The sequence below is a fragment of the Antechinus flavipes genome, chromosome 4, assembly GCF_016432865.1.
Source record: "Antechinus flavipes isolate AdamAnt ecotype Samford, QLD, Australia chromosome 4, AdamAnt_v2, whole genome shotgun sequence".
NCBI lineage: Eukaryota > Metazoa > Chordata > Mammalia > Dasyuromorphia > Dasyuridae > Antechinus > Antechinus flavipes.
In genome coordinates this window covers 190,268,910-190,382,281 of record NC_067401.1, presented here as the reverse complement: position 1 = coordinate 190,382,281, position 113,372 = coordinate 190,268,910, and the positions used below count along the sequence as shown (strand labels likewise).

The following is a 113,372-nucleotide window of genomic DNA, read 5'->3' as shown; positions in this document are numbered from 1 at the left end:
AAGAAAATGATCTGTTCAGTATCTTTTAACCACTACTCCACTGAGAAGTATGTATCTTATAGTATTCATATATATAGAAGTATTCATCTCAATATTGATCTCAGATCTTTTATTTGACATATTTACTTTAAATTTTTTCCAACTCTTTATTTCTTTCTCAGATTAGACATTATTTTCATTCAGCAGAATTCTTTTTTTTTTTTGCATAATCAAACCTATCAGTTTATCTCCAATGAATTCTTATATTTGAAGACAGAAGAGACTGTTTCATCTTTTCACTGGTTTTTCACATATCCAGTACAGTGTCTGGCATAAGATTATTGATTGATAAAAATAATCCTCTCATAATTAATATTGTTCTTCCAATTACTTTTATTATTTTGTAGTCATTGACTTATTTTTGTATATTGCAAATGTGTACAAACATATATTCTGTATGTATTATATCAATATATATGTATGCATATATATCACATATATGTACATATGTATATATTATGTGTATCTTATGAAGATGGACCATTGATGGACCAGCTAACAGCCACATTGGATAGGGTACTGAGCCAAGAGTCAGGAATACCTAAATTCAAATCTAGCCTCAGACATAGTAGCTGTATGTCCCTGGCTAAATCATTTAACTCTCTTTGCCTCAGTTTCCTCATCTGTAAAATGAGCTGGAGAAGGAAATGGCAACCCACTCCAGTCTTTGTGCCAAGAAAATCCCAAATGGAGTCATGGCATTGATGGGAACTCAAGTCAGCTTGCTTTTCCCCTAAGTCAAAATTACTCAACTCATTCTGAAAGTATTTCCCCAAATCTCCCCTGACTGTCCTTATCCATGATGTCTCTCTCCAACTCCTCTTTGCTCTTATCCTTCAAGCATTCTTCCCTACTCCTCCCTGATTTTGTCCTTCGAGTATTCTCCCCCACTCCTCCTTGATCTTACCCTTGAGCAAAACATCACCACAACTGTTTTCCAAAACATCCCTTATCTTCCTAAATCTCCTGATAATCAAAACATTCTCCTAGTTTCTTCCCCTTCCTTTGGTCTATAAAAATTGCCCCTTCCCAAAGTATGGCACAAAATTATACTTGGATTTTGTCTGAGACTTTTACTTGTAAATAAAGATACCTTTAGGCAGGGAGAACAACTCATTGCAGATCTTCACAACATCTGCAACTCATCTTTGCTTTCCTGAATCTCATTACATGGCCATATCTACACGACTGAAATAACTGAACAATATAACCTAAGATTGTTACCCTATTTTTTTTTTTTTTTGCCATTTCACTCTTTTTGTTGAATAATGGTTCCATTCCTCAGTATTTTTTTAATTTTAAACCATGAGCTTATCAAAAACTAAACTCAAGATATTTGTTAAATGTGACTGACAATTCTGTTACTTTAGCTATTATTTCCATTCCAATTAAATATTTTACTATCTCAGTGCCATTCTTTGTCTGGGTGAGTAGCATTGGTAAGGGACTGAATATCTAGGCCAAGTTAATTTCAGATGTTACTAGTTCTGAATTGAGGGATGAGTGGAAAAAGGTAGATAAAATTACCATTAAAAGTCTCTACAATTTGAATCCAAGACTTCAAGAGTCACATTAAGTAAATAGTTTAGTGTTTGTATTACAATCACTGTTTTTTGTTTTTCAAATTATATTTTTTTCAGTTGAAAATCTCCCTTCTTCATCTGATACCTCCCACCCCCACCCCCACCCTCTTTATTTTACAAGGTGAAAAAACTGTGGCCCCAATAAGTTTAAATGATTTGTCTAAGGTAACTCAGGGTAATAAATAACAGAATGAGGATTTGAACCTAGGCCTTTTCTCTTCCAAATCAGTAATCTTCATTATGCCATACTAACTAAGTCTGGATAACCTTAACTGCATGTCTCCTTATCCAACCTTGGTTTCTGCCATGAAGGCAATGTAGTGGATACAGTGTTAGACTTAGGACTTAGGAAAACAAGTTTAAATTCCTACTTTGAAACTGACTAGCTAATTCTCAATTTCTCTCAGCCTCAGTTTCTTCCTCTATAAAATGGGGATAATATCTTATTCTATAGTGTTATTATAAGGCTCAAGTGAGATCATTTGTCAAGTGCTTCCCTATTTTTTAATCAATTCTTTCCCCAATATTTAACAGAACACATATGCAACAGTGTAGTGTTCATGGCATTATGTTATATGTACCGATGGAAGATGTAAGAGGACAAAGCTAAAGAGAAAGATAGAACCAGAGGACAAAGCCAGGACAATCATGGGTTTTAAGGGAGAGGGAAAGAAAGGAATAAGGAATAATATAGAGTAGGTCAAAGCAGGAAGAGTACAGGATGATGAGAAATTACAGAAAAATGGGCTAGGAAAAGAATCAAGGGAATGGAGGAACTTGCTGCTATGACATGGGTAAGTAACATGATGCTGATAGAAACAAGTTTCCAATGGAATCAGTTTCAAAGTTATAATGTTCCTGGAGGTAAGGATGGTAGCTGGCTAGGCAGAAAAGTACAGGTGAGTAAGGGGGTGTGGCAAGAGACCTACGGGTCAGGATTTGCTAAAAGGTCAGAGGAATGAAGAATGGGTCTGAGAGGAATCAAGGAGAGACTAGAAGTAGTTACAGTAATTGGGTAAGAGAAAAGGTTAAGGGAAGTGGAAATGTGGTACAGTGGTCATAGATGTAGCAGTCCTATGTCCAAGAGCAGTGATCCAGAGAAAATGGTCACAGATAAAACAAACATCACTGACTTGGCTATCAAACAATTTTTATTAAGTTGGTTTCCAGTTTGAGAGGTGAGAATAGAAGGAAAGTAGAAGTCAAGAGTAAATCCTGATATAATTAGGCCTCCCCTTCCATTCATAAAGAAGGGATGAGAAAGTACAGAGCAGGTGTGAACCACAGGAAATTCTATGGGGGTGGGGGAGAGGAAGGAGAGAATATCATCCCCTAAACCTGACAGCCCTGTGTTTCATATTTCTGGAGGAATTCACTGAGGTTGGCACAAGCAGGCCGATATCTTAAGGCCTGGCAGTTCTTTTCAGACGGTATCTCCTCAATCCAAGTCATGGAGTCCAGCAAATACTGGGGCCTATGTAAGAAAGAGTCAGGGATGAGAACCTTAGAGGGAGGGAAGGCCTGGGTCTGTGAGTCTCCAAAGGAATAAGGGTTTGGGGCCTCAGGGAAAAGCCAAAGATACAAGTAACAGGGTCCCTCTAAGTCATAGATAACTCACTGTCCCTTAATGTCGAAGGTGACTCCATCAAGTCCCATGATCAAATATTCCTTTCCAGGTTCGAGCTGCAAACGACAGGAAACTCGGACCAGGAAGTTTCGAGTCTGGCCAATACCAGCTTTGACATCTTGAGCTAAGAGAAGGAAAGAAGAAAACATTAGAGGGGCAGGGATATCCCCCTGCCACCCTTATCCCCATTCCCCAGCTACCCCCACCCAATGTTTGCAGCCCCCATCAATACTATAGTGCAGAACACGGGTAATCCTAGTTTCAAAGAGTCGGAAGGCAGCTTTGTCCTCTGCTCGGAGAACTTCAACCTGGAAACCTGTTATTGGGAAGAAGGGAGCAGAGGTCACCCTGGGAGTTGAGAGAATTAAACTTGATATGGTTGGATACTAAGTCAAAAGCTTGGGGTGAGGAGGGAAGTATCTAGAAAAAAATACAGAACTAGAAGACTTAAGATTCCTGGCTCCCTAAAGAAAAAGGCAAGATCTTGAAGGTTATCAATTCACCATAATGTACACGTGGATCATAGCAAGCATAGTTCATCCTGACTTCTTCCTCCATTTTTTCCACTTCTGTGAGTCTGTATTTTTTAGGACATTTTCCTAAGAAAGGAGAAAACAGGGTGTGATGAGCAGAGAAAGAGAACTCACAATGAAACTTGCCACATACCTTCCTAATAGAGGGATGATGCACTCAAAACACAGATGGAGCCTTTTTTTTAGTTTGGTTTGGACAATTTTTGGAAATGGCTAAAGCAGAAATTTGTTTTGCTTAATCATATATGTTTGTAACTCCCTCCCTTCATGGGGGAAAAGAAAAGAATAGAACACAGAAAGGAACTGTTATATACCTTGATTTCTATTTGTATGTGTCTCTCATTATTTCCGGTGCCTTAAGCTCCAAAAAGTATGTATGATATTCCCCCTAAATTCACACCTTACCTATCTAGTATTGTTTTTAACTTACCTTCTGCACACTGGCAAACATCTCCAGAACACAGTGTGGATAGGAGTTTACTCTTACGTGGGGCCCCATAGAACACAACACATTTCTGCTCTGTTGTAAAGATAAAAAAGTCACAGATAGTCACAAAACTGTCTCTCCATTTCCCCTACTACTTCTCCATGGAGGAGAAAAGTCCATGGCACAATAATAAGGGGGGAAGGGGAGGAAGGACCTTAGGCTCAAGACTCTCTTTTCATCTTCAAATCAGACAAGAATTCCAAATAATCCTATGTTTTCTCAGAATGCCCAAGATCTTTGTGTGCCCCATGCTATTTCATCATTTCCCTTCTTCCCCCATCCTACCTCCCTATATATTGAAGTCCAGGTTCTCCCATGCTTCCTTTTTTTACTTACCAGGCTCATAGTAGTCATAAAGAACAGCAGTTGCTGGTTGCACCAACCCCACAGGCACCTCCTGCACAGCCTCAAAGCCTACACAATCCCGGGATGCTGAAACCTGAGGTAACAGTAAAAGAACGCTCAAGTGGTTATTTAAATCATCCCTGTCCCCCAATCTACTATCTCTCTCTTGCTAGCTTTCTCCATTATCTTCTTTGCTCTCAGCTTTCTCTTCATTTTGTTCTGTTATTTTAATCCAGGGGTAGTAATCATATAATGAGAAAAGCAATCATTTTGATATCAGAGGACCCAAGGTAAAATCTGGGTTCTACTAATTAACTAATTCTAAAAACCTGGGCAAGTCATTTAATTTCTCTTGGTTTCAAGTCTTGGTCTCATCTATAAAGTAAAGGGTGGAGTACAAAAAAACTTTGGAGGTTCCTTCCACCTATAAATCTATCATGCTGAATAGATGGAAAAAAACTTTAGATAGGAAAGTACAGGCTCTGGAGGGACCAGGAAAAGCTCTCTGCAGAAGGTGGTTTTAAGTCTAAGAGGACAGCCAGTTTAAAAGGCCTGATGGTAGGAAATAAAGTACCTACTATGTGCCAAGCTAAGTAAAAGCTTTTATAAATATTTTATCTCATTTGTTAGTCACAACTTTGAAAAGTTAGAACTGTTATTATCCCCATTTAACAATTGAGGATATTAAGGCAGAGGTTAAGTGACTAGATTAAGTGTCTCAGACCACATTTGAACTTGGGCCTTCATGATTCCAGGCCCAGGGCTCTATCCCCAGCACCATCCAGCTGCCAACCTAGGAAATAACTCTGATTTTTTCCTATTCCACCTTTAAGTTACTAATTTTTTCCTTCAAAACATCTATCCTATCTGTCTCTTTTCCCCCCATTCTTACTGCTAACTCTATTAGTCTTAGCCTTCACCCTCTCAGGCCTTGTTTCTTAAAAAGCTTCTTAACTGGTCTCTTTGCTTCCAGTCTTTTTCCTTTCCAGCCCTGCCACCAGATTCATCTTCTTTCATTATACCATGTGATGTAATGATTCTTCCTTAAGTCTGTATTTTTGCTGTCTTTAAAAATTGCTACACCAAAAACTGCCAGAGGACTTCTGGCGGGGAGATGGCAATTTCAGCTTGGGGGAGGTCTGAATATTCACTGAGTCCAGACTGCCAAAGGGTTGTAGAGCACAGAAAAGGTAGAGTCTGCTATGGCTGCTGTTCTCGAAGCCCTACCTTTATTTTCTATGTTGCAATTTTACTAAAGTTGTTAATTATTTCAAATAGCTTTTTAGTTGATTAAAATATACCATCATATCATCTGCAAAGAATAATACCTTTGTTTCATTATTGCCTGATCTAATTCTTTCGATTTCTTTTTCTTCTCTTATAGCTCTAACATCTCTAGTACAGAGAAGGTACAGAGAAGCTTCCTGCTTATCCCCATTACATATAATGCTTTCTGGTGGTTTTGAACAGATACATACTTACCATTTAAAAGAAAAGTCTATTTCTTGCTATGCTGTTAGTATTTTAAATAGGAATGGGTTCTGCATTTTGTCAAAAGTTTTTTCTACATCTATTAAGATATGATTCCTGTTGATTTTATTATTGATATGGTAAATTATGCTGTTCAATATTCCTAATATTGAACCAGCCCTGATTCTGGTATAAACCTTTGGTCATATTATTATGTGGCATTATTCTGTTCATATATTGCTACAATCTTCTTGCTAATATTCAAAAATTTTGCATTAATGTTCATTGAGAAATTGGTCTATAGTTTTCTTTTTCTTTTTTGACTCTTCCTAGTTTAGCTATCAGTCTCTACCTCAGAAACTACTAAAAACATGAAAACTACTAACATGAGTCAATGAGCAATTGGTTATTAACCTATTAATATGAGCAGTATCTATCATCTCAGTGTTACCAAAGGGTTCAGAATTATAGCTATCCCAGGGTCTAATCAGAAATAGAAATTTCACAGTAGGTCAGAAGACAGGGAAAAACAGGAGCAGGGCATGACTCAAAGAGAAAGTCAATCTGTTTGAGATCATGGTAGCAGGCAGTCTCAGGGGCTGATAATGGCAGCAACTTCCAAAGCAATCCCAATAGACTTTGGACAGAAAATGACATCTGCATCCAGAAAAAGAACTAAGGAGACTGAATGTAAATCAATATATGCTATGTTCACTTCTATTTTCTGTTTTTCTTTATCTCTCCCATGATTTTTCCCTTTCTTCTGATTTTTCTCTCCCAACATGATTCATAAAGAATGTGTATGGAAAATAAATAAATTTACTGGGGAAAAAAATAGATAATGGCAGCAACCAACACTGTCCACGAAATGATGCTGGACCTTGATGTCTATTAGAACTCAGATGAAAAAGGTCAGTTTCACTTATAAGCAGAGCCAGTTTTAACAATGACTTAAGTTTCAAGCAAATTGACCAAGGTGGAAAGAAATGGTTGAAAATGAGGGTAGTGCTTCCAGAAGAGCAACCAAGAACCAGAGTTCTTTGCCTTTTCTGCATCCAAGATCCCTTTGGCAGTCTGGTGAAGCCTAAAGTCCCTTTCTCAGAATAGCATTTTTAAAAGATCAAAAGAAATGCTACATTTCAATCAGAGGTTATTAAAAAAGGGAGATGTTTTCCCATCCAAAGTTCACATACTCCTTGATTTTGTAAAATCAGTAATCCCTCACCTATATCTGCAAGGTCTGTGAAGGATATCTTTCAGGCCCAAGGGAGGACTCTCTAGGACAAGACCTTTTGAGAGAATGTGAGGCAAATACAACTAGATTTTAAGGAGATGGGATTGAGGGGAAGATCAGGAATGAGTAAGATATCAACCAGTTAAACTCATGTCTTTAAACTAACATAAGCTCCATATAAAAGGTAACAGGGTCTCATGCAAAAAAGCACTACATATGAAGGGAGGAAAATGGGCAAGTCATTTTCCTCTCTACACACTCAGTTTCCCCTTCTATAAGACAGAAATAACTCAACTTGTGCTATCTCCTTCACAATCTGGTCTGGGGGGGAAATGCCCAAAATTCCCCCTTCCCCCCTGAGGCAATTGGGATTAAGTGACTTGCCCAGGGTCACACAGCTAGGAAGTGTTAAGTGTCTGAGGCCAGATTTGAACTCAGATCCTCCTGACTTCAGGACTGGTGCTCTAACCACTGTGCCACCTAGCTGCCCTATGTTCATAAATCTTAAAAGTATTATATGAGAGTGAGTTTTTTAATCTAAACTAATGTTTAGACATTTCTAATTCTCTCAGCTACCAATAGAGTACTCTGCATTCAGTGGAGACTTAAATAAATGAACATTTTCAATGCTGACCAGTCAACCAATCTGTGGCTAGACTGAATTTATCAAGGAATTAGACCTTGACACTTTATAAACTCAATAGTTCTTTGGTCTGTGTGATTTGATTTGTCTTGCTTTTTCTTCTGGGTGACTTTTCATTGAAATAAAAAGCCTTATAAACCTTAAAAGTTTATAAAATAACATTGTATTAAATAATAATAATAAATTGTAAATAATGAATTGTAATAAAATGGTTATAAAAATAACAATTGTAACTACAAAATTTTTCATGTCAGTCAACTATCATTTATTAAGCACCTACTATGTGCTAAATTCTAGAGATATAAAGAAAGGCAAAAAGGAGTCTTTTCACACAGAAGACATAATCTAATAAGGGAGACAATGTACAAAGAGCAATTTCAGTTTAATGATGAGGTCAAAGTAATATAAGATGAGAAATAGGGGAGAAGAGGGAGTCCCTTGAATGATCTCAGGTTTTTTCAGTGAAATATGAGGAATGGCAATCAATGAGAGGGTGGGGAGAAGGGGAACTTTGGAAAAGTCGCTGTGGGATGGTCAGTCAAGTTGGGAGATTTAAATGGATTGCCTTACCACAGTGAAGACCCAGTAATAATTATTGTTATTTTTTTGATAGTAGCAACCATGTTCTTTATATTCCCCAGATACTCAGCCCAACACTGGACTGTACAGAGCAGAAGCTGGAATCCCCCTGTTCACTGAAGATTTTAGGACCAAAGTGTGTATATATATATATATATATATATATATGTGTGTGTGTGTGTGTGTGTGTGTGTATAGGGTAATGGAACTAGAGATTGGGGAAATGTTGAGGTCTAGTAAGACTAATGAAAAGATATTAAAGAAGGAGGCAAAAAAAGCATTTTGTGTGTTAGTAAACATTAAGTTCCTACTATGTGCCAGGCATTTTGGATACAAAAAGATAGTTCCTGCCCTCTAGAAGCTTACAGTCTGACAAGGAAGACAATAAGCAAATAGCTTTGTACAAAACATGCTGTATGCAAGATAAAAGAGGAAGTAATTAAGTGTGTGTGTGTGTGTGTGTGTGTGTGTAACAGGATCAGAGAAGATGCTATGAAAAGAAATGGGGTGGGAAGGGAAGGAGGGATTTTGGTGGAAGGCCACCTTGGAGTTTTGCCATACACACACACACACACACACACACACACACACACACACACACACACACACACAAAATCTCTCCTCTCTCTCTCTCTCACCGAATCGAAGTACAGCAGGACATGGGGTCCCTGGGTCTCAAAGTGACTCACGTAACGATCCGAGAGTGATGTCAACTAGAAAGAAAAAACAGAGGTCAAGGAAAAAAACACCACAGAACTTCCCACCCAAAGGACCAAAGCGATTGAAGTAGAAAATGGGAACAAGAACAGTACCTAGCATAATTGCCTCATCTAGACAAGAATAATAATTAGTTGTAGAAATTGAGATAGCTGAGTCTAGACAGACAAAAGGGACCTGAATTCTTGGATGTCTGAAAGCAACTGGAAGGTCACAGAAGGTAAGATCTGTTGAGAGCTGAAAGACTACTCAGAGACCATCTTAATTCAATCCCTTCATTTTATAAATGAGCCACAGGGAATGTAAAGGAATAGGTCAAGGTCACATAGGTAAGTGTCAGAAATAAAATGTGAACCAAAAACCTAGGATTCCAGAGATAACAAGATTAACAATGACCCAACTGGGAAGGAAGAACAACAATCCTACCTTTTCTAGATCACTGTGTAGGGCATGGAATCCACTCAGCAGGGTGATGTCTACGATAGCCATTCCAGGGAATCTGACTCCATCACTTCGCCTTTGAGGAGAGATACTTTTGACTCCAGCTTCTACTGACCCAGAAGTTCAACCCTTGACTCAAAAATCCACCTCCCAGTTAGTCCGCCAGCTGTCCTCCTATTTACTACCCTGGGATATAGGCATCTGATTATCCAGTCCCTGGCTTCATCTTCAAGCTCTCATCTCCCTCAAGTACTTCCAACCTGCAAGCACTTACCAGATGCATACTTCATAATGCACTTTCTGCTCCTTCTCATCTCCTGCCTTGGGTGCTTCCCTCTTTCTGCGGTTCCGACGACCCTCAAATAGATGCAGAGGTGTCACAGGAGACACCAAGGGACTTGGGTCATCCCTAAGTTGGGGCTCTTCCTCATAGTATTCATAGTCATCATCAGATTCCTCTAGCATTGGAACATGGACATGAGAAGGGATCCAAGTGTCTTGTTCCCTAATTCCCACTTCCCTCAGGGACCCAAATATACAGACCCCCTCTGACCCTGCATTCACCTGAATATTGGACAGAGCCTGTGACTATCACTTCCAGCCTGAAGTCTTTACAAGTTGTATTTTTCTCCTCCAGGATGTTGAATTTATGTAGAATCTTGGGAAGGGAGAAGAGTTTTGATTTTGATTTTATTTGGAGGGCAAGGGGAGAAATCAGAATCATTCTGTCCCTATTCTTCATCCTATTTTGGATACATTACTAGCTTCTCCTACTCAGTTCATTCTATAGAGCTTCTCCATGAAACAGTTGATTAGACTACACATTACCAGCTCTAAGATGAAGTGTTTTGCCTTGAATTGAGAGGTCTTTGGTGTCCTTTCCCTTTCTGGATAAATAGGATTTCCCTCCTCACCTTTCAGGAAGTCAGTAAGTTGATCAACAAACATTTATTAAGTACTTAAAATGTGTAAAGCATTGTGCTAAGTGTAAGGAATACAAAGAAAGCAGTTAAGTCAACTCTAATTCTCCTAATCACAGATCATCTTTCTGGCCCACCAGCCTCTCCAGTTCTCACCTTTAAGGTCCCTTTGCCGCTTCCTCCCACCTTCACAGTGATCTTGCTGCCCAAGGGGAACTTTTGGAGAGTAAGAAGAGAGAAACATATCAAATGAGAAAAGAGAAGCTTTTGGCCCATTATTCAACCCATTCCCTCTTTAGTGGGAGGGAAATTAGCTAAGAGAGGGAGATGCTAAGGGGGAAAGAAAACAAGGATATCTAGAAAGTGGGGGGAGAAGAGAATAGGAACTATATAAGTGCCCCTGTCCTCACCCCCATTCCCTAGGAGCAACTAAGCCCTCTCTGCTCTGAAGTTGTGCAGGTCAGGAGCTATAGCTAGATGAGGCACAGGTGAGAGCCAGTATCTTTAGGCTCACTTTTAAGGCCCCAGTCCCCAATAGTCTCCATGGCCAAATCCAAAGGCTTATCACCTGTAGATCCTCTTGTATCCCTGATGTTTGATGGTTGTTTAATTTAATGATGTGGGCTTTAGTTCCTTGGCGATTCTGACTGCTCAGAGTCACATTTAGTGTGGTCTTTGTGGGCGTATGGCTGGCAATCCAGTACTCAGATAGGGCATCCAGAGCAACTACTGTGTCCTGGAAAAGTTCACATCATTCTCTAGTCCAGAGCTTATGGGAATCTGCTTCCTCTCTGCCTCCCTCCCCAATTACTCCCCAGGACCCTGCATTCAGTGTCCCCTATACCTGAGTACTGCGGAATCCCCCTTGGAAGCTCGCCTGGTGAGTTAGCCAGTTTGCAGCCTGATCAGCCAACTCAGCCTTCCCCTCTCGCAAAAGGAGATGGAGCAACACATAGGCTGTTGTTTCTACCCACAGGGCCGGAGCCAGGGGAGTGGGCTGTGAGGGGCCACCACTGGCACTTGGAGTTGGTAAGATAGCATTATTTTGAGACCCAGCAACTGGACCCCAGTATAAATCGTCTATGAGGTATAAGGAAGATAAAAGCAGAGAGGGAAAAAGTGAAACAGAAAAAGGAATAGTCACAGAGTCAGAAATATAATCACAATGCTCATGCCTCCTTATCCCAGAATTCTCTTTTTTGTAGCTTTTTATTTTATCCCCAAGAGTGGCCTGCTATTCTTTTTAGGCCTAAAACCTTGTCTCTTCCCTTGTTCATTCTGAAATCTTGTAATTCTTCTTTTATCTTCCTCTACATCCTGATTCCTTCCTAGCCTTCGCTTCTCCTATCACAAACCTTGAAATCCTGTCATGCTGGATTCAATTTTCTAGGCAGCTAGGTGTTGTAAGTGGATCACTGCTCTGACTGCTAGGAGTCATACTGAGTCAGGAAGACCTAAGTTCAAATGTGACCTCAGCCACTTACTAGTATAATCCTGAGCAAATCACTTAATCTCTATTTGCTGCTCATCTGTAAGATGGGAATGAAAGAATCCATAACTCAAAGGGTTGCTATAAGGACCAAATGAGATGATATTAGCACAATACCTGGCACCCACTAGGTACTCCTTCTTTCTTTCCTTCCTTCTTTTCCTCCTTTCTTTCCTTTCAACACAAGAGCTCAGATCCATCTATTAGCTCCCAGGGTCATGACTGGGTCCTTAGACATTTACCTCCTTCTTCTTGTGCCATGGTCATAATATTGTTATGGGCAAGATTCTGATCAGCTTCGGGGGCCTTAGTCAGGGTCAGGGCATAGGCTGTAATGGCGGCTGCATGAGATCCCAGGAGCCCAGCAGTTGCCTTTGCCACCAGGAATGAGTCTGCTCGTGAAATAGAGGCTTTCTAGGGAAAAAAAGACTCCTTGAATTCTGGAAATAGGATTTTCAGGGAAGAGTTGGGAAGCTGGCAGATGGGGGGGGGGGGGGGAGAGAGAGGGGCAAGGAAAATGAGCGCTGTATTTACCACTCTCTGCAGCATCTCTTCCACTCTCTCCTTGTCAGGATCATCCTCAGAAGTATGGAAGGCAGTGAAACTGTGCTGGAGGGCCACAACTACAAAGGCAGTTAGGGCCACCGACTCATCAGGTCCCACTAGGCCACCCTGGAAGAAAAAATCAAAGGAAACAATAAGAGATCACTACATGGGACAGGGGAAGAGCCTTCTTTGTCCTTCCCCTTAAGCAGATTTGACAATTTCCTCCCACCCTCACCCAGAAACCAAACTTTTCCTCTCCCTTTTTCTCCACCTCACTCCTGAACCCAGCACCTGCATATCTCTATGGATGACTGGACAAGGGTCCTGGAAAGAACCATCTCCAAGCTGATTTGTCAGAAGCCACTGGACTGTCTCCCTCAGCTCTTCCAGAGAGCCACCCACTTGCTCCTGGGCTATGCTGAGCACTTTAAGGACAAAAGCTGTGAGCCTAGGAAAAGGGGAAGTATGAGTCATCACAGTCTCCCATATTATCTGGTTCTCACTCACTGTGAAATGTTGTTGTCCTGCCCAAATCTCTCCCCTACTCTAGATATTGCAACTTTTCTGGTGGTCCATCTCACCAAGTGCTGCTATCCCGGTGTAACCAAGCTCCATAGGAACCATCTTTTTTTCTGAATTGCAAGATACGAGCATAGCCTTGGGAGGGAAAAAGAGCTGCTGGTTTCCATTCTACCTTCTGTCTCTTCCCACTCTCCAACTCCCCAACGATGTTTTTGGATTCTCTGTTTCTCCAACTGTCATATCCCAAGGTTCTTCTTTTTCCATTTTCTCTTATCTTGTGCCCTCCCAAATAAACTGACCTTTACCCACCTATTTCCCCTCTCCCTACTTCTATTTCACACCTTTCTGGATGAGATCTGTTGCACGGTCTTTCATCTCAGGAGGAAGCTTCCCCCACTGCTCGGTCTTGTCCAAATAACGGGAAGCAGCAAGTGTGGGGGACAGGTAGATCATGGTTTGTTCTGCACAGCCCTGAGGCACCCTCAGCAAAGACCCTAGCCCTCCTGGGGACAGGGCTCCCCCAGAGCCCAGGGTCTCCATGGGTTCAGAGGCTACATGGAACAAAAGAGAAAAAAATCCATGACTTAAGTCTTCAAAATGAAAGGCTAGAAAGGACAGAAGGGTCATGAGATTACTGTGGGATTAGAGGCCATAGGAATGGCAAAGGGGAACATCAACAGGAATCAGAGTAAAATCAGAGTAAGGGGAACAAAATGAACTGGAGGTTCAAGCAACCTGGGGATCTGGAGTCAACAGAACTAACTACCTGTAACACGAACAATACTACTGAAGTCTCCATCAGGGATAATATTGGATGGGTTCTCCCCAGGAATATCAAAGGACCGGCCACGGGAATCTGAAGAGAAGTAAAGAGTCAGAGATCTGGAAAGGGTCATATCACATTCTCCCATTCTTTTTTTTTTTTTTTAACTGAGACAATTGGGGTTAAGTGACTTGTCCAGGGTCACAGGAAGTGTTAAGTGTCTGATACCAGATTTGAACTCAGGTCCTCCTGATTTCAGGGCTTGTGCTCTATCTATTGCGCCACCTAGCTGCCTCCCCCCCCATTCTACCATTCTTGGGGATTCTGAAATATTCCCCCTCAAATCTTACTCCTTATGCATATATATTCTGAAGTGAGAGGGACATTAGTAGGGGACCAAGAAATGAGGCATGAACCCTAGGGAGAAGAGTCTAAGGGAACCACTTACCTAAAGGATTCAGCTTGTAGGCATACTCCTTAATCTGAACTGCTCCTTCTCTCTATCCAGGTGAAGGGAAAGCAAAGGTGATCACTCAAAAGCCAAGGAGAAAAGGCCTGATCTATCTCTATAATTCAGACTATCCTCAACTCCTATTTCCAGGGTTTGGGCTGCAAAGACTTCTGAAGGGTAGGGGAGAATACAGATACAGCAAAGAGGAAAAGGAGCTGTTGGTCAGGATTTAGGAATAAATAGGAGGTCCAGGCAGAAGGTTTGAGAGATTGGTCACATGAGAAAGGAAAGTAAGATGATTTGAAAGGGAAGTGGGGTTTCAAGTTGGAGACTTGGGAATAGGTTTGAGGAAGAAATCTGATAGGTAGGTAAGGTTGGATGATGGGTCAGGGGTCCCAACTCTCACCTCAATGTGTAGAACTTTAGCCACAGCATCTCCAATTCCAAAAGGTCCCTGGGCCATGACCTTCAGGGACACAGCAGCAGCAGCCGTGGGCACAACAGGAAAGGAGACAGGCCGTGCTGAGATAGCAGGCACTTCCAACTTTATCATTCTGCCGCCACCACCAGCCAGGCACAGCCCTTCCACAGGAGACACCTGGACATTCACCTGGCAAGAGGTGGTAGTGACAGGAAGAAGGAATGAAGAGAATCATGGGAACCAAATATCCCTCTCCTTTCAGTTCCTCACTTGCTTCTCCCACTCCCCACAAGATCTCACAGACAGATTCTTGTTCAGGTAGTTATAGATGACAGGTCGAAGCTCTAACTGCTCAAATCTTCGTACAGAGTGGGGAAGGCGAAGATGTAAGTGGAATTCTTGGAAAACTTTAACCTGAACAGGTTGAGCCACACAAAGACCTGGTTGGAGGAATGAGTCAGAGGGATCAATGAGAGTGGAGACACATGGAAGCATGATACATTTAGAGGAGCAGAAAAACAATAAAGAAAAGAGCAAATGAATCATTAGGAGGTAGGTCCAGCACAGGAAAAGTTGGGGAAACACAGGAAGGGACCTGTCCCACCACAACTCTAATGGAGGTGCTTACAAAGCTCCCAGACACTCCCTTTCTTCAAGGTGGCCCCAGGGCTTCAAGACCAACTAGCAGAATTTCCCCTCCCTTTTCTCCCAACTTTCTTTCCAATGGGAAAAGTGAAAGATCCCAGGGAGCTAGTCCTTGGGAAACCACAAGATAATCAGCAGAATACTCTAAAGGACACAAAACTCCATGTAAAGATGATATTAAGAAAAGGGAATAAGATGGGAGAGAGCAAAAAAGAACGGATGAGTAGGAGTATTGCTGTCACCTTTTGTCTGGGAAAGGCTCACAGCATGGATTTCCCATGTGGTCAGAGAATCAGGGACATACTCAAAAACCCTGTGTTGAAGGAGCATAAAGAACAACTATCAAATCTGGGAACTGGATGCTGGGGTTCCCAAGGGGTGTGGTGTTTTTTGGGGGGAGGCATCTGAAATGTCTTCCTGGTCTCCTTACTTTTTAACTTTGTCTACTGTCAACAGGGACCAGAGCCAGTTCTCGGGGAAATAACTCCGGACGAGGATATCATCTTCAACGAGCAGTTCTTCTTCCTCGTTCCACATATCCTGGGCTGGGATGAATGAAAAAAGTTATAAATAGCACTCCTCACTGAATACCCACTCAGGCCATAACCAATACCCATAACTGTTACCTCGGGCAAGCCCCATGCTGCCCCTAATGCGGGTCTTTTTACGAAGCTCTTCAGCAAATTGGCAGCAGGACAGGAAGGCCTCACGGCAAGTAGGTTCTGGTACTCTGGTCATTCGTTCTCTGCAGGATCGACGCATCGGCAATGGTGTCATCCCATCTTTGCAGCAGTGCTTGACTTGACCAACATATTGATTCACTGTGGGCAGTGGAAGAATGTTCACTGGAAATAGCCCCCCACCATCAGACACAGATATGGTTCTGGTTCTAGTCTTGTCACTCACTCTTCTGAAGAATTGCCTTCTGGAAATCCACATTTCTTCTTTTTCGGCTTTTATTTTCCTTGCATCTCAGGTCTACAGTAGTAAATTATAAAAGGATGGAGGCCTAGTCACATAGATCCCATGTCCTTTCCTTCCATTTCTTACATAAAACTATTTCCATTCTTTTCCGATCCACCCCTTTTCCTTTCTTCTTCGGGTTCTCTTAATCCCAGAGTATCAAACTTTGAAAAGGATCTTAAAGATAACTCATTCTTATTTCCTAATTTTACAGATAAGCAGAGTAAAGACCAGAGAGAAAACTCAAGGTCACTCAGTTTGTTAACAGCCTCCCAGACCAGTGCTATCCCATACTATCTCACCTCCCTCCATTTTCCCTCCATTCTACTCCTTTTCTCCATTCTTACTTTTAATTCTTCCTACCCACCTACCCCCACCAAAAAACTCTGTTCGTACTTTTCCTGGGTGAGGTCCGCTTGTATCCATCTGAAAACATCAAACCAGCGGACTCAAAAACCTCGAGAGCATTGATCTCACCCCCAGGACCACAACCCAGGTCATAACTGTTCATGGCAGTGAAGACCTGAGGGAAGAAAGACAAGAAATACTCCAGGACGTGGTAACTGAAGGGCAAACAGGAGGGAGAAGAGTAAACAAAAACTGAGGGAAAAGGAGAAAGAGGGAACTTGGTGACAAATGGAAGTAGGGAAAACAGAAAAAGGAGGGTTGCTGTGAGAGAAAGAGTATTGAACATGTGGAATAGGTCCACAGAAAAGGGTGAAATCTGAAGAGGAATTGAAATAGGATTTCTGAAAGGAAAGAAGAGGAACAAAGTGATTAAGGGGTTTGAGGAACATAAGAGATGAGAAAGAAGAGACTCTGGCGACTAGGATTCCAACCTTGTTCATATGGAGAAGGCTGTGTTTCTGGCCACCTGCTGCATACACTGCAGTATCCACAGCCCCCAGAGCTACAATGGCTGAGGAATCTGTGTATAAATTTAGTCTCAGCTGCTCCCCAGGTCGAAGATCTCCCCTCTCCACTTTCATTTCCAGCTAAGAATAGAGGAGAAAAAAACAAGGCAGGACATTATTGGAAAGAAGTTGGTCCTTATTTTTCACATTTTCTGAGCTGTCTTTGACCTACAGCTCCTTTCTCCCATATCTCCTTCCCATCCCAATTACCTTCCCCTCACAATCTCCCACTTGGACATCTACTTTCAAGGAGTTGGCGACTGGCAGACCATTGTGGTAATAGAAGGCAATGACGCGGAAAGAAGGTACAAGATGGGAGGTTACAGGAACAGAGATAGAAGTCACAGCTCCTTTTACCACTCGATGCACAGACTTGATCTCTCCACGTGACAAGACCTGGGAGTATCATAGTAGTTGATGAGACACAAGGATCTGAAAGGAGCTTCCTTTCTATCCTCCTGTATTCCTCACTGTCTCTGCCCTGATTTTTGCTCCAACAATCCTGTGCTTACTGGCCTGTCCTCACCATGTAGTAGTAATGGGAGAAAGCAGCACCATCAATTCCCACAGCATGAAGATTTAGAGTGAATGTCTGTCCCACACGGGGAGGCCTGGAATCCAGCCGCTCCATGGACAAGAGCCCAGGGCCTCCAGAAGGTGGAGCATGGGCAATAATGGTGGCTTCTGCTGGGAAAGGGGATCCCGCAGATACCTGGGAGGAAGCAATAAAAGGAATGGTCAGAGGGACATAGCAATTTGATTCTTCAACTGCTTTCCACCTTATTCCTGAGTGATATAAGGTTCTAACTCATGGCTTCCCCTCCTCCTGCCCCTACTTTTTCCTGCCTTGCCCAGTATCTGACTCCCTTCTCACCATGAGCTGCAACTTTTGAGTGGCCTGGGGAATATTGATGGGGATGCTGAGTTGACCCCTCTCATCTGTATTGAGGTTAAGAACCTGGATATTAGAATCAACACCTGAGGTGATAAATTTGATGGAAACTTTGATGGGGATACCAGGGGCTGGAGAGTCAGAGACATCCTGAACCAAGCCCTAAGGGAAGGTAAAAGAGAAATCAGAGAAAAAGAAATTAAAATTGTCCCATCCCACTTATCTTCACCACCTTTCCCATCTCTCTTATATTCTCCCTCTCTATCCCTTTTCCCAACACCCTCCAGAAATGACCTGTAGCAGGAAAGGGGTTCCTGGTATGAAATATTGCTGGGTGCTACTGAGATCCACCGAAAATGGAGATGAGACAAAGCGCAAGGAGGTAAGTTCAGCTTCTTCTAGCTCTCCTCCTGGGTCCATGGAAATAGATATAAGAAGTCAGGGGCAAAAATGCAGAGACAAAGAAAAAGAGAAGAAAGATGGGAACAGAAAGACATAGATGATTACGGTCTCTTTATCCTTTCCTAACTACAGTTGGAAGAAGGAGCTCAGATAGGAAAGTCAGGAAAGGAGAGGAGACTATATACAGATGCCCAAAGCAGGAATCATAGTGGAGTGGTAAGGTAGAGGTCACCCACCAGGAGATTCAATGACAGCAGCTGCCACATAGAGACGAAACCCTTGAAGACTATCCATTGTAGTGATGTTCAATGCCTTCTGGATCTCTGCTCCTGAGAGGGTAATGCTACAGAGCCCATCTGACAACTGAGGAAAAGAAATCAAAAGAGAGAGCAGGCACCTGTGGTAAAAATTCCACTATTACCCAATTACCTCCCCAGGTGCCTTTTATGACCTCTGAGACCCACCTTGGACTGTTTCTCTAGTCCTCGAAGAAATTTCTTTTCACCATGCTCACCTAAGACTCCAAATCGAATATAAGCTACTCCCTGCACTGACTTTCCATAAACATACCTAGGGATAAGGGATATTTAATTGAAAGGATGCTTAGAAGAAGCCAAGGTTGTGGGGGGGGGGGGGGAGGGAGGGTGGGAAATAGAATAAAAGGAAGAATCCTGGGGAAGGGGGCAGAGGAGGTGAGGAGAGGAGAGGACAGAGAATATCAAGAGTTATTCTGTATTGGGATCAGGACAGAGAGGTGGAAATAAAGGAAAAGATTACTTGGCCTGTACTTTCAGATGGATCTGCATATCAACACCAGGAGCTACCAACACATAGGGCTCTTCAGGTATGATTTTCACTTCAAAGTTGGGGAGAACTAAATGAGAGTAGAAGAAAACGTCAAAAAGCAATGACAATATCCCTTCTCACTGGGATCCAGTATCCATCCCTAACCCTTTCCCTTTAGGACACCAACTCCCTAGTCTCTAGCTCTTACCATATTTTTTCACCTCAAACTCTGTACTGCTATTGGAATCTAAGCTATCAGAGAATTGAGCTGAGATCCTCCAGGTTCCAGACCTGAAAAGAAATACAGAAAAAACTCAGCCCAACTGGATAGAGTTGGGATACTTGTTGCTCTTATATACACAGTTTCTGAGCTGTCTCTGACCTACAGCTCCTTTCCCCCATATCTCCACCCCATCCCAATTACCTTCCCCTCACAATCTCCCACTTGGACATCTACTTTCAAGCAACAAGAATGTTGCTCTTATATACAGTGGGGGAATTTGGAGACAACATGGGGGGCTGTGAAGATCATAAAGGGTGATGCAACAGGCAGAATTCCAGAGATCCAGAATAAGGTGTCTGAGGGAAGGGGTAGAAAGTGAGAAGGTAGTTAGTGTATATAGAGGTGTTCTGACAGAGAAGGGGTTCAAGAAAGAGCTCACTCTGAGATGTCAGGTATCACAAAATCATCTTGGAAAATGGATCTTCTAGAAAATATCTCACTCTTCCGTACTTGGAGTCCATGAGAGTTCTAAAAGGAGAAGATGGATTCAGTGACAAATGTAGAAGCAGAAGGTTGGAAATAAGTGGTCAATGTAGGGGAGTTAGAAGTCAAGGACTCACTTGAACCCTAATAGTCAAGGTATCTGTGGATGGTCTCATATTCTGATCCAGAGCAAAGACTCGGAATCGCACTAGAAGAAAAGATATAGAGGTGTCGGTGGACTAAAAGAGATACCATGAATTCTATTTTCTCCTCATCCTTTCCCTTTAATAAAGAAAAGCTATTCTGTACATGGCATGCCTGTGCAATAAATTTTTCTTGTTGGCTATGGAGGAATTGTATCTATGAGCTCCTCACCACGCTGGCCAGGGTTGTAAATGGGCTGGTCTGTCTGCAGAAAAAGATGACCCCGACGTGAAGAAAACAACAGGTTGACACCCTGAGTGTCTGTTGGTCGAGATAGAGTCGTTTTCAGCCATGATGTCTTAGCCAGAAGTTGTACAAAACGAGACTCATAAAGCTTATTGAGACCACAACGCTGTACATGAATCAATGGGACCTGAGGGTAGATGGGGATAGTGTCAGAGACAGAGAGAAAAGAGTAAGAGAGACAGAGGAACAGTGCTATGGAAAGACCAAGTAAGAATAAGATTTACAAAGACCAAGGAAGAGGTGAAGACCAGAGATACAGATGTAAGACCAGAAACAGAAGCAAGGAGATAAATGACATATAAGAAAAACACAAAAGAGAGCAGCTAGATGGCAGGCACAAAAAGACCATAGAAGCAAATGGGGATAGGCTGATATGAAGTGGTGAGCTGGGGGTACAATTACCGGGAGACTAAGTAGCTCAAAGTCATGGTCAGAGTCCAGGGTAAAGGGCACATCCTCTGAGCAATGAGGCCCCACTGGGGGCCCTGATGGATTTCTCAGGAAGATAATACCCTTGACTTCCTGCCCCTTTGGGACTCCCTGGAGTTGCAGTCCCACTGAAAGGGGCACACCCAGGCGAACCACAGAGGGTGAAAAGATCAGCAGCCTAGGGGAAACAGGGGTTATGACCTACAAGTACAAATCTTCCTTCCTCCCTTACCTAAGAATTTAGCCCACCTGCCCAGCATTCATCCAAGATCCCACTTCCCATCGGTCCATAGCTATTAGAAATCCCATCCCCACTTTCCATAACCCTCAAGGATAGTTTTCCCCAAAGACCTGGCTTCCTGTACAGTCAAGGTGAAAAGGCTTGAAACCCAAAGCAGTATCCATAACAGCTTCATGGTTGGGAGGACTACAGGGATGGTCAGTCCCAGCTGTCCATCTACTCCTTGCTGACTGTCCCAGGGTCCAGGAAAAATAACTTTGCACTTTGCTCCACCCCTGCTCTGGTTTAGCTGGGAAAACACGTGACAATTAAGAAATGCAACTGGCCCAAAGCCCAGTACTGAAAGTACTGGAAACCTGGGCCCCTCTGAGGAAATATTGGATCCCATTAATATAGGTCTTTCTGAAACAAAATGGTTTTTCTTAAGTATATCCCCAATCTTGATATTTATTCAGGTGAAGTGAGAATATGTATGTCTCCCCTCCACAACCTTCACTCCCACTTAACACGTGACATTCAGATATTATTTTAACAAATTCCAAGGATTGAGTAGGTTTTCAGTGAAATCACAGTAATTCCTATAGAAGACTCCTTTCCAGTCTTTAACCTCTCTCCCATATGAATTGTTATGGAGGGGGACATAGAGTTATCCTTACCCATCCCCATAACTGAACGCCAAATAGACATATTGCATTTAAATGAGGCCTTAAAACAGCACATATAAAATTGTGCATATCCTTTGATCCAGCAGTGCTTCTACTGGATCTGTAGCCCAAAGAAAGCAAAAGGGAAAAGAATCTACTCTTACAAAAATGTTTGTAGCAGCTTTTTTTGTAATGCAAGAAATTAGAAATTGAGTGAATGCCCATCAGTTGGGAAATAGCTGAATAAGTTGTGTTATATAAATGAAATGGAATACCATTGTATTTCATTCCATTCACAGGAAATAACGAGCAGGCTGATTTTGGAAAAACCTGGAAAAACTTACATGAACTGATGCTGAATGAAGTGAGCAGAATCAGAACCCTATATACATAATAACAGCAAGATTGTGTGATGGTCAACTATGATAGATTTGGCTCTTCTCAGCAATGTAACGATCTAAGACAACTCCAATAGACTTAGGATGAGAAATAAAAAAACAATGGAGACTGAATAATTTCTTTTTTTTTTCCCTAGTGGTTTTTTCCCTTCTGTTAAGATTTTTCTTTCACAACATGACTAATATGGAAATGTTTAAAATGACTATACATGTATAATAAGTTAGATTGCTTGCTGTCTTGAGGAAGTAGGAGTTAAGAGAAGGAAGAGGAGAAAAATTTATAATTCAAAATCTTACACACACACACCCCAAATATTTTTAATTAAAAAGAAAACATCACAGAAAAAACAATAATTTATTTGGTGATTTGAAAAGCAAAAGAGAGAATTCCATCCTCTCTGCATCTACCCCATCTATTATATGTATATGTGTGTGTGTGTGTGTGTGTGTGTGTGTGTGTGTGTGTGAAAGGCAATAACCAAAACATTGACATAGTTTCTGATCTTCCTCCTTGGCAGAGCTGGGCAAGGATCGTCCCCACCCCCAAAATATAAACAACAATGATTATATCTGTCCCACCAACCCAGAGAGCCAAAGAGTAGTCTCAACTCCAGACCTTTTGAGGGAAGACTCCTCTGGAAATGCTATTTCCATCTGTGTTACGTCAACAGTGACATCTTGTATTGCAGGTTATATCTACACCTTATTTCATTCCCTAGTCCAACAGATGAAGTGGGAAGAGATATAACCAGAATCTTTATGTTTCAGGCAGGCGAAGAAGAGTCCCAGATGTGGTAGGGACACTGTAGGGAAAGAGAAAAGCAAATAAGATTTATACAATGTCTACTATATGACTGGCACTATACTAAACACTTTACAATTATCACCTCATTTGATCCTTAAAACAATCCTGTGATGCATTTTAAGCTAAAGAAACTGAAGAAGACAGAGATAAATGACTTCTCATTATCCCATAACTAGTAAGTGAAACAGAATCTGAACTCGGGTCTTCATGAATCCAAAGCATAGTACTCTATTCACTGTGCTGCCTAGCTAGAAGTGGGAAAAGGAAGGTGGGTGGGGTAGGAGACAAAGGTAAGGAATAGGAAGAATTAAGAGTCTCCATGTTTACAGAAAACTGGGGTGGGCAATCAAAAAGCAAGTCCTGTAGATCATCAAGATAAGGTAAAGCTCCAGTCTTAGATGATTTAACATTTGGCAGGAGGAAGAAAGGGAATAAGTTAAGATAGATCTTTACATGTCAAGCAACTGTCCTCCAATTAGATCGTGTACATGATAGGGAAGACCAAGCCTCACAGACAGAGGAGCCTGTCTGCCTAGAAGCTCAGAAAGGGACAGCTCCCGATACTTGGACTTTCGAACCATTCCAAGTACTGCCCGTCGCCCTAGAAGAAAAAGAGCAGATCAGAGTAAGTCACAAAAGCAGGGACTGTAGCACATGTAAGACACACAAGACAATGGATATGATCACTGAGCTCTCTTCTAAGTATCCTTAGTTGGGGCGGAGGTGACAAAGGACAACTGTGATTTACACTTTTGGAATAATTAGAGAAAGGAAAGAGAAACCAGCACCTTTAACAAAATATTTTACAAATCTTCCAGCTCCTGGCACTGACAGCCACCAGCTCCCAGCATCTCGGACTGTGAGGATTCCAGCATTTACCAGCTGCCTAGGATGGGAGTGGAAAGGAAGTGACAATTTGACCTCTAGAAATCATCCTTCTTAATCCCTTAATTTCTACCTTAGCTCCTTAATTCCTACCTTAAGGAAAGAGGGAATGTAATTTGCCTGGGTTCCCTTTGCAGTGAGAGAAAAAGAAAAATTCAGTCAATGTCATGGGGGGATATGAACAGCATACTTTTTCATTGTTTAAGTCCTCTTTCTAGAAGAACAAAAGTTGATCTCTTTCTCTACTATGTTATAAGGAAAAGGAAATAACCAAGTTTGTACTGTTCCAATACCAGTTTGGTAATATAAAGATAAAACTAAGGGTAAGTCGCTGTTATAAAAACTTGATGTATCTTTTAGGGTTTTTTTTTTAAGTGATGAAATTCAATTTTGAGAAATCCCACATTCGAATGAGATACATATAACTCTCAACCTTCCCAGATAACCCCATGAGCAAGGATGGGAGAGAAAGCATCACTGCCAGGAAAAGAATATTAGGAGGAGAGTTAAAAAAGAGTAAGGGAAAAGATTATAATAAGATCATAGATGTAGTCATCAACTGATGGGTTTTATGCTGCCAACACTCACGTTATCTCACAGTCCCTAAAACCAAAGGTTTGGATCATCTGATTCTGTTGAAAGCTGAGGTCTCCACAGGCTGGAAGTACCAGGGCTAGAAACTTCTGCACTGTCCCTTCAAATGGGCAGCCCCTGCAAGATTCCAGGGCCTGAAGAAGAAACAAGAGGGAAAAGGCAACCAAACTCCAATGTGGCCTTCCACCAAAATCCCTCCTTCCCTTCCCACCCCATTTCTTTTCATAGCATCTTCTCCAATTCTATTACACACACACACACACACACACACACACACACACACACACACACAATTACTTCCTCTTTTATCCTGCATACAGCATGTTTTGTACAAAGCTATTTGCTTATTGTCTTCCTTGTCAGACTGTAAGCTTCTAGGGGGCAGGAACTATCTTTTTGTATCCAAAATGCCTGGCACATAGTAAGAACTTAATGTTTATTAACACACAAAATGCTTTTTTTGCCTCCTTCCTTAATATCTTTCCATTAGTCTTACTAGACCTCAACATTTCCCCAATCTCTAGTTCCATTACCCTATATACACACATATATACATACTTTGGCCTTAAAATCTTCAGTGAAGACAATCCCTTGAGCATCACAATCAAAGCCAAGTTGAATGACTCGAATCTCCCCTTGTTCCCGAAGTTCTCTCTGTCTCAGGAGAGATGGAAAATAAGACATATCAAAACCGCTATGCTTGGGGAGAGTGAGAATAAGTTTATAAGGTGGAAGATAGAGTCTGGGATAAAAGGGGAATGGGGTAAAGGCCAGTTTTTTTTTCTGATGTCTCTCTCAATGTAGGAAAAACCAAACACCATCTGTGTAGTAAAAGGTTAGTAGAAACTAGGAAGTGTCTACTAGTTTGACAATTAAAAAAAAAAATCAAAAAAATTAAGTTTCACTTCACCAACTATCCACTCAATACTTCTTACTAGTTGGCTGGCTATATGACATCACCATATAGTATCTTTCTCTTTTACTCACACAACAACCTGACAGTTTTGCTACTTCTATCTCCAACTATTTTTCTATTTGCCTGTCCCTCCCCCTCCTCCCAAATCGGTGTATCCATTGGTTCTGGTTTCTCTTCAAGAGCCGCTGCTGATGGTGCTGGGGCCAATGCCCTTCCCCACGTCCCCAAATCCCCCTCACCAGTTCCCCAGCCTCTGACCCATTCATTGGTTCCCCCTCAGCCAGCTGCCTTACCCCTGACTCCTACTCCCTTGGTCCCTTGGTCGCCCTCATGAGCTGTCAGGCCTTCCCTCCTCTTGACCAGACACCAGTTTGATCCTTCGGTCCTCCTTATTAGCTGCCCCTTCCCTGATCCCCTTCCCAGCTACCCGGCCCCCAGCTCCTTAGTCCCCTTCACGGTACCCCCCTCAGAGCCCCTGGTCCTTTCTGACTAGTTGTTGGGCCCTGTCTCCTGATCCCTCCCTCATCGGTTGCCCATCCTGGTGCCTCTCACCAGCTGCCTGTCGGCGACGGTCCGGTCTGGCACGAGGCTGTACACCTGGCTCTTGAGGGCGATGGGAGGCAGTGCGTCCTGGAAGAGCCGCCTGGGGAACAATTCGCCCAGTTCGCGAAGGGCCCTGCGCACCGACCCTAGGGAAGGGGTCTAGTCAGGGGCTTGGACCCTTTTCTCTCTGGGCGCCAGCCCTAAGGGCCGTCCCGGGGCTCCCGCAGAGCTCCCTCTGCTCTCCCTCCCGTGTTACCTGACTCGCCCTTCGGGAATTCCTCACCGGCCTCTCCTGGTCCTTGTTGCCTCTTAGACCCGAAGGTCTCCGGGACAAGCCGGGGCCGCTTCCGGCTCATGGCCCGGGACCTCTGACTCTTGGAGGGTTTGTGAGTACAGAAAAAGCGGGGAAGGACCAGTGACGAGAGCCCGGGGAAGGAGAAGCGGGAAGGGGAAAGGAAGAAAGGGGAAAGGGACTTGGAGTTGGATCTTCGGGGTAAATGAAGGGGCGTTCCGGGAGGTGAACCCGGCACAGGAAGAGGCCCGGTCGCGGGGAGATGACGTCAAAATCAGCGAGCTCTCCGGCTAGGTAACACGAGTGGAGAATAGGCATGTAAGGACCTCAAGGTGAGTGACTATTCCAATTACCGCTCCTCCTGTAATTCGGGAACTGCCTAGCGCCCCTTGACGAGAGATCTTGGGCAATTCCGTAGCTGTCGCTTCCTGATTGTATCATGCACAGATGAAGAAAAGACACATTCCCCACTTTGGGCGCTTACGGTACTACCGTGTCACACAAACCCATGGAGGGGGTGGGAAGAGAATATAGACACGGCACAATTCCCCTGCCCTCCACCCCCGCCCCGAAAGAAAGCTGGTCTCCCTTAGACCCTGCAACAACCTGGAGGGGAAACACTGGACGTGTGGGGGGTGGTAAGAGGTGGGGCGGTGGAGGGGAGTACAGGGCAGGAGCAAAGGGGGTCAGAAATCAGAATCGAGGATCCCAGAAGTCCAGATGGGCCAAGACCTTAAGACTCCAGGAGATGGGGAGGAAAATTAGAGCAAGACTGAGGGAAAGTTCACTAAATATCTCCCAAAGTTGGAAGTGTGCAAGAGAAAAGGTAGAGGGGAGGAGGAAAGAAAAGGGCCGGTCCCCTTTACTCTCCTTGGATGTGCAGGTGTGGGTGTCTAGTGGGTGTCTGCCTTCTCACTCAGGCTTGAGTGTGTGTGTTTGTGTGGTGGGGGAAGAGCTCTCCTCTTTGCCCCTGCAGGAGCCAATGGAGTCTCCGAGTGCTAAGCGAGGAGCTGGAGAAATGAAAGATGGGGGGACAGAGGGCCCTACCAAACGTACCCGCCATGCCCCTTCACTGCCCACCGATGCCTCCCTCTACGTGGGCTCCTTCCCGTTCTACCGTCGCCCCTCGGAATTGGGCTCCTTCTCCCTGGATGCCGAGCGCCGCTACCACGGAGACTCTCGGGCATTGCGTTACTTTGCTCCTCCCCCAATCCACAGTTCTGCCCCTGACTTCGACCTCCGGGAAGGCTACCCCGAGCGCTACCGGCCCCGAAATGAGGAGATCAAAGAGGGGCTGGATCACCTACTTCGCTGGCTCCTGGAGCACCGAGGGCAGCTGGAAGGGTGAATACACAGAGGCCATCTCCCCCTGAAAATCAGGAAACCAGGCACTAAGTCTGAGTCACCGTCCTTAGATTGTTATTGTGGGCAAGTTACATGACATTCCAGGTTGTAGCTAGTTGCCTTACCTGTAAAATGAAGGATTTGAAACCAGAAGTTTTCCAAGATCCATAGAATAAAGATAGAGCCTGAAACATAAGTCCAGAATACATTCTTACTTTGCCTCGTTTCTTTTGGCCTTATTCTTCCTGGTTACCTTGAAATGGCATTCCTTAATACTTCTCTGGCCATTTTTGTGGGGGAGAGAATACATGGATCTTCACCTTTTTAGAATGGATTCATCTTCTCTGATCAGTTTTCCCCTAAATTGAGTGTCAACACGTCTTCACCCCTTCACAGGGGCCCAGCCTGGTTGGCAGGGGCTGTGGTGACATGGCGAGGGCATTTAACAAAGCTGTTGACAACACCTTATGAACGTCAAGAAGGTTGGCAGCTTGCAGCTTCACGCCTTCTCGGTACTCTTTACCTGAGTGAGGTGGAAACACCTGCTGCTAGGGCACAGAGACTGGCTCGTCCTCCATTCCTTCGGGAACTCATGTACATGGGGTACAAGTTTGAACAGTACATGTGTGCAGGTGAGAGTTTTGATATGGATGTAAACTAGTACTATGATTTTTTTTTTAATCCAGATCTGATCTTAAGAGCTTTTTCTCCTGTAGCTTTTCCTGTTGTAACATCCTCTTTTCCCTCCTACAGACACACCAGGGGGCTCTCCTGATCATTCTGGAGAGGTCAATACTAATGTGGCATTCTGCTCAGTGTTACAAAGTCAATTAGGAACCCATCACCTGCTCTTCTCTGGAGAGGTAGACTGCACAGACCCTAAAGCTCCATCTACACAGCCACCTGCCTGCTATGTAGAGCTCAAGACCTCAAAAGAAATGCACAGCCCTGGCCAATGGAGGAGCTTCTACCGGTAAGAGCAACACAGCTGAATTGATAACAAAACCAAAATAAAGTTAGGGAACCAAATAGTCCCTGTTTGGTGAAGTCTCTAGTGATCTTTTATCTCATGCCTCACAGACACAAACTCTTGAAGTGGTGGGCTCAGTCATTCCTTCTTGGGGTTCCACGTGTAGTTGCTGGCTTCCGGGATCCTGCAGGTGCTGTCCGATCACTCAGAACCTTTCCCACCATGGAAATGTTTGAACTCATCAGGGTAATGATAGGTGACTTTATACTGCCCCTCAGCTTTTTTTTTTTTTTACTGCAGGACTTGCGAGGTCCTCTAGTCTCACACTAAGCTCCTATCCACTTATCTCTGTCCTCAGAATGACCGAGAAGGTTGGAATCCATCTGTATGTATGAACTTTTGTGCTGCTTTCCTCAGCTTTGTCCAAAGCACAGTCACTCAAGATGACCCCAGGTGAGGTGTCTAGTTTTACTTCTCTCTTACGACCTAGGCCTGTGAATACCCAGTTCTTACTTATCTTCTGCTCTGACAGGCTTGTTTACCTCTTCTCCTGGGAGCCAGGTGGCCCTGTTACTGTGTCTGTTCATTATGATGCTCCCTATGCCTTTCTGCCTACCTGGTATGTGGATGCTGTGACCAAAGAATTCCCTTCACCTCCTAAGACCTCCTAAGTAGCCCAGGGGACTAATTTCTCCAGGGGATTGATCAAAAAGAGGCTGGTCCCTCCTTCCTACACACACAAAATAAAAGCATTCTTAACTATCTGGTGCTTATTTTTGTTTCCCCTTGGCAGATTGCCAATTCAGAAAGAAACACTCTACCCCCAGGCTAATACACATTAGCATGCTTTGCTGCTTTATTAATTTTTAAAAAGAAATTGGTTCTTCCATGGCCCGTTCTTTGGTAAAGAACCATGGAGAAACCAGTAGGGTATGAACTACAGAAGGGTCACTGGGTATAGAGACTGGCAGCAAAAACTATGTCACGACGGAGCATTGTGGCAGCTGCCTCCATCTTAGCACCTAGCACAGGTTCTCCTACCAGCCGGGCAGCCCCTCGCAATGAACGACACATCTCTGCCAGGCGCTGGATACATCTGACAATCAGACCTTCTGGGGTCCCTGATAGCCCTGCCAGCTCAGAGAAAGGCTACAAAAAAATGAAAAGGGTTAAAACTTCTGGCTCTCCCTGAGGTTCAGATAGTTGTTTCCCTTTTTTTTCCCTATCCCTAAGGAACTCACCATGCCTCGTGCCCACTCATAGACAACTTCTACCAGCCCAAAGTGTAGTTCTCCCACAAACTCTTCCACAGTCTGGTTTAGGCCACAGGATACTTGAACCTCACCAATCCGCCGGGCCACATCCTTGACACGCTCTATGCCCTGAAAAGGTTGAAGAAAGGGCAGACCATACACCTCATGTTCTTAGAGTAAACAGAAAAAGTGTCTATCATATAAGGAAGAGAAAACTCAATCTAATAATAGAACTGTGTTAGAAGAATAGAGATGGCTTTCACCAGGACAGTCTTCTTGGAGATGTGTGAAGCTCTTCTGAAATGAAGGAAAATGATGGTCCAGGATTCCCAGGGGAAATTCAGAGGCATATATGAAATGGAGGGGAGGTAGAAGTTGGGTGATGGTGAGTGGTGTGTCCCTCACCTGTTTAAGAGTGCTTGGCAATTGGTCTCCAGGATCTCCAGGACTTTGGCAGACAAGGCCAGATAGCAGAGCAGCAATCTCTTCTGGCCGAAGGGCACTCAGTGCATTGTCAAACATGAGCTCTGTCAGAAGCAGTTCATGACTACTCATGGCACATGCCACCCTTCCTGCCAGTTTCACGGTCCCTGCCCCATCCACGTAGCCCAATGTCCTCAGGATCTGGGTGAGGAAGGGGATGACATTGACATAAGAGCACAGGACTCGGTTATCTGGCTATTCTAGCTTTCTTCCTGAACCCCCGTAGCCTCAGCATTAGGCATCCAGTTCCTTCCTACCTCCACTCGCTGATGATACTCTGGCAGCAGGAGCAATGACTGGTCTGAAAGTAGAAACCGTAATCTTTCCATCTCCTTCTGGATCTGCACACGTTCCTGCAGTCTCAGGTACTAGAGAAAGAAGATGCAAGAGGAGGGATAACATTGGTGCCCTATACCTTTTCCAACTTAGGGGAAAGAGTCAAAGTACAGATTGTACCCCTCTCTCTCTTATCATTCCATTACTACATATTGGCAAAAAGACTAGGTAAAGAAACACCTCCTCTGGGAATTCAGATAACGAGTGGTCTCACCTGGGCTGGAAACCTGGGACTGTGCACACACTGGGCACCTCGAATCAATTCCTCTAGCTTCCGAGCACGAAGCCCACCCTCAACTACTAACACTTCCTTCAGTTGTAAGTCATTGACCGGATCCAGGGTGGGGGGCCCCGCTGGGTGTGCCTGAGCCAATCGGAGCATCTCCTGAACAGCAGAGGTCACCAATGGAGAGGGAGGGTCCTTCCTGAGAGAAAAACAAAAAATGTTTTTTCTCTGAAACCTCCTTTGCCCAGAGTAGGCAAACATTCATACACTATCACCACCCAATGGATCACCACCCTATAATAACTTCTTTCCAAGGTGGTAGTTTTTCCCCCAATTCATCAAACTATCCCTTCTCACCCAAAGCTACTAACTTGAATCTTGGCTGCTGCCTCTTGCTAAAATCCTCCAAAATTCGCTCCCCATTCACCCGTAGCATCTTTGTTGTAATAGCAATGATGTCATTTGGCTGAAGTTTTGCCACAGTATGATCACAAGGCCCTGTAGGACAGAATAGCAGAATCAAATTGCTGTCCTGGGGCCCAGGCATCCTGTTCCTGGGGATGGGACCCCATCCCTAATCCAAGTGTCTGCCCCACTTCCCACCCAGTTCTTACCTTCAGGCAGGAATAGCTTGTGACCCACTAAATCATCAGGATAGGGGACATCAAGGGATCTGGAACTGCCAGGCAGTGGCCCCTCAAGGGGCTGCTTCTCACAGAGAATCAAGGTTGTGAAAACTCGGTTTGTGGTATCTGAGGAGACCTGGGAGAGAAAAGCAGCATTACTCAGGTCACATTTATCTTCCTCTAATCTCACCTGACCTGGACAAGAGATGCAACTTGATTCTAAATTAAATCAAATTCCCAAGGGGAAGCGTGGTATTAAAAATGGATGAAGGACATGAATGAGAACCTGGAAGGATTTGAAAGTAGAAGTCACCCTCCCCAAATCAATGTAATTGAGTTTAAGTTAGAGAAAACAGGAAGGAATTTACCAATCTCTCAGTCCAGGGATTCCAAGCCCACTTTCCCTTACCTGCAAGATCACTCCAAGTGCATTTCGATGCTCCTGATTCTTAACCACTACCACTCTTCCCACTGACAGAGATTTCAGCCCATTCACTGATTCCATGATCCGTCGCTGGAAAAAAATGTCAGAGGAGGGACTGAGGAATAAAAAGGAGTGTTTTCTCATTGCCCTAGATCATTCCCCTGGTAAGTAAGCTGGCAGCAGCATTCTGTCTGTCCCTACCCTCCCCATTTCCCTATTTTCCCCATCACCTGGATTAGGCCTCGAGTCTCTGTCAGCTCTTCCCCCCAGCTGTAATACTCAGGAAGATCAACAAGCTGCCCTGAGGTATCTGGCTCCTCTAGGTCCCCAAGTCTCTTTGTCAATTCTGCCAAAGTCTGCTCATGTGCCTGTAAGAGTTTGGAGGAGACAGGAACTAGTATGAAGCTTCAGGAAGCTTAAGAATCAGATTTGTGTGATCACCAAGTACTGGACTACTCCCAAATCCCAGGTATGTTTTCCTTGAGGATCTGATCTAGTCCACCAACTCCTAGGTCGTTCTTCTAGGAATCCAGACATGTTCCCCAAACACCCACCAAAACACACAAATGTGCACACTCATGCATGCATATACACCTTGCTGTCCTTTCTTGAAGGGAACTCAGAAAAGCTTCTCTTCATCATATCTTCCACTCTGAGGGCATCGACCCGGAGCAAGTTAAGAATCATTGTATATGTGAGGCGAAATTGGGACTGTAGCTGGGAAGGCTTTCCCTGGGGATCAGGGATAGGAATCAGAGAAGGAAGAAGGAAATGGAAAGAATTCTTCCATTCCCCTCTCCAGAATCAAAAATATTTTTCCTATCTTAGCTGAATCCCTTCTCATTGAGAGATAGAGTCTAATTCAGCTTTACTAACAGCTATGTACACGTAAATAAATTACTGCCTTCTCTGGGTCTCAATTTCTTCATTAAGAACAGGGATTTAAATTGTTTCCACTTGCAACCTCTTTTCACTCAAGAAATTTTTGTGACCCCAGGCATATAGGTATACGAAATGGATATACAAGTCAAACATATACTGATAATAAAGCATAATTTCACAATCCCCATATTCAGTTATGGCAATCTATATGAGGTCATAAACCATAGTTTAAGAAACTAGGATCTGTGTAGGACTGGATGATTTAAAATCCCTTCCAGCTCTGACTGTTTATAATGGAAAAAACCAAAATTTTGTAAGAAACAAAACAGAAATAGGAGAGAGGTCTCTGAGATGTTCACTTACAAAAGTTGGGAGAGAAGAAAAAAAAGATTAGAACAGATACAAAAAGTTATATAATTAGAGAGAACAAAGAATTAATGGTAATCACAGCATTGGAGCTGAGAGTCAAGGGAATCTTCCCACTCTAGAGTAACTCACCAACATCATCCTATGCAGATCAGCCATCTCAGGCACACGTCCCTTACAGAGTAGGATGACAGTACCTGTAGGGTCCAGACCACGACGCCCTGCCCGCCCTGCCATCTGTACATATTCCCCAGGGAGCAAGTCACGGAAAGTTGCACCATCATGCTTGCGCATAGAATCAAACACCACAGTCCGTGCTGGCATGTTCACACCCATGGCAAAGGTTTCTGTAGCAAATAGGACCTGGGGAAAAGGATTAAGCAATTAGAAGCAGCTCTCTCTTGGCCTTCCAAGATACCACATCTGACTTTCCTAAGTTTGGACACTTTCTCAGAGCTAACTATATCCCCTTCAACCCAAGTTCTTTCTACTATCCTACCTTGACCAAACCACGACTGAAGAGCATTTCCACGATCTCCTTGAGAATGGGCAATATACCGCTGTGGTGTACACCTAGACCCCGGCGAAGGAGTTCTGACATATGCAGTACCTTTGAGCAAAAATTTGGGTGTCATTATGGAGTCATGAAGTACTCAAAGCCTAATGTATCTTTTATCTTGTTGACCTCCAACCTTCCCTTCCCGCAGGCCTCAGATACCTGAGGTAGCTGGCGGTCGGAGCCTCGAAGTCGTGCAAGGCATCGCTGCAGGAAGAGGTGGATCTCACTCTTCTCAGAGCTGGTGGTAAGATCAAGGGAGCTGAGGCCTGATGCTTGCTCATCACAGCGGCCCCGGGAGAAGGTGAACACAACCACAGGGAGCTGGGCACGGCTCCGTAGGGAGGCCAAGAGGGACAGGTATATGCCTCGGTCCTGGCAAGAAAAGAAAAGAGGGCCAGAGTCTGGGACCAAAAAGAACTAGGTTTAGATTCTAAGGCTCCAACAGGTATTAAAAGGGGAAAAGCTGGCAACTAGATTAATGGGGTCCTTAGAAAAAAGGGGTTAGATAACAAGAAAAAAACAGTTGGAAAGAAAGGGATAGAGTTAAGCAATGAATCCATTTCTGTAGATCCCATCTCAGAACTCACCTGTCCAGGACCACCTTGGTGCATTGGCTGCTTTGCCCCAAAGGTCTGTGCATGTTTGCTAGTCCTTTCTTTCTTGGCCTCCACAGCTGCATAGTATCTAAGACAAACAGATGGAGATAAAGCCCCAGGTGTTCAGGCCTTCCCAACCATGGCTTACTCCTTGCTCCCTTCCCCAATTCACCCCTTAGTGTGAAAAACTCCTCGGGAATCCAGAAGCAGAAAGAGCTCTCCTTGGGTTTTTGGACTATTCCCAGTGAACAGAAAATGTTCCAAGGGAACTGGTCGGGCAGCTGTGCTGATCACATAGAGATGCCGACGCTTCAGCCTCCTGTGGGAGAGGGACAAAGATCAGAGATCATTATATTGTGGAACTGCCCTTCCATCTCACTGTCCAACTTTTAATCCCATCTCTGGCTGTGACTATTTCTATGCTTTTATGTAAGGACTTCTAGAAAATACTTTGGGAAAAACTTCCTGAAGGTGAGAATGTGGTGACACCTTGTAATGTATTCAACTTTATGGGCCTCAATATTTGCATCTGTAAGATGAAGGAATTGGACTAGATGGCTTCTGTGGTCCTCTCTAACTCTAAAATTATAATGATATGACTCTTTCACCATTATCCCATCATTCACTCTCCTTGCCTCCAAAATCACATCCTTCTTCCATTCTTTTCCCCAAAGAATCTACATTGGACAAAGGAGCAGGACCAAGGAATAGTTACCATGAGAATTCCATATGCCTAAACAACTTTATTGAAAATCTCTGATCAAGAAGGATAACTGAAGGAAAATATCAGCATCACTACCACCACCTACTCCTTAGAGTTATACTCCTCTCCTAACTATTAATGTCAGTCTATCCTCTCCAAAGATATGGAATAATAGAACTAACTGCCTCTTCCCCAGAACATATCACATAAAACTCAAATTTTGTGTTTGTCTCTGATCCTTACCCAATCCAATCTGCAAATTCAAGGGCATTGGGCACAGTAGCACTGAGGAGAATGATGGAAACATGATCAGGAAGCATGATGAGGACTTCTTCCCATACTACTCCTCTCTAGTCACAGCAAGATCAAGGACGCAGAAATATCACAAACAAGTATAAAGATAGATACATACATGCTAACATTCACTACCCCATCTGGCCATAATTCCTGTTCTTCCTGTGACCTTCCCTTTTATCTTCAAAGAAAGCTATGTGATAAGGACTTTTTTGGTAATAAAGTTGGGAGTGGAAGTGAAGATGTGTACAAACAGGGAAGGATTGAAAGGTCCAAAGGTCAGTTACTAATGCTAATGAGCTGCATTCTCCTCACCTCAGCATCATTGATGTAATGGACCTCATCAAATATCACCCATTCGAGGTCTCGAATCACATCTGAGCCACTATACAGCATGGAGCTAGGTGAAAAGGATGGGAAGGAATACAAACAGATTTAAACATACTTGGAACTTCTTTTTCTCAAACTAATAACTTAACACCCTTGTGATTCCTACTTTAAATTTTAATTTTAAATCATTCCCCCTTAGATCCCAGACATGTATGCAATACACCAAAGACTTCAATTCAAGATGGACCCTCAATCCCAAGACATTAGTCCACTCACCGAAGGATCTCTGTGGTCATAATGAGGCAGGAAGCTTCAGGATGTAGCTGGACATCCCCTGTGAGGAGTCCCACATCACCAAAGGTGTTTCGGAAATCTCTAAATTTCTGATTACTCAGGGCCTTGATAGGTGATGTATAGATGGTACTGGAGAAGGAGGAGGAATCCTGAACTTTCACTCCTGAGCTCAGACCTACTTTCCTCTTCCTCCTCCCGGTCCACCCCACACATTCTACCAAACTGGCTTCACCATTTGCCCCTTCAGAATGCCCTTCTAAAATAACTCTGGTAATTTCTAAACCATTTTAATCTGTCCTCATTGCCTCTCTTTTCTTGTCTCTTTCTTTCTCTCCTGTTCCTCTCCATGTCATCATTTTCTCCCACAGGCTTCCCTCAACTCCTCCTTGTGTCCTAGGCATTGAGTTGGAAGAGGGCTGGACTGGTAAGGACAAGTTAAGGATAAAATCAGGATTACCCTCTTCCCACCCCCATACCGGGTCATATGTTTCTGGGCAAGGGCAATGGCATATTCAGCCACAACAGTCTTTCCTGCAGATGTGTGAGCAGCAACAAATACAGAGTCATGTCTCTCCAGGTGCAGAATAGCCTGTTTCTGAAATACATCTGGTTCAAACGGCCACTGTGAGAAGGACAGATACAGGGTAGAGAGAGTGTGAGAATGATCCAGTGGGTAAGGAAGGGAAGAGGTAGAAATATTCTTTAATAAAATGATACAAAATAAAACAAAATGACTCATAACTTTATAATCATTCCAGAGAGAATAAGTAGAGAAAAGAAGGGGGAAATAGCTACAAATATTGAGGTAAATCTGGAGGTAGATCTCCTTACCCCAACTTTATCCCTAGTACAGCCCCTCCCTATCACACACTATTTCCTTTGTGAGTAAGAGAGAATGTCCCAGGGGAGGTACATAAGAGTTACAGCATCCTGTGCCAGGAAGGCTGAGGTGAGTGGTAGTTCTTATGTTATCTGTATACCTCTCGTAGTCTGGAATAGGACAAGTCATGAATCTTACCTATCAGGAAGGGACTGGAATGAGATAAGCAGAGAATATGGATCATGGCACTGGAGAGAGGGGAGTAGAAAAGATGAGATTCATGACCTGGAAGGCAGGTTGGGGGATAAGCCGGTAGAAATCTCCCACAGGTGAAGTAATATCCACAGGAATAGCCCACTGTTCCAAGACTGGGGGCTTTGGAGGTTCTGGAGGTGACAAGGGGGCTGATGCATCCTAGAAAGTAAGGGAAAAAGAATCAGACTATCCTGGACTCCATCCCATCCCACCCTACTGCTCAGACCCCAGCAGAACATACCAAGTTATCCATCCATCTATAAGCTATCTACCTTTAGGACTAAATCCTCCAGGCTACTAGCATGAACCAGTGGGAGCTCAGAAGTGGAGGCTGTAACACTGTCCCCTCCAGGACCTCCCAATCTTCCTGAAGTCTCTTCTTCCTCCTCCTCCCCTCCACCAAGTTCCAGTGGTTCGAGAAGATGGCTAAGACTGAGGAGGCCAGAAGCAGGGGTTGAGTTATCTGGCAAGATGCAGAGGCAAGAGAAATAGAGGTACAGTCACTATTTCCCTTTCTGTTTCTTCTAACATCTTTTCTTCTCCCTTCTATCCCACCAGAGAAAATTCTTACTCTTTGGAGTGAATCCTACACCTTTCTTGAAGCCTGGAGGAATGGTAAGGAGATCTGAAAAATGACAGTGGAATGTGACTGTGGTAAGAGACCACATCCTCCTCCCATCTCCAATTTTTAATCAGAATTCAATCTGTTCTTTTAGTCCCCCCTTCACCTTTCTCAAAGTCAATCTCTTCCTCAGAGTCCCCACAAATGCTCAGATCTGCTATGGTAGGTTCATCCATCCCACCTGGGAAGAAGGGAAACAGAAAAAAAATGAGTTAGTATATATGAAATAGCTTCCTCCTAGCTTCCTTAGGACATAGGAGCCTTCTCTTCACTCTGTTCCCCATTCTCTCTCCTCAATATCACCTGGCCAAAATGGATAGTGTGTTGGGTTGCCCCATAAAGCCTGGGATGAGGGTCCTGGGGGCCGGCGTAGAGACAGGGAAGTTGTGGCTGAGAGGTTTGTGTCCTCCAATAGGACCTGAAAGAGAATACAGTGACACAATGAAGCTAAATCCATCTCTTATTCTCTGTTTTACGTCTTTGGAGATGCCCTTCACCTCTCTGTAGCCCAGGACTCTGCCGGTGGTTGGGTGTCTTTGAGCCTGCAGATCTGATGGGACAGGTGCTCCTGGCAGCCCCAGGAGAGACCAGGGATCTGTCTTTCTCTGCCATTTCCTTAAGAGACCATAAGAAACAAATCAGTCTTCCCACTACCGTCATGCCTCACTCCCATCTTAGCCCCTCCTTTTCTCAAAAACAAAAGTTCTTAGAGCCCTTCTCACCAGGCCACACGTTCCACACCATGCAGGGGCAGCCATTCAGGGGATGACAGAAACAACTGCTCAGTCTCTCCTTGCAGTTCTGGGGCACAGGGTGGTAGCCCATGAGAGAGCTGGAAAAATGAAAGAAAGACAAACACAGAATGGGAAACAGAGTGGTAGGTAGCGAATAAATTGCTCAGGAGAGAAAGAAGACAGATTAAGGTTCCTTATTAAATGAAGACAGGTCAAGGAGATACAGGAGTCAAGAGTTAAGAATAACAGAGTCAAAGGAAAGGCATACATTGATAAGTACTTCTTCAGCTACATGTTTAACACTATGATAAGCACTAACGGGAACGTAGAAAAATAAAAGACAGTCTTGCTTTCAGACTGTATTACACCAAAATATATTTGTAAAGACAGTGCCTGGCACATAATTAGTGTCGTATAAATGCTTATTTCCTTTCCCTCCCCAGCCTTCCTTTCAAAAAGTTAGCTAGTTTACTGATAAGATGACATATTGATACATAAGTGTAAATGTATGAGATATAAGTGCTGAGGAGAAAAATCAGCAGCAGCAAGGAAGCAGATTAAAAGCAATGGCATAAACTTTAGGGAAAGAAAAGGAGACAAGACCAAAAAGTAGGTAAAAAGGAGGTTAATCCCTCAATTCAGACAATGAAGTTAGAAACTCCTCAAATCTTTTCAATTATTAAAGAGTGTTTTTATCTACACACTTAAGTGCTAGAGGAAATTGAAAGATTAAATAAAATGGTCCTGACTCCAGCCAAAGGCTTCAAGGAATCTGCAGAACAAGATCCTCACATCCCACTTCCAATATAAAATGGCACTCAAAATCATACTAAATTGAATTAAATTTTTTCCAGACTTTTTTTTGCTCAGACAGTTGAGGTTAAGTGACTTGCCCACGGTCACACAGCTAGGACGTGTAAAGTGTTAAGTGTCTGAGGTCCCATTTGAACTCAGGTCCTCCTGACTTCAGGGCTGCTTGCACTGCGCCACCAAGCGGCCCCCCTTTCTTCACATCTTTTAGTAATACACAGAAGTGGGCATAAGAATTGAGAGTCAATGAATAACTGTTGAAAAGGATTGCTGTCATTGTGAATACATTGTTAAAAACGACAATGACACATTTCCTTATTTTCTCATCTTAACCATACACCATTCTTCCCTCCCCCATGAAATCAGGAAAACGATGATTAGCCTCATTTTACAGAGAAGGAAACTGCGGCCCAAGAAGAGCGTGGACAAGGCTCTCTTCCCACCTCAAACCCGTCCCCCCTCCCCAACTCTCGACAAAAGAGCTCGATCCAGGGTTCCACAGGGGGTGACAGCACTGGAAGGATGCAGTACCTGCTGACTGCAAGCCCAGGATCTTTCCCTTACACTAAACCATAAAGTATTGCGGGAAAGGAGAAAAACTGCTTTATTCTGGATCGGGGTGAGTGGAAGCCCTCGGGGATTCAGGGCTCACTCACGGTGCCGGCGGGCGAATCCGAGACCTGAGGCTGGCTCAGAAGCTCCCAGCGCCCAGTGCATCCGAGCTCCAGCGCACAGAAAGGCAAATCCAGGGGCCCCCGAGGGGGCAGTACTGAGAAACAAAAAGACTAGTAAGGAGAGAGGGCAAAGATGCAGACTTAGGGCAAAGGGCAAAGGTTACCCTCGCTCCCGGCCCCTATTCTGCCTCATCCCTTACCCAGACGCTCCGTCTCCAGCATAACGCAGCTTCCCACAGTCTTCGCGAAGCCGGAAGTGCTTAGAAGACCGAAGCTCTGGAAGTCCCGCCCCTGGCATGGCGGAAGTTGCCGCGTCCTGCGTGATTGACGTCATAAGAGAGAAGGGCGGAAATGGCTTCAGGCCGAGAAACAAGGCAGGTAGTGGGGAAGAGTGTAGAAAAGAAACAGTGCCGGAAATGGCGCAAGGCCTAAAGGGAAGTGCCTTCCCCTCCGGCCGCCTAGGTTACAGAGCCTACCAGTTCCAGATCCCTCCCCTAAACGTCATCACTCTGCGCCCGTCTGGTCTTCCCGAGAGGGCAGAGGGAATTGCTGCGGTGGACCGTGTAAAGGAGATAACGTCTCCCTTTTCTGGTGAGAACCCTCCCTCTCTCCATCTCTTCGGCCTACGGCTCTTTATGTCTTCCTTTCTCGTTGCTATGGTGACATGGCGGGAATTCCAGCTCGAACCCCGGACGTTCGGAAACCCCTGTTGTTGCTATGATCACCACCTTCGAGTGGCCCGAGTTCGAGCACTGTTGCCATAGTAACGATGTACGTGAGGGTTGGGGATATTCCAGGAGAGAGCATTTGTATATTGTTTCACCTAATAAACTCACGCCCCTTGAGGGCAGGAAAAGTTTTTGCTATTCGTCGTACTCCCGACGTTTAACACAGTTCCTGGCTCATAGTAAGCTCTTAATAAGTTGATTTGCCTTGAGAATGCCCTACCAACTAAGAATAGGGGGAGGAAGATGGAGGCAAAAAAGAGATTTTTTTAAATCTCTAGGGCAACATCATATCGCTTACATTCTAACTGAAGAGCGTCCTCCTCCAAAATGATTTTGTGCTGGAATTCAAACATAACTTGGGTCCTAGTCCTGTGGCTTTGCCACCTCAAACAAGCCACTTCTCTTTTGAGAATCTGTTTCATCACATCTAGAGTAGATGAGAGTCAGAGCAGGTGGCCTTCGAAGTTCTTTGTTTTGGGACTCTATGACTTGGCTGTCCCAGGGTTCTCTCCTTTGGAGTCCAGGGATGGCACGCATGAAAGCCACAAAGAGAGGACAGAGCAGGCCATGGTTAATGGATATGTCTCAGATACCATAGGCCCTAAGGTTGTGGTATCCATCGATGGATAAAAGATACTTCCCTTGGATATGTTGTTTTGCTTTCCAGTTGCGTCTCTGGAGAGCCAGACCTGGCTCAGAACTGGGAGCTGACATGTTGGTGCTGCCCCCAGGACTGAGTGAGGAGGAAGAAACTTTGCAGAAGAAATTCAGCAAACTCAAGAAAAAGGTAAGCAAACAAGCAGAGTGAACAGAAGAAAAGCATAGGCTTGTATCCCAAACTCTTTTCTTGGGCTCATTACTGTAAGAATAACCATCTTCCCACCACCATTAAATTTGGTACCTCTTGATAAGCAACAACACCCTTGGTATACGTATGACTTGTGAACCCAGTATCACCTTATGTCACCTTGCCCAACCACAAGACATTGTGATTTTAGTAGTTCTTATCAGAAATTACTTTAAGTGAAATTTATGAGAAATTCTCCAAATAAGAGATCATAAAATCTTAAAGTGAGAAAAAGCCTCCATTAACTCCTTTTTCTTTTTTATTTCCCTATCCTCTCTAGAAAAAAGCATTATTGGCTCTTAAGAAGCAAAGTAATAGTAGCACAGCCAGCCAGGGGGGCATCAAACGCTGTGAGTAATGGGTTAAGTGCTGTTATTAATGGGTTAAGTGCTGTTATTACAAGGGATGAGAGAAGTGGAGGAGGGGAGATGGATTTTGGTTGGAATTCCAGCAGTATACTGGAAAAAAGAATTGGGACCTAAAAGGACTTCTCCCACAAGTTAGACAAGATTATTATTTCCACTTAATACTTTCTGTGTTTTTCCTTAATTAGCTCTATCAGAGCAACCTGTGGTAGACACAGCCACAGCAACAGAGCAGGCTAAACAGCTGGTAAAATCAGGAGCCATTAGTGCCATTAAAGCTGAAACCAAAAATTCTGGCTTCAAGCGATCACGGACTCTGGAGGGGAAATTGAAGGTAAGTGGAATCAAAGAAAGAATAGGTGAGTCCAATCTTAATTTACCATGCTGAGGGCCATTAGAATGGGGATGGTATCTCATTCATTTTTATATCTTCTTAAAGGACTAGAACAGCTTTGTCTATCTAGTAAATACCCAATAAGCATTTGAATTGAATTGAGAAAAGGAGGGCTTTCTTGAGGATGGAAGAAAACAATTTTAGGAAGAAACCTTTAGGAAATTCACTTTCTATGGGCCCCAGTTTTCTCATAAGGAAATCAGACCAGATGATTTTTTTTTTTAAGGTCCCTTGTGATTTAAAATTACTTTCTATCAAAGATATTATATTCATGGAACTACACCTGAGAGGTGGTACAAGCCAAATTTAAAATATCCTCAAGAAAGGTTTGGGTAATTTCATTAATCAAAAAGCATTAAATGCTTACTGGGTATCAGGCCCAGTGTTAGGCATTGATATACAAAAACACAAATGCCCTTAATCTTGGGGGAAATAGTATGTATATATTATAAGTATAGAGTAATTTGGGGCAGAGGAAGACTGACAGCTTGAGTGGATCAAGAAAAGTTTCATGTAAAAAGGTGGTCCTTGAACTGAGGTTTGAAATAAACAAGGAATTCTTAGATAAGTTAAGGAGGAAATTAGGGGATGATACCAATACATAGGAAATAGCTAGTGAAAAAAAAGCACCAAGATGGGTAAAGGAGGTTAGTCTGGGTTGCCCTCCTAATGTAGGAATCAGAATGATTATATAAAGATGGAAAGCTATGTTGGGACCTGGTTATAAAAGATTTTAAATGCCAAATGAAGGATTTTATATTTAGTCCTAAAAGCAGTAGGGAGCCATTATCCAATGGCTAATTTATTGAAATGGAAAATGACATCGTCATACCTCCATTTTAGGAAATCGCTCTAATGTGGAAAGATTGGAGAAGGGAAAGACTTCAGAAAGAAAGACTTAAGAGGTTATTGCAGTAATTTAGGCAATAGGTGAGGACAGCTTTAAAAACTAGGGCTATAGTCATGTGAGTAAAAAGGAAACTACCCAAAACATTTTGTTGAGGTATAGACAAGATTTAGTATTTGTGGAGTACGAAATCAAAGATAATGCTACAGTTTGTGAACATAGGTGACAAAAATATTGGTGACTTCAGTAGAGATGAGAAAGTTTGGAGGATGGTTTTGGGGAAAATATATATAAGTTCTGTTTTGGATTTGTTGCATGGGATATACCTAAAGGACATATAGTTCAAAATTTCCAATAAGCAATTGATTTAAGATTGGAGGAATAAAAATGTTGAATATAGTTCTTGAAATTATCAGCGTAGAAATTATTATTAAGTCATTTGGGAGCTAAAAAACTCATCAAATGAGTAGGAGGAATAAGAGAAGAGAACACAGGACAATACTTTGGAGTACACCCAAAGTTAAGGGACATGATAAAGGATAATAAATGAGTGAAGAAGACTGAGAAATAGTAGTAATAATGTAGGAGCAAAACTAAGACAATATTGTCACAAAAACCCAGAGCATATTAATGAATGATTAGTCAATTATCTGAGGAAATTAGAAATGTATAGGGGCATTTCTTTTTCACATATGCCCTGTTTGGGGAGGAACTAAAAGAAAAGGGGAATCATCAGTTTTGTTTTGTTTTTTTAAAGAGGCGGGAAAGCTTTGGCCAATTGGATAGAGCATCCTAATTCCACTTTGTTATCCTTAGGATCCAGAGAAGGGCCTAGCCCCTACTTTTCAGCCATTTCAGCGAAGCATCTCAGCTGATGATGATTTGCAGGAGGTAATGTGGAAATTACAAGACTTCCTGTGCTTAAAAAAGCATTTGGAGGCAAGGTGGGGAAATGGAAGGAAGGGGAGCATAGGGGATAAGGGATAGTTGTAGTGGGAATATATTGGGCAAAGTAAGAGGAGAAAGAAAAATGAATGAGGCAACAGGGTATCTGATTCTGGGTATTAACTTGGCTATTCTTCATGTTATTCTTTGTTTTCTTTCATCTAGTCATCCAGACGGCCCCAGAGGAAATCTCTATATGAGAGGTTAGAGATGGAATAGGGTTCCTGGAGCCATGCTTGGACTGGAAGGAACCAGGATTTGAAAGGGGAGGATACACATACTTCAGAAGGAGGGAATGGGGTAAAAGGACCTTATAATATTTTTGTATACTTTTACAGCTTTGTGTCATCCAGTGATCGACTTCGGGAGCTAGGACCAGATGGGGAAGAATCAGAAGGTCCAGGGAGTGGAGATGGCCCTCCCCGAAGCTTTGATTGGGGTTATGAGGAACGAAGTGGTCCCCCCTCTTCTGTCTCCCCACCCCGAAGCCGAAGTCGAGATTGCAGCCATGAGAGGAACCGGGATCGGGATAGGGATAGAGACCGGGATCGAGATCGAGACAGAGATCGTGATCGGGACAAGGATCGGGACCGGGACAGAGAACGTGATCGAGACCGGGACAGGGACCGAGACCGGGATAGAGACCGAGACCGGGACAGGGACAAGGACCGAGACCGTGAACGAGAGGGCCCTTTCCGAAGTAAATGACATGAGTTTAGGGGATAGGAAGTTTCTGAGAATATTTGAGTAGGGTCTACAATGACCTTTCCAGTTAAAGATTGATTGGATTATAATCCCTGATCCTAAATATGATCTCTGGCCTTACAGGGTCTGATTCATTTCCTGAGTATCGAGGTCCACGTAAGGGAAACACATTGTATGTATCTGGAACAGATATGACACCCACTCTCCTTCGTGAAGCCTTCTCACCCTTTGGGAACATCATTGACCTCTCCATGGACCCACCCCGAAAGTAAGGAGGGTTTGGAAGAGGAAGGTAAAAGGAGAGGCTCAGTAAGCTATTTTTGCTCCTAGGAAAAAATATAAGGGAGTAAAAGTTCTCATGGGCCAAAGCAGAGACAGAAGATTGGAAGGGTGTAGGGAGGGGAAACTTATATTGGGCTTGGTAGAAGAAATAGGGGGAGGAAGTGGCCAAAAAAGATGTGGGCCCTAGGAATGATGCTGTTTTCCATCCTCACCCAGCTGTGCCTTTGTCACGTATGAGAAGATGGAATCAGCGGATCAGGCAATAGCCGAGGTCAGAATTCTTAAATAGATTCCCTTTGTCCCTTCTCCTCTTCCTGTTATTTCCCCCATAAAATATTGGGCATGGGAGAGTGTAAATTGTGAGTACCTTCCCAACATCATAGTCTCTTCCTCATTCTCAATCTTAATTCCCTACATTATGTTCATAGAATGTATCTGATGCAAATAGATCCTCTCTAATTTGTTCTTAACTTTCTACCACTACTGGTCTCTCCACTCACAGCTCAATGGGACCAAGGTAGAATCTGTGCAACTCAAGGTTAGCATCGCTCGTAAGCAGCCTATGCTAGATGCTGCCACCGGCAATTCTGTCTGGGGCTCCCTTGGTAAGAATACATTTCCAGCTCAACTCCACAGTAATCCACCACTTCATCTTCCTTTTCTGCATAACTGTAGATTCACTAGAATGAGATAAGGGCCAGGACAAGGTTAGTAGTCATGGAGAGGGAAAGGAAAGAAGATGAACTCAAGATTTTTGGAAAGAATTAACAAAATTGAGTTGGACATAGAAGTGTGAAGCGGGGATTGGGGGCTGTCAGAGAAGGAAGTGTCTATTCATAGGGAAAATTCTAGCCTAAATAACTTGGAAAAATAGGAAAGTTGGATTCAGGAGGCTATTTTGTTAGAGAAGTAGATGTTACATTTTAGATATGTTGATTTTTGAGGTGATAGCAGGACTTTCAGATGTTAAATGCCCTCTATGTATATAGGAGCCTGGAACTCAGATGTTAAGGATGTGGATGAAAGTTACATAAAAAATAATTGTAACATAGAAAATAATTGAAGTTATGAGAGATCAATTCATCAGTAAAGCTATAGAGATGAGCAAAAAATCAGGAACTGAGCCTTGAGGATTATCTAGTCATTTTTCCCCTTCATTTCCTCCCAAAATGTAGGAGAGGGAGGGGAATAGAAAAGAGAGAGATAGCCAGAGATAGTCATGAAAGTCAAGTTTCAGGAAGTTGGGAAGGGAGAGTATAATCTAGAGTGTCACTTTGCCCCAGAAAGTGAAAACTAGGAAAAGACCAGTTTATAGTAACTGTCCTAGTTTATAGTATATCATTAAATCATAGTCATAGGATTTAGAGATGATCTAGGCCAACATCCTCATTTTACAGATGGGGAAAATGAGGTCCTAAGAGGTCAAATGATTTGCCCCAAATTACATAGCAGAACCAACATTATCTCACTCCTACTCTAGTACTCTTCATGCATTTGTTGGTGAACTTTGAGGGAGCAATTTTCATGAACTGGTGAGTAAAAGTCAGCTGTCATAGGGAAGAGAATGAATAGTAAGGAAGTGTCAGTACTTACTTAGTTGGAAACCAATCAATTGAAAGACTTAGCATTGAAAAGGAAAGGAACAAGATATTAATTAAAGAATTAAGCCAGCATCAAACAAAGGGCCTGGAGGTTTGTTTCTTGTTTTGTTTTTTCAGAATGTAGGTAAATAAGCATATTTGAAAGTGGAGGAAGAATTAAAGAGATTCGAAGGAGGATATATGAGAATGCAGTTTCCCAGGAGTTGGGAAGAACTGTTATCTTTAGGGCATTGGCTGAAAGGAAGTAACTTTAGGAGAAGGGATTTTTCTCCCTCTGTATTCTAAAGGAAGGAAGCGGTAGTACACAAAAGTAAGGATAGTATGTCAAATTGTTCTCAGAATGTGTTTAGAAAAGGTTAAGAACTTTAAGAATATTTTGAAATAAATTGACTTATTACCTTGGAAGAGATTTGTTTATATTGCTGCTGCATCTGCCTCTATCACTTTAAGATGAATAAATTAATCAATTTCCCAACTTTATAGCTAAATAATAGGAAATTTTTTCATGGTGAGGGAGAGAGGAAAGGAAAGAGAGGGGAATATCAACCAAATTTATCAAAGGTAAGAAGGAAAATTCATCAATGTCATTGACAAAAGAATGCAACTTCCTTTCAGAATTTTAATAACCCTATTGTTGTACTGATAGAAGTTAAGTATTTGTTAACACTGTCTTTACTTTCTAAAATCATTGTAGACACAAATTGCTTTTACAATATAATTCAAAATGGCAGTTTTTTCCACTTCTTTCCTTCACTTAAGTTTCAAGAGCTTCACTCAGAACTTGAGGCTTCCAGAACCTGAGTTGGCCACTCATGGGCTTGAGAATGGCAGGAAGGCAGTCCAGAGTAGATTAATGTAGAAGGGCTTACATTCCCAGAAGTCTGTGTGAAGTTGCAGATTCCAAAGAGGAAAAAAAAGAACTGAAGACCAACATTGCTTCAAACTAAGGATGAGTTCTGACTAGGTTTGTTTTTTGGTTTTTTTTAATTAATATTTTTGACATATTCTCTTCTTTCTCTCTAGCTGTACAAAGCAGCCCTAAAGGCTGTCATCGGGACAAGAGGACCCAGATTGTCTACAATGATGATGTCTATAAAGAAAACCTTGTGGATGGGTTCTAGGCAGCTGAAAGAGGGAGGGAAGAAATCCCTCCTTCCCTTTCTCCCCTCCTCCCCTCCAGGTTTTAGTAAAAACCCACTGAAGTGGATATTCAGTTAACCTTCTTAGTTTCTGAATTTCTTTGGCTGTCAAGAATTTTTCAGCCCTATACACAAAGAGATCATACACAAGAATGATTGTAGCTCCTTGTTTTAATTTTTTAATTTTCACAGACATGTTGAAAATCTTTCACAAGAATCCTAGATCCTCGTCCTTCAGTTTCTCCTGAAGCCAAGGCAATACTTGGAAGAGGTTGATGTGGAAGTCACGAGCATGAGGGGGAGGGATTCTGTTGGGATGCTTGCAGACATCTTCTACACCCCAGCTAATCACACCCACCTAGGGAAAAGTTAGGGGAAGGATATGTTGACCATTTGGCCACCCATTGGAAATTTCAAGAAGATTTTGCAGAACCTTCGCAGAATCTTTCTTACCCACTAGAACTGAGCCACTATGCTAATTTGTAGACTCAGGAGGCCACTTTGCCTCTTAAGGTGGAACAGAAAAGAAAGACTTACTTGAATGAATCGACTTTTCTTGTGAATAATAAGTGGACCACCAGAATCTCCTGTAGGGAGAAAGGGGCAAATTATAAGCTTATAGAAAATGATCACATTTTGGAGAAAAAGGTGCTGGAAGAGGAAGTTTTCTTGCCTTTACAAGTGTTGGGGTCAGCATAAGGTTGGTTTCCCCCAGTGCAGAGAAATCGGGGAGTTACCACATCAGAGACCTGCTTAATCTTCTCATAGCCTTGGGCCTTTCGGGCATCTCCCTCACAACTGGCTTTCTGTGTGGGCCACAATAAAAGGAGATAGGTTTTGTGGGAGAAGAAATTTAAGGATTCTCCTGCAGGGTTTTCTCCCACCTCCTCCTCACCATCTCTCCATTCTTTATGTAAACTTCTTTTTGTAACAGGTTATTCTTGTCTTCAAACACAAACAGGGCTTTGACATTCTTCTCAGGGAGCAGCTCTTTTTCTGGTGATGAAAAAAAAAACCTCAAATCTTCTCTGTTACACATCCATCTGTTGGCCCCTTTCATCTTTTGATGCCTTATTTAGCCTTTTTTATCTCACCCTGTTGTTGACATGTGGTTGACAATGGAAGCCTTAAAGCACGGTTTGTTGCCTCTGTGCAGGGAAGACAGATGGGTCTGTGGAGGAGAGAGAGAGCCTGAGTCAAGTGACTATCATGCTATTCAGGACCAGTGCTCCACTGTAGGCACTAGCCATCAATGCCCATTCTTGTTCTTGACCCAAGGATTCTGACCTGAGGTCTTTTGAGAATATGAACTTCTTCTTGAGCTTGACAAGGGCAATGTCATAGTCATAGAATTCAGGAATTCCTTCAGCTTTTTTCTTATTGATGTCATAATTGGGATGGAAATAGACAGCATCCACCTGCCTGTTCTGTATACCACCTGGAATGAAGAGGAAATAGCAAACAGGAAGTTATCTCAGAACTGCTGCTTTGGCCCTAGTTTACAATTCTGTCCTGACTTTTCCAATCTCTGATCAAGAGTAACAGAAGTGGGTGAGGAATGGGGAGGTGGTATTCAGGTGGGTATAAAAGTGATTAGGAAATTCCCATGGTCAGAAATATTTTATTGAGAAGTTAGAATGAGGAAAATTAAAAACTAGAGTCTTAGGGAACCAGAACTGCCCTACCTGCATCGACCTTAATGGAATGGGCTTGGTCATCCACATTGAAACAGTGAGCAGCCGTTAGCACAAAGTATTCTGACACAACAGCCCCCTTACATGTCTCCTTTCCTGCAGAAGGCCGCTGTAAACAAAATTGGGTGGGATAGAAGAGAGGTGTCATATCCCTTAGCTATAAATATGCCTTAATAACCTGTTCATGTTTCCCCCACTTCTCCAATCCATCCTCAAGCACTCACAATGACATTAATGGCAACATGCCAGGGTTGTCTTTCATATTTTCCACCTTTCTGATGTCCCCATGCTATTCCACACAGACCCAGAGTGTTGCTTTCATCTAAGGGAGAAAGAAAACTAGGGAATTGTTGCCTACTAGCTCCCTGGATGAAGATGAATTCATGCTGGTAAGGATGTTAATGTCCTATTCTGTTATAGGGACTGGAAAGAGAATGAACAATTGCAACAGAAGGAAAATTTGGTTTCATTAGGATAAAAGGAGATTAGACATCAGAATCTCTGGAATTAAATAGAGGTGCTGGAAAGTATAGTGATCCTGAGATTCTTAACATCATTGTGTAGTACCACCCTCTTCCAGGCTCCTACCAATCATCAAGGAGAAGACATGCTCCAGGTCTTCCATGTCCTTAACCTTGAACACATGCCTTTCCCCATCCTTTTTTGAAGCCAAAGCATTGATCTTCTCCTGGTCCACCAAAGGCCCAATCCCAAATACATAGACATCTAAGAATGAAAGCAAAGTTTGAGAACCTCCTGAATCTCTGAAAGGAGCAAAATCTGTTTAGACATCAGGGTCTTTAACTGTTCAAAGAAGCCTAACTACTTACCCAGATAATTTTCTCTTGGGTTTTTACGGTTCTTTCCAATATCCAGAAACTCTCGGATTTGCTCAATAGCTGCCACAGGGTCTCCTCCCATGTTGTAATTTCCTGCATATATTGAAGAAAATGGGGATTGTGTTCTCAAAATAGTCACAAGGCAGACTCAGATGTGCCAGCTAAGATTTCCATCAAGAGCTGACGGAAAGAGAAATGGCAGCATTGGGAGACGAGTCCTTTTAGACTTCTTTAATTGGTAAGAGAAGTAAAAGTCCAGGGGTGGTCATAAAGCCAAAAGGAATCATTCAGAGGGGATTGGAAAGTGGCCAAAGAGTTGGGGAATTACTCAGGAGGGCTGGAGGGTCACATAACCTGAGGGTCCACAGAATCTAAGGTTTAAGAAAAATGGAAGGGCTGGAGACTTCCATGGAGAAGTTTCCTCTAACCATCAGTCATAAGCACGATCACATGACGTGTTTTATTCCAGTTAATGTCATTTTTGGATTCTTGTAGGATCATCATCTCATACAGCAACATCAACGCCCGTTTTGTGTTTGTTCCTGACTTCAACTGGTGGTCTGCAGGGAGGAACAAGGTCATTATCCCCTCCCCTCAACCCTCTGGTCAACCTCTTGACATCTTTAAATATCCTCTCCTTCTCCCCTACCTGATAGCCTGTCTCTTCCCCATGCCCTCTACCCAACCATTTACATATATGACTTCCTGATCTCACTGTAATGGTTGCTAATTTCTTCTGAGCCCCCATAGGAACATCTCCAACCCCCAAGGTTCTACTGAGTAGACCTGTATATTGGATCTTTTCCAGCTGTTGGGTGACCCAGTCTGCATCACTGCTTTGCTCATCTGATAATTTGACCACCGCTTTGGCCTCCGTGGCATAGGTCACCACTGCATATCGTGGCTTCACCCCATAACTTGCCACCTAGCAAAAGAAAGAAGATGCTGGGATGGCTCAAAAGTGATAGGAAGAGAAATCTACTGGGTGGGTTAGCCAGGATGTGGAGCACCCATGGTGATTCAGGAACAGGAGGTCTTAAAGCCAGCAGAATTTGGGAGAATCTAGGAATAGGTGGCATGATGGAATGAGGGGAGAGAAAAAAGGTATGGGCAGGTTGAGAACACTTCTATTCTTTAAAAGTCCAGTTTTGTTGCCACTTCTTCTATGAACCCTTTCCTCATCAATATAAATCAAGAAGAATCTTCCCTGTCTGACTACACACAATACTTTGTTTTGGGCCTCTTTTAATGCACTGTTTCACGTTGTTATTAAAACCATCTCTCCCACCAGGAAACTAAGCTCCATGATGGCAGGAACTGAGCCTTATCCAAAATTTCTCTCCTGTTACAAAGATTTCTTAATGCTTAGTAAATGTTTGTTGATTTAGGATTAGTCATGGGCTACCCAAGGAGGAGCAGGCTACTAGTCATCACCTTTTCAATGAGACTGGTAAAACACTTTTTGGCTCCTGTAAAGTTGTTCTTGCCAATGCTATCTGATGCATCTAGCACTAGATACATATTCATAGATCCTGAGGGGTCTAAGACAATCTTCCGCTTCTGCTGCTCTCCTGGGAGGAAAACAAAAATGCTTGAAAACCACTACCCCAGTATGTCCCACCTCCCCTTGTCCCTAGGTTCACATGCTCTCCTTGGATCCCAAAAACTGCCCCCAGCCCAGTTCCTGTTATACACACACACACACACAACACACAACACTTACCTGGGTTATGTCCATTTTCTGCATCAGCCCCTTCAATGGTCTCTGTCAGGGAGGATATGAAGGCAGCAAACACCTCCTCTGAGGTATCATACATGAAGGAGTCTTTAAGGTAAAAAATGGTGAATGAGGAAGTGACTATATTCTAGGAATAGAGGAAGCAGGTGAAATTGTAGAAGAGAAATTGTCCTAGGAAGGGCTTAGAAGGGGAGGAAAAAAATCAGACAGAGGATTAAGACCAGTATATTTTGGATTAAGAGCAGGAGTGGCTATAGATGGTTCAGGGCTATAAATAATAGGGTCTGAATAAATTCGGGGTAAATGTTAGATGAGACAGGGTTTAGGAAGCACCTTGGCAAGAGGGCTCTGTGCCACTCCAGGATCCATCTTCCATGCAGGTACGCTTCTGGGAACCCCGTAAGGTGAGCCCTTGGCCACAGTGGTAGGTTACACTATCTTCCATTCGGTATTGTCTGCCTGCCTTCCTTGTACCAATGGGGATGCCAGGATCTCGGCAGTGCCCCGCTGCAGAAATTCAAGGAGATTAAGGTCTCAAGTCTGTGACATGGGAAACAAGGCTGAGCCCACATGATGTTTGGGACAGGGATCCATCCTATCACCAAAAGAACTAGGGAACTAAGATGAAGAGTTTTGTGGAAGGGAGAACTCACCACCATCATCACAGATAGCTGTAAAGCCATCCCAGTGGCCAGATGGTTGGCAGATACGATTGGCAGAACCATGTAAAGTATACCCATCATAGCATTGGAAAAAAATCTGTTCGCTTATGTTGTAGAAGTGTTTTCGAGGCCAGAAATCACCATTTTCAAAGTCTTCGGGGCCTGGGCACTGGATTACTTCAGGAGCAGAAGGAGAGAAGGGAAGAAGCCAGTAGGGAGTAGAAGGGGGAGAGATTCTCAGATGGGATCCCTTTGCTATTGCAGACCTTATCTCAAGAATAGAATCATCTTATTCTCTAAACATGTCTACAATCCTCCTTCAATCTTAATTCAATTCTGATCCTCAATTATTATTATAGTAGCTTAAAAAGAGAAATAAACCATGATAATTCCTCTCTACATAGCAATCTAAGGTTTGCAAAGAATTTTCCTCACAAAAACTCTGATATAAGTAATACCAAGTATTCAGTTTTATAGTTGAAGAAAATGATTTTGCCCAAGCTCATACAACTAGTTTTAGAGGCAGAATTTAACCCAGGTCTATTTAAGATATCTTGTGCTCTGAGGTTAAAAGTGGGCTTACTATTTGGGGTAAGATCAGGATTGCTATTAGGATTCCAAAGCATGCTATCTCCAGTTTTCTAACCTAACTCTGTGTCCTATTTAATCAAAGCATATGCCCTAGCCTTTCCCTAAATTGGTACTCAAATGGAACCTGACTGTAGTCCAGAACCAATCTCAAGCAAACATCCTAAGCAATAATACCAAGCTATTGGCAAGCCTCAACTTAAACCTAATGTCACCAAACTTTACCCAAACTTTTAAGCTTCAATCTAACCTCAGTCCTAAACTCAGCCCTAACTTTACTCCCAACCCTAACCCTAACCCCTAGCCCTCTCACTCATCACCCAAGCTCTCCTCACCTTTGCACTCAGCTTTTTTAACTATCTTCTTATTTGGAGTCTGAAGGGTACTCCAGGATCCCCATGGCTTGCACTGACGTATCTTCACAGGATATGGATAGTAGCCAGATGGGCACACATATTCCAGGAACTGCCCATTCTTGAGGAGTTGAAAAGAGCCCCCTGAGATCTCTATTCCCTCCAAAGGACATGGTTGGGCAGTAGAAGATTCAGATGGTGCTGAGATCACACCTAGAGAGAAAGGATCATAGGATTTTCAAATCCCCTCATCTTAGAACTAAGAAAACTGGCATCCAGAAAACACACACATATAAATGTTTCTCCTCCTCCTCTCTCTCTGTCTTTCTGTCTGTCTGTCTCTCTTTTTCTCTCTGTATATATGTTTCCAAAGTGACAGAACTAGTAAGTTGAAGAGACATCAGGATCCAGGAAGAACACTAAAAGGATTTGAAAGGCAAGATACTTCAGCTACTCTGCTGCAACAGCAATCCAATGAGAGATAAGGCAAATAACTTACCCGTACTTAGGAACAAGGGAAGGACACAGAACCAGGAACACGATGTTTTCTCCATAGTTATGGGAATAGAAACTATATATATATATATATATATATGTATATATATATATATGGCTTCCTTGTTCTGACTAGGTGAGAGAAATGGGGAATTTATGAACAGAAAAACTGAGGGGAAAGGGTCTTGGGATAAGATGGAAGTTGGGTTTGTCTCTCTCTAAATCTATCAGGGACTAGAGCTATGTTTAAGTCCAAACTCTAATCCCAAACTAGATTGCTCCTGTTCTCCCCTTACCACCACCCCCTATACTTCCCCTTATGCAATCTCTTCTGGCACCTGCAGCTTGCCCCACCCCTGGCATCACTTTCGGTAATGCCCAAGGGGAATGTATGTGTGTGTTTGTTTTGAGGCCTATTCATAGGCAGCCAAGGAACTGAAACTATACGTGTCCCTCCCTTTACTGCCAGGAGTTTGGGATCCAGAGTTTCAAATTCCCTAGCCCTGAGCTCTTAGCCAAATCCCAGGCCCCCTCCCAGTTCCCCATGATGATTCCCCATAAAGCCAGCTACCCTCCCCTGACAGCCCTGAGCTTTTCCTTTCTGGTCTGGGTAATGGGGACAGAGTCCATAGACTATTTGTCTTTCAAGGTCTCTAACCTCTTGCCCTCTTCTAATTCCTGGAATCTTTTCAGTGGTTTTCCCCACCACCACCCACTTACTCTAGCCACAATCTAATTCTGCTCCACAGACAGATGAAGAGTGAATGGGAATATGGTGAAATATCAAAAATTTATTAATTTCATAATTGGGAAAATCCAGCCTAGAAGGGGTAGGTATTAGAAAAGATTAAAGAGTAAACCTGTAGAAGGAAGCTAGAGAAGGACTATAATCCAAATAGTAAGACAGCTAGGGCTAGAAACCAGGCTATAAAGGATAGGCTGAGATCAAAGGGACTTGAGATTTGAAGGTTAGTAGCTAGACAAGGTCAGGATTCAGGAGGCTGGCCCAAGAGGCAGAAAGCGTAAGACATTTTTTAGATGTTGCCTCAACCAGGGCTGAAGTCGAAAGACATTGATGTGGAAATCACGGGCTTGACTGCCAGCTGGAGGTGGCTTGCGTTTCACCTCATTTTGGTTTGTTGACTTCAAGGCACTATTTGTTGTCTTTGAGGAGCATGGATTATGAAGACCCCAACTCACCACACCCACCTAAATAGAGAAGAAAATTTGGTGAGAAGTTAACTCAACCCTACCCATTCTTCAAAGTTGCGTTTAACCTAGTGTTCCGATCCCATTTTCTAGGAGAAACCCTATATTCTCTATTCCAGAGGCAAACCCAATTAGCTCCTTTTCCTTAGTCTCCTCACCTGAAAATATCGGTACCTCTTTTGAAGGAAAACTGCCCCTCCAGATTCTCCTGCCAAAAATGGGAAGGAAGGGGTTTCATTAGTCCAGCTCCCATGCAGCTTTCCCCTCTCACCCCAGGTTCCATCATTCCATGACATGAGCTAACCATTGCTATAATTAACCCTGACCAAAATGATTGGTCTTCTGCCTCCACCAGTTCTGACTTCATTTCCCAGGTACCTTACAGTCTTCTACACTCACCCTTGCAAGGCGATGCCTCATTTCCAGAGCCACTACACAAAAATTGGTCAGTCACCACCTGTTTCACATCAGTGAGGTTAGGGAAAAGATCTTTGGCTTGGGAGACAGCTTGGAGGCAGCTTGTTCGCTAGAATAGGAATGGGGAAGGGGGAGAGGGAAAGGTAGAGAATGTTAGGGAGATAGGCTGCAAAGATTCAGAGTCAAAAGATTTTAAATTGGAAGGAAACTTAAAGAGTCCAATCGCACTTTTTAACAAATGAGGAAACTGAGACCAGAAAGTTTTAAGGGACTTTTCCAAAGTTGCCAAGTACTAGAATTAAGGTTCCAATCCATATCTTAAAATAGTGAAGTTAAATGTCCATTGTCTCTCCAATGACCCTTGAAGGAAAGGGAAGACCTGGCAGTTGAGATCACAGGAAGGAGGTGGGGTCAACTTTTGAGGGCATACACCTATGTAGAGAGCTTAGTCTGAAGACAGCCTTGACTCCTCTTGCCCATTTCTCTTCACCCATCACTTCCCACATTACCAGATTTCCCTCTGGGTCCTCACCTCATTTTCTTCCTTGAGAACAATGTCCATTATCTGATCATCCAATGAAACAAAATGAGCTGGGATTTTGTTTTTCTTCAAAAGTTCCTTCTCTGTGAGCCAGAGAGAAAGGTACCATCTTCACAACAGCCCTCACACCAGATCACAGGCATCTATATATATCCTCTATCTCCTCCCCAATTCCTCCCCAGTCCTTTTTTCCAACTGCTCTTTCATAGTCCCCTGAGATTTGGGCACCTTTCTCTCTGCCTCCCACATTACCATGGTCAAAGCAAGAACTGGTTGGTGAACGACGAAGAGCCAAGTTGGCCCCCACAGTACAAGGAAGACAGATGGGTCTGGAGAAGAAGAGAAGAATCAGAAGAGGCCTGTGTAAGGACTCTGTCTTTTCTTTCCACTGGCTGAGACATCCCCTGGCTTTTGTACCTGGCATGGCTGGACATCTCGACCTTCTCAGTCAGCTTCACCAGAGCAATATCATTGCCATAGAATTCAGAAATTCCTTGCTCCTTCTTAGCATAAACATTGTACTCCTCTGGAATGAACCACTGATCAATCTGCATCTCTCTACCCCTCTTTGACTTAGGATCTCCTAGAAATATAGATTAGTAGGTTGAGGAGCTCAGCTCTTATATCTCTGACAGGCAACAAGAATTCTGGGAGAGAAAGGGAGTGTTGAAACTACAGCCTGGGACCTCTATGGTTAGAGGTTCCTTTCCCTACTCTCCTTACCCACAATGACTCTCCACAGCTTGGTGTTATTATTTGTATGGAAGCAGTGGGCTGCAGTCAGAACCCATTGATTAGAGATAAGTGCCCCACGACACGTCTCCTTGCTGCTGGGCTGCAAAAGAGGATCATATCAGCTTTAGGGACATACTGTACAGTCCTTTTACTCTCTCTACTTCTGCATCTTCAGGGATAAAGAATCTGGCTGTTACCTTAATGATGACATGCCAGGGTGTCCTCTCTTGAAATGAAGCATTGACTGACATATTTCCCACACCACAGATGGGGTCTACAAATTTGGAGATATCTGTGAACAAGGTGACAGGGTAAGAGTAGAGGTGGGAAACAAATAATTGAAAAGGGTGTTGTCCTTTTCCCAGATTAGTGGTAAATATCTTTTTTCCCAAAAAAGTTAAGGTACATCATCACACTTTTTTATGGTTATAATCACTAATTAATCTGGGCCTCTTAGCATAAGTGACATCGGGGAAAAGGAAGGGGTCACAGGGTGGGATCAGTAACCTAAAAGTATCAGCAGTTAGGTTCTTAGGTTCTACTGTCCAGTAGCTCATCAGATCCATCTAATTAGGTAAAAACAAACAAACAAAAATGACCTTTTTGTAAACAATCTCAAATACCTGAAGAGGGAGGAGGGCAGTATGAGATGGGCAGACGGGAAATTGGAACACATATGACCCATATGCCATATATTGGCCCTCTGGGTTTTGGCTCTTGAGAGGGGAAAGTTCACTCACCCAACATATTCTCAAAAACTTGGAGGAGGGCTTTGGAGTCTGGGAGAATGAAGGCATGCCTCTCCCCATCCTTCTTTGACCCCAGTTCATTCAGCTCTTTCCAGTCTACATCCAGTTTCCCCACACCAATGGCATAGATGTCTGGTGGAGATCAAAAAAGATGATTCAAAATTCTTGGGTTATGTCAAATATGTAATAAAGGAGGCTGCCCATCATAGTAGGCTACTAGTGTGCTTGTACGAAATAAGCTCCAACACACAGGTAGAAGCCACAAGCCCAATGTGTAACATTGAAATGAGGGAACTAAGGCAAATAGGGTTAAGTGAGTTTCTCAAGATCATACAGTAAGTGTCTGAGGCCAGAATTGAACTGGTAAATAGAAGAAGTCTTCCTGGTTCCAAGACCATTGCTCTATCCACTGCACTAAACTGCCCTATATTTTCGTATATTTTACTTTAGACAAACCCCAGAAAACACAATCTTATGGTCTAAAGCATCTGGAAATAATGGAGTAGAAGACGGAAAAGGAGGCATTCAATTAGGCACCCAATAAAAGTGGCTCTGTGAAAAGGAGAAAGGCAAAAATAACTAGAGATTGAGATGACAGAGCTCAATTAAGGAAACTGAGATCTGCACCAAATTGGGTTTATTGTTGAAGGGTTTCAGTTGCTTTCTGACTTCATGATCCCATTTAGGATTTTCTTGTCAATATTAAAGTGGTTTGTCATTTCTTCTCCAACTCACTTTATAGATGAGAAACTAAGGCAAATATGGTTAAGTGACTTGCATAGGGTCTGAGGCCAGGTTTGAACTCAGGAAGATAAGTCTTTCTGACTCCAGGGCCAGCACACTATCCACTGTATCACCTAGCTGCCCAAATGAGTTTAGAAATCAGAAAAGGTTGGAAAATAGTTAAAGGAGAAAGCTCTAGAATCAAAGACAAGGTGTTCTTCCATGGAAGAGCTTGAAATCCTTAGAAAGCTAACCCTGCTCAATGAAGTATGATATCTGCTCAATATTCCTAGCTTATCTCTGGGGTAAGTAAAATCACATTATGCCACTGGGCTTTCAGAGGTATGCTAGAGAAAACTATAAAAATTTTCAGATGAACATTTATATCTCAGAAATAGAAAACAAACCAGGGCTTGATTTCTTGTTCTGGTAATTGTCTAGATTTAGGAAAATAATGGGGAAAGTATTAATAATGCAGATTAAACTTTAAAGTGTCCACTATACATTCCCATCCACTATCTCTTCCCCCTTTTCTTCCTGCCCTCCCTTCCCACAAACAAATGTTAAACATTTATCACAAACCCGTGGCATCAAAGGGATCAGACACCCCCATATTGTCATTGAAATAGCAATAACTATGAAGCATTTGTAACACTGAATAAAACTACAATGTTGCATTAGATGCTGCCCCTTAGGACTTTCTCTTATCTCTAAGATTTCTCCCAGCTAGAAAACTAGTAATGAAACATCTTTCAATATCTGATTGTTTCTCCTAAACCACAAATCCCACAGCCAGGCCAAGAAATTTAGAAAGTACAAAGTGAAAATAACACAAACTAACACTAAAATATTCTATTTCTTCTTCCTAGGTCGTACCTAGATTAACACTGCCTTGTGATTACAGAGTAGCACAGTGAATACAATTAAAATTTGTCTTTGTTTCCCCATGCTTAGCACACTATCTGGCTTATGGAGATGCTTAATAAATGTTTGTTGACTGAGGAATGGATTTTGGAATCAGGAAAAAAGTGGGTTCAAATCTTTCCTCTAATATTAGTGATGTGGGTCATGGTCCCTTTAAGAACTGGTTTATTTCTAATTCCCAACCCCTCCTAACTGACGCATTATCAATCTAAGAAGCTAGGCCTTTTTTTTTTTTTTAAAAGAGATTTTACAAAAAAATTATTTATTTATTTACAAGCTAAAAAATATTTTTAAAAGATTGTAAGATTAGTACAGTTGTTTAGCCCTTTGCAGATGTTGGCTGCTTCTGCTACTTATTTATTTATTTATTTATTTTTTTTAAATAATTTTTTATTGATAGAACGCATGCCAGGGTAATTTTTTACAGCATTATCCCTTGCATTCATTTCTGTTCCGATTTTTCCCCTCCCTCCCTCCACCCCTTCCCCCAAATGGCAAGAGTCCTTTACATGTTGAATGGGTTGCAGTATATCCTAGATACAATATATGTGTGCAGAACCAAACAGTTTTCTTGTTGCACAGGGAGAATTGAATTCAGAAGGTATAAATAACCCGGGAGGAAAAACATAAATGCAAGCAGTTTATATTCATTTCCAGTGTTCTTTCTCTGGGTGTAGCTGAGAAGCTAGGACTTTTTGATTCACAAATCCTGGTCAAAAGCATCCCTTTGAATTCCAATAGGAGATCCGGGCCTGTCCCAGCCCTCACTCAGATCTGAGCCAACTTGGGCTGTCCCATCCCCCATTCTAATGATCTGCTCAGGTTTCTCAACCCCCACATAGCAATCTCAAGCCCCCACTGAAATCCAGTGAGGAGCCAACTTGGGACTCCACCCACGGGCCCCTTTAGCTGAATCTCATTATAAAAGAGTTAAGCTGGAGCCCTCTCTTTGCAGAGGTTCCAAACATGCCAGCCTTATGCCTAGCATGCCAGGGATCTGTGTCCACTGAAACCCTGGGTCCAATGTCCTCTTATCTCTACCTTCTATTTCCTTAACTAGACTTTAACCTTACTTCCTAACCCCATAATAAACCTCTTTTATCAATCTAGCTTTTCGGGCCTGTGAGTTCCTTTACAAGGGACTCTTGTGCCATCAGTAGACATCATTTATTGCCATATCCTTGCACTGCTGCAGGGGAGCTCTATTTGACTCCCTGTACCCCGAACCTGCCACTAGACCTCAATTAAACCCTAATTTCATTTAGGTATCCCATATCTAGACCTCATCAGTAACAATGTGACAATAGACAAGTAACTTAAATCTCTCAAGCTTGGTTTTCTCTTCTGAAAAATGGGATTGTTCATACTTACTTCACAGGGTAAGGATCCAATGAGATAGTATGTAAAATGCTTTGCAAACTTTAAAGCCCTATATAGATGCCAGATTATTGTTGTTATCCTTGTGTCTGTCCTATAGTCCCTAACACAGGTCCTTAAATTCAAATCCCTAATTTATTGAGTATCTAAAATGTGCAAGGCTCTTGCAAAGATAGGAAGGTGAATTTGAAAATGAAAAGTAATTGGAAAATGTCAGAGAATGGGCAAGAAAAAAATACAAAGTGGTTAAGAAATATTTGAGGACCAAAAACTTCCTGCTGGAGCGATAAAAGAGGAAGAAGAATCTGAGTTTAGCCCTGAAAGAAGAGTAACTACTACTGAGAGATGGAGGAGAATTTATATCTTAAACATACTAGGTTCTCAATTTAAAAAAAAAAAAAGAATTGAATTGACCCATCAAGGTATTCAGAATTATGTGTCTTACAGAAACACTGGTCATAAAACACAATCACAGATGTCCTTTGTAAAGTGACAAGAACTCCATGCAAAAATAATATAGAGGAAGGATGCGATGAATAGAGGCAGAAATTGGATACTCACCCAGAAAATCTTTCCTCTCTGCCTTTATGTTCAAAACTTCTTCAATCTGTTCTATAGCTGCTTTTGGAGATCCACCCATGTTGGACTTTCCTAAAGCAGGGATGAAAGGCATAGAAGAATGATAGCAGGATTTAGACATTTGAAATTCTAACCCCATTCCTGAAAATGCTTAGTTTTATTACTTTGGACAAGTCATTTCTCATTTCCTTCATCCATAAAAATGGATACAACTTATCACCATTCACCTCACAAAGTTGTAAGGAAAAGCACTGGCCAGGCCTGACCTGTGTCTTAAGTATTGTAGAACTTCAAGCTATTATTAATAGCTCTCTGCTCACATAGCCTCACCCTACTTCAAGCTGTCAACCCTTCTTATCTGGAGTGTTGTAATAGTCTCCTTATTGGTATTCTTGCCTCAGATCTTGACCCTCTGCACTCTATTCCCCACATAGTTGCCAAATCTCAGAAAGCCTAAGGCACAGTCAGTGCTTAATACTTGGATGGTGGACAGATTATTGTAATAAAAGTGGAAAAGAGTTAGTTTGTATGGAATTCATGGATCTCCTGAGAGTTAGCAAAATAGAATTCCTAAGTAAGTCTCAGAGTCTTGGAGACATCTCCAGTGCTCATATCTTCTTCACTTACTGGAAGCCTTAATTTCTTCTCCTTTAAACACTTTACCAAAACTCTTTACCTCTCCTTGCTTCTGATCTGTCCCTGTGTTCTAAATTTTAAGGTCATCCATCAAGATCTAGGCAACACTCACCATCTGTTAAAAGGATGATAACATGTCGGATTTCATCCCACTCCTTCTGCCTTGTGCCATAAACGGCCATTTCATTATTCATCATTTCATAGATTTGCATTAGAGCTCTGTAGATGTTGGTTCCAGTTCCAATGTCTGGATCTGGAATCAGCAAAGGGGAGGAAATCCCTCAGAAAAATCTTACTTGCCACACCTGGGGAAGCATATTAAGGAACAAGAAATGTCCTTCTAGGATGCCTGCTCTGGGACTTAGAATCTTGTGCTTCTAGCAGAACTCCAGTTCCATTTCCCACTCACAAATCAAAGGCCTCTTCACAGCTGAACTTCAAACTAAGTACTTATTACATAACTACTATTGCCCCAAGTCATAATAAAAACCAAAAGATCCCAGTATGGTGTCTGTAGTCTCTTAAGTAGCAGTGCCTAGTAGATAGGAAGGCTACATTGCATTGAGAAAATTTAAATTTAAATGCCATCTGGGATTTTATTAGCTGCACTATTAATCTGCACATCTATAAGTGATATTAATAGATTTGTAACCTACTCAACGGGAAGAATCCTGTTGTGCTATATAAATGTGAGTTATTATTAACTCCTGATCCTAGGATTCAATGCTCTACATAATCTATCTTCAATTAGTAAGAACCTAGCCTTATAGCATACTGTCTGCCTACTTAGACCATCCCTATCTGAGACATCCAGGAAATGTAAAATTCCACTGTCAACAGGAATCACCTTTTCTCAAAGGTACCCAGGATCTTTGCTGACACAATGCCTTGTGCCTGAAATGAACATCCCCATCTTTAATTGAATTCCTCCCTTCTTTTGAAACCTAACTTCATGGCAAGTTTTCACTGATCCTCCTTTGACTTTCATGAAGGAGTTGAAAGCAGGAATACATAGAATCACAAAATGTCGAAGTAATTGGGGACCTCAGATGGTCTCTGTTCTGTACTGTACCTGGGAGGAAACCTTTTCTATAACATCTCTAATAAATAGATTTTATATTTGGAAGCTGAGACCATACTTTTCCCAGTGTAGTCTCATGCCACGCTACTAAGAGACAATGCTTTTTCTTAATCTAGTCCAAAACCCTTCCAGCCAGAGAGTATACTGAACCAGAACCATTCCCAATTGTGCTCTCAGTCCTCCCCACCTGAAGCAGCACTTCCCTCTTATGTCTTTTCTTCCCCTCAATCCCCTCCAATCCTTACCTCCATACTTGATCTCCTGTAGCTTTTTGGCTATTTCAGTCTGTTGCTGAGAATCCTTGTGAGTGACAGACAAGATGACTTTAGCAGTCTTAGCAAAAATGACAATACCAACACTGACATTAACATCAAAGCTGAAGATCTGTGGGAAGATGAACCAGAAGGGAAAAGAATATAATGAGGACCCACAAAATAGAGAGAAAAAGGAGGGAGAAAGGAGGGGAAAAGGGGAGAGAGAAGGGGATAAAAGAGAGAGAGGAAGAAGGAGCGAGAGAAAAAAGGGGAAAAGGAGGAAAGAGAAAGTCAAGGACAGAAGGAGAGAGTGAGAAAGAGGAAGAGGGAGTAGGGGTGAGTGAAGAAGGAAGGGAGAGGGAGAAAGACATAAGGAAATGAAACCCCAAATAGAAAGATGGAGTAGAGCCTTAGAATATCAGGACTGTAAGGGACCTTAGTCCAACAATGCTCATTTCATCATTATTAGTAAGTTAACAGATACTTACTAAGCACCCCATGAGAAAAGCACTGAATTAGACATTCTGGATGAGCTAGCTGAAAACACACACTTTAAAAAGAGAGACAGAGAGAGACAGAGACAGAGAAAGAAAATCAAGAGATAACTTGAGAACACATACAAAACAATGTGCATCAATGTAAAAGTGTTTACTTGGTGTCCTTAAGGGCCCATCTGAGAGACTTCTAGAGGTAGATTTAAAGTTATATTTCAAAAGAAGAGAGACAGATAATATGAGGTTCATCTTGACCCCAGTTCCTGACCCTGTCTACCATAAGTTCAGCACTCTCTTTGAAGTTGTTAAAGTCTTCCCTACTGACACTCTGGGAAGAATCAAGGAGCAAGTAGAGATTCAAGTGGCCTTCCCTCTGGATCTGGATGCGCCGACCCAAATTGCCTGGGAGAAAAGTAGGACGGAGGAACATGGTTAATGTAGAAAAGAAGGAAGGGTTAGACCCCCATTTCCCACCTTCCCTTGATTTAAGAGGCCTGGGAAGTTCTTTTGTTTTACCAAGCCAATAAATTTAAATATCACCTCATAGTTTTATGTTTAACAGGTCCTGCAATTATACCACTTCTCCCTTCCCTTTTCTAAGAACAGCTCTCTTCTCCAAGACTGTCCATTGAGCTTCTGTTCACACCTTTAGGCTATGGCTTCTACCTCTGGATTCTAGATCAGCACCACTCTCTTTCTCTCAGGCTTACCTTCTCTCCATCCTCTTCACCCCGGTTCTGTCCCATACCCCATCTCTTACCAGAGTTTTGCATCAGGGGGTTGGTGGCACCAAGAAGTTGAGAAAAGGAGGTGTCCAGGACTGGAGCCACATCTTCAGGGAAATCATAGGAGTAGGAAGCTGTAGGAAAGGAGGGATTTTGTTGTTCAGTTGTAAAGAACTCTTGTAATCCCATTTGGGGTTTTCCTGGCAAAGATAAGTAGTGATTTGCTATTTCCTTCTCCATCTCGTTTTACAGATGAGAAACTGAGGCAAACAGGGTAAGTGACTTGCCCAGGGTCACACAGCTAGTTAGCATTTGAACTGAGACCTGATTGTCTTGAATCCAGGCCTAATGTGCTATTCATTATGACGCCACCTAGCTGCCCTTAGAAATAGGGATACTTGGGTTCAATTCATTATTATAAGAAAGATTTGTTATTATGTGGAACCAAAAAGGACCCTGTAAATTTCTCATGAGAACCTGAACTTAGCTGCCTCACACACTAGATCAAAGTGGCAAGCATGACCAGAGTGACCTTGTCTATTTCTGTTCTTCTGTCACACCTGTAAGGTGCTTCTACAGGTGATATCATTGTTTTCCGAAAATACTGACCCTGGAAGGTCCCCTTAAGCCCATTCCCATCATTATATGCATCCTGTTATTGCTTTCATTCTCACCATTGTATACATCCCAAGCCCATTCCCATCATTGTTATTGCTTTAGGCTATGAGAAACATATTTTTCATATATAACAGCTGCCTGATGATCCAACTGCATTCTTTTTGCTTCTGTATCATCTGTTTACTTTGCTAGTTACAGTCCTATATAAAGTCTGTGCCTCAGTTACTCCAGGTCGAATGATTTTGAACATGAGTTTGATTTGGCCGGCTAGTCTAAACTCTCCACATTAAAAGATTAAAAACCAATCTCTGCCTTGTCTCAGTTTCTCTGGCATTAGTTAGGAGGAAAGATTTCTGGTTTTGAGGAGGCCACAAGAGCCAGTGGAATATAGGGAACAGAACTTGAAATTATGAGATTTGAGTTTGAGTTTTGGATTTGCCATTTTGATTAGTATCATCCCTTCTAAGCCTTAGTCTATATCAAATGGATATAAATGAAATATGAAAATGCTTTGTAAACTATAAATTGTTATGCATACGTGAGAGTTTCTTATTAATCTGAAGAGTAAAGGGAGGAGAGAGGGTAGAGACTTGCTACTCACATCTGCAAATGGGTTCAGTCCCACTCCAGACTCCATTCCCCTGGCATTCTCGTTCCTCGGAACCTATCAAGATCAGCTTCTCTGAACAACGATACTTCACTCGATTACCAACATTGAATTGATATCCTGTCCTCACAGCCCCAATTGGAATTCCAGGATCTGGGCAATGTCCGGCTATATGTAAAGAGAGGAGGAAAAAAAAAAAAAACAAAAACAAAGGAGACAATCCTAAATTCCCAGATTCTTCTCTCATTCTTTTTTTTTTTCCTTCTCTTCTTTAATCTCCCTCACAATTCTATGAGTGTTTCACATGGTACCCAGTCATCTCTTGAAAAATCTAAAACCACCTCTAGAAATATATACCTTCCTTAGGGCTTCCTAAAGACACAAGGTCACAGCTTTAGAATATGAATCCCAGAAGCCATCTAGTTCAACACCCTTATTTACACATAAGCAATAAAGATCAGAAGGCTGGATCTGAACTCTAGAATCAGTGCTCTTTCCATTATTCCACACTGATATATATATATATATATATATATATATATATATATATATATATATATATATATACACATATATATATATGTATGTGTATGTATATATATATATGTATATATATATACACACACACATTTTTATAACTATACACTTTAAAATGCATGTGTAATTGTATATAAATCAATGCAAGACAACCTGCCAAACCTAGGCAAAATCAAGAGGAAGTTTATATCTAATGTCCTCCCAGAAACTCCACCAAAATCTTTCCCTCTCTCTTCCACACTCTCTTGTGCCATTTACTATTCTCTAACTACCCACTTCTTCAGGCACTTACTCTCACATGGCCATCCACTAAGGTGTTAATGGACACCTAACATAGTAGTAAATAAAGCTTTTAATGTCTTCCCACCCCCTTTTTGCATTTAACTAAAGGACTGTCAAACAAAAGTCTTTGAGACTCAAAGCAAATAAGCTATTATGATAGACAGACTGACAGGAAGATTGATGTTTCTGAACAGAAAGGATGGTGCCTTCTCAAGTCATACCACATGAGTGACAACCTGCTTCACCTACATTTATGGCCAATGTCTCAATGCACAGGACTTGAGGACAGCCATAGTTTCCTTGACAGCCTAGAACCCCAGATATTTTCCCTGAAGATACTTTACTTTGCAAACCTTAAAACACCATATTAATTATTATATCTAGAACTCCTCATCTGATTCTCTTGATCAAATAAATCCTTCCATTATGTAATATTTAGAATTTACAAGCCCTCAGTATAACTGCCAATGTAGTGCCTGAGACACTGAGGCAAGATAGAATTTTTAATATTTTATTTGGATTTCTGAGAGGGAGAGATTGTGCTGGGGGCATGATGCCCCAGGGACTGATATTCAAAGCATCCAAAATGTGAGTTCTCAATGACATATACACCCTTGGCTTGAAGCTCAGTTACACAAAGAGGGGTGGAGTCCAAACTCTGGTGAGTGGGAATCTCCAGGCAGGGACCATCAATCCATTTCTGACAGGTTGGGGGATAAGACCATAAATTGATGACTTACGAGGAGTTAGGAGCCAAGAAGTCTGAACTCCCCCTTATCTTAAGTTTACACATTTACAATTTATAACCTTAGAATAACTAGTTCTGAGTTATATCAGTCCTAATGAATTAGAGGGGGTGTTGCAACTAAGGGGATTGAGGCAGAACAATTAAGGGAATTTGAGGCAGAATAATTTAGGGAAACTGAGTCAGGACAATAAAAGGGAACTGGGGCACAACACCTCAAAGAATTCAAAAATGCAATGCAGCAGTTAGTATTGAAACACAGACCATCTCTTCCCTCTAGATTCTCCTGTGATGTCACCCAACCACACAGCCTCTTCTCCTTGCCCCTCCCAAATCACAGGTGCCCTCAGATAATCACCTCCACTATCACATACAGCTGTCTCTCCATCCCACATCCCATTGGGTTTGCAGTGCCTCACGACAGAACCACGCAAGATGTATCCATCCTCACACTCAAAGCTTACATTGCCACCCACGGGGTGAGAGCTCAGCCGGGGACTATAGACCCCATTCTCAAAAGCAACAGGAGCTGGACAGCGCACATCTGGGGAAAGAAAACAATGATGTATGCTGAGGTAAAGGGAGGCAGAGTTGACACACTAGTATAGTGCTGAACACAGATGGAATTTAATCAATACTTCATTGAACTAAGTTACAGGAGAGCAGGACATGCTTGAGAGGAGAGTAGGAAACCTTTAGGAAAAGAAGATGCCTAGGTTCTGGTAAGCCACAGTGTCGAGAATAGGGACAAAGAGTCAAGGAGCAGGAGTGGGAATTTGGAAGAGAGTCAGGTGATAGAAGTAGGAGGTGGCTGATTCTGAGGAAGAGGTCGGTACTACAATTGATCAAAACATGTGTCCCCTCACATTTGCATACTGCTTTGGTGACCTCGGAGCGTCCTAAGGACTTCCACTGTCCATTGCTGTTGCACAACCGACTCGATACAGGGTATGGGTAGCGCCCTAGAGGGCAGGTATAAATGAGGAGGCTTCCTGGGACCCAACCATTGCTGAGAGTAAAGTTGCCACCTAAAATCTTCACATTCCTGGAACAGGAGGGAGCAGTGATAGACAAGCCTATGGGGAAAAACACAGAGACGGGGACATAAAAAGATAGATTAAGAAGAAAAAGAGGATGCCCATCCAAGTACCTCAGTCTGAACAGCACTATCCTTCCCCTCCCCACTTTCCCAAAGATCATTATGATCTTTATTTTCTTTTCCCATTCTCCTTACTTGCACACAGGAACAGCAGCAAAAGAGCATGAAGGAAACCCATAGTCTTAATTTTAGGGGCAGGGACAGGCTGAAAGTTAACAGGAACGGGGAACAGGATCATCTGACTTGCCCGAAAACACAATTGGCTCAGAAACTATGCCGTTTGCTGCCAGAGGAATAGGGAATGGGGGAGGAGGGAAGTTCTATGAGTTTTGGGTTGGGGGGAAGGGAAGAGGGAAAACACATCCCCATGAAATCAATAATCCCTCATTCCCTTTTCTGCTTTCCATGTAAGAAATTTATCAGTGAAAAATTATACACACACACAGCAATGCAACAAATTTTCAAACTTTTTTGTAAATTGAACTTAAGGATTTGTTGGGTTCTGGTTTTGCATTATACCAAGTACTCTTTAATTTCTATGAGCCTGTAATATTTTCCTAAATATAAATTGTGGCTGGGATGTTTCATGAATTTTAAGCTTTGCTGCCTTCCCCTAAAGGAGTAAAATAATTAAACTGGATTCACTGTTTGATTTTGAAGAGTGACTAGAAATCTATTTATAGCTTGTTTTCAGAAAACTCGGGAAACAAATGGGCAGGTAGGACAGTGGAAAAGAAAAAGCACAGAATATAGAGTCAGAAGACACTGGTTTAATAACCATTTCCTCATCATTTGACCAAGATAAATTGAGTAATCGATCCAAGTTTCAGTTTCCTCATCAACAAAATGGGAATGATAATAACAGCACTCTCTAACATAGGAATGTTCTGAAGATCATGGAATCACTGATGTAGAGCATGAAGTAACCTCAGAAGTTTGTGGGACAAAGACCACGAGCTCAAATAAATCAAGGAGATTTTTCAGGGTAAAAGCAGAAAGGAATTTATTATGATCTCTGGAGAAAGGGTGGGTCCCTCCCTGTCTGACAGGGAGTCAGAAAAGGAGAGGCAATGTACAGGAAACAAAGAATAAATATATACTGGTCTGGGGTAATGCTCCCTATAGGTTGGACCTTTTCCCTGATTAGTCAGGACACCTGTATATATTTATTTGGGTCTGGGGTAATGCTCCCTATAGGATGGACCTTTTCCTTGATTAGTCAGGACAAATGACCTCACATTCTCAGTCATAAATGAGGAAAAACTTCTAACCCAACCACATCTTTAGGATTACTGAATTACTTTATATGGGAATTTTAATGCAAAGGTAGCCCTAACTTAGTCTCACAAAGAAAAGGGTTATATGATCCCTTTATTTGTAAACCACATGATTTCTGGAAAAAGAAACTTGGCCCTGGGCCACAGTTTCTGTTACTTCTCTCTCAGATATTTCTGAATATTCCTGTGAACTCATAGAGGGCCTGAAGCTACTTTTCCACAGGATCCCTGAAAATACTCTGGAGAAAGAAGAGTGAAATTGTCTCTGTCCTCCTTTCTCTCACTATAATCTCCTTCCTTATTTTCTCATCATGAGAACTTTACTCCTAGTACTCTCTCTTCGGCTTTCATAGTGTAATTCTATGGGTCCTTACTGGTGGGGAGCTAACTTCCTAGTCAGACTAGGGAAGATGTATCTTAATGCATTTTTTTGCCAAGTTCCAATTCCCAATTGTCTCCATCTCCACCCTGGATGCTACCCCACTTTTAACGTGCTTGTAAGATTCATTTCCTCCAGGCTCCAAGCTACAAACCTCCAACTACTTGTTCAGTCTGAAAATCATGGGCTAACTGACTTGGACACTCAACATAGCCTAGATGTTGCTGCTGTTATCTTCAAAGCATGTACTTCCCCTCCTGGCCTGAACCCCATTGAGTGGAGGGACAGATCTGCAGTCCTTGTCAGCCTGAAGCAGCTTCAGAAGATGAGATCTTTGCCCCAAATGAATTTGGAGGGGGGAATGATATAATAAGACTCTGTGTCCCCCTGATCTTTGGGGAATGGATTTGGGTTGGAAAATCCTGAATCTCATACCCTCCCAGCCTCTGGGAGCATCCCCACCTCCAGTTGATCTGGGAATCACTTTGGTCTGGAAAACAATCATCACCCTTATTGATTTGGAAATTAGTCCCTCCCTAGTCCAAAGCCATAAAAGACTAAATAAAATCAAGACTCTGTATCCCAGTCTTTGCTATCTTCCTAATCAGTGACCCACTGAGAGAACTACTCAGTAAAAATAAATCCATTTTTGCCAAATCTCTCTTGGAGATGAACTGCGAATTCTTTCGCAAAATCTGCGACACTGGCAGGGGGACCCTCATCGCTGTTAGGGTATCTTATCTATGCTGTTTCAAATATTACTAATAGTGGCTCAGTAATCAAATCTGCCAATCTTTTGTTGCTGATTCACTTTATCTGGGTCAAATAACTTGAATTTAGGGGAAACTATGTTCTTTTACTATCTCTCTTATTTATTTTGAATATTAATTTCTGTTAACAGTCATTTTTGTTCTATCATTTCTAGCAAAAAATTCATTCTCCTTGGCAGAGAAGAGAAATAAAATTAATTGAGCAGCTACAGCTTACTATTTTTAGCAATCATTATTCCATTCAATCCAAGCAAAGATTTTTTTCCCCTTTTTGATTATCCCTTTTCTTCCAATACAGTTTTCAAAGCTAACAAACCTCCAAAACACCCTCTTAGATTTCCTTGCTAACCTAAGTTTATTCTGAGCATTATAAAATACTCTCTTCACCACAGCTCTAATAGGAAATATAGGCACAGTATAGAAACTTGTGCAATTGAAAATTCCTCTTTTTCCTGGAACTAAAAATGGCTGCCCTGGCAGGGATAGCTAACAGTTATACTTTCTTGCAACAGTCAGAAAGGAAAGATCTTAAAAGTGGATTTTCCCAGTTCCAGAGGTGGTAACAGACAAGTATTGAGGATTTTGTTCTGCAAAAACACATGGAAAAAGCAAATGTGTGTGCCCACTTGGCCAAAGATAGGAGTCCCAATCTTGAGAGTTTTATTCCCAAGTTCCAGATTTCATATGAATCATGCTTTTTGAGAAAAAGGAGAACAAACTACAGAATTCCTGAGCAGCTTCTACTTGGAAGACAAAACCAGTAAGTTACTCAAATAATACACGTCAAATTGCCAGAAGATTACTTCTCAAAGTATATCCCAGGGGCAGCTAGGTGGGTAAAACACCAGCCTAGAATCAGGAAAATCTAATTTCAAAATGAGTCTCAGACATTCATTTAGCTGTATGACACTTAGGTAAGTCATTTACCCCGTTTGCTTCAGTCCCTGATCTGTCAAATGAGCTAGAGAAGGAAATGGCAAACCACTCTAATATCTTTGCCAAGAAAACTTCAAATGGGGTCATGAAGGTCGGACACAATTGAAATGATTCATCAACAACACCAAAAAAAGTATGTCCCCTTACCTTAAACTACAGGGTAGTATTATAAGTTTAGATGGTCCTAGGATTTCCCCAGGTTGGGGTGGTTATATCTTGGTAGCTAGTTCTAGTTACTTTGGGGAATGCTTTGTATGAGCACAGGTTCCTTTGTTACCTAGAATGCAGTTACACTATACTGGTATACTGGTCTCTCTTCTGAAAAGGGAAAAATGAAAGGGAATTCCAAAGGGAAGAAAGGTGGGCTTTTAAATGATTTTATACACTATAAAAGAGAGGTAATTCCTTCAACAGAAATCTTTTCACCTGAATCTCTACCAGTCAATTATCTTAGAGACAGTAACATCTTCTGAAACCCAATCATTAGTTCTCTGTGTCTTCTCAGCAAGGTGCAAGTGACATGCACCATGGTCTCATAGTGCTTCAATTAAAAGCCCATTAAGTTGATAGGGGAAATTCCTCAAATTGATCATGGACTTTCCTGATCAACAAATCTTACCCAAATAAAACCCCCTTGGAAAAACATATCCTTTATAGCTTGGTGAGCCAAGAAAAGAAGAGGATTTTAAGGCAAGATTTAGGGACAATGGTTGAGAAATGAAGGACTAGACACCTAAAAGCTTTAGGATGTTGGCAAGTAAAGACTGAATAAGACAAAATGTAGAAAAGGAAAGAAAACCCCTAGTGGGATCAAATCAAGCAAGTTTTTTCTTTCTTAGCATATAACTTCTTCATAGCAAATACCTTGGAAGCCAAGAAGACCAATCAATAAATAAGCATTTATTATCATTATGTAGTGGTACTAGCAATAGCTTGCATTTATAAGGCTCGTAAAACATTTTACAAATATTTCATTTTATCCTCACAACAATCCTGAGATTTGCCTGAGCTCTTCCCCAAACCCCTCCAAATACCTTTAAATAATGACTTTAAGCAAATTCTTGAGCAACAGAACACACAAAAAGATAGAGTAAAACAATTTTCTAGCCCAGCAACTGAGAAGGAAAAGGCAGGAAAAGTTTGTTGCACCAGAATAGGAGAGTAGGACAGCCTAGCGCAGTCTGTGCCAGTGAAGAGCAGGCCTCAGCAAACCAAGAATGGCCTGAAGGTGACTGAATCAGTGACAAAAAATGGTGGTTCCTTTCAACACACAGATGGTAAGGGGATTGGACAACTAATCAGAAAAAGATTTACAGGGGTCCTTTTAACAAAGGAGGCATCAGGGGCAGGATTCTGTTGCAATGGCTATATTTGGATCTGTGTTGAAGTTCTGGATTTCAATCCCAGGGTGAAGAGAAGCATAAGCACAGCTAAGTTTGTAGCTACAGAAAAGCAGGTATCTTGGTCACAGTTCACAAACAGGGCACAACACAGAAAAGTAGTAAATATACCTCCCTGAAGATCATACTACTTTGAAAGAGCTATAAACTTACAGGTCTCCAGAATAAGGAAAAGGAAGGAAAAGGAAAAACTGAAAAAAGAAATGAGTGTTATAGAAAACAATGGAAAAAAAAAAAAAACCAACAGCTTCCTAAAGCAGGTGCACACACACACATACATACAAAATAATGCTGAAGAAAATAACACCTTAAAAAAAAATCTGAAAGAGGCTCAAAAATCCAATGATGAATAAAGTAAAAAAAAGGTGCACAGCAGAGAACAAAAGAACAATTCACAAGGAAGCAAAGAAAAGGTGAATGTTCATAAATATAATTTATTCTACATATATATATTCTTAAACTGGAAATATTTTGTTATATATTTTTAATCCTCCCTGATGTTCTTCTGGGCACAAGACAATGTTCTTTTTTTAAAAAAATCCATTGAAGAGAAGAATGTCTTGAAAAGCAGAAATGGCCACATAGATTAAAAAAAAAAAAAAAAGACATACAAAAATTCACTAAAGAGAACTCCTAAAATGTAGAATTGGCCATATGGAAAAAGAAGTACAATAACTCACTGAAGAAAATAATTCCTTAGAAGTAGAATTATACTACTAAACTAGTGACTTTATGAAACACTGAAAAACAACAAAACAAAATCAAAAAGAATGGAAAAAGAAAAACAGAGAATGTGAAATACCTCATTAGAAAAACAACTGATCTGGAAAAGTAGATGCAGGAGATATAATTTAAGAATTATTGGATTATCTGAAAGTCATGATCAAAAACAGAACCTAGACATCATCTTTCAATAAATTATCAAACTTCCTTAATATTCTAGAACCAAAGGATAAAATAGAAATTGAAAGAATCCACCATATACTTCTTGAAAGAGATCCCAAAATGAAAACTGTCAGAATACAGTTCCAGTGAGTGACCAAGGGTGTGAAATTTTAAAAATTAAAAAAAAAAAAGGGCTAGGCAGGAGATCTGCTGTGCAGTCTTTGAATTTATTAATTATATACATTTCCAATATATAGTCACTGGCATCATTTTTAAGAGTTGATACACAATCCACACTTTGATATTCCTGTATCAGCTTTAACAAAAGATCTATCCACTGAAATGCAAATAGTCAGTCCTAGACTGAATTGTAAACAGTTATGATAGTCATCAGAGAAGAAATTATCATATCAATGTCTTTGATACATTCTTCCTAAATGTCTTTGATCTATGTATAGTGGAATGCCTTTTCCTGTCCTAAGTTCAAAGGTATGTCTTTGTATTTTTGTTCCAGTTGCAGGCATCCTTTATCAAGCTTTTGAATAGGTCTGTCTCTAAATTTGTTTATTGGAAAAAACTGATCAGTAAAAAAGGAATGTCCTAAAAGAGAGTTAGTTTCAAAACCTGAAATGGATTCTTACTGTTTTTTGGACTTACTTCCTGGCCCTCCACAATTTCTTCCTTTTATTTAAAAGACAAAGTCTATGGATCTCAGTTCTCATAGTTGACAATGATTGCAAGACATATCTGAAAGCAGAAGGGGCTAAGCCAAAAAATATAAAAATAAAACATGCAAGAGGAACAAAATGCAAAAGCATAGAAGTCAGATAATTTATAGGATTTATATTTTTAACCACTCGAATATTTGGTTAGCTATGCTCTCAGAATCAGTTCCAGAGACACTATTTTTCCATGTTTTCTATTAAAACAGGTAGCTGAGATATATCCCAAGTGAGATTGGAATCATATATAGCTCCATTTATTCTGTTCCTTATTTGAAGCCCTGTCACATTATTGGTTTCATTATGCCATCTATATGGAATTATACATACATGACTGAATCTATAATCACAAGCTAGCTGTAATCAAGATTCCAAATTGTTTATATGATTCCCTAATCATATAAATAATTGTTTCCCTAAGTTTAGTTTTATTTTAACTCATTATCTATATTTTGTTCTTTAAAAGCTTGTGATAGTTTTTTTGTTTTTTGTTTTTTTTTTTTTGGTAATTCATCTGCGAACTGAGTAGTCTGAACAAATTCTGTAAGAGCAAGTGATGTAATAATAATTACTATAGCTGCTAGAATTCTAACAGCGAGTAATCCAACAAATCTCTTTTCCCTATTACTATTTTCTAACTTTCCTTTGATATTTTCTCAAACCTGTTCACCTGCTGATCTGTACCAATTGTGATTAATCTTATTAGGCATTATCATGTAGGATGAGTGTTCAATAATAAAAACCATAGGTAGCAAATTTGAAAACATTTGGATAGAAGTAAGACAATGGGATAAAACACAATTGTAACATGTTATAATATATCTTTCTAGCACATTCATGATTTGGATCCTAGTGCCATTCCTTAAAATAATATCTGAAGTTAGAAACATCTATGGATATTTGTAAACACTCTGTACAGTATATCTCTGAGGGGCTTGAAAACATCATGGAATCCTATATCTGAATTGTGAAAATCTGCCATCCTAAGTCCCAAATACATTATAACAGATACCCATCCAGACACTGAATAATTTGGGGTCCATTCCCCAATTAGTTCTAGTTCCCCCCAAAAAAAACCAATGAGGCCCAAAGTCCTCTGGGAGCAGGGGGGATGATTTCATCTTCAGAAACTACTTCCTGCTGAAAATGAGCCACTTGCAGGGTCCCATCTTTTTATGGAGGGGGGTAAGCTGGAACTAATTGAAGTATCCGATTATTGATTCAGTTCCTTGAAGCTGGCCAATGCAGGCTGTAACCAACCAAAATCTAGAATACAAAACAAATCTAACAAATAGAGGAAGATGGAAAAACAAGTTTACAAGGACTGCTATAAGATGTAAAGAGCATCAATATAGGTTGACCTACAACTTTTCAGATAATGAAATATATTTGTGTCACAGGACATACAGTATATACAAATGTTAACGATGTTTCAGCTTTACTTTCAATAAACAATAAAATAACAGTTAGATCTTATGGACAATCATATTAATTGTTCTTAAGTTGTGTTGGAAATCTATAAGGATTTTATTTCATGCAGATATATATATGTATATATATACATATATATGTATATATATATATATATATATATATATATATACACACACACACAAATAGATGGGTAGGCTAAATACTTGTTCACCAATTTATTTAAGATATAATAATTATATCTTTTCAGATTGTTTTCAATCTGAATTTGCATTAGCCATTTGCTCTTATCATAGAAATTTGTTATAGGAAGAAAATAGAGGGGGAATGATAATATCAGAACTGGTTCTTCAGGCCTCATTCTGGGAGTATACACATGACAAAATAAAGCTTCCTTAAGTTAGATGGAAATCCAGTTTTAATAGTTCTATCTTATCAGACTCAAGAATGATCAGGTAGGAAATAAACAGAACTGGGAAACAGAGTTAGAAGGATTTGAGCAAAAGCTTCCAACTCTTGTTCAGATACAGACCCCTATCTGTTCAGGGTCACATTTCTCTGTGTAGTTTATGAAAATTCTCTCAAGTGGTGGATTACTGACTTAATGATCAATCAAATTCAAAACTAAAAAAAAAAATCTATCAGTAGTAGTCCTAAGAGGTTTTATGTAATGGGCTGAAGCTTGAGTTGATGCACTGAGGTCCCAAGCATGTGAGGCTAAATACTAATTGGACCATACTCTATGGCATGACCACCTGTGTTCTAAAACAAAAGAAAGGGGGAGTTTTATCTCTAATACCAAATTCTACTAATTGCAACTTAGGGCTAAATAAATTATTTTTAAAAGTTTACCAAAACTTTAGACACATAAAAGAGTGTTTAACTTGTTTTGTATGTTAACAACTCTTCCTGGTGCAAAGGATTAATCATAAAATGAACTTACAGAATTTCAGTACTTTCCTTGTTGTATATATTACTATATTTCCTAAAACAGGCTCATCTCTCAGGACTGATGATCTAACTTATCCTGAAAGTTAAGAAAACTTAAAATTAAAATTAAAAGGGTAGATAGTGACCCCAGGAAAGGAATAAGCTATTTGTTGCCAATCCTCACCATTCATAGGGGTTTTATGGATACAGTAATTATCAGACTTAGATTTAACATGATGACAATAGCTCCAAATAACCTAACAAATTTTGATTTTTCCTGAAAATAACCAAATAGTTTTTGTTTAATTTCCTATTAATTTTTTTAGCAACATGAAAAATACCTAATTCCTTAAATTAAATTTACAAAATAATATGAAACAGGATTAGCAAAGTTAAATAAACTTTTCACCTTCTTATAGTTAACAAATCTATTTTATCTACACACACACACACACACACACACACACACACACACACACATTTAATTGAGCTACAACAGATTTTGAAATTTTTTTAACTTTAGTTCATGAAATTTCCTAAATATCAATTAAATGTTCTGGATAAACTGAATTACCATTTGGATATTTTCCAATTTATACAAATCTTTTTTTTTTTTTTTTATGAGCCAGGAAAGAGTTAAGATGTTAATTTTGTGTCTGGGCTCTGAGAAGCCTCACCCTAGATAACCTTAAAAGCAGGCTGGATTTTTTTTTTTTGGGGGGGGGGGCAGTTTTTGAGTAGTTATGCTGCTTTTCTGTTTTCTTAAATTTAGTGCAAATAGATTACAATTTATATGTTCCTTTAGTGGTCTTTGATTAAAGCTCCTTTAAAACTGCTTTTATTATCATCTCAAATAATAAATTTAACTGAATTACGTATATTTTCTTTCTCTCCCTCTTTTCCCTTTTTTTTAATCAAGAGAAAGAGGGAAGGAGGAGGAAAGAGAAAAATTCTCTATACTTTCTTCCTGGACTTAGTGAGGCTTTAATTTAGTTGAGTTTGCTTAATTTAATTTACACACACCCCAAAATTATATATCTCAACACTGGCATTGTATATTGGTCACATCTAAAAATCCATAAAGTTATCAAATATAAAGCAATTTTATCCTATAAAGCAGCTAACATCCATATAGTATTTGTTTTTTCGCTAAGCAACAATCATTATCAAATGATCATACAAATCAGAAAACTAGGCAGAGATAAAATAATTTGCCACAAATTACATAGCCAATACATTTCTGTAACTGAAACGGAGAATGGTGAGTTTACCAAAAACAGAGACTGAGTGGCTTTTTCACGTTGTGCTGCCATGCTGGATGCTGCCAGAAGTACTCAGATTCTTTCTAAGCAGTTGCTGGACAGAGCCTGATGAAGGCTGGAGTGGCTGGTGCCCACATTTGGCAATGCTGACCATGGAGTCTGACCTCCACTCCATTCCCATTCCCCCAAGTTGGGTGGGGAGGAGTTTTATGCAAGGCTTTGAGCCTACTGCTATTGTTGCTTTCTCTACAATACTTTAGTATTCTCTTTTCTTAATCTGAATCTGAGTTGAGAAGGGTTAGCAAACAGAGAGATTTGGGCCATATCAATTTTTTAAACTTTTTTTTTAATACTTTAATACTTTTTAACTTATAAAAAGGTCCCTTTCCCTTCTTTAGTATCTCTTTGGGATATAAGCCCAGTAGTAACACTATTGAATCAAAGGGTATGCACAGTTTGATAACTTTTGGGGCATAATTCCAGATTGCTCTCCAGAATGGTTGGATTTGTTCACAACTCCACCAACAATGCATCAGTATCCCAGGTTTCCTGCATCCCCTCCATCATTCATCATTATTTTTTCTTGTCACCTTAGCCAATCAGACAGGTGTGTAGTGGTATCTCAGAGTTGTCTTAATTTGCATTTCTCTGATCAATAGTGATTTGGAACACTCTTTCATATGAGTGGAAATAGTTTCAATTTCATCATCTGAAAACTGTCTGTTCATATCCTTTGACCATTTATCAATTGGAGAAGGCCATATCAATCTTCAGAGCAATCCTTAAAAAGAGTCCACTCCAAGGGGAACAAATCCAAGCTAACATGCTCTGGGATCACATGTATTAAATCTTGCACTGTCAAAAAAGCAGGATTTCAAAGGCTTATCTGCTGAATTGTGATGAAGTACAACTTTTTGAGTAATATAATTTTTTCTTATGTGATCCATAATTAAAACATCTACAAGAATTTGAGGGTAAACTTTTTTTTTAGCTATAAGGCTTGAAAAGTAGAAGTCTCAATATTTTAACACTTTTGAAGTGAAGTCATTTTTTTATTCTCCCCCAGCTAATGCTTTTTTACAATCGGCATTAGCATTTTCAAAAGCAAATTATTTCTTTCTCTTTTTTTAAATAATTTTTTAATTGACAGAACCCATGCCAGGGTAATTTTTTACAGCATTATCCCTTGCATTCACTTCTGTGTGTGCAGAACCAAACAGTTTTCTTGTTGCACAGGGAGAATTGGATTCAGAAGGTATAAATAACCTGGGAAGAAAAACAAAAATGCAAGCAGTTTATATTCATTTCCCAGTGTTCTTTCTTTGGGTGTAGCTGCTTCTGTCCATGCTTGATCAATCGAAACTGAATTAGCTCTCTTTATCGAAGAGATCCACTTCCATCAGAATACATCCTCAAATAGTATTGTTGTTGAGGTATATAATGATCTCCTGGTTCTGCTCATTTCACTTAGCATCAGTTCATATAAGTCTCAAAAGGCAAATTATTTCAACAGAATTTAAGTTGCCTCCCTGTACTGACTGAAGGCTGAATTAAGATTTTATAATTTGAATTGGATTGTTTGGATCAGGAGCTGCAATAACAGGAAAGACTAATTGTATTTTAAAAGGAATATCCATTTCTCTTTCTTTAGATCTTTTCATTGCACCTTGAACTAGCCCCAGAAGTTCATAAGAATTTGTCATCTCTTGGGTCTGTGTCTATGAGATTGGAACAGGAAGCAGGGGGAGAGAAAGAGGGGGAGAGGAGGAGGAGCTGATTCCTCCCCTCTTCCAGCATTCAAATATTGCACAATCTTTGCCACCCCATCTCCCTGCAGAGTATCAGTAGAAAAATCTACTTTAAGGATTTTTGAATTTTAGAGAATTGTTTCTGATGGTTAAAGACATATTTTCAAATTAGTCCAAATAGAAAATACAGAAATTGGAAGAGCCGCTGATCCCTTTTCTTTGAGATAATCTATTATTTCTTTTCCTACTGTCCCATTTCTCCAAATCAATCATTCCCTCTTAAAGAAACCAAGGGCAGCATATTTCTACAGACTCCAAAAATTCTTCTAACTGCCCTGTGTTATTTTAATACTTTCAGATAATATTCTCTAAGCCTGCTACTTGATTGATTTTGCCTTATTCCAATTCAATATATATATATATATATATATATATATACACACACACACTATGTTGATATCAGCTGGATAAGAATCAATATTGTCAATTTTATCTTATTTTATACATATATATACACATATATATTTGACATCATATTCTATACTTAATATATTTATCTGGTATTTAATATCTTTCCCTTGTGTCAGCCTGAAGAAGGGACCCCGAAACGCTAAAAACTCCTTGAAGGAGAAAATCTTCAACTCTGCCTCAGTGAGGGACCCTGCCTGAGGGAACAAGACAAACAGTTTCATTCTGTTATCTAGGTGGGGTTGGTTCAGTCCTGAGCAAAATAATTCTGACCTTATTGAATTTTTTTTTATTTCATAGCTTTTTATTTACAAGTTATATGTATGGGTAATTTTACAACATTGACAATTGCCAAACCTTTTGTTCCAATTTTTCCCCTCCTTCCCCCTACCCTCCCACCCAGATGGCAGGATGACCAGTAGATGTTAAATATATTAGAGTATAAATTAGACACACAATAAGTATACATGACCAAACAGTTATTTTGCTGTACAAAAAGAATCGGACTCTGAAATAGTGTACAATTAGGCTGTGAAGGAAATCCAAAATGCAGGCAGGCAAAAATATAGAGATTGGGAATTCAATGTAATGGTTCTTAATCATCTCCCATAGTTCTTTCGCTGGGCATAGCTGGTTCAGTTCATTACTGCTACATTGGAACTGATTTGGTTCATCTCATTGCTGAAGATGGCCACGTCCATCAGAATTGGTCATCATATAGTATTGTTGTTGAAGCATATAATGATCCCCTGGCCCTGCTCGTTTCACTCAGCATCAGTTCATGTAAGTCTCTCCATGACCTTATTGAATTAAAGAAACTCATTCAATTCTATTCAAATTCCAGCTCAAGCTGAAACCTAGCTTGTAGATGATCCAACTTGGAGTGCCCCAGCCCCCTCTGGGTCTGACTTGCTTAGGCTGTCCCAGCCCCTCCTAAGACCCAGTATAATAGCTTCTTTCAAAGAAGGTCTTTTGCAGATGGACCTCGGTAACTCACTCAACTGTCAGGACTTTCTGTCCATTGAGAAATGCATTCTCAGTGCAAAACTTCATTTTCCATAGATGTGCCACTATAGAAGTCAGTCTCTTGGTAAACTGGTTTCTATCCAATAATAAACTTTCATTTTGCAACTAATAATTTGGGAATGAGTGAATTCTTTCACTTCTAAAATCTGCGGCTGATTTAAAGGGGATTCTTAACAACTCTCATAGTCACTAATGTAGACCATTCAAACAGCATCAAACCTAGTAATAATTTCTAATGAAAAAATGTTTTTTAGTGATCACCTCTTCCCTATTTTATCTTACTTCTTGTAAAAAGCTTTTCCCCCACTGAGCGTGGACCACAACATAGCATTCTCACTCTTTCTGTTATTGTTCACTTGCATTTTTTTTCTTTCTCAGTTTTTTTTCTGTCTTAATCCAATTTTTCTTGTGCAGCAAGACAACTGTATAAATACATATATTGAATTTAACATATATTTTAACATATTTAACATGTATTGTACTACCTGCCATCTAAAGGAGGGGGTGCGGGAACAAGGGGATAATTTGGAACAGAAGGCTTTGCAAGGGTCAATGTTGAAAAATTACCTATGCATGTGTTTTGTAAATAAAAAGCTTTAATAAAAATAATAATATAATAAAAAAATTTTCCCCCTTACATTAATTTGCATGCCCCAAGGAAGGCACCCTTTCTATGAAACCTTGGTGCCTTTGGGCACCAATTGTCAGAGTCCAACTCCAGTGAATGACCAAGGGTGTGAAACGAAAAAAACCAAGGGCCAGACTAGAGATCTGCTGTGCAGTCTTCAAATTTACTAATCTGAGAGTTAGAGTTATATACATTTTCAATCTATTGTCACTGGCATCATTTTTTAGAGTCAATACACAACCCACACTTTGATATTCCTGTATCTACTTTAACAAAAGATCTATCCACTGAAATGCAAATAGTCAGTCCCAGACATCTGCAACTTTGACAGAATTGTAAACAATTGTGATATTCATCAGAGCAGAAATTATCATATCAATGTTTGACACGTTCTTCCTCAATTGTGCTGGACTGTCCGAGCACTATCCTAGGCTGCCAGGGCCATACTCACCAGTCTTCGAGCCCACCCAGATACACATGGAGAGGAGTCAATCAGGAGGTGCAAACAGCCTATCTTTATTTAGTAATTATCTCAGCAGGGATTAGCAGGAAGCAAGAGCAACAGAGTACAAGAACAAGTGTGCATGTGTATATGTGTGAGTTTGGCTCAAAGCTGGCTATCTATGATTCCTCTCTTCCAGGAGTACCCCATGCCCAGCCCATTCAGTACTGCGCAGGTGGAGCCACAGAAGGAAGATACCTGGAGTTAAAGCTGTGTCCCAGTTGGAGATCTAGCAAGAAGATATACCCCTCACCACTTCAAAGAATCTATTAGCAGTTTCCTTTAACACCTGCCAGACACACCTTCCTGCCTCAGAGGCCAAACCCCTTTTTACCTCCTAGGCCCACCCTACCAGCTGACGTGGCATATAGGCTACATGGCAACTCTCGAGAAGAGAGAGGAATATCCCTAACAACTCCTCCTTTTTTATTAATAAGTCTGAGTGTTTTTATGTTTATAAATGAGAAACTCTTCCTTAAGCAACTCTATAGATTTTCTAAAAATACGTGTAAAACGTAGGCAAAAGCAGAAGAAGCAATAATACAAAGATACAATAGAGGGGATGGGAAAGGAAATATGTTTGATCCAATATGTTTTGTAAATAAAAAGCATTTTTTTTTCTTTCTCAGTTTTTTTTTTTTTCTGTCCTGATCCAAAACAGTCCAGACCCAGATTCATTTGGGGCAAAGGGATGAAGGTTTCATCTTCTGGAACTGCTTCAGGTTGACAAGGGGTGTATAGCTGACCTTGTATAGGGTGTTTGGACTGAAGAGGGGAGATGAATGAGTTGTAGGCTGCAGCAGCAGCAGCAGCAGCATCAGATGTTGAGTGTCAGAATCAGATCTCAGATGATTCAGGTTGGCCAAGTGATAGAAATTTGATTCGAAGTCTGGAAGAAACAACTCTCCTTGTTCTTCTTTCTGGAATCCAGCAGCTTTCACCATCAGGACCTGCAAGACATAAACAGCCTGGCCCTCTCCAAAGTACTAAGGATAGACCTTGCCAATATCCTTTTTCTCCTCCTTCCAAAGAACCTTTTGAATGTTCTCCAGCACTTGAAGTGCTGTTTTTATGGAGCTTAGTTTTCTGTCCTGTCTATAAGACACAAAAAATTTTAAGTAAGGTTGGCCTTTTGAATGCAATGGGCCCCTTGCACTAGGGCTTGACCCTGTGGATTATAGGGAATCTCTGTAATTTGTTTATTGGCGAATGTTGTAAAGAAGATGGCCATTTGATTAGAGATATTTTCCACTGGGAGGGGCCATTGGGGTACTAAAATAGGGTATTTCCATGTTAATGGTATGGGCGTAATATGAAAGGTGGTGCTTGAATACTCAATGACCCCAATTAAAAATCTTGTGGAGGTTCCACTGAGGAGTGGAGGAGCCACTGAGGCTCCACAAGGCTTCAATATATCTCTACCCCATAGATTGTACCTGAGACCTGCGACCACCAGGGATTGGAATATCTCCTGTTTGTCTGCAAACTGCCAGGGCAGATCTTCTGCTGAAACCCATGCCTGCTGTGCTTTTCCCACCCTGTTAAACATTGTAGCATCTGCACAAACCTGCCATAAAGGGGGCCGGAAGAACTGTGAGATAACAGACCTATCAGCTCCAGTGTCAAGTAGCCCTTTAAATGCCTTTACTTTAACATATATATTGGTCCAAGGCTTGCCTTGCTTTATATGCTGCATCCAATGAATGTCAGAATCTGACCCATCTAAGAGAGGGAGAATCTGTGCTATATTAGCTCACCCTTATCTAAAAATGCTGGTGTGTTTTGTGGAGTAGTCACCACAGTCTGAGATTGTTCTGTTGTAATAACTGTGGTATGAACTACAACAAGGGTATAAAATTTGTCAAGCCCACCACCAAGAAGCCCGCTCTTAAGATTAGGTCTAGCCTGGTTTCTGGCACTATGGTTATATATCCAGGGTCAATTTGGAAACTCCCCACATTGTGAAGGGGAAACCAGAACCACCTGGCAGAAACCAGAGGTACTCCTGCTGTAGTCCTGATTGAGTCACCGGAGAATGCCTTTCTTCCACCTGATAAGCTTGTTGTGAGGCCCTGAAGTGACCAGTCTTCCCACATTGATAACATCTTGGTTTCCCTAAACTTCATTTCCTCCATGACTCCTTTAGAAATAGCAACTGCGAGGACATCCATTTGAAAGGCACTGGAGCAAACATTTTCACATTTTTTTATCATCTCCTCAAGGCTTGTGTCCCCATCTAAGAAGAGCATGGCTTTCTGGCAGGGGTCATTAGCATTCTCCTTAGCTAATTTCTGGATAAGAAGACCAGCTACTTCTCCTTTACCTACTAACCTCTCAACAGTCATCTATAGGTGGGTCACAAAATCAGGGAAAGATTCATCTGGGCTCTGTTTAAGCTTTGTCATTGAGGGCTTCTGCTTTCCAGAAGAGTTAGGGTCTTTTAAATGGGTCAGCCCAGGGCAAACAGGAGGTTGAACTTGAGAGGCCCAGAAATAATTTCTGAGAGCAGAGACCACTTCATGGGCCGACCCTGGTCATATTGAGATAGTAATGGGAGACATCTCCCTCTCTGATTGGCTGTGTGTGTGACCTCACAGTCCCTTCTTAACCCTGGTGCAAGCAAGAGGTCAATCTCTTTGTCCTGGGGAAGCTGAGTGCATGGATAGCTAAGAGGTAAGAAGCTTGATAGTGAACACGTGGGTCTATCACAGACTGGGTGTTCACTTGGGAGTTAACAAGTCAGGGCAATATGTGAGGAAATATAATAAAAGACTTTAAATTTGCACATGGCTGTTCTTGAGCGCACAATCGGTTATTAAACTATGATTGAAGAAATCATAGCCAGAGATCTCTGAAGGCCTCAGAAGAGGTAAACCAGGTTATCGGTTGACATTTCAAACGTCAATGGCCAGAGGATTCTCTGAAGCCCTGGGAATTAGGAGAGACTGGCAATGTAAAGAGCTGCAGAGTAACACAAGGGCATTCCCAAATGAAATGACTGCCCACATCATTTTACCCTTTACATAGAAACTTGAATTTTGCTAAATGCTCCTTGGGCACATTGAGACACAGCCACATACACTGTTGTATCATATTGTATTTGATCCTCATTCCTTTCATACTTTCCAACTCCTACTATTTTGTAAAAATCATCTTGAGGGATGTGGCTCTGCATGTCTCTTACGAAGTTTTTTGCTAAGTCTGCAGAGTCATCCATTGTACAGACTCCCCAGGTGTAAGGCAGACTTTAGCAAGAGTCTTCCAATTATTTGGGGTTAGTATATTGCTGGAGGCTAGGAGAGCCAACAGCTCCTTAACATTTGGAGATTCAACTCCATAAGTGTTAACTGCCTCTTTCAGTTATTTAAATTTCTTCCACTCTAATGGGGTCTACGTCCTTTCCTGGGGGCCATCAAACACAGGAAGAGCATCAGCCAAATCCTTGCTTCCTGGTCCCCTTCATTTGCTGCCTTCTGTAACATCTGTCCTAATTCTGTCAGTAAATCTCCAAAGCCTCCACAAGGGGGTGCATAAGGAGCAGAAGGGAAGCATTCCTCCTCAGGGAAGGACAAGGGGGGAGTCAGGGTGTCAGAGGAGTAGGCCATGCCTTGGAGGCAGAAGCAATCTTCCCTCTGTTCTCCTTCTCTTCCCTCATCTTATCCCTGCCTCCTCCCGTGGCCATGTCTGTTTTTTCATACCTCCCTCTGTTTACTTCTTCATTCCTCATCTTATTCCTTCCTGTTTTGTCCTATCCACTTCCTGCTTCTTTCCCACTGCATGCTCCTGCAACATCACATCCACTTCCTGCTTGCTTTACTATTCTATAAACTTCTTTCCTCAGTACCTCCTGATCTGGGACCCTAATAAAAACCTGTACCATCTTCCTTCCCAGACCTACTATCAGTCTTGGGGTCTTGTCTCCCTTCCTATGATCTGACCAGCCGACTCACAGTGTCCCTGGCCTTAATCCTACCCCACGTATGGGCGCCACTTGTGCCAGACTGTCCAACCACTATTCTAGGCTGTCAGGGCCATACTCACCAGACTTTGGAGCCACCCGGATACACATGGAGATGAGCTGATCAGGAGGCACAAATAGCCTATCTTTATTTAGTAATTATCACAGCAGGGGTTAGCAGGAAGCAAGAACAAGAGACCCTGTGCTCATCTCTGAGTTCAACTCAAAGCTGGCTATTTTTGCTTCTTCTCTTCTGGGATTACCCTGTGCCCAGTTCACTCAGTACAACATAGGTGGAGCCACAGAAGGGAGACACCTGAAATTAAAGCTGTGTCCCAGGTGGACATCTAGCAAGAGAACATACTCCTCACCACCTCAAGGAACCTATTAGTAGTTCCTGCCAAACACCTGCCAAACACAACCTCCTGCCTCAGAGACCAAGCCCCTTTTTACTTCCTGAGCCAACCTTACCAACTGACATGGCTTGCAGGCTACATGGCAGAGAGAAGAATGTTCCTAACACTAAATGTCTTTGATCTATTGTATTGTGGAATGCCTTTTCCTGTTCTAAGTTCAAAACAAAGGCGAATTGTTGCACTGAGGTTGGTTCAAGCACTTAGCTCTAATTACCGATTGGACAATACTCTATGGGCATGTGCTTGGGGAATGGCCCTTCCCACTATCCTGTGCTGCTCGATAATTGGTGTATATAGAGAATTGTAGGAGGGACTAGGGGGTGGAGTAAGACTAGCCAGGGTCACTCTCTGGGCAGGAGATGAAGAAGGAAGGTTGCAGAGATTCTGCTTCCATCCAATTCAATCCTACCCCTAAAGACCAAGAATAAAGACTAAGGACTTTTACTTACCCTGACTCTGGCTGATTTTAAAGTATCCAGGGTGCTAATATGGTCATCACACTCTACAGAAAACTCCCAGCATATTATACCCAAATTCCAGATCTTGGATAAAGAAGAAAATACTGCAGACAAAAAGAAACAATTCAGATATCATGTCAGGATAACACAAGACTTAGCAGCTTCTACATCAAAGGATCAGAGGGCTTAGAATATGATAAGCCAGAGGGCAAAAGAGATTGAATTGCAATCAATAATCCCCTACCCAGCAAAACTCAGTATAATCCTTGAGGGGGATGACGTAGAGGACTTTCAGGTAATCCTGATGGAAGATACCAGAGCTGAATAAAAAATTTCACTTTAAAATACAAGATAGAATAAAAAAGAGAATAAAAAGTTAAACAGGAAATTTAAATCAAAGGATTTGATAAAGTCAAGCTGTTTATATTCATATATAGAAAAGTGATATTTATAATTCCTTAAAACATTCTTATTAGGATTGTTAATATACATAGAAAGTAGAAGTATGAGTTGAATGTAATGGTATGATTAGTTTTAAAAAAATAAAGGGATAAGAAAGAATATATATTTGTCTTCCTTTTTTGTATCCTCCCACTTAAAGATTACAGTTATCAGTCATGTGTAATTCCCAGGCCTTCAGAAAATTTCTGGCCACTGTCTCATACAGTGGTTCTTTTTTTTTTTTTTTTTAATAATTTTTTTATTGATAAAACCCATGTCAGGGTAATTTTTTACAGCATTATTCCTTGCACTCAGTTCTGTTCCGATTTTCCCCTCCCCCTCCCCAAGATGGCAAGCAATCCTTTACATGTTGAATAGGTTACAGTATATCCTAGATACAAATAATTCTCTGGTTGCACAGGGAGAATTGGATTCAGAAGGTATAAATAATCCAGGAAGAAAAACAAAAATGCAAATAGTTTATATTCATTTCCCAGTGTTCTTTCTTTGGGTATAGCTGCTTCTGTCCATCCTTGATCAATTGAAACTGAATTAGCTCTCTTTAACAAAGAGATCCACTTCCATCAGACTACATCCTCAAACAGTATCATTGTTGAGGTATATAATGATCTCCTGGTTCTGCTCATTTCACTTAGCATCAGTTCATGTAAGTCTCTCCAAGCCTCTCTGTATTCATCCTGCTGATCATTTCTTACAGAACAATAATATTCCATAACATTCATATACTACAATTTACCCAACCATTCTCCTATTGCTGGGCATCCATTCATTTTCCACTTTCTAGCCACTACAAACAGGGCTGCCACAAACATTTTGGCACATACAGGTCCCTTTCCCTTCTTTAGTATCTCTAGTGGTTCTTTACCATTCTTACCTCAATCAGAGGTCTTCAGAGATCTCTGGCCACCACCTCTCTGAGTAGTGGTTCTCAACATTCAACAGAACACCCAAAGACACTGCATGCAAGCTCAAGATCTTTATTCCACATGTTCACATCCTGTCTCTCCTGCACTTTTACTGATCTCCTGCTGAGTCCTAATGAACTCTCTTGAACTCCTAATGAACTCCACCTACTTTCTGGCCCCCACTGCTTATATAGGGTCTATGAGGTCACACATATAGCCAACTAGAGAAGGAGACACCTCCCATTGATAATGCGATCCAATTTAACTAGTACAATAGCTTCGGTTATGGATAAGTACAGTTAAATATTTTTGTACTTTATTCTAATATTGGGGGTAGAGGAAGGGTCCAAACCATTTCCCACTCTACCTTTGCCATCTTAAGTTTTATACCTTAGAAGATATTAATTAAAGGAGGGAAATGTTACACACATTAATTTGCTTTTTTTTTTTTTTGACATCTATGGTCCTTAAAATCAACTTCAGTTCTTAAGAAGCCAATCTTGAAATATTTTTTACCATCAAAAACAAAAGGATCATGACTGAACACAAACTCTAGGTAGCAGCAACATGTGTTTCATACAGTAGTTCATTTAATTAGATCTGCACTTTACTTATCATGATAAAAATACCTGTTATGATCCCCTTGTAAGCAATAAAGATTAGTCTAAGTTTCAACTTCTGTGCTTTATTCTAAATAAGTGATTTTGTCATGTTGAATCTTTATTTACAGAAATTTTTTAAGAGTTTCATTAGATATTTTATAAACTTGTTGATACCAAGTTTATAATTCTTATTGAACATGTTACTATTCTTGAATGATTAAATATTGTTAGAGTATTTAAGTCACTTTACTTTCAAAGTACTGAGGGTTTTTTTTGCTTTTGTTTTTTGTTTTAGTGTTTGAAATGTTAATTAAACCTATATTTTGGAAGAAGAAGAGGAGGAAGAAGATGAGGAAGGAGAGGAGGAAGAGGAGGAACAAAAAGAAGAAGAGGAAGAAGGAAGGAAGAAAGAGAAGAAGAAGAACAATGAGAAGAACAAGAACAAAGACAAGAAGAACAAGTAGAAGAAGAAGAATGCATTGGGGGAAAGGGAAAGGGAAAGGTAAAATAGATCAAACTATCTGACATAAGAGCCTGAAAGAGATTTTACAGTGGAGAAGACAATGGGGAAAGTGGGGAGGGGTGCACGTAAACCTTATTCTCATCAGAATTGGTTCAAAGAAAGAGTAATATACACACTCAGTGGAGTGTAGAAGTCTCTTACCACATAGGAAAGTAGGAAGGGAAGGAAAAACGAGTGGAGGTAGAGAGATATAAGGGAGGACAGTTGAAGGATGCAAAAGTCAGAAGCAAAATACTTTTGAGAATGGACAGGATAAAAGGAGAGAGAGTATGAGTAGAATAAACAGGGGTGAATAGGATAGAGGGAAATACATAGTTGGTAATTACTGTGAATAAAGATATTTATGGTGAGTATCTCTGATAAAGATTTCATTTCTCAAATATATAGAAAAATGAGTCAAATTTTGTAGAAATAAAAGCCATTCCTCAACTGATAAATGACTAAGGGATATGAATGATAGTTTTCAGACAAAGTAATTAAAGTTATCTATAATCATATTTTTAAATACTTTAAATCATTACTGATGAGATAAATACACATTAAAACAACTCTCAGCTGCTACCTCACACCTGTCAGATTGGATAATATGGCAAAAAAGGAAAATAACAAAAATTAGCGAGGATGTGGGAAAATTGAAATACTAACTATTGATGAAGTTGTATACTAATTCAACCATTCTAGAAACCAATTTGGAATTAAGCTTAAAAGTGTACAAAACCATGCACAACCTTTAACTAAGCAATACTATTAGATCTGTATCCCAAAGAAATAAAAAAGCAAAAAGGAAAAGGACCTATATGTATGAAAATATTTGTAGCAGTGGTGGTAAAAAATTGAAAATTATGGGGATATCCATCAATTGGGGAATGGCTGAATGCATATATGATTATGTATATAATTGTAATGGAATATTATTATACTTTTAAGAAATGATAAGCAGCAGCATGTTCTCAGAAAAACATGAAAAGACTTACATGAACTGATGCAAAGTGAAATGAGGAGAACTATGAGAACAGTATACAGCATAATAACAATATTGTACAATGATAACTTAGCTTTTTTTTTTTTTTTCCTGAGGCAATTGGAGTTAAGTGACTTGGTTAAGTGACTTGCCTGGGGTCACACAGCTAGGAAGTGTTAAGTGTCTGAGACCAGATTTAAACTCAGGTCCTCCTGATTTCAGGGCTGGTACTCTATCCATTGTGCCACCTAGCTGCCTGAATCTTAGCTATTCTTAAGCAATGATCCAAAATAATCTGTAGGACTATGATGAAAGGTGTTGTCCATCTTCAGATAAAGCCTGAATACTGATCAAAGATGCTTTATCTTCATTTTTCTTGTGATTTTTTTGTCTGTCTTTTTTTTTTTTTCCCCACAGAATGACTTTCATGGGAATGTGTTTTGCCTAACTACAATGTATAACTTAAGTCAAAGTGCTTGCTTTCTTAATGAGGGGGAAGGTGTAGAGGGCTACAGATAGTGGGGAGCTCTGGGAGAGGTAAGTAGTCCAGTAAGGAACTCTGCTGACAGTGTCTGGATTGGCTCCCCATTTCTCCTAAGTGTATATCAGCCTTCCTGAGAAGTCAGAGGGCATGACAATCTATGTTATACTTGAAACAGAGTTATGCTGATGTGACAAAGAAACATCTGCATACAATAGCAAGTTTTTTATGTGGTTCCCCATTCGTAGTATCCTATATTTAGTTCACGCATGGTATCCTATAGTTATGTAAGTGTATTATATAAACATAGGATATATAAGGCTGAGAATATTTTGAATAATCAGACTCCTGCTTGACCATCCTCGTGAATTCTACCTCATCACTCCTCACCCAAGATTAGAACTTGGGCTGGTACTGAAGTCCTCCTATGAACAGGACAGGAAGGGAAGGAGGGAGAGAATTTGAAATTCAAAATTTGTTTGTTTGTTTATTTTTTATTATAGCTTTTTTATGTACAAGATATATGCATGGGTAATTTTACAGCATTGACAATTGCAAAACCTTTTGTTCCAACTTTTACCCTCCTTCCCCCCACCCCCTCCCCCAGATGGTAGGTTAACCAATACATGTTATACATGTTAAAGTATAAGTTAAATACAATATATGTATACATGTCCATACAGTTATTTTGCTATATAAAATGAATCAGACTTTGAAATAGTATACAATTAGCCTGCGAAGGAAATAAAAAAATGCAGGCAGACAAAAATAGAGGGATTGGGAATTTTATGTAATGGTTCATAGTTATCTCCCTGAATGCTTTCACTGGGTGTAGCTGGTTCAGTTCATTACTGACTTAGTTCGTCTCATTGTTGAAGAGGGCCACGTCCATCAGAATCGATCACCATATAGTATTGTTGAAGTATATAATGATCTCCTAGTCCTGCTCATTTCACTCAGCATCAGTTCTTGTAAATCTCTCCAGGCCTTTCCGAAATCATCTTGTTGGTCATTTTTTACAGAACAATAATATAGAATTCAAAATTTGAAAGGAAAAAAATGCTAAAATTGTAATTGGGAAAAGATAAAATACTAAATGATTAAATAAAGAAGAAAAACAGTATATCCTAAATTCCTCTTTGTAAAATTAAATCTCTAATTTTAGCAGAAAATTAAAACCTTGGTATATAAAATACTTAGATTTTATATCAAAAAATAGGTAAGAAGAAAGAAAGTATCCAAATGAGGAGATGGTGGAGAAAGAAGTCCAGACAGATCTCAGAGAAAAATCCAACTGAGCTCAAAGAGCTCAAAGAAGATCCATCAGAGAATAGAAGTTTGAGAGGCATAAGTCATTCAGTTTGAGAATTTTTTTTTAATTATTTTTATTATTTTTAATTTATGGAATAAAACTAGTATTTCTATAACAGTACCAAAAAAATGATTGCTCACGACACTGCAAGTCTACTGTACACAACTTGTTATTCCTTTCAAATATACAACAAAATTATCATTTAAAGTTTTTTTTTCTTCCCTCCCCCCAGATGTCTACCATTAGACCAAAATAGGTCTATATTTCTCTGAATTTAAATAGCATCTTTCTTCATATGTTCTTTATGGTTAATTTGGGTATTTATAATAATCAAAGTCGTTCTTAAAACAATACTCCTGTTACTGTTTACAGTCTTCTCTTGGTTCTGTTCATTTCATTTTCATTTTTTCCTGCAAGTCCTTCAGTGTTTTTCTATACTCATTGAGCTCATTATTTCTTATAGCACAGTAGTATTCCATCACAATCATAGCATGACTTGTTCAGCCATTATCCACTTGATGGACATCCCAGTAATTTCCAGTTCTTTGTCACCACCAAGAGAACTGCTATATACATTTTAGAACATATTTTCCCCTTGTTTACAAAATGTTCAGCATGCAAGAAATTCAGCACAAATGAATGAAGAGCAAGAGGAGTTTGGAATAAAGTCTAAAAGAGCTGGTGCTGCATGGTAGAATCAGAGAGAAGAAATTCTTCTGCTTTAAGGTTCTTTGGGGAAAAACAAACCAAAAAACCTCCTAAGAGATAGTTAATGCTTTTCAAAAGGAATGAGAACATAGTATTTTCACACTTTGTGTTGATGTTCACTTGTATTTTGTTTTCCTTCTCAGGTTTTGTTTTTTCCTAGATCCAATTTTTCTTGTGCAGCTAGATAAGTGAATAAATATGTATATATATATTGGATTTAATATATATTAACATACTTGTTATTGGAACTATCTGCCATCTAGGAGAGAGGATGGGAGAAAAGAGGGGAAAATTTGGAACAGAAAGTTTTGCAAGGGTCAATGTTGAAAAATTATCCATGCATATGTTTTGTAAATAAAAAGCTTTAATAAGAATAAAGAAAGAATAAAAATTAAATGATAAAATTAAAAACAAAACAAAAAAAAAAAAGAATGAGAACTTGAAGAGATGTGGGTAAAGGACTTGATGCTAGGGTAAAACATGTATTATTTACAGGACAGAACCTTCTGTCTTGCTGTAAGCATGACATAGTATTCATACAGAAGGACAGAGCACCCCCTGCCTGCTCAGTGCTGCCTGTTACACTAATGTAGTCCCTACCATTTTGTATGTTGTGTAAACAGCTAGTATCTAAATTCAGATTTTAAAATTCCAGGTTCCCCGAGTTCCTTAAAAAAAAAAAAAAAAGATAAAAGATTCCTTCTGCTCTCAAAAAGATCACAATTTAATGGGGGAGACAACATGAAAATGACTAAGTACCAAAAGATATATACAAGATACGTTAGAAATAATAAAGATATAATGGACTATTGTTAAGAGGTATTAGAATCCAAGATAACTCTGAAAGATTTATGATGAAAAATGCTATCCAAATCCAGAGAAAGAATTGATTGTGCCTCAGTACTGATCGAATCATACTTTTTTTAAACTTTATTTCTTGAAGCTTTTTGGGTTGGCTTATTTTGGGGGGTGGGGGAGAGGTCCTATGTTTTCTTTTAAAATATGACTTGTGGAAATGATTTGCATAATTTCACAATGCTTTATGGGAAAAAGTGGAGAGAAAAGAAGGGAAAGAATCTGGAAATCAACAAATTTAAAAAACAAATGTTGAAAAATAGTTTTACATGTAACTGGGGAAAAATAAAATATTAAATTAAAATGTTTTTTAAAAGAGGTATCAGGAAAAACTTCATGTAGAAGATAGAATTTTGGTTGATACTGGAAGGAAGCCAGGGAAGCCAGAAGGTGGAGATGAGAAAGGAGATCATTTCAAGTATGGAAGAAAATAGATGAAAATGCAAGAAGTTGAAAGATGGATTATTTTGGACAAGAAAAGCAAAGAGGCCAATGTCACTGGATCCAAGAGTTAGTAGGGAGATATAAAGTATAAAAAGATGGGAAAGATGAAGGGAGAGAGAATTTAGTTATGAAGGGCTTTAAATGCCAGAATAAGAAGTCATTAGAGTTGACTGTGTTAGGGGTGAAATGGTCAAACTTTCACTTCAGGAAAATCACTATGATGGCTGAATGGAGTGGAGAAAGACTAGTAGGTAGATCAACCAGTAAGCTATTTTCTTTTTTAAAAAAAAATATTTATTTTTTCATTACATTTTGAGTTTTGAGTTGTTTGAAACAACTCTCCCTCCTAACTCCACATTAGAGAAGTTCAACATTTAATAAGATATAAATGGATAATACATATTTCCATATTTCAATTCTTTCTATGGAGGTGAATATTTTCCTTTATAGTTAATTTGAATATTCATGTTATTCAGAATAGTTTAATTATTCACAGTTATTCTTTGAACAATATTGCTGTTCCTGTATTCACCAATCTCTTGATTCTTTTCATTTCACTCTGCATTATTTCATGCAATTTTTTCCCATGTTTTTCTAAAAAAGCCTGCTTGTCATTTCTTACAGCATAGTAGTATTCTATCACAATTATATTTTTGTTGTTTAGTTGTGTTTGACTCTTTGTGACCTCACTTGAAGTTTCCTTGACTAAGATACTGAAGTGGTCTGCCATTTCCTTCTCCAGTTCATTTTACAGATCTGGAAATGAGGTGAACAAGGTTAATGTCCAGGGCCACAAAGGTAGTAAATCTCTGAGGCTGTATTTGAACTCCATTCTCCCTGGTTACAGGCCCAGAGTTCCATCTACTATGTCACCTAGTGTCCCTTTTATATACAAGTTGTTCAGCCATTTCCTAACTGAAGGGCATCCCTTCAATTCACAATTCTTTGCCACTGCAAAAAGAGCCGTAATAAATATTTTTGTCAGATAGGTTCTTTTCCTTTTTCCCTGTTTACCTAACAGAGGTATTGTGGGTTAAAGGGTATGTAGAGCTAAGGTTTTGCCCTTTAGGGATAACTTCAGATTAGTCTCCAGAATTGTCCAGAATAATTAAGTCAGTCACAGTTGATTATTGTACAGTACTGCTGTTACTATATATAAATATTCTCCTGGTTCTGCTCATTTCATTTTGTATCAATTTATGTAAGTCTTCCCAGGTTTTTCTGAAATTATCATGCTCATCATTTCTTATAGCACAATAGTATTCTGTCACAATCATATACTTGTTCAGCCATTCCCCAATTGATAGATGGATGATATCTTGTCAATTTCCCATTGTTTGCCACTACAAAAATAAAAACAGCTGCACTAAATCTTTTTCTTTTTCTTTTACTTTGATCTCTTTGGGATACATTTAGTAGTGGTATTGCTGGATCAAAGATTGCTCTTTGGGCAAAGTTTCAAATTGCCCTCCAGAATGGTTGAATCAATTCACAACTCTACCAACAGTGTAGCAGTACACATCCCTGCCAACATTTATCATTTTCCTTTTCTGTCATATTATCCTATTTGATAGATAGAGGTCTTTTAATTTGTATTTTTCTAGTCAATAAATGACATGAGCATTTTTCATATGACTACAAATAGCTTTGATTTCTTCTGAAAACTGCCTGTTCATATCCTTTGACCATTTTTTAATTGAGGAAGGACACAGATTTGTAAATTTCACTCAGTTCTTTATATATTTAAGAAATAAGTCCTTTATTTAAGAAACTTGCTGTAATAATGTTTTCCCAGTTTCCTTCTTTCTTTCTAATCTTGCCTGCATTAGTTTTGTTTGTGTAAAACCTTTTAAATTTGATGTAATCAAAATTATCCAGTTTATATCTTATAATGCTCTCTATCTCTTGCTTGGTCATAAAGTTTTCCTTTATCCATAGATATAACATAGGATAACTGGTTCAAGATGTCTAAAAGACAATTGGAAATGTAAGACAAGGTCTTTTAGGAGTTTAGAATAAAAACTACTTTCCCTGATCAATCCTCAAGGGAAGAATAATAGAATAATAAGTTAGTCTCACCAGCTTAGCTTCCTCCAAATGATTGTTACACAAAGGACAATTGTAAATAGTAACATATTTTTTCAAAATTAGTAGTGTTAAGGTTCAAATGAGATCCCAAAAGGTTGGGGTTTCCGACCAGTGTCACGAGATGTCTCAAAAGAATTTTCAGGCCTTGTATGTACAAGAATGTATGTGGCAGCCCTCTTTGTAGTGGCCAGAAACTGGAAACTGAGTGGATGCCCATCAATTGGAGAATGGCTGAATAAATTGTGGTATATGAATATTATGGAATATTATTGTTCGGTAAGAAATGACCAACAGGATGATTTCAGAGAGGCCTGGAGAGACTTACATGAATTGATGCTGAGTGAAATGAGCAGGACCAGGAGAGAATTATATACTTCAACAACAATACTATATGATGATCAGTTCTGATGGACGTGGCCCTCTTCAACAATGAGATGAACCAAATCAGTTCCAATAGAGCAATAATAAATTGAACCAGCTACACCCAGCAAAAGAACTCTGGGAGATGACTATGAACCATTACATAGAATTCCCAATCCCTCTATTTTTGTCCGCCTGCATTTTGGATTTCCTTCACAGGCTAATTGTACATTATTTCAAAGTCCGATTCTTTTTGTACAGCAAAATAACGGTTTGGACATGTATACTTATATTGTATTTAATTTATACTTTAACATATTTAATATGTATTGGTCAACCTGCCATCTGGGGGAGGGGGTGAGGGGAAGAAGGGGAAAAATTGGAACAAAAGGTTTGGCAATTGTCAATGCTGAAAAATTACCCAGGCATATAACTTGTAAATAAAAAACTATAATAAAAAATAATAATAATAATTTGCAGGCTTGAATCCATCTGCAAGGTAAGGGATAAATTTTATTATAATTGTAAAGCCAATTGAAGTGGGCTAAGTTTCAAAAGAATGTAACAAAGACCCAGGAGTAAGAAGATAAATTTTAGGAAAAAGAGCTATCAGGAACTTCATGTTACTTATTTGCTAATTTTATGGCTTACAGATAGGTTTGAGGGGTGGTCTATTCACTATTGTCTCAGGAATTTTATTATCACTGACTAACAGATTGTTTACCAGTCAGCAATGTTTGTAGGACTACAGTACCCCTAAAGTCAGGTGACCTCAGAGTTGTTGCCACTCCAAGGCCAGGACACTTTAAGGTTATTGACAAATAGATTGTTCATCTGACAGTCAGCAATGTTTGTTCTAAGATCGAGGGCCTCAGGGTGACATTTCCAAAGAAGCTGCACTCCATTATTCACCCACCTCAGTTGAGAGCCAAATTCATTTGAGACAAAGGGATAAAGGTCTCATCATCTGGAGCTGCTTCAAACTGATAAGGGGCATAGAGAGGAGACATGTGACTTGAAAGTAGAGGCAGCAGCATCCAGGGGTTGCTGAGTGTCAGGATCAGGTAGCAGGTGATATTCAGGTTGAACAAGCATTTGGAAGTTAATGGCTTGGAGTCTGTAATAAACAAATCTCACAAGTAGATTAAAATTTCCGGGGCCAAATGTGACCAAAAAAGAATAATCAAAAGTGAAGTTAGTATGGGGGTTAGCAAGAACAGTAACCAGGAATCCTACCCAGAGGAAGACTTGAAGGGGGAGAGGGGAGTTAGGAGCCCATTTAGGATTTATTTGGACACAAATTAGGCAGCCCTGACCAATCTGTTTAATAGTTTCTCCCAGCTTGTGACCAATGAAAATAGGGATGCAGGGGCGGATAGGTGGTGCAGTGGATAGAGCACCAGTCCTGAAGTCAGGAGTTTCTGAGTTCAAATCTGGTCTCAGATACTTAGCACTTCCTAGCTGTGTGACCCTGAGCAAGTCACTTAATCCCAATTACCTCAGCAAAAAAAAAAGAAAAGAAAAGAAAAGAAAATAGGGATGCAGGGGGCCTTTCCCCAATTCTAAAGCTCTGATGAGGACCATGAATTTGGTTCTCTGAGCAGATGTCTGGGGTGAGTGATTTAGCCTCCAAGGTGTTATTGAGGTTCATTACAGAGTAACCTGTCTTCCACCTTCCTTTCTTCATTTTCAAAAAAAAACATACCCATCTGTAAACCATTCACCATCTGGGTTGAGAGAGGATTGTCCCTTAAGTCAGGTTGACTGGAGTAGACAGAACCTAAAGCTTCCTCATAATTGTAAAGGATGTCATCTGAGTGCTGGCAGGGAGGAGGGTGGCAGGGTTGAAAGTGTGACGCATTTGGAGAATCAAGTCGGGAATGTCTAACAGGAGAGTCTGATATCTGGCAAGCATCCCACCAGCAAACCACTGACGACTTTTGGCTTCCAAAAGTGCTCTGAACCCAGTGTGGAGTTAGAACCTCCAATGGTTGGCCTGGGGTGAGCTTGGGGGTTTCCTCAACTAGAAGGGCTATGGTAGCCACTGCTCTAAGGCAGGAGATGACCCTCCTCATGGACACCAAGTTGCTTTGAGGAGTAAGCAATAGGCCTGGGACTGAGTAAGACCCCTAAGCCCTGGCTCCATTGTTCATTAACATACAGAGTTCAGGCTTTTCAAAATGAGGTAAGGCTAATGCTGAGGCAGAAGTTGATTTTGCTTTCAGGGTCATAAAAGCCTTAGCTTGATGAGGGCCCCAATGGAGAGGAAATGTGTCAGAGCCCTGAATAATTACAAAATCTAGCCATGCAAGAAACTGGAGACTGAATGGATGCCCGTAAATTGGAGAATGGCTGAATAAATTATGGTGTATGAATGCTATGGAATACTATTCTGTAAGAAATGACCAGCAGGATGATTTCAGAGAGGCCTGGAGAGACTTACATGAACTGATGCTGAGTGAAATGAGCAGAACTGGGAGATCATTATATGCTTCAACAGTACTATATGATGATCAGTTCAGTGGACGTGACTCTCTTCAACAATGAGATGATTCAAACCCATTCCAATTGTTCAGTGATGAAGAGAGCTATCTACACCCAAAGAAAGGACCGTGGGAGCTGAGTGTGGACCACAACATAGCATTCTCACTTTCTGTTGTTGTTTGTTTGCATTTTGGTTTTTTTTCCCAATTTTTTTTTCCTTCATGGTCCGATTTTTCTTGTGCAGCAAGATAACTGCATAAATGTGTGTGTGTGTGTATGTTGGATTTAACATATATTTTAACATATTTAACATGTATTGAATTAACTGCCATCTGAGGAAGAGTGTAGGGGGAAGAGAGTATAATTTGGAACAGAAGGCTTTGCAAGGGTCAATGTTGAAAAATTACCCATGCACATATTTTGTAAATAAAAAGCTTTAATAAAATTTTTCTAATTAATTAATTTTTTAAAAATCTAGCCATGCCTAGGAAAGTACACAGTTGTTTCTTTGAGACAGATTTAGGGAGTGATTAGATATAAACCTTTACCAAAGATGTTTCAAATTCTATTTCAATGATCAATAGAATAACAGTTAGGTCCTATGGGACCAGTGTATCATTTTAGGGATCTAATTTCATACAGGTATATAGCTAGTCATTTACCTAATTACTTAGGATAAAATGAATACATATTTTCAGACTGAAAACAGCATCCTTAGCTCTTGTTTGACAACCAACCATGTAATAACAATTCCACCTTATAGCCAGACTCAGGAATAAATCAGGTGGGAAACAAAGAAACAGAATTGGGAAACTAAGTCAGAAGGATCCAACCTTGAACAGAGGCTAAGATTATCCTCCCAGCTCTTCCCCAGACCTCTTGTCTTCACCTGTGACAGTTCAAAAAGGCATTTTTCTAAGTAACATGGCATTTCTCTTGAATGGTGGGTAAAACATCTAGGTATAAGGATAAGATTCCATAGGTCTCAACCCTCAATTTCACTCCACATCCATAGAATAATCACAATACAATGAACTATTAATCACCCTTGTTATACAGCTGCTAAATAACCCCAGAAACAAATATAGTTTAAAGAATGCCATCCTGGGTGGATTCTAGCCAAATCCGCTAAGGACATGTTATTTGTATACTGGAACTAGCCACTCCAGGAGTAAAGCTTCACTCTTGACAGACTCTGGCAGAACTGGCCCCCCTTCTGGATTGTCTCAAGAAAATGAAGTCAGTATTGCCACCACCTTTGTTCCCTGGGCTATTTAAGTCATAATAGATCAATACCCAAATTGGAATCTCACCCATGGAGAGGATGCTCTGCCTGGGACCCTCCCAGTTGAGATTTGCAGGACTGTAATCCGGGATTCCCCAAGCCTAAGGGCTGCAAAGCTGGTGCTTCCCTGTATCCGTGATGTATTCTTTCTTCTCTCCTCCTCTAGTCTGTCTCTTTGTATTGTACTAGTTATATTAATCATAGGATACATTAAGTGTTTTTGTTGTAAGAAATGCACTGTCAATTCTTGTTTTCTTTTTTAATATTTCATTGTTATTAAACATTTTCATACAACTTGGCATCTTAGGTCTTGTTGTGGGAGCGAACCATTCTGTAGGAGCAAATCATAAATCTTAACCTAACAATGAGTTACTGACTTGATCCATCAGACAATCATATTCCAATTCAAAACTCAAAAGAATATTAGTTATGTTCCCAAGAGACTTTTATCTCTAATAACAAATTCTACTAATCATTCTTAGGGCTAAATATACATTTTTTGATTCTCATGATGTTGCAATAAACAATAAAAGTCTACCGGAACTCACAGACATAGGAGATTGTGTTTAATGTGGTTTTGTTTTCTTTTTCTTGAGTTTAAACTCATCCTGGTGCAAGTACCAATCATTAAAGCAGCTTATAGATTCTTAATAAACACATTTCTTGTTTGGGAACTACATATTCCAAACAAGCTCATTTTTTAGGGCTGATGATCTTGCTTATCTTAAAGGTTTCAAGAAAACTGTCAAGCTTACAAATTAAGGAGAGTTGACAGATTCCAAAGAAGGAGCTGAGCTTGTTGTTGCCCATCCCAATTAATCAGCTTCCTTGAGCTGTGCTGTATGATACCTTCCCCTATTCTGTGAAGGGAAAAAGGTGCTGCACACTCTCAAACTAGTTCCATGCACAGTAATGACCAATTTTAGCTTTAACATGATGACAATAACTCCAAATAACTTAGTTAACAATGTTAGAATTTTCAAAAGTTATAGCCAAATAGTCTTAGCTGTAATTTCCCCTTAATTTTCTAGCAAAGGTGGAAATATCTAATTCCCAAATTACATAAAACAGGGTTAGCAAGGCTTAAATAAACTTTCCACCTTCTTTTAGTTGATCAGTCTATTCTGTCCCCAAGCTATTGCAGCTTTGGAAGTTCTCAGGGAAGATTCCAGCTTCCCTTCCTGTTCCCTTAAACAAGTTTCCCTTTTGTTTTAGTGAGAAAACAAGACAATTCTTAAAACTGAGATAGAACAGAATCTATCATAAAAAATGAATAGAGGTCTCATATAATCTACACTTAAATTTCCTATCTTAAAATACACACCACTTTAAAAATTATTGTAAAATTGACTTATTGAGATTTATGAGATTCCCTAAATTCTCATTAAATGTCCCAGACAAACTGAATTGCCATTTGGTTATTTTTCAGTTCACACAAATCATTTCTCTTTTGTGTGCCAGTTTTTATTGATAGGACCTCCGGAAGTCTGACTCCAAGTAATGCAAAAACAGACTGTTTGTTACCAGAGTTTTTAAAGTAGCAGTGAATTGTCTTTCTATTTTCCTAAAGTTCTCAAACACTTAAATCTTCTGTTAACATCGTCAGTAAAAATAGATTACAATTTACATATCCCTTATAGGTTGTGATTAAAGCTCTTTTAAAACTGCTTTATTATTGTATCTCAAATAACAAATTTCATTGAACTGAGTATATTTTCTTTCTTTTCCTCTCACCCCTCCATCCATGTATTCCTGTTGCAGTCAAAGAAGGAGGGAAGGGAAAAGAAAGAAAAAGAAATCCTCTTTCCTCTATGCACTATCCTCCTAGTTCTGGAGAGCCCAGGTGTGATAATTTTAATTTAGTTGAATTTGCTTTCAAATGACTTTATACACACACACACACACACACACACACACACACACACACATCATGTATCTCAACATTGGCAATAGATGTCACTTACAGCTAAAAACCCATATAAAGTTATTAAATATGAATTAAATATATCCAATAAAGCAGTTAACTTTATATAGCATTTGCTTTATACTAAACAATCATGTGATCTTCGCAACAACCATTATTATTTCTCTTTAGAAATCAGAAAACTGAGCAGAGATAAAATAATTTACCATCAATTAGATCACTAATACATATCTGCAATTGAAACAGAAAATGATGGGCTTACCAAATGCAAAGGTTGACTGACTTTCTCAATTCACACTACCACCTTGGTGCTGCCATGGGGTAACCAAATTCTTCCCAGGCAGGTTGCAGGGGCAACCTGTTGAAGGTTGGGGTAGATGGGGCCAAGATCTCACTTTGATAGTAGTTTCAGGTGCCAGGGTTCAGGGAATGCTGAACTTGGGGGCCTGACCTCCACTCCACCACCTACCACCCAAGCTGGGTTGGGGATGTGCTTGGGCAAGGTATATGGGGTCCCCACTGCTGGATCCCCCATTTCTATAGGTGGAGCAGAATTCTCTCTTTTCTTATTCTGATCTGAGATGAGAGGAGCTAACAGAGGGATATGGAATATATTGATCTTGTTAGCAATCCTCACAACTGAGATACACTCAGGACTCTGGGGAGTGGAGCATCCTGAGTGATCAGGGTTATGGAGAGGGTCCCTTATTACCTTCTGGGGTGCTAGCTTAGCCTCTATATAAAGTGTACCATATTTTTCTTTCAAATGGACCAGAAGGGAACTCCAGACAAGATAGGAGTGAAAGAATAGTTAGTCAAAAGTTGCTATTTGCCTTTTTTTTTTCCACTCCCATCTTTCAAAATGGGATAAATTCCTGGAATTATCCCCAATGACTCAGGAAATTTTTTTCTTGAAATTATTAGAAATAACATTCTTGACACTGAAAATCAGAGATTAAGGAAATTTTACTAAAGAATCTTTTTTTTTTTTTTTTAATTTTACTAAATTAGAATCTCAAAGGAATCGATTCAACATTTCTGGCCAGAAGTAGGCCCCATTTCTCTTTGGGAAGAGGGAGCACTGAGCACAGAAATGGGAAAACCTTTATACTTGCTAGGGTGGAGCAGCAAATGAATGAATGAATCTGAATGAACAGATTGGTCCATTTCATTAGAATTACAGTCTTTCTTCTACACCCACCACATGTTTTCCTTTAATATGTATAAAACATGTTCCCCCCTCATCACAAATCCCATGTTCAAAAATGGCAGAAAACTCCTCTTATGGGATGTGTTGTTTAATATTCAATTAGCCTATTAAGCAGACACAGTAGTGATTTGGTCAAGTCCTGTCACTGATTCCAATTAGTTTGGGCTGGATGGGCTATTATCTTAAGTTTGTGGTTTTCTCAAAACCACAAGACTCTTTCTGATTGGCTGAATCTACCTATGCCTTTCTAGCTCCCCAATTCCTTCTTTGCTCAAGACTTCTATTGATCACTTAATTATTCTGTGAATCCTAACTTTCCTTAACCTCTCACAAAAACCTGTTAGTCAGTGGTACCCACTATCCCACACTACCTGAAAGCTTGCAACACTGTGGAAATCCAACTTTTCAGCATTTCTCACACAATCTTAAAATGACTAATTTCCAAACTCCTTCATTATTGCTCTCAAAACCTAGAGAACCTTCTAAGATGTTATTTTAGTGGTTCTATAATTTTCATTAGCTAACTTTATTTCTGTAGCTTGACCAGAACTGGGATCCATAGGAAAAAAGTCAGACTTTTCCCCTTTTAAGGTGGAAATCAAGATGTTAAATAAATCTTTCCCAGTGTACTAACCACAACATAGAAGTTTTGTTTTTTTTTTTTCCTTACTGGCTGCATTTTAAATATTTCCAGGTAACAAAATCTAGCTCACAGAACAAACATGACACAGACATTCTGCACAGAGATACAGACACAGACAAAATGATGTGAAAGAGGACTACCCCATCTTTGCCAAAAGCTATAAAATTTCTATTGCTATAGTGTCTTACCTCCTTTGGCATTCCAGCTAGGGTGAAAAAAGAGGCAAATGTCCTTAGTTTTTTACCAAAAGTCATCCTATAGTATCTTGCCTCTTCCAGCATCCCAGAGAGGCTGAAAAGGTGGCAGATATTCCTTAGATAGGAGGTAACTCTACAGAAAATTGCAAGAATTTCCAGGTCCCAGACATTCCCTAACAAGGAAAATTTGCTGAACATGGTGCTCCTGACAACCCAGACAAGCTTTCCCAGGGGGTTGGGGTGTCCCAGCTATAGAATCAGGGAGAAAAGAATGGGGGGCTTACCTTGACAAGAAGAGGGTGAAACAAGGAGAGATCAGACTCTCCCATATAGGGCCACCAAATGTTGAGGTTCAAAGGAGACCCCAAAAGGTTGAGGTTTCAACCTAGTGTCATGAGGTATCTCAAAAGAATTTGCAGGCTTGAATCTATCTCCAAATCAAGGGACAAAGTTTATTATAATTGTAATGCCAATTGAAGTGGGCTAAGTTCAAAAAGATTTTAACAAAGAGCCAGATAAATTTATAGGAAAAATTTTAAAGAGACCAGGAGCTTCATGTTACTTATTTGCTAATTTTATGGCTTATAGGTAGATTTGAAGGATGGACTATTCACTATTGTCTCAGGAAATTTGTTATCACTGCCCAAGAGAATGTTTATCTGATAGTCAGCAATTTTTGTCCTAAAGTCAGGGAGCCTCAAGATTACTGCAACATCATCCCATCATCAGAAATTGGGGTGGTTGATAAGATACATAAGAATAAGTGAATTTTTCATTTATTCATTGTTAGGAATAAGATGAAATATTAGCCCAACCAGCTATTCCTCCATGTTAATGGTTCTGGGGACTCTTCATTCAAAAGTTAATCTTTTATCTCCCCCATTGCTCTTTTAACCCCATTTCTTTATTTTTCCAAAGTCTCTTTTCATATTTTGGGTTCAAAGATCTCTTAGTCAATCAGAAACCATATCTTCCTCTGCACATGTAGCATACAACATCACAAGGTTATCTTTGCTCAACACAATGATTCCAAGCATTATTCTAGAGAAACTGATGATTATGAGTAATACTCCATGATAGAGAGACAATGTGCAAAATATGCAGAATAAGACACAGATTTAGGACTTGGCCAACATAAGGAATTTCTTTTTGCTTTACTTTATAAGAAAAAGTTTAATACATTCATTGTAACAAATCTTACTTTATAGATTTGTTACAATGAATGTATTAAACTTTTTCTTTTTTTTTTTTCCAAGGAATATGATGAGGGGACAAGTGAAGATATATGATTAAGTGGATCAGACCTTCGGCCTAACTTCCAGGAAGTCACATGATCCCTATTCTCAGAAAATTGTAGGGCAGAAAAAGTCAAACCTTAGGTCTAAACTTCAGGAAGTCACATGACACTCAGGAAGTAGAACCACTGGTCAATGGTTACTTCTTTTTCAATCCATCCAATCTATTTAAAAATAAAAAATTTAAAGGGGTGGGGGCTGGGGGTATACCCACGTCTCTTCTGTTTCTGTTTTTTTGTTTTGTTTTGTTTTGTTTGTTTTTTTCTGCTTCCAGTTTCTGTTTCTCACTGGGCTGCACACTATACTGGACTGTCCAGTTGGCATGCTGGCCTGCCTCTTACAAGAACCCAATAAATGCATTCGGTTTGATTCTGGAAACTCCTCCAAGTAGTCAATTTGGGTGAGAAGGGGCCTAGCACCTCATCCCACACAGTTTATGAAGGTTCGTTCTGGGATCACCTGACTTCCCAGAGAGACAGATAGGAATTCTGATAGAAGTACAGGTGCAGGGATGAGAGATTTTCTCCAACCATCCTTGAGACACTCAGACACCCTCTCTGGGAAGTATCAGCCCAAGCTGATACTAGATACAAGAAAACAAAAGTAAAGTCTCTGAAGAAGCCTGAAGGCAAGAGAAATCAGGTAATTTAAGCATGCATAATCCAGAGCTAAGAGGCTCTGCTTGTGCCTGTGGGGTCTATCCTTAGACTGAACCCAGAACCTGGAATCATCAAGGTTTAGTGATCCAAAAAAGGGGTGGTGCCTAATAAGCTAGAAGAAAGTCCTGGTAAACAGCCCAGAGCAGGGGCACTCAGGATGACTGCTGGATAGGGGTAACTCTGCCAGACTTGGGGATCCAAGTCGAGAAGTTGGTTCTATGATTTACAGAATCACAAGTTATTAGACTGGAGCTGTTCTCCCAAGAAGGGAAGCCTTCAGTAAAAATGGGGAAGGAGCAGTCCAAACTCAAATCGTTAGAGCAAAAATCTAAAATATGAATTATGAGAGTATAAAGAGAAAAATAAAAAGAAAATAATAGATATTGCTGTTTTGTGTGGGGATGACAGTCCTCTTCCATGTCATTTTTGTCTGTGTTTGCACCTCTGTGCAGAATGTCTGTGTCATGTCTGATCTGTGAGCTAGATTTCGTTACCTGGAAAGATTTGAAATGCAGCCAGCAAGGAAAAGAAAAAAACAAACTTTTGTGCTTTTAACACTGAGAAAGATTTCTTAACACCCTTGACTTCCATCTTAAAAGGAGAAAATGCCTGACTTTTTCCTGTGGACCCCAACTCTGGACAAGCTAGGGGTTACAGAAATAAAATTAGCTAATTAAACAAGAACAATTGTAATATATTTGCACTGACTATGTTAACAGAAGATTTAAGAGTTTGAGAATTTTAGGAAAACAGAAAAGCTCCTATTTTTAAAATACTGGCAACAAACAGCCTGCTTTTGAGTTACATAGAGTCAGGCTTCTTCAATAGTTGTAATTTAAAAAAAAAAAAAAATGGCACTTTAACCCTTTGCTAGCTTACCAAAAAAAAAAAAAGTTTGTGTGAATTGAAAAATAACCAAATGGCAAATCAGTTTGTCTGGAAATTTTAATCTGTTCTATCTCAATTTTTAAAACAAAAGGGAAACTTAAGGGAATAGAAATCCTCCCTGAGAACTTCCAAAGCTACAACAGTTTGGGGAGAATAAAGTGAACAATTAAAAGAAGGTGGAAAGTTCATTTAGCCTCGCTAATCCCCTTTTATAATGCATTGTAAATGAAATCTAGGGAACTGGGCATTTTCACCTTTGGTAGAAAATTAAGAGAATATTACAGTTAAGATTATTTGGCTATGGGGGCAGCTAGGTGGCGTAGTGGATAGAGCACCAGCCCTGAAGTCAGGAGGACCGGAGTTCAAATCTGGTCTCAGACACTGTCTAGCTGTGTTACCCTGGGCAAGTCACTTAACCCCAATTGCCTCAGCAAAAAAAAAAAAAAAAAGATTATTTGGCTATTACAAAAATTCTAACATTGTTAACCAAGTTATTTGAAATTGTCATCATGTTAAACCTAAAATTGGCAATTACTGTGTGTGAAACAAGAGGGGTGAGATGAAAGCCTTACCCGTTCACCTACAAGTATGAGGATGTACAACACCTTTTTCCCCTTCACAGAATGGGGAGAAGTATCAAACAGCACAGCCCATGAAAACACTAAGGATAGTTGGGGTAGGCAACAGCAAGCTCAGTCTCTTCCCTGGGATCTCTGTCAACTCTCCTTAATTTGTAAGTTTCCAAGTTTTCCTGCAACCATCAGAGTAAGCAAGGTCATCAGCCTGGAGAAATGAGCCTAAAGAAGGAATCTATAAGCTTGCTTAATGACTTTTCACCAGGATGATTTTAAACTCAAGAAAAAGAAAAGAAAAACATGTTAAACAAAATCTCCTATATGTGAAAGTCCTGGTAGACTTTTAAAATCCAGCTGTGATTAATAGAATTTGCTATTAGAGATAAAATCTCGTGGAACTGTAACTGATATTCTTTTGATTTTTGAATTTGGGTATGATTGCCTGATGGATCATTAAATCAGTAACCTACCATTTGCCATAAGGCGTTTAGAGGGAGCATTCCTGAATTGTCATAGATGGACATCTTATCTGGGCAAGCTGGGAGGACAATCTTAGCTTCTGCTTGAGGTCAGAGCTTTCTGACTCAGTTTCCCAGTTCTGTTTCTTTGTTTCCCATCTGATTATTCTTGAGTCTGGCTATGAAGAGAAATCCTTACTTTGACTGGCTGTCAAACTGAGCTAAGGATGCTTTCTTGTCATGAATATGCTCTCAAGCTGAGGCTCTGAAACATTAGTTTTGATGCTATTACAATCATGTTCCTGCTTTTTCCTCTTATAGCAAATTTCTATAATCACAGCAAATGGTCAGTAGAAGCCATGAGCACAACACAAGTATGTGGATGATATCTTGCTCACAGCCTATAACCTCCCACCCAGAGATTACTGATTATCAGTCATGCCTAATTCCCCCCCTTGCACAGTGGTTCTTTACCAATCTTATCCCAATCAGAGATCTTCAGAGATCTCTGGTTACCACCTCTCTGAGCAGTGGGTCTCATGTTCAACAGAGCACCCAAGGACACTGGCACGTGAGCTCAAGACTTTATTCCACATGTTCACATCCTGCACTGTCAAGCACTCTTGCTGACCTCCTGCTGATTCCTGTTGAACTCCTCCTAGTGAGTTCCCTTGAACTCCACCTACCTCCTGGTCCCCACTGCTTATATGGGGTCTGTGAGGTCACACGCACAGCTAATAAGGGAAGGAGGCTTCAAGGCCTCTGTGCTTTCTAACTGCGCTGTGGGAGTTTCATCTCCTGATCCTTACAACAGCTGAACCCTGGAGGGTTCTCTGGCTGCTGTCAGAAAAAATCCTTAACTTTCTAGCTTCCTGGGATGATTGTTTCTGGCTCTGAAGGCCAACTCTACTTATCAGTCTTTTAAGTATTTGGGCAATGAATTAATTTCCACTTCCCTTTTGCTCACTTTGGAGAGGAAGCAGATAATCTTATCATTCCTTGAACCTTTCTCTCAGAAATAGCTGTCATTCCAATAGGCTTGGGATGGGAAATACCATCCAGAAGGAGAACTATGAAGACTGAATACGAATCAAAGCATAGTATTTTCACCTTTGCTCAGTTTTTTATTTGTTTATTTGTTTGTTTGCTTTTCATGTTTTTCCCTCTTGGTATGATTTTTCTTGCATATGACAAATATGGAAATATTTTTTAAAGGACTGTTCATGTATTATCTATATCAGATTACTTGTTGTCTTGGGGAAGGAGGAGGCAAGGGACAGAGGGAGAAAAAATTGGACACAAAGTCTTACAAAAATGAATGTTGAAAACTATCTTTACTTGTACTTGGGTAAATAAATAAACATACGACTGGAAAATAAAAACAAATACATTTTTAAAAAAAGAAATAGCTATGTACTTTCCTGAGCATGACTAGATTTTGTAGAACCTGGATACCTAACTTTGGTTATTGACAAGCCCCTTTATGATTCTATTCAAGGCCCTGACACAATTCCCCTCAAATGGGTCTCTGATCAATCCAAGGCTTTTCAAGACCTTGAAAACTATATTGACTTCTTCCCCAACCTTAGACTTTTGCTACTTATCAAATAAACAATGACTTTGGGGTGACCCTCTCACCTTAGAGTAGTGGCTCCCATAGTCTTTCTAATTGAAGAAGCCACTAATCTCATCCTAGGCCAATCATTGGAGATTCTAACCCCTCACCAGGTTCAGAACATTTTTGCCCTTACCAGAGCTTTAGGATTGGGGAAAGGAATGAGAGTGAATATCTATACTGACTCCAAATATGTCTTTCTTATTTTGCATAGTCATGGAGGCTATATGGAATGAAAGGGGATTCTTGACAGCCAAACATTGCCCCATTAAGTATGCAGGGGAACAAGTACTGCAAGCTGTCCTTGAACCTAGAGAGGTTTCTCATATGCTTTGTAAAGGACAACAGAAGAAGGATTCACTTCAGACCAGGGGAAACAGGCCCGCAGATTCAGCTGTTCGTGCTGCTCCCTGTTTGTCCCTGCCCATAGCACCTCTAATTCCCCAACTCTTACATTCCTTCAACTAGCTCCCAGCAACAAGCCCTAGCTAAAGAAAGGGGGTACACCTTTTCTCCTTCTGGGTGGTTTCAAGCACATTCAAGCTAACTTCTAATACCAGGTAAGCCAGTGAAAACATCTCCTTTGGCCTACACCAAGCTACTTATTTGGAAAATATTCTCTAATCCCTTAGAAAACCTATTTTCACTGGTCACAAGCTAGGAGAAACAATTAAACAGATCTGTCAGGTCTGCTCAGTTTGTGACCAAGTAAATTCTGAAAGGATTATTAAACCTCCCATCCTGAAGCCCATTTCAAGGAGGAGGTTTATGCCCAGGGGAGGATTGACAGATGGATTTTGCACATATGCCCCATGGCAGGAGCTTTAAACTGCTTTTGGTTTTTATTAACACCTGTACTAAATGGGTAAAAGCTTCCCTTGTAAGACTGAAAAGGCTCAGAGTTTTTGCGAAGGGAGACCATACCCACTTAAGAATAATTATTATCTACACTCTGCATGTCATTCTCTCTATCCAAAGGTTATGGTGATGAGCACTCCTTTCACTGTGTATTAAGGACACACCGTTCTACACATTTCCCCTACTCCTTAGGGGAAACAAGCAGGAATTGGGGGGGGGGATGTTCTTTGGTTCTTTCCCTAGAAAAAGCTATCTAGATGAGAGACATTCATGATAGCATCGTTTTCTTCCCCCCCAGGCTTCCTTTGGGATTCCTGGTTACTTTCCCTAGTAACCTCCATACTAACTCCACTATTTTTTCTTTTTACTTTTTTGGCTCATATTTGCTCCTTGCATTTTTAGTCTACTTGAGAAAGTTGTTTCTTCTAAACTTCAAGCCATGAAATACCAACTACTTGGTCAACCTGAAATCACCTGATGATTGATTCTGACATTTAGCACCCCACCGGATGCTGCTTGCTCCCACCTTCACAAAATGTGTCTCCTCTCAATCTGAACCTCACTAGGAAGGGCCAGCTCTATGCTCCTTATTAACCTGAAGCAGCTCCAGAAGATGACACCTTTTAATGGGGGTGAACCCTGAAACTGTCCAAATGATGGAGGTGAATTCTGAAACTCTCCTCTGACAGAGACCCACCCTTCAGGCTAGTTAAGTGATCTCATTCAGTTGGAGATCTGGCCAGAGATGTGGATGCACTTTCTTGTGAGTTGAAGATTAGCCTGTGACCCCTCCCAGTATTTAGAACTCCCAGTTAAGTGGTCTCATTCAGTTGGAGATCTTGGCCTGGGGAAACTCCAAGATAAGTACTCTCTTTTCAACTGGAAATCTAGGGGGGGAGGGGGGAGTGACAACATTGAAGGGATTCTCATTCAATTTTGAATGCAAGCTCTGGCCTCAGAATGCTAATAAAAGACAATTCTGAACTCCAAATCTCTACAGAAGTCTGAAATAGGAACCTCTCTTCTTGGCACAGCTGCCTGCCAGGACTCCTGCCCACTGTGAAGATATTCTCTTCTCAGTGTTAACCTTTGCCATGTTCCCTGACAGGACCTTGCCACTAAGAAGTCTGTCTTCCTAGCAAAGCTGGCTTCTCAATGCCAATAAAATTCCCTTTTGCCTCAGATTTTCGAGTTTGCAAATTCTTTTGCATTGGACCTGCCCTGACCAGAGGAGATTCCCCACCTCAATTCTCACACCACTAGCACCACATCACTTTGTCCCTTTGTCCCAAATGCATTTGAGTCTGGACTCCTTGAGGTGAGAATACTGGGACACAGCTTCTAGGGGAGGTGTGGCAATGGCACTGGGGCTACTGAGCCTTGATGGTGCTGTGGTTCCACTGATAAAGCTGGCTGTCAGATACCAATCTGTAGATCTGTGATGACAGTTTCCAAGACAAATGGTGGGAGTTGGTGAAAGCAGAGTTTCTGCTCATTGCTACCTATTACCCACTTGCTTACTTTACATGATGCATTTAATCAGTGTTGGAGTCCAGCTCCAATAAATACTAAGAGTGTGAATGAATATCTGAGGCCAGGGGGAAGCTATGCATTGCAATCTCCAGTTACTAATCTGAAGGCCAGGGTTTATACCTTTTAGGCTAGCTACTTCCAGGTGACATCATGTACAGTCCAGGGTTAATGCACAAACTATACTTTGACATTTCAGTATCCACTTTAACTATCAAAAGGTACTTATCAACACAGAATTATAAATAGCATAGTTGTGATATTCATCAGTAACAAAAGAATTGTAAATAGTTGTGATGTTTATCAATACCAAAGTACTTGTTGAAACAGTAGTAAATAGCAGAAATTATCATACTCATGTATTTACCTCAAATATGTCCTTAA

The 113,372-nt window shown here is 40.6% G+C and overlaps 7 protein-coding genes across 13 annotated transcripts; 2 read left to right on the top strand and 5 right to left on the bottom strand.

Moving 5' to 3' along the window:
- Window positions 1-2,755: 2,755 nt before the first annotated feature.
- On the bottom strand, window positions 2,756-21,464 carry LOC127561083 (complement C4-like). The gene is made up of 41 exons (XM_051996239.1): window positions 21,349-21,464; window positions 20,971-21,175; window positions 20,494-20,695; window positions 20,256-20,326; window positions 20,075-20,163; window positions 19,621-19,703; window positions 19,404-19,500; window positions 19,091-19,196; window positions 18,863-18,989; window positions 18,519-18,634; window positions 18,207-18,386; window positions 17,859-18,044; window positions 17,543-17,728; window positions 17,258-17,413; window positions 16,815-16,941; window positions 16,362-16,433; window positions 16,082-16,276; window positions 15,886-16,000; window positions 15,698-15,768; window positions 15,111-15,250; window positions 14,796-14,999; window positions 14,387-14,438; window positions 13,942-14,031; window positions 13,517-13,726; window positions 13,235-13,310; window positions 12,945-13,101; window positions 12,642-12,779; window positions 12,350-12,521; window positions 11,463-11,698; window positions 11,187-11,354; window positions 10,775-10,834; window positions 10,263-10,356; window positions 9,973-10,156; window positions 9,684-9,774; window positions 9,179-9,253; window positions 4,606-4,708; window positions 4,213-4,302; window positions 3,753-3,848; window positions 3,482-3,565; window positions 3,241-3,373; window positions 2,756-3,096 (listed from the first exon to the last, which is right to left on the bottom strand). The coding sequence occupies exons 1-41, from the start codon at window positions 21,411-21,413 to the stop codon at window positions 2,955-2,957; spliced, it is 5,244 nt and encodes a 1,747-aa protein (XP_051852199.1). The 5' UTR covers window positions 21,414-21,464; the 3' UTR covers window positions 2,756-2,954.
- Window positions 21,465-22,573: 1,109 nt separating this feature from the next.
- Window positions 22,574-26,568, bottom strand: STK19 (serine/threonine kinase 19). 3 transcript variants are annotated; one of them, XM_051996255.1, is made up of 8 exons: window positions 26,307-26,478; window positions 26,033-26,169; window positions 25,123-25,218; window positions 24,559-24,698; window positions 24,064-24,099; window positions 23,874-23,971; window positions 23,539-23,686; window positions 22,574-23,083 (listed from the first exon to the last, which is right to left on the bottom strand). In XM_051996255.1, the coding sequence occupies exons 1-8, from the start codon at window positions 26,377-26,379 to the stop codon at window positions 23,038-23,040; spliced, it is 774 nt and encodes a 257-aa protein (XP_051852215.1). In that variant the 5' UTR covers window positions 26,380-26,478; the 3' UTR covers window positions 22,574-23,037. The 3 variants fall into 3 exon arrangements, with proteins under 3 accessions (XP_051852215.1, XP_051852216.1, XP_051852217.1); XM_051996256.1 differs by having other exon boundaries at window positions 22,617-23,083; window positions 26,280-26,568; XM_051996257.1 differs by lacking the exon at window positions 24,064-24,099 and having other exon boundaries at window positions 22,617-23,083; window positions 26,280-26,563.
- DXO (decapping exoribonuclease) lies at window positions 26,551-29,391 on the top strand. 4 transcript variants are annotated; one of them, XM_051996248.1, is made up of 7 exons: window positions 26,551-26,647; window positions 27,292-27,659; window positions 28,056-28,291; window positions 28,413-28,632; window positions 28,740-28,875; window positions 28,988-29,082; window positions 29,162-29,391. In XM_051996248.1, exons 2-7 carry the CDS (start codon window positions 27,298-27,300, stop codon window positions 29,298-29,300), a joined length of 1,188 nt encoding a protein of 395 aa, XP_051852208.1. In that variant the 5' UTR covers window positions 26,551-26,647; window positions 27,292-27,297; the 3' UTR covers window positions 29,301-29,391. The 4 variants fall into 4 exon arrangements, with proteins under 4 accessions (XP_051852208.1, XP_051852209.1, XP_051852210.1 ...); XM_051996249.1 differs by having other exon boundaries at window positions 26,582-26,647; window positions 27,269-27,659; XM_051996250.1 differs by having other exon boundaries at window positions 26,582-26,800.
- A 67-nt stretch (window positions 29,392-29,458) lies between these two features.
- On the bottom strand, window positions 29,459-40,222 carry SKIC2 (SKI2 subunit of superkiller complex). The gene is made up of 28 exons (XM_051996243.1): window positions 40,117-40,222; window positions 39,899-40,011; window positions 38,421-38,530; window positions 38,196-38,313; window positions 38,002-38,116; window positions 37,805-37,879; window positions 37,648-37,701; window positions 37,349-37,539; window positions 37,107-37,235; window positions 36,478-36,623; window positions 35,984-36,130; window positions 35,693-35,777; window positions 35,327-35,433; window positions 34,553-34,699; window positions 34,372-34,468; window positions 33,944-34,156; window positions 33,725-33,835; window positions 33,358-33,588; window positions 32,572-32,709; window positions 32,208-32,345; window positions 31,963-32,067; window positions 31,542-31,689; window positions 31,299-31,425; window positions 30,916-31,126; window positions 30,623-30,733; window positions 30,288-30,506; window positions 29,871-30,011; window positions 29,459-29,778 (listed from the first exon to the last, which is right to left on the bottom strand). Exons 1-28 carry the CDS (start codon window positions 40,136-40,138, stop codon window positions 29,578-29,580), a joined length of 3,750 nt encoding a protein of 1,249 aa, XP_051852203.1. The 5' UTR covers window positions 40,139-40,222; the 3' UTR covers window positions 29,459-29,577.
- A 169-nt stretch (window positions 40,223-40,391) lies between these two features.
- On the top strand, window positions 40,392-47,848 carry NELFE (negative elongation factor complex member E). Of its 2 annotated transcripts, none has more exons than XM_051996254.1 (11): window positions 40,392-40,507; window positions 41,312-41,431; window positions 41,772-41,841; window positions 42,045-42,190; window positions 43,914-43,988; window positions 44,208-44,245; window positions 44,381-44,742; window positions 44,871-45,015; window positions 45,246-45,300; window positions 45,532-45,634; window positions 47,654-47,848. In XM_051996254.1, exons 2-11 carry the CDS (start codon window positions 41,357-41,359, stop codon window positions 47,749-47,751), a joined length of 1,167 nt encoding a protein of 388 aa, XP_051852214.1. In that variant the 5' UTR covers window positions 40,392-40,507; window positions 41,312-41,356; the 3' UTR covers window positions 47,752-47,848. The 2 variants fall into 2 exon arrangements, with proteins under 2 accessions (XP_051852214.1, XP_051852213.1); XM_051996253.1 differs by having other exon boundaries at window positions 40,428-40,687.
- Window positions 47,849-47,922: 74 nt separating this feature from the next.
- CFB (complement factor B) lies at window positions 47,923-54,236 on the bottom strand. The gene is made up of 18 exons (XM_051996245.1): window positions 54,143-54,236; window positions 53,626-53,856; window positions 52,694-52,879; window positions 52,374-52,547; window positions 52,026-52,127; window positions 51,737-51,873; window positions 51,089-51,227; window positions 50,731-50,862; window positions 50,294-50,395; window positions 50,052-50,189; window positions 49,688-49,785; window positions 49,455-49,572; window positions 49,057-49,207; window positions 48,864-48,940; window positions 48,665-48,765; window positions 48,443-48,575; window positions 48,307-48,356; window positions 47,923-48,127 (listed from the first exon to the last, which is right to left on the bottom strand). Exons 1-18 carry the CDS (start codon window positions 54,195-54,197, stop codon window positions 47,978-47,980), a joined length of 2,274 nt encoding a protein of 757 aa, XP_051852205.1. The 5' UTR covers window positions 54,198-54,236; the 3' UTR covers window positions 47,923-47,977.
- Window positions 54,237-54,909: 673 nt separating this feature from the next.
- On the bottom strand, window positions 54,910-68,723 carry C2 (complement C2). The gene is made up of 18 exons (XM_051996244.1): window positions 68,606-68,723; window positions 68,238-68,447; window positions 67,730-67,915; window positions 65,802-65,975; window positions 64,618-64,716; window positions 64,126-64,259; window positions 63,355-63,493; window positions 62,141-62,281; window positions 61,375-61,464; window positions 57,781-57,921; window positions 57,238-57,332; window positions 57,029-57,140; window positions 56,723-56,888; window positions 56,558-56,634; window positions 56,297-56,388; window positions 55,747-55,873; window positions 55,506-55,555; window positions 54,910-55,347 (listed from the first exon to the last, which is right to left on the bottom strand). Exons 1-18 carry the CDS (start codon window positions 68,706-68,708, stop codon window positions 55,132-55,134), a joined length of 2,352 nt encoding a protein of 783 aa, XP_051852204.1. The 5' UTR covers window positions 68,709-68,723; the 3' UTR covers window positions 54,910-55,131.
- Window positions 68,724-113,372: the final 44,649 nt, after the last annotated feature.

Bases quoted from the DNA above. Each gene is read 5' to 3' on its own strand.
- LOC127561083 (XM_051996239.1), bottom strand. From the start codon at position 21,413: ATGAAGCTGTTATGGATACTGCTTTGGGTTTCAAGCCTTTTCACCTTG. The intron at 20,164-20,255 runs GTGAGTCCTTGA...TTCTCCTTTTAG, and splicing joins CCTTGACTATTAGGGTTCAA to AACTCTCATGGACTCCAAGT. The intron at 10,835-11,186 runs GTGATAAGCCTT...ACTCTCCAAAAG, and splicing joins GGATACAAGAGGATCTACAG to TTCCCCTTGGGCAGCAAGAT.
- STK19 (XM_051996256.1), bottom strand. From the start codon at position 26,379: ATGAGCCGGAAGCGGCCCCGGCTTGTCCCGGAGACCTTCGGGTCTAAG. The intron at 26,170-26,279 runs GTAACACGGGAG...CCCCTTCCCTAG, and splicing joins ATTCCCGAAGGGCGAGTCAG to GGTCGGTGCGCAGGGCCCTT. The intron at 24,100-24,558 runs GTGAGTGTTGGC...CTCACTGCAAAG, and splicing joins TTTAGGGACTGTGAGATAAC to GGAACCCAGGCAAATTACAT.
- DXO (XM_051996247.1), top strand. From the start codon at position 26,824: ATGGAGGGGGTGGGAAGAGAATATAGACACGGCACAATTCCCCTGCCC. The intron at 28,292-28,412 runs GTGAGAGTTTTG...TCCCTCCTACAG, and splicing joins TGAACAGTACATGTGTGCAG to ACACACCAGGGGGCTCTCCT. The intron at 28,633-28,739 runs GTAAGAGCAACA...CATGCCTCACAG, and splicing joins CAATGGAGGAGCTTCTACCG to ACACAAACTCTTGAAGTGGT.
- SKIC2 (XM_051996243.1), bottom strand. From the start codon at position 40,138: ATGCTGGAGACGGAGCGTCTGG. The intron at 38,531-39,898 runs GTGAGTGAGCCC...TCATTTTTCCAG, and splicing joins CGGATTCGCCCGCCGGCACC to CTCTCTCATGGGCTACCACC. The intron at 32,710-33,357 runs GTGAGTTACTCT...CCTGATCCCCAG, and splicing joins ATCTGCATAGGATGATGTTG to GGAAAGCCTTCCCAGCTACA.
- NELFE (XM_051996253.1), top strand. From the start codon at position 40,634: ATGATCACCACCTTCGAGTGGCCCGAGTTCGAGCACTGTTGCCATAGT. The intron at 40,688-41,311 runs GTACGTGAGGGT...TTTGCTTTCCAG, and splicing joins ACTGTTGCCATAGTAACGAT to TTGCGTCTCTGGAGAGCCAG. The intron at 44,743-44,870 runs GTAAATGACATG...CTGGCCTTACAG, and splicing joins ACGAGAGGGCCCTTTCCGAA to GGTCTGATTCATTTCCTGAG.
- CFB (XM_051996245.1), bottom strand. From the start codon at position 54,197: ATGGAGAAAACATCGTGTTCCTGGTTCTGTGTCCTTCCCTTGTTCCTA. The intron at 53,857-54,142 runs GTAAGTTATTTG...CTTTCTCTCTAG, and splicing joins TCCCTTGTTCCTAAGTACGG to GTGTGATCTCAGCACCATCT. The intron at 52,128-52,373 runs GTGCTTCCTAAA...TTTACCTTAAAG, and splicing joins CACAGAGCCCTCTTGCCAAG to ACTCCTTCATGTATGATACC.
- C2 (XM_051996244.1), bottom strand. From the start codon at position 68,708: ATGATCCTGTTCCCCGTTCCTGTTAACTTTCAGCCTGTCCCTGCCCCT. The intron at 64,717-65,801 runs GTGAGTAGCAAG...CCTTTCCTACAG, and splicing joins GACTGAACCCATTTGCAGAT to CTTCCTACTCCTATGATTTC. The intron at 56,889-57,028 runs GTAAGGAGAGTA...CTATATTTCTAG, and splicing joins GCTGTGGAGAGTCATTGTGG to GAGATCCTAAGTCAAAGAGG.